The following is a 144,179-nucleotide window of genomic DNA, read 5'->3' as shown; positions in this document are numbered from 1 at the left end:
CTGCCTCACCTTGATAATTGAACACACATTCTCAGTCAGATTCAGGTCAGGCAAACTACCAGGCCTGCCCAAGCCATGTATCCCCTTTCTGCTGTTGCCATGGTGAAAGATCTTGCTGGGATATCCCAGATTCATCTGGAAAAGTCTTTGCCATCTCTGGCAAAACTCTTCCCAGCAATACACTGATGTATAGCAGCAATCTCAAGAGTCAAGAGTGTTTTATTGTCATATGTCCCAAAACAGAACAATGAAATTGTTGCTTGCAGCGACACAACAAATATGTAAACCTAGTACTCAGTAGACACCATCATAAGCAACAAAAATAAGTTCAATATATATATTTTTTAAAACGAACGATATAGTGCAAGATAAAAACAATTCCCCCAAGTCCCTAGTGCAATGGAGGCAGTTTGTGGATCGGAGTTGAATTGGAGTTTGTAGTATTCAATGGCCTGATTGTTGTTGTGAAGAAGCTGAATGAACGTTACAGTTTTCAGGCCCCTCTACCTTCTCATCATTCGACCAACTGGGTGCAGCAGACCAACACCATAGCAGCTGAAATAACCACAGAGCATCTTTTCAGAATGTTTGACAAACTGGCTGTTGTGGCATTTTCTTACCGGCTCTCCTACTAATCACTGAACATGTGTAGGAACTGCAGATGCTGGTTTAAACCGAAGATAGACACAAAATGCTAAAGTAACTCAACGAGCCAGGCAGCATCTCTGGAGAGAACATTTCAGGTCAAGACCCTTCTTCAGTCTGTGACCACGAGGAAGGTTGTGATCATTATTCGCCTCCTTGGAGTGATATCCACTTTGTGAATTCTTTGATACCTATTTTATGAATTGCTTCACAAATGATAATAAAACAATAGGCAGATGAAGCAATACTGATGTATTGCTGGTGTAGATAGAACATAGAACAGTACAGCACAAGAACAGGCCCTTCGGCCCACCATGCCTGTGCCGAACATTATGCTAAGACCAATTCGTATCTGCCTGCATATAGTCCATATCCCTCCATTTCTTGCATATCTATATGCCTCTAAAAATGTATCTTAACAATATATATTAATGATCTGGATGAGGGAATTGAATGCAACATCTCCAAGTTTGCGGATGACACAAAGCTGGGTGGCAGTGTTAGCTGTGAGGAGGGTGCTAGGAGACTGCAAGGTTACTTGGATAGGTTGGGTGAGTGGGCAGATGCATGGCAGATGCAGTATAATGTGGATAAATGTGAGGTTATCCACATTCCGCTTTGGTGGCAAAAACAGGAAAGTAGACTATTATCTGAATGGTGGCCGATTAGGAAAAGGGGAGATGCAACAAGACCTGGGTGTCATGGTACACCAGTCATTGAAAGTAGGCATGCAGGTGCAGCAGGCAGTAAAGAAAGCGAATGGTATGTTAGCATTCATAGCAAAAGGATTTGAGTATAAGAGCAGGGAGGTTCTACTGCAGTTGTACAGGGTCTTGGTGAGACCACAACTGGAGTATTGCGTACAGTTTTGGTCTCCTAATCTGAGGAAAGACATTCTTGCCATAGAGGGAGTACAGAGAAGGTTCACCAGACTGATTCCTGGGATGGCAGGACTTTCATATGAAGAAAGACTGGATAGACTTGGCTTGTACATGCTAGAATTCAGAAGATTGAGGGGGGATCTTATAGAAACTTACAAAATTCTTAAGGGGTTGGACAGGCTAGATGCAGGATGGTTATTCCCGATGTTGGGGAAGTTCATAACTAGGGGTCACAGTTTTAGGATAAGAGGGAGGTCTTTTAGGACCGAGATGAGAAAATCATTTTTTACACAGAGAGTGGTGAATCTGTGGAATTCTCTGCCACAGAAGGCAGTTGAGGCCAGTTCATTGGCTATATTTAAGAGGGAGTTAGATATGGCCCTTGTGGCTAAAGGGATCAGGGGGTATGGAGAGAAGGCAGGTACAGGATACTGAGTTGGATGATCAGCCATGATCATATCGAATGGCGGTGCAGGCTCGAAGGGCCGAATGGCCTACTCCTGCACCTATTTTCTATGTTTCTATGTTAAATGTTACTATCATATCTGCCTCAACCACCATTGCCGGCAGTGCATTCCATGCATTTATGATGTAAGGTTGTCATTTTGTGTCTAATTTATTTTGAATGTAAACAATTTTAAATATGGTGGACATAGATATTTACTATGTGAACAACAGCAAAATCAGCCCATGATTCAATTAATTTGCCCAAGGATGTATCTCAGTACATGTGACAATAATAAACCAATATCAATATTTAAGATGTTATCGATCTTCTCCTATTTACATTTCCTTCAGTCAAGACTTTACCACTTTCTCTCGATCAGCATCACCACCATGTGTACTAATGCTGTCCATTTTTCACAGATTTTCGCTTTTTTCTCTCCTCTTCCTCTGCAACATGAGTTATTTTCTGTTATATTGCAGTTGCCATGAGAAGCCTTCAATCTGAAGCATTATTTCTATTTCTCTCTTCATAAATGCTGCCTGACCTGCTAATTAACAGTGGGATGAGGACATTGTCAGAGTAGGAAATGGGAGATAAAGGATGAAAATTCTGCATTCAGAATGTTTTCTTGATTTCACCATGCATTGTGCATAGCGGGCAGATTGTATTGACATTGTCTGCGGTGATCGATAGAGACTATTTTCCAAAGGGTGGGAGATACCATGAAATAATTTGTGGAACACGTCAGAAACTTGCATGAGGGTTGTAGTCGGGGAAGGGTGGAAGTGTATTGCAGTCTGCCATAAATCTAAAAATAGTTTTTATTTTCTTTGATAGATTGTGAACTTCAGGAAGCAGATATTGTTTTTCTCGTGGATGGATCAACGAGTATTGATCCTAAAGACTTTAGACTCATGAAATCTTTTCTGGAATATGTGATTCATGTTTTTCCTGTCGACCCAAATAAATTCCAGTTTGGTCTGGCGCAGTTCAGTACACGTTATGACAAGGTCTTTGAATTAAATGCTTTTGCAACCAAAATTCCTATGCTGAGGAAAATTGAAGATATGGGCCAACTGATGGGAAACACCAATATTGGATTGGCTCTAAGAAAGACGGCTGACTTGTTCACAAAGAAAGCAGGTAGTCGGAAATCATCTGGAGTTCCCCAAAACCTGTTAGTGATCACTGATGGGGAGTCAACAGATCCTGTGGTTGCCTCTGCTAAAAATATTAGTCAAGATAAGATAAACATATTTGCTGTTGGTATAAAGGACGCAAGTGAGACCCAACTTTTACAAATCGCAGGGTCAACTGAAAACATATTTTTTGTTCAAGAATTTGAAGATCTGGACAAGATTAAAAGAAGGGTCATCCGCAGTTTCTGTACGCCAAGCGCAGGTGAGTGAAGGGTTCTTTTTCTTCCTTTTAATTTAGTTGGTTAAGATTTATTACAGACAGTATATTAATTGTCAGAATTAATATTATTCATAATATTATTTAACAATATTACATATCATTTCTTTAGTTTTTCAACACAATGTTTTTGAAATTGACAGCTACAATGTAATTATAGTTGTAAACCAGAAGTTGGGCAGGCTAGGACTTTATTCCTTGGAGTGCAGGAGATGGAGGGGTGATCGTATAGAGATATATAAAATCATGAGGGGAATAGGAGCTGGGGTGAATGCACAGAATCTTTTTCCCAGGTTAGGGGAATCAAGAACTAGAGGATGTAGGTTTAAATTGAGAGTGGAAAGATTTAATCGGAACCTGAAGGGCAACTTTTTCACACAAAGGATGGTGGAGCTGCCTGAGGAAGTAGTTGAGGCAGGTACAATTACAATATCTAAAGACGTGGGCAAGTAGATGGATAGAAAAGGTTTAGAGTGATATTGGCCAAAAGTGGGGAAATTGACTTATTTGGGGCATCTTGCTCAGCATGGACAAGTTGGGCTGAAGGGCCTGTTTTTATGCTGTATGATTAGAATAGTATCTAAATGCCCAGCAACTTCCAGAAGTGATGAATAAATAGCTATTTGAAACAGTGAATAACTTACGCAGAAAAAGCAGGAACGACAAGCCCGTCAAAGACATTATGAAGTCTTGGTTCTGCCTCTCAACCTTTCATGGATATTTCATCCACGAGGCTTCATATTAATTTGTGTTAGTCTAAAGAGTTTAATAACTTAGTTGGGTGTCTGATCTCCCTGCTTTTTCAAAATGATTGAGAGATGGATATATTTTCAAGTAAAATCTGGAGTAAAAGAAAACAATATTGCAAATAAATTGCTTAAATCCTCAAATCATAATATACTCTTTTGATATTAGACACATTTGAAACTATTGCAAGAGTAAAAACAATGCCGACTGTGCTGGTACATGTGTGTGAGCAGTTTCTTCTTTCTTCCAGATTGCATCATTGATGTTGCCATTGGAATAGATGTCAGTAGTCTGAAACAATTGCAGACGACACCTGGCAGTCAGCTGAAAATGCAGATGCATCTGAATAGCATCATTGACAGAATGTTGGATCTTCACATCATCAGCTGCAAGGGAGGTCACAGTCTCAACATGAGGGTTGACTTTCACAAGTCCAAAATGGAAACAACCGACTTTACAAGCATTGATTCCAGAAGTGAATTACCATTGCAGAGTCGAGTTACTTTGACTGCTGATTATCTGCTGTCATTTTTAAACAAATTTAAGATTCACTCGGAAAAGCATCAGAAGGTAACATTTGTTAAGTCTGGAGATATGACTATGTGCCATAATCGATGAGGATTACTCTTTTTAAAAAAGTTGTTCAGTATCCATAGAGTCTTACAGCGTGGAAACAGGCCCTTCAGCCCAACTTGCCCACACCAGCCAATATGTCCCGTCTACCTGCGTTTGGCCCATATCTCTCTAAACCTGTCCTATCAATATACCTGTCTAAACGTTTCTTAAACATTGCGAGAGTACCTGCCTCAACTACTTTCTCTGGCATCTTACACCATACACCTACCAACCTATCCCTGAAAAAATGACCCCTCAGATTCTTATTAAATCTTTCTCCCCTCACTTTAAACCTATGTCCTCTGGTTCCCCTACACTGGGCAAGAGACTCTGTGTGTCTACCCGATCTATTCCTCTTATGATTTTATACACCTCTATAAGATCACCCCTCATCCTCTTGTGCAGCAAGGAATAGAGTCCCAGCCTACCCAACCGCCCCCTGTAGCTCAGTCCCACGAGTCCTGGCAAGATCTTCGTAAATCTTCTCGGCACTCTTTCCAGCATGACAACATCTTTCCTCTAACATGGTGCCCACAACTGAACCCAATATTATCAATGTGGTCTCACCAACATCTTATACAACTGGAACATGACCTCCCAACTTCGATACTCAATGCTCAGACTGATGAATGCCAATGTGCCAAAAGCCTTTTTGACCACCCTATCTACCTGTGATGCCACCTTCAATGAACTATGCTCCTGTACTCCGAGATGCCTCTGCTCTACAACACTCCCAGAGGCCTACCATTCACTGTGTGGGTTCCCAAAATGCAACATCTCACATTTCTCTGCATTAAATTCCATCAACCATTCCTCAGCCCACCTGCCTAACCGATCAAGATCCCGCTGCAATTTTTGACAAACACCTTCACTATCTACAATACCACTCACTTTAGTGTCATCTGCAATCTTGCTAACCATGCCATGCATGGTCTTATCCAAATCATTTATATTGATGACAAACAGCAATGGGCTTGGCGCCAAACCCTGAGGCACAGATCAAGTCAAAGGCCTCAAGTCCAAAAAGCAGCCGTCCACCTTCACCTCCTGCTTCCTTCGATGAAACCAATTTTCTATCCATTCAGCTATCGCTTTTTGAATCCCGTGGGATCTAACCTTCCAGAGCAGCCTACCATGCAGAACCTTGTCAAATGCCTTGTCAAACTAAAATCCATATATACAACGTCAACAACTCTGGCATTGTCGATCTTTTTGGTCACATCAACAAAAAACTCAATCAGGTTTGTGAGACATGGCCTCCCATGTAGAAAACCTTGTTGACTATCCCTAATCAGCCCTTGTCCATCTAAGTGCACGGATATTCCATCCCTCAGAATACTCTCCAATAACTTTCTGATCACAGATGTTAAGCTCATTGGCCTATAGTTCCCAGCCTTTTCCCAATAGGCCTTCTTGAATAGAGGCACAATACTTGCCTCCCTCCAGTCTTCTGGCACCTTGCCTGTATTTAATGACGATGCATAAATCTCAGCAAGAGCCCCTGCAATTTCCTCTCGAGCTTCCCATAGTGTCCTCGGATATATCTGATCAAGCCCGGGAGATGTGTCTATCTTCATACACATCAGGACCTTCAGCATTTCTGTGAATGTAATACTGATTGCTCTCAGGACACTTCCAGTGACTACCCCAAGATCCCCCATCCTCTAGTCTTTCTCCACAGTAAAAACAGGGGAGAAATATTCATTGAGGACCTTGCCCATTTCATGTGGCTCCACACAGAGTTACAATACAATACAATACAATACAATTCAATTTATTGTCATTTGGACCCCTTGAGGTCCAAACGAAATGCCGTTTCTGCAGCCATACATTACAAACAAATAGACCCAAGACCGGTAGGCGGCGCGACTCTCGTCAGCAGCGGCCTCTGCAGTCCGTCTGCGTTTTTATTATTTTATGTCTATATTTTTATGTAGTTTTTGTTATTTTTGTTGGGGTATGTGTGTGGGGGGGTGGGGGGGTGGTGTGGGGGGGTTGGGGGTAACTTTTAAATCTCTCCCTGCACGGGAGACCCGACCTTTTCTTTGTCGGGTCTCCGTTGTCGTTGGGGCTGCAACGAGGAGCGGCCTCCAACAGGAAGACCGGGGGCTCTGGTGCCGACTACTCACCTCACCGTCGCGGAGCTGGCCGAGTCCAGAGCGGGTGGAGCTGTGGTGGACGCTGCTGCGACCCGACCCCCGGAGATTCGGTGGCTACAACTGCGGGTTTGGCGGACGGTAACACCGGGAGCCCGCGGGTCCCTGGAGGGAGACCGCTTTTCGGGGCTTCCGCAGCGGCGATTTCTCCCGCCCGAGTTGCGGGGTTGAAGAGCACCTGGAGCGGGGCCTTACAGCACCGCCCCGCGCGGCTTGGAATGGCTGCGGGCTGCGAGCGCACGCCGGGGGCTCTAACACCAAGACCCGGTGTGCGACCTTGCATCACCCGGCGTGGCTTTAATGGCCACGGGACAATTCGCCATCGCCCGCCGAGGGCTTTGACTTTGACTCTGACATCGGGGGGGGGGAGTGCAGTGGAGAGAGAAGTTTTTTTGGCCTTCCATCACAGCGATGTGATGGATGTTTATGTAAATTATGTTGTGTCTTGGGTCTATTTGTTTGTAATGTATGGCTGCAGAAACGGCATTTCGTTTGGACCTCAAGGGGTCCAAATGACAATAAATTGAATTGTATTGTAATTGTAATTGTAAGACACAACATAATTTACATAAACATCCATCACATTGCTGTGATGGAAGGCCAAAAAAACTTTTCTCTCCACTGCACTCCCCCCCCCCCCCCCCCCCGATGTCAGAGTCAAAGTCAAAGCCCCCGGCGGGCGATGGCAAATTGACTGCTTTGATTCCTGAGGGGTCCCACTCGCTCTCTTGTTATCCTTTTTCCCTTTAAGTGTTTATAGATTCGCTTGGGATTACCCTTAATGCTATCTGCCAGAGCTGTCTCCTGTCCCCTTTTTACCATTCAGAATTCCTTTTTTAGCTTTCTCCTTAGTTCCGGAAACTACTCCAGTAATACACTTGATCCCAGTTGCGTAAAGCTGTCCCATGCTCCTTCTTACTTTTGATCAAAGCCTCAATTTCCCTCCTCTTCCAGGCTTCCTTACACTGGCCTGCCTTGCCCTTCACTCTAATATGGATGTGCTTGTCCTTATCTCTTGTCATCACACATTTAAAAACATCCCACTTTCTTGATGATCCTTTTCCATCAAAATACCTAATCCAATCTACTTTAGTGTTTTCCTGTTTCATACCATCAAAGTTGGCCCTGCCCCAATTTAGCATTTTATCTCGTGGGCCTGCTCTGCCCTTATCCATAATTATCTTAAATCTAATAGAACAGTGGTCCCTGGTCCTAAAATATTCCTCTTCGAACACTTCATCGACTTGCCCCTCCCAATTTCACTTTCACAAGTTTTCGGAGTAGAATAAGGCCATTCGGCCCATCGGGTCTACATCGCCATTCTATCATGGCTGATCTCTGCCTCTTAATCTTATTTTTCTGTCTTCTCCCCATAACCCTTGACACCCGTTCTGATCAAGAATTTGTCTTTCTCTGCTTTAAAAATATCCACTGACTTGGCGTCCACAGCCCTCTGCGGCAATGAGTTCCACAGATTAACTACCTTCAGACTAAAGAAATTCCTCTTCACCTCCTTTCTAAAAGAGCGCCCTTTAATCCTGAGGCTATGACCTTCTGATGAAAGAATGGGTCGACTAGGCTTGTATTTGCTGGAATTTAGAAGGATGAGCAGGTATCTTATAGAAACATATATAATTCTTGGAGGATTGGACAGGGTAGATGCAGGATAAATATTCCTGATGTTGGTGGAGTGCAGAACCAGGGGTCACAGTTTAAGAATAAGAGGTAGGCAATTTAGAACTGAGATGAGGAAAATCTTTTTCACCCAGAGGGTTGTGAGTCTGTGGAATCTCAGCCACAGAAGGCAGTGGAGGCCAATTCACTGGATGTTTTCAAGAGAGAGTTAGATATAACTCTTAGGGCTAAGGGAATCAAGGGATATTCATATGGCTGTATGGTAACTCAAATTTCACTGTACCAATTGGTGCATGTTACAATAAATGTGAACTTGTACTTGAACTTGAACCTGGATATAGGAAAAAAGCCGGAAGGGGGTACTGATTTTGGATGATTAGCCATGATCATATTGAATGGCGGTGCTGGCTCGAAGGGCTGACTGGACTACTTCTGCACATATTTTCAATGTTTCTATGGTCCTAGACCAGGCACGTGCCGTCAGGGTAGGCAAGGTAGGCACTGCCTACCCTGACTAAAATTATAAAATGGTAATTATTAAATATAAATAGTAAAGGCATGGGAGAATTATGCCTATTTAAGAGATCGTTCTCTTAGGTAGGCATAATTCTCCGTGCCTTTCATACGCAGTACTTGCAACACGCGAAAGCCTGTGCAGCCCACGTGCCGTCGGCACTGCTTCAAGCCTTCACGACTAGGGGAGCTAAAGGCACTTGAAATTCTGCCTTTGGCGGGTTTTTCAAATATGGATTGTCATTATCTTAAGAGTATCTTAGGAAACAAAGAGAGAAGAATGGAGTTCATGTACCGATAATGTGGCAGGTAAATCTCTTGGTGCTATATGTTTTTAAATACCGTATTTCCTGGGGTGGGTGGGTGGGGGGGGGGGGGGGGGGAGAGCATTTGGGGAGTCTGGCCCGGGGTAAAGTTGCGGGGAGGGCAGGAGCGTTGTGAAGGTGGGGATCGGGGGTCATGCCAGTAACCCACTTGCGACCCTCCGGGCACGGAGTCGCCGCATTGTGGCCGGGGAGTGAATTAGCTCGGGTGGGTGCGAGCGGCCGCCGGGACCGGACAGGCCCTTCTGCCGGCCCCCGCTCACCTCTGGCAATGCTCTCCATCTGAAAACCTCATTCCTGCCGCTCGCCGGCCTCACTCATGTCAGCCGCTTCCCGCATATCCTTAAATTACGATCAAGGGAACAAATAAGGTTACTCGGCTGTCGGAATTTAAGGATTTGCGGGAAGTGATTGACATGAGCGAAGCCGGTGAGCGGCAGGTGAGAGATGTTCAGACGGAGAGCACTGCCAGAGGTAAGTGGGCTGGCAGAAAACGCTGAGGTCCCAGTGGCCGCTCGCAGGCACCCGAGCTACTCCCTCCCCGGCCACAATGCGGTGGCTCCGCATCCAGAGCACCGCGGCTGCGGTGAGTGAGTGAGTTACTGGCATGATCCCCGACCCCCTCCTTCTCAACACTCCTGCCCTCCCCGCAACTACCCCTGGCCTGACTCTCCACACGCTGTAAAAGGAACTCTCCCCCCAATTGGTCCCTTGAACAAGTATTGTCATTCAATAAGATGACAACTGATTCAACTTGTCCCGCTGTGCTCCCATTTTTCCCACCATCTCTCCACCTGCCATCATCCTCCACCCCCCACCCATTCAGTAATTCAGAATGAAGGAGATTTGGAAGCCTAGGGCAAATTGAATTGTTACTTATTTATATTTTTTATTTTTATGGAGAGGAGAATAGTCGGCGCATGCACGTTTTAAGATTTTTTTAAAAAGCCGACTGACTGCCTATTCTGAGTAATAACTCACCACATGTGCCTGTCCTAGACTCTCCCACCAATCAAAACGTTCTTTCCAAATCCACTCTATCTTTGCCTTTTTTTGTTCTGTAAGTTTCAATGAGGTCCCTCCTCAACTTCTTGCAAACCTCCTCTGGACCCTCTCCAGAGCCAGCACATCCTTCCTCAAATACGGCCCCCAAATTTTCTCATAGTACTCCAAATGTGGCCTGACCATCGCCTTACTGAGCCTCAACATTACATGCATTACATCTTTGTTTTTGTATTCCAGTCCTCTTGATATGAATGCTAGCATTGAATTTGCCTTCCTTACTACCAATTCGACTTGCAAATTAACTTTTAGGGATTCCTGCACCAGCACTCCCAAGTCCCTTTGCACTTCTGATTTCTGGATTCTCGCTCCATTTAGAAAATAATCTACACCTTTATTCTAATTACCAAAATGCATGACTCAACACTTTGCTATACTGAATTTCATCTGCCACTTCTCTGCCCTCTCTCCTGACCTGTCCAAGTCCTTGCTTCCTCTACACTGCCTGCCCCTCCATCTATCTTAGCATCATCTGCAAGCTTGGCCACAAAGCCTCCAATCCCCTCGTCCAAATCATTAATATACAACGTGAAGAGAAGCGACCCCAGCACCGAACCTTGCGGAACCTCACTGGTCACTGGCAGCCAACCTGAAAAGCACCTTTTATTTCAACTCTTTATCTTCTGCCATCCAACCAACCCACTATCTAAGGTACTATCTTCCCTTTAATACCATGGGCTCTCATCTTCCCTCGCAGTCTGACTTGCAGCAGCTTATCAGCTTAGCCTTCTAGGTAGACAACATCTACAGCATCCCCTCTGTCTGTCCTGCTATTAACTTCCTCAAAGGACTCCAGCAGATTCGTCAGGCAAGATCTTATCTTCACAAACTCATGCTGACCGGCCTATTTTATCGTGAACTTCTAAGAACTCTGTAACCTCATCCTTTATAATTGACTCTAAAATCTTACCAACCACCGAAGTCAGGCTAACCGGCCTATAGTTTCTGCTCTTCTGCTTTGGTCCCTTCTTGTACAGCGCGGTGATATTTGCATATTTCCAATCTTTAGGAACATCTCGTAACTCACTAGATTCTTGAAATATCACAACTAATGCCTCCACAATCTCTGAGGCCACCATCCGATCCAGGTGATTTACCCACCATCAGACCTTTCAGTTTTCCTAGCACTTTCACCTTAATAGCTATGGGCCACAGTTTAAGAATAAGGAGTAAGCCATTTAGAACGGAGACGAGAAAACACTTTTTCTCACAGAGAGTGGTGAGTCTGTGGAATTCCCTGCCTCAGAGGGCAGTGGAGGCGGGTTCTCTGGATGCTCTCAAGAGAGAGCTAGATAGGGCTCTTAAAAAAAGCGGAGTCAGGGGATATGGGGAGAAGGCAGGAACTGATTGGGGATGATCAGCCATGATCACATTGAATGTCGGTGCTGGCTCGAAGGGCCGAATGGCCCACTCCTGCACCTATTGTATATTGTCTATTAACTTCCACCCCCTGACTCTGCTGGTTTCTTCCACTGTGAAGGCTGATGCAAAAATGTTATTCAATTCCTCTGCCATGTCTTGATTTCCCGCTATCACGTCTCCTGCAACATTCTCCAGTGGCCCAAGGTCCACTCTTGCCTCTTTTTTACTCTTTATATATCCATAGAATATTGCTATTATCTTTTATATTATTGCCAAGCTTACATTCGTACTTCATCTTTTCTCTCCACATTGTCCATTTAGTTACTTTTTGTTGTTCTTTAAAAACTTCCCAGTCCTCTGACTTCCCACTAATCTTTGCAATGTTATATGCCTTCTCTTTTGCTTTTGCGTTGTCCTTGACGTCCCTTGTCAGCCATAGTCATCTTATTTTCCCCCTGGAATCTTCCTCTTTGGAATGAAATGATCCTGCACCTTCCGAATTATCTGCAGAGATTCCTGCCATTGTTGCTCTACCATAATTCCTACTATTGCACCTTTCCAGTGAATCTTCGCCAGCTCATGCCTCGGTAGTCCCCTTTGCTCAGCTGTAATTTTACTTGTGGACATTTTTCACAGTGTTGAAAAAACGTCACGAGTTTAACAGATTTCCTGAGTACCTACCGTTACTCGTACGAGCCGCTAGCTGGTACATTGGCATATCAAAATCAGTAGCATCATCATACTCCTCAGATTGTAACCAATTAGCAACTCTGTACACCTTGTTTTTCCTCGACTTTTCAATTTTGGCATTGTAAACTACAAGTTTTTGCTCTTCAAACCATGCATGACATGCCTTTCTGCCCACTACTTTCCCATTAAGAATGTCTTGTAGATCATCACATTTGGAATAGGAATATTGGGATAATCTCTGCGAATGCTGTCTAAATCAGTCTCTTTTGCTGGGCATTTGGATTGACAATTTTGCATTTCTTCTTCGGAGACACCTGTTTAAAATGTAAAGGAAAAAGAACACTGAACAGCATTAACAGAAACAAGTTATTATTTGCAGTTTTAGAAAAAAAGGAAGAAATGATAAAGTTAAACGCTAAAACAAATAGTAAATACCTAACAAAAAATTCAAATTCATCATTCATCAAATCAATTCATCTAAATTCAATTACTAGGTCTAAACAACTATCCATTTCTTAAGAAACAGCAAAATATTTTAAATAGCCTAAGTATCCAAATCACAAATAACAAACTGATCCCATTCACACACGTATTCAAATTATAACATGTGTTTAAAATTTCACTTTGTCATTAATTTAAATGCCAAATGGAAGGAATTTAATATTTAATTCCCATAAATCAATCCAGAAACATCCACTCTCAAGATAAACAATCTTTGATCAAAATCAATATTTTTTGCACAATACATCTGACTAAAACTGTACTCTGGATATTTAGTGTGAAAATATTGATCATGGATAACACTAAATATAGATGATTTAGATGCTCTTATGATATGATTGTCTAAAAAAAGGAATGAATTGAATTATCTTGAGAGTGGGTGTTTCTAGAATGCGATCGATTGGAATCTTGCCGTTGCCGTAAATTTAAGCCCATATCGGCAGGCAAGACATGGCCGATTCGTATGTGGGCTGAAATAACATTTTTTGCATCATAAGATTAAAATAAAGGCACACCATAAAGCAAAATAATACGTTAAATAAACGACATACCTTTTGTTTTGTCCTTTATTGCGATCCATGATGTTGAAGGCGTTTTTAGTCGGGTTTAAATGTAATCCAGCGATGCAAACTTTCAGCAAAATTTAAAATAAAAACCCACGAACAGAAGCACGAACAATTTTTCTTCATCAGCTAGCAGCCCGAGGAAATCCCTCTCCGACAATCAATACAAACCTACATTTTAAACCCGCTCCCCCCCGCACCCCCCTCCAAAGCCTCCGGAATCGGCCGCATAGGCAGTGGCAGATCTACAGGGCCGCTGATGGTAGGTTTTGTAACATCCCTACTCTGTGACATTCCCAGACAATGTTCGGAAAATTAAAATCCCCTACTATGACAATGTGATTACACCGGCAACTGCCTGCAATCTCCGAGCACATTTACTCTTAATTCCTGTGGACTACTTTCTGTGGACATCCCTTTCATGCTCCTCCCATATATAGCCTCACTATATGAACTGTTCGTAACTTCACCCGATCACTGCCGTGACATCCTCTTTAATGCAAGTCCCCCTCCTCTTTTACCGTCACCTCTGTCTCTCCTGAAGCACCTATACCCTGGAACATTGAGCTGCCAGTTCTGCCCCTCTCTTAACCAGGTTTCCGTAATGGCTACATCATCCCTATCCATGTCCCAAGTTCATCTGTCTTACTCATCAGGCCTGTAACATTAAAATACATGCAATTTAAATTGACATTCCTCCCTCCCTCCCTCCCTCCCTCCCTCCCTCCCTCCCTCCCTCCCTCCCTCCCTCCCTCCCTCCCTCCCCAACTTCTAACCTCTCACCTGCCTCGTCCTGTATAGGATCCCATTCCCCTTCCAATTTAGTTTAAGCCCACCCATGTTGCATTAGCGAACATGCCTGCCAAGATATTGGTTCCCCTCCAGTTAAGATGTAACCCACTCCTCTTGTATTGGTCACCTCTGCCTCAGAAGAGATCCCAATTGTCCAGAAATCTAAATCCTTGCACCAATTCCTCAGCCACCCATTCATCTCCCCCTATCTTTCTGTTCTTACCCTCACTAGCACGAGGCACAGGAAACAATCCAGAGATAACTACCCTGGAGCTTTTCACCTTTCACCAGATATTTAGGAGTTTGAAGCTGGGCATAAATCAAGGCTCTGTTTATTTCGAGGCCATCTGGAACCAAAGTGCTGTGCCCATATTATGTAATTTGCATATATACGTGTTGCTACGCGGGCAAACAAAGTAGTCCTTGTAATATCCCAACACAACTAGCCTTACTTTTATTCGCTATTCAATGAACTAATTTTTATGTCTTGCCGCTCCTCTTCAGACCTACGGCTGTCGGTGGGGTTTTTAAATTTCCCGCACTGAAACTCACCTGGGATTCCTTTGATGTTAATTCACTTCATATATTCACTTCATATATTTTGGTGTGGGTAAACAAAATATTGGAATTGGGCCCAAAAGAATAAATTAATTGTCTATCTGCTCATTGCTAATTCAATATAAAACCAGTCCAGTACTTCACAACACTAGTTACTGCCCAGAGAGTTAACTCGAAATCCTCAATATATTTAACATTCATGGTTTCGAAAACTGCTATATTGGTAAAATTTGCTTTATTCAAATATAGCTGGAATCTCTTATATCTATATGTCTCTGCAACTCTCCCGATCTACACATCATTTTGATCTCTACCATCTGAAATCTCCACAATATAATCTGCAATCCATTGTGTCCCAATGAACCACATGAATGCATTTGTATTTGATCTTTCTTATCTGTGATTTCATTTATCTGTGCCTCATTTTCTCCCCCCCCCCCCCCCCCCCCCATCTGTCCCTTTCTATAATCTGCTCAGTTAGTATATCCCCCTACTCCAGGTAAAATATATTGTAATTGGGCAGTTTGGGCTCAAAATAATACATTCATTATCTATCTGCTCATTTCACTAAAATAGTAAGATTAAACGAGCTTACCAGTTCGAAGTTTGATCGTTATTTTATGAGGAGTACGTTGAGGGAATATGTGAAGAACCCGCCAGGACGCATGCGTGTCATTCTTCAAAGCAGCGGTGTGAAATCACAGATAACTGTAATGACTGAACATAGTAAGATTAGAGAAAAAAATACCAGTTGAGTATATGATCAAGGGTGGGAGCGGAGGGCACGTATTCCCTCAACGTACTCCTCATAAAATAACGATCAAACTTCGAACTGGTAAGTTCTCGTTTAATCTTACTATTTTACTTCGGAGTCACGTGAGTGACTACGTGAAGATTTCAAAGCTCTGTGATTTCATGCCGTGGAAACGAGTCCATGCATCACATCTGCCTTAATTAACTATGGGAGGAATTGTGTTAACATGTTTAGACATGAATCCAACATTGAAATCCATGATAAATTGTTAACAACAAATTATAGCCCCTATTTATGGGGTGAAATTATATTACAGAACTTAAAATTGGCTCTGAAAAGTTCCAGTTTAACTACTGGTTTGTGGTAGAATAGTTGGAACATTTTCCCCTGATCCATCCTGCTGTCTCGAGGATTTGGTTCATTGGTACATCCAACTCCATAGCTGCCGATGTAGTTGCAGCCCTGGTGGAATAAGATTTGAATATGTTAGTATCCACCCTAGCTGTTGTTAAAACCTGTTTCAGCCATCTGGAAATAGTTTGAACCAACACTTTTTTGTGGGTTGTTTGTGGCTGATTAGTAGTGCCATCTCATAGCTCAGATGTTTTTGGTGTTCTCCATATAGAACAATAATTGTCTTATTATACAGAGACGATATCTGTAGGGTAATCCCTAAATTCTATTTTGAGGCCTGATGATCCCGGTCTGTTCTGTTTGACTAATTCGTAATATGAAACGTTATATTCCTGTTGAAGAAGTCATATAGTCCAGCCTTAACTTATGTACGACTGTACCCTTAGTGCCGTGACCAAAGCCACCAGCATGACTGTTTTGTGCGTCAGTCTTTGCAGGGACAGAGCTGTTGCTGGAGACCAATTCCTTAGCAACGTTAGGGCAATACTCATATCCCATTTAGAGATTACCTGGTTCTTGGGGGATTGATATTAAAAATTCCCCTCATAAGTTTGGTTACCATGGGTGAGTCCCAACAGAATGACGCTCTGATCCTCGCCATAGATATGTTGAAAGGGCACTTCTGGCGCAGTTAATGGCACTGTAACTGAGCCCCTCATCATAATGGAGGCCTGCCAGGAATTCGAGAACAGACGTTATGTTCATCGAAACTGTAGGTGATGTTGTTTCTGTGACAATATATCTCCCATTTCCTGATGTATACGAGATATAGTTTTTGGTGGACTGTCTGTGGCCCGCTGAGATAATGTTCAATGTTCGGTCCACCAGTCCCAGTTGCAGTAGAGGTTTCTTTAGACTCTACAAATTGATAGGTTTGTTGTTTTTGACATGGATGGGTTCCCCTGTTACGGGATGAACCAATAATTTGGTTGTTTCAGGATGGTGATGCATGGTTAAAACCCATGTTGAGTATCACAGGGAACCATGGTTAAGTAGGCCAATCGGCACTACCAATTAACAGACGCTGAGTCTTGTTGTATTTTTCGTAATACCCGACTGATGATGCAGAAAAGGGGAGAATGCATAGATAAACAATTGCCCCCTCAATGCAGTGAAAGGCATCTGTCCCTGCTGTCCCAGGGTCTGGTTCCCAAGAAACACAGTTTGGTAACTGGTGATTAAGTCTTATTTTATTGAATTTACGTGACCTGATGTCTGTCACTGAATTTTGGATTACCTGGTAGGTAAGTAGCTGATAATCCAATATTTCTCTGGATACACCATTACCAAATTGTATTAGTCAGATTGTCACTCTGTAGTCTAACATGCTGGTGATTTATCCCAGAGCAGTATGACTTTAGGCCATAGAACGCACCCCACATTTCCAGGTAGTTTATGCCCAGTGTCTGTGATAATGATGCCTCCTGTGCCTTTCATCTACCTCCATAGATGGAGATGGAAATTGGTAGTACCCCAACCAAGCGCACTGGCATCAGTTTGTAGCACCACTAAGGGTTTGCTGATAATGATAGGGTTGGAACAAAGCCGAATGTTATCCCTCCACCATTTTAATTCCATAAGCTTTGATTGGTGGCTTATTGGTCTGTCGAAATGACCAGTATTAACTTTGAGTGTTTGTATCTTTGCCCTTTGTAGATTTTTGGTAATACAAAGGTCCAAATTGTGTGGCTGGAAAGGCAGACACTATATGCCAATTATACTTGCTACCAATCTGATAGATGGTTCACTGATGTCAGTGGGGTTTTTGCAGGCCTCAGTTAAGATTGTAGCCTTGTCCTTTGGTAAAGTCACCGACATGTGAGCTGTCAATAGTGAACCCCAAATAATCCATTATGTTGGTAGGCGTTAGTTTAGATTTAACTGGATGGATGATAACCCCAGTTTTCACCCAATTGTATGGTGGCTGTTACAGCTAGTTAGGCCAACTCCAAAGTTATGCCTACAATTAGTATGATCATATGATTATGTATTTGGTAGAGCTCTATACTGCCAGAGCTGCCCCATCCAGTTGAATTTTTTTAAATAACGTTTGTGATCAGTCCGTGTAGGCACTGAATAGTAAGCATCTTTTAGGTCGATGCTAGCCATGGAGTAGCCTTTGGAAATCAGTCCTTTAGCAGTTACCAGTTCCCATTTTGTACTGAATATATAGTACAATGTATTCAATTTGGTCAATTCGATGATGATGCGACTGTCACCATCCATATTGTTTTTGGTAAAGATTCCAAATTCCAGCCAATCGTGTTGGGTTTACCCATTACCCCTTTTGCACAATTCAATGGTATATCCCTGGATACTGCTTAGGATAAGTGTCTGTAGTTAATATACACCATGTATCCAAAAGAGTGTAATCTCCCACCAATGTGTGTATTATCCACTCTTCCTATAATTTGTAAGGGACCAGACCCACCTACCTCCATTGTTACCAGTGGAAGTTTGGAAGTTTGCTTCTTCTGTGTGGTCTTCGTGGAGGTTGAGTCTAGGTTTGTTTTTGGGTTGGGGGTTTGTGCATCTTCCAGAAAGGCCGGTCTGGGCTATGGTCTAAAAGACCGCTGTCCTGTATGCCCGGCCTTTGAGCTTTCACCAGCTTCTCTTGTTCTGCTGGTGGGTGCATAAGGGTGCTGTCTTTGGCTGTAGGAGATCCTTAATGTTGTCGCCCTTATGAGCCACAGGGCTTTCCTAAGTCCTGCTCTGACATGTTTCCAGATGCTATTTCCACGACTGGAACATTCAGGGATGCGCAATTTCCTGGTCCCAAGTATTTTTGCAGTGGTGTCCATCGTGGTCTGGCTGTATGTATTTGGACACCATGACCAGTAGAATTTGCCTTTCTGCACCCCCTGCACACATGTAGTTTTGTTCGTCAAAACCCCTCTTCAGGGTCAGCCCAGAATTGGACCCAACACAGATCCCTGTGATACCCCACTAGACACCGGCCTCCAACCTGACAAACAGCCATCCACCATTACTCTCTGGCATCTCCCATTCAGCCACTGTTGAATCCATCTTGCTACTCCACCATTAATACCCAACAATTGAACCTTTTAACCAACCTTCCATGAGGAACCTTGTCAAAGGCCTTACTGAAGTCCATATATACAACATCCACTGCTTTATGCTCATCAATTTCCCGAGCAACCTCTTCAAAAAATTCAAGAAGATTAGTCAAACATGACCTTCCAGGCACAAATCCATGTTGACTATTCCTAATCAGACCCTGTTTATCCAGATGCTTATATATATTATCTTTAAGTATCCTTTCCATTAATTTGCCCACCACTGACATCAAACTAACAGGTCTATAATTGCTAGGTTTACTCTTAGACCCCTTTTTAAACAATGGAACAACATGCGCAGTACGCCAATCCTCCGGCACTATTCCTGTTTCTAACGACATCTGAAATATTTCTATCATAACCCCTGCTATTTCTACACTAACTTCCCTCAATGTCCTAGGGAATATCCTGTCCGGACCAGGAGACTTATTCGCTTTTATATTTTTCAAAAATGTCAGTACTTCCTCTTCTTTGAATCTCATAGTTTCCATAGCTACTCTACTTGTTTCCCTTACCTCACATAATTTAATATTCTTCTCCTTGGTGAATACCGAAGAAAATAAATTGTTCAATATCTCCCCCATCTTTTTTGGCTCTGCAGTTAGCTGTCCACTCTGTCTCTCTAATGGACCAATTCTATCCCTCGTTATCCTTTTACTATTAATATAGCTGTAGAAACCCTTTGGATTTACTTTCACCTTACTTGCCAAAGCAACCTCATATCTTCTTTTAGCTTTTCTAATTTCTTTCTTAAGATTCTTTTTACATTCTTTATACTCCTCAAGCACCTCATTTACTCCATGCTGCTTATAATTATTGTAGATCTCTCACTTTTTTGGAACCAAATGTCCAATTTCTCCTTGAAAGCCATGGCTCTTTCCAATTTTTACTATTTCCTTTCAACCGAACAGGGACATAAAGATTCTGTACACTTAAAATTTCACCTTTAAATGTCCTCCATTTCTCTTCCACATCTTTCCCATTAAACAAAATGTCTCAATTCATTCCTTTTAAATCCTTTCGCATCTCCTCAAAGTTAGCCTTTCTCCAATCAAAAATCTCAACCCTAGGTCAAGTTCTGACCCTCTCCATAATTATATTGAAACTAATGGTATTGTGATCACTGGACCCGAACTGTTCCCCAACGCATACCTCTGCCACCTGATCTGTCTCATTTCCTAACAGGAGGTCCAGCACCGCCCCTTCTCTAGTAGGTACCTCTATGTATTGCTGCAAAAAACTATTCTGCACACATTTTACAAACTCCAAACCATCCAGCCCATTTACAGAATGTGTTTCCCAGTCTATGTGTGGAAAGTTGAAATCTCCCACAATCACTACCTTGTGCTTACTACTAATATCTGCAATCTCCTTACATATTTGCTCTTCCAATTCTTGCTCCCAATTTGGCGGTCTATAATCCACCCCTATAAGTGTTGCTACCCCTTTCCCATTTCTCAGTTCCACCCAAATAGCCTCCCGAGACGAGCCCTCTAATCTATCCTGCCAAGGCACTGCTGTAATATCTTCCCTGACAAGCAATGCAACACCTCCACCTCTTGCCCCTCCAATTCTATCACACCTGAAGCAACGAAATCCTGGAATATTTAGTTTCCAATCACAGCCCTCCTGCAACCATGTTTCACTGATCGCCACAAGATCATACTTCCAGGTGTCAATCCAGGCTCTAAGTTCATCCACCTTTCTTACAATGCTCCTAGCATTACATATATACACATTTACAAAGGTTCAAAGGTTCAAAGGTTGATTTATTGTCACATACACCTAGATGTAGTGAAATTATTTTTGCCAATGCAGCACATAACAATATATACACGTTACAAATATACACATTTAAGAAACCCACCCCCTCTTATTCTCTGTTTATTGTCTTTTTCTTCTTTCTCCCCTACATTTTGGGTCAGAGTGCTACCCTTCTCTGCCTCCTGCCTCACACACTGACTGCTAGCTTTCCCTATTTGAGTCCCTCCCCCCAACATTTCTAGTTTAAAGTCTCCCCAGTAGCCTTTGCAAATCTCCCTGCCAGGATATTGGTCTCCCTCGAGTTCAAGTGCAACCCGTCCTTTCTGTACAGGTCGCACCTTCCCCGAAAGAGATCCCAATGATCCAGAAACTTGAATCCATACCCACTGCACCTGTCCCTCAGCCACGCATTTATCCTCCACCTCGCTCCATTCCTACTCTCACTGTCGCGTGGCACAGGCAGTAATCCTGAGATTGTTACCTTTGCAGTCCTTCTCCTTAACTCTCTACCTAACTCCCTAAATTCTCCTTTCAGGACCTCTTCTCTTTTTCTACCTATGTCGTTGGTACCTATATGTACCACGACCTCAGGCTCCTCTCCCTCCCATTTCAGGATATCTTGGACACGTTCAGACACATCCCTGACCCTGGCACCAGGGAGGCAAACTACCATCCGGTTCTCCCGACTGCGTCCACAGAATCGCCTATCCGACCCCCTGACTATAGAGTCCCCTATTACTATTGTCCTCCTCTTCTTTTCCTTACCCTTCTGAGCATCAGGACCGGTCTTTGTGCCAGAGGCCCGGCCGCTGTCGCTGCCCCCAGGTAGGCTGTCTCCCCCAACCGTACTCAAACATGAGTACTTATTTTCAAGGTGTACAGCCACCGGGGTACTCACCAGTCCCTGCCACTGCCCATTGCCCCTCCTAACTGTGACCCAGTTGTCTGCCTCCCGTGGTCTTGGAGTGACCACCTCCCTATAACTCCTTTCTATGTCCTCCTCGCTCTCCCTGACCAGACAGAGGTCATCGAGCTGCTGCTCCAGGTTCCTAACACGGACCCTTATGCGCCCCATCTCGACGCACCTGGCGCAGATGTGGACGTCTGGAGGGCTATCAGACTCCATGACCTCCCACATCTGACATCCAGAACAGTAAACTGCCCTGGGCCTCATTCTCCCCCTTATCCTGGATACAATACAAAGCCTTACCCGGGATACAAGCCAATCAGCTGATTCCTCTAGTCCGTTCGACCAATCAGCGGCTTCCTCAAGCCCACTTAATTTGAAGTGTGATCTGCGAATGGAACGTTGCAGATTTTGGTTCCTCCTCCCTCACCAACGGCTCCTGGGCCTCTGTTGAAACAAGCCCCGCGCTGGGTTTTTACACTCACCGCTCGGACGTCGCTCCTCCCTCACCAACGGCTCCTGGGCCTCTGTTGAAAACAAGCCCCGCGCTGGGTTTTACACTCATAAATCCTCTTTGTTATCCTTTCCAGCTTAACAACATCTTTCCTACAACTGGGTGACCAAAACTGAACAAAATACTCTAAATGTGGCCTTACCAATGTCTTCTATAACATGACCTTACAACTTCTATACTCAATGTTCTGACTGATGAAGGCCAATGTGCCGAAAGCCTTCTTGACCACCCTATCTGCCCGTCCCGCAACTTTCAAGGAACTACAGTATGTACATGCACTCCTAAATACTTCTGCTTTACGACACTCCCCAGAGCTCTGTCATTCACTGTGTTGGTCCTGCCCTGGTTAGACTTCTCAAAATGCAACACCTCACCCTTCTCCATATTAAACTCCATATTCCTGAGCATATGTGCCCAACAGATCAAGATCCTGATGCAATTTTGTATCGCCATCTTCTCTATCTATAATATCACCCACTATAGTGTCACCTGCAAAATTTATTAATTGAAATAAATGAAAAACGGCAATGGGCCCAGCACCGAATCCTGAGGCACACCACTAGTCGCAGGCCTCCAGTCCAAAAAACCACCTTCCACCATCACCCGCTGATTCCTTCCATGAAGTCAATTTTCTATTCATTCAGCCAGCCTTGGATCCCATGCAATCTAACCTTCCAGAGCAGTCTACCATGCAGAACCTTATCAATTGCTTTGCTGAAATCCATGTATACAATGTCTTCAGCTCTGCCCTCATCAACCTTTTTGGTCACATCTTCAATAAACACAATCAATTTTGTGAGACATGATCTCATATGTTCAAAACCGTAGATAGACACAAAATACTGGATTAACTCAGCGGATCATCATTGAAGAAAAGGAATAGGAGATGTTTCAAGGCACAATGGTCCAATGTTGCCTGTGGAAGAGGTGATAATTAAGGGATACAAACAGGGAAATTAGCAAGACTAGGGTGGGAGAGGGATGGGGAGAGTGTGAATGCAAGGGTCACTTGAAATTAGAGAAATCAATATTCATACCACTGGGTTACAAGCCACCCAAGCGAATTATGAGGTGCTGTTCCTCCAATCTGCGTGTGACTCACTCTGACAGTGGAGGAAGAAACAGGACAGACGGTCAGGATAGGAATTGGAAAAGGAGTTGAATTGTTTGGTAACTTGGCGATGGTATAGGCAAGGTGGACTGTACGTAGGTGTTCAGCGAAACAATCGCAGAGCCTGTGTTTGGTCTCGCCGATATATAGGAGGGGTAGGCCATTTAGGACTGAGATGAGGAAAAAAAAAATCACCCAGAGTTGTGATTCTGTGGAATTCCCTGCCACAGAAGGCAGTGGAGACCAATTCACCGGATGTTTTCAAGAAAGAGTTAGATTTAGTTCTTAGGGCTAAATGAATGAAGGGATATGGGGAAAAAGCAGGAGCGGGGTACTGATTTTATGAATAGCTGGGAATGGCAGTGAAAGGGCCAACGAGCCAAATGCCTACTCCTGCATCTATTTTTCTATGTTTCTATGTTTTATGAGTCCATGCTGACTATCTCTAATCAGTCCCTGTCCGGCTAAATGTATGTACTGCATATCTTATTCCTCAGAGTACTCTCTAGTAAGTTTCTGACCACAGATGTTGGACTCACTGGCCTGTAGTTCCCAGGCTTTTCCCTGCAGCCCTTCTTAAATAGAGGCACAACATTTGCCACCCTCCAATCTTCTGGCACTTCACCCTTATTTAATGATGACTCATAAATCTCAGCCAGTGCACCTGCAGTTTCTGCTCCTCACAGTGTCCTTAGATATGTCTGATCAGTCCCGGAAAATCTGTCTACCTTCATATGCATTAGGACCTTTGGTTTAAAATAATTGTAAGGGGAATTGCAGAGGATAGAATTGGCTCTTAAATGAGGTGAATGGTTGGAGCATGTATTGCAATTATTACCTTGAGTTGAGCTGCATATTCTGATTGTACTTTTTAAACTCTCTCTTCACAGATAATAGTAATATTTACAGATGGAATAGATGACCATATGGAAAGCCTAAAGGAAGCATCACATACACTCCGCCATGATGGTAACTTACGAACAATGCAGTTTAAAAAATATTATTAGCACTAAATGTGGGCAAAGAGCGGTGGTATTTAATGAAACATTCAGACATTTCAAAATTATTTTGTCTGATTTTGATTGTTATATATTTTAGATATGGAGATCTTATCTGTTCTTAATCATTAGAATATTTTCAGATATTAGGAAGAAGGGGATTCCACTGCAGAAATAGAAACAGAAGAAAATATAAACCATCTGCATTTCTGCTTGAGTCTTGAGTCTATGATAGTACTTTTACTGGATAGACTATATCCCTTTCATCTATATCCCAATCATCTGCATTTCTGCAACTGCATGTGATTTGCAAAACAAATAGTAAATGTGCCCCTTGGTGCATGTAATGATGTTTCAGACTGCAGGGGATAAGTACATGAAGTGAAGGAAAACGAAAGAGAGAGAGAGGGGTTACCTGATCATCAGTGCAATTAGCTGAAACAATGGAAAGTATTACCCATGTAATTTCTGTAAATTACCAAAATGAAAAAGGATAACCTGTGAGCAATATGCAATGCAGTAAGGTATAAATGTTACAGAGATACACTCCGATAAATGACAGAAATCATGAAAGTTAAAAAATGTATATAATAGTGGTCAATCGTTTTATTCTCAAAACAGGTGTGAATGCATTGATTGTGGTTCCCCTGGAAACAAAAAGTACTGACAACTTTGCTGAACTAGAGTTTGGACGAGGGTTTGGTTACAGAAACAAACTGAGGATCGATATGCCCGATATTGGAAATGCATTAATGTCAGAAATTGTAAGTTATTTTGTAAGATAGGTTAGCAGAAGTATTGGAAAATAGCTGTAATAAATAATTTGTATTTTGAAAAACTTACTCTGGGCCCATTATGTAAATGACATGCATCCGCAGACAAAGATATGTAGTGGTGTACTGTAAAGTACATGCCATGCATGTTTTGACACCACATGAGCCTAATTCAGTTTTGCATCTGAAATTTGCAAATGTCATGGGACACTTGTACCAAAGAAGAACTGAAAGCAGCTTTTGATTTGTTCAAGAAAATTCTGTATGGTGGTGAGCCTCCCAGCATCTATGTTTAGTTGTACTCTTGAGTACTCTGCACTCATTTAAGTCTCGACTCTTTACCATCGCTCACTAATTTGCGAACAGTTGTCCTGAATTCCCACGTTACACTTCTTACCTCACCATCCATCTTTAACCAATCATTTATCGATGCATTAAGAGTGATAATTATGCTTGGTCTTTTATTTTGTTCAGTTGGCTCCCATCTAAAGAAAAACAACTGCAATTTGACTACAACCTCTTCACTGCAATACTTATGGAGTTTAATTGTTCCTCGCCTAATATTATTTAAAGCAAAATAGAAAAAAAAATAAACTTAACACAAATGGTTAATCTTTCTTAACATTTTATTATGTTTCAGGAAACAGTTGCAGAGAGAGAATGCTGTCAAGTGTGTTGCAAGTGCTCAGGGCAGCTTGGAGCAAGAGGACCTCATGGAGAAAGAGGACCTCATGTAAGCCAAATTTTAGATTTCACTGAATGACACATGATTTCTAAATTGGCTTTGTTGCCCGATGATTATGTTGTTGGACCAGAATTCTGCATCCCAAATCTCATTATTTGAAAGTAGGTTTTATGGAGAAGTGCATAAAAATTAATAAAATATAACCATGACTGTTCAGAGTTTTGCCATTTCTTTAATACATTTGTAAGAAGGGAACTTGGTGGCAGCTTAGGTCTATATGTGACTCCAGACCCATAACAACGTGATTGTTCAATGATAATGGGAATATAACAATAAATGCTGTCATAGTCAATGAATAGATGTTCAAAGCAAATGGCAAAGAAATACTTTCATTAAAAGGCATGGTTTACACTTTTATGTTCCAATATTTGGAGCACATATTAGGGAAATAAATACTTGCAGTGAATTTCTGCAGTTGTATGTTTTGTGAATTTGTATAAGTTATGTATTAAAACAAGTTGAGCAGTAATGTCCGTTATTTTTCTGCTGTAACCCATCAGAATCAGATAGAAGTGCTTGCTACTGGCAGAAAATGGCCTGTGGTTTCTATTTAATATGGGGGAAATTGCTGTGATAGATAGATTCCCTCTGTTTTTTTTGTGGAATCATTTAAATGAACTCTCAACAATACATCTGGCAGGAATGTTTTGATGAATACTTGAAGACTGTACTTCAAGTCTTGAATACTTGAAGAGTGGGAAGTGGGAAGAATTTTCAGCTGTTACCTTTTGTTGCCTTTTGTGAAAATCTGAGCTTTCTCTTTGGGTCTGCTGGGAATTTTCTGATTTACACTTACCATAGTTCTGCTGATAAAATGAAAATAGACACATTGTAAAAAGACAAATCTTCTGGAGTAACTCAGCGGGTCAGGTAGCATCTCTGGAAAACATGGATCGATGCCATTGAAGGATTGAATGAAAGATACAACATGGATTAGCCTTTGTCCACCCATCTGCCAATCAACCCACCCTCGCCTATTATCCATCTATCATTTGCCAAGCTTTGTCCTACCCCACCTCTTTTCCTGCATTCTTCCCCCTCTTCACATCCCCCCCACCAACTACAATTAGTCTGAAGAAAGGACCCGACCCAGAACATTGTCTATCCATGTTCTCCAGAGATGCTGCCTGACCAGCTGAGTTATTCCAGCACTTTTTTTGTGGGTTTTTAGTAAACCAGCATCTGCAGTTCCTCTTGTCTCCAGGGTGCCAGCATCTCCAATTCCTCACGTCTCCATGTGAGAATGTTCTGATCGGCTACGCTAGGATTCATCTATTGCAGTTATTCAACCTAACAATAAGCCCAGTTCCAAAGATTCCAGGTCTGAGCTTACGATGATTTTGCTGTGGATTTTGTAGTATGTACAGCCTCATAACCAAGGACCTTCAGCAGTGATCACGGTCTCAGCCTGGGTCTTCCTCTGCTTTTGGACTAAAATGGATGGATGATTGTTGGGCGAAGATCTGAAGTTTCACCTAATATCATGGAATGACCATCTGAATATAAAACAATATCAGATCCTTTGCACAATGGAAATTGTAATGGGGGAATGGCCATCGAATTCCATCTATGTCAAAGTCCAAAATCTCATTTAATAGTATATTCCATTTTCCATCTAAATGAAGGATCCTCCTCTCTGATCAAAATAACTTGATTAGAGTCAACACCAGAAGCATCTTCGGGTGCTAAATCTGGACGGGATCTCAATTTATTATTTCCAAAATAATTTGGAAATCTTTCCATGACAATCTTGAGACTCTTACAAATGAGTATTCATGTCAGAATTTTGAGCCGCATTCTGGGACAACCAAACCAGTGGTATATCACGAAGAGAGACAAAATGCAGGTCGCCTGTCTCAGTAGCAATTCTACTGTGAAAGATAATGCTTCTTTTCTTTAATTTGACAATGTAGAAGTCTCTGAGCAATTGTGAAGGTTCCATCGGTTAACGTGCTAGGAAAAGGTGGTTCAGATCAGGATTTGAACTTGGGATTTTCCTGATCTTTGGGCTCAGAACCATGCCAGCTAATTCACAGCCTTATTGAAATATTATTGGAGCTAATGCTGAAATCTCCAATGTCCAAATTGAACATGTTTGATAACTGTGAATGCAACTATATTATTTCAGGGGAACGCAGGTCAAGAGGGAAGTAGAGGATATGCAGGAGAAGACGGAACTATGGTAAGTTTGTTACGGTGAAACATTTTTTTTTCAAAACGATTTTTAAATGTTTAAGGTAAGATGGAAATATTGTTGATTGGAAAACTATTGAAATTATGTAAAATGTATAGAAACAGGCAGGTAGGCAGGTCCTGCATTGCCAAGGGATATGTTGGAAAGGAGTGTGGAAACTGAAGAGAGAATCTGAAATATAAGGGAGGTTTCAGAAAGGGACAAACAGAGTATTTTAAGTGGCAATCAAGTTAAGGTGTTTAGGGTGATTAACTTCAGTTTAGTTTATTGTCACATGTGCTGAGGTCCAGTGAAAAGCTTTTGTCGTGTGCTATCCTGTCAGCAGAAAGACAATACATGATTACTATCGAGCCATACAGTGTATTTCCAGTGTATTCACAATGTACTACAATACATTTACAGTACAAGGGAATAACATTTAGTGACGAAATGTTCCTGTAGGAATAGAGATTTAAGAGTGTGGCGCGATTGTAATATGTGTTTGTGGATCTGCTTCTGTGGCTAGCATGCAAATGGTCGCAAATTGGTTGGGTGTCATCTTGGAAACAAAAGAACAGTGGGAGATATCCTCTGATTTAGGGGTGAAAATGCATAACATGCATGGTAGGTTGTTCAGCACTGATCATGGAATCACAGAAATGTTGCAGATGATGCGAGGAATCATTCGTGAGGCAAAGGGAAGTGGAAAGTAGAAAGATGTGGACTATTTTCTAAATGAGGAGAGAATTCAGAAAATGGAGATGCAAAGGGACTTGGGAGTGCTGGTGCGGGATTCCCAAAAAGTCCATTTGCAAGTTGAATCGGTAGTAAGGAGGGCAAATGCAATGCTAGCATGGGCTGGAACACAAGAAAACAGGGATGTAAGGCTGCGGCTTTATGAGGCAGTGGTCTGACTGCATTTGGAAGATTTTGAGCAGTTTTGGACCCCATATCTGAGGAAGGTTGTGTTGGCTTTGGAGAGGGTCCATGTGAATGATTGGGTTTACATATGATGCGCATTGAAAGGCACTGGGCCTGTACTCACTGGAGTTTAGAAGGATGAGGGGGAGACCTCATTGAAACATACAGAATAGTGAAAGGCCAGGATAGAGTGAATGTGGAGAGGATGTTTCCACTGGTGAGAGTCTAGGACCAGAGGCCATAGCCTCAGAATAAAAGGAATACCTTATGAAAGGAGATGAGGAGGAATTTTTTCAGTCAGCGGGTGGTGAATATGTGGAAATTATTGCCACAGGCGGCTGTGGAGGCTAAGTCAATGGATGCTTTCAGGGTGGCGATTGACAGATTCTTGATTAATAATGGTGTCAGGGGTTATAGGGAGAAGGCAGGAGAATGGGGTTGAGAGGGAAATATAGATCAGCCATGATTGAATGACACAGTAACAGGCTCAAGAGGCTGAATAAATGCCTTACGTTACTTTATCTCCAGAAGTTATGACACTTTTGAGACAATTTTCTCTTTATCTATTATGGGATGAACATCAAGTGTAGTGCAACAAGAGAGAGGCCATATTACTGGTCAGGGGGTGAACATTTCCTTTAATCTTTGCCCCTCTCATCATAAACCTACTAACCATCCTGAAAAATAGGTTCTGACAATCTATTTTATCTATGCCTCTCATAATTTTATATACATCTATCAGATCACCAGGCAACCTCCAGCATCCCGGAGAAAACAATCCAAGTCTATCCAACCTCTCTATGTAGCTAATACCCCTGATCCAGGCATCATTCTGGTACACCACCTCTGCAACCTTTCCAAAGCCTCCACATCCTTCCTGTACTGGGGTGACCAGAACTATGCACAATACTCCAAATATAGTGTAGCCAAAGTCCTATAAAGCAGCATCATGACTTCCACTCTCTTATCCTCAATGCCATGACCAATGAAGGTAAGTATATCATCTATTTTCTTTACCATTTTATCCACATGCTGCCACTTTCAGGGAGTTATGGACTTGGGCTCCAAGATTCCTCTCAACATCAATGCTGTTAAGGATCATGCAATTAATTATATATATTTCCCCTTTACATTCGTCCTTTCAAAGTGCAACACCTCTAACTTACTCGGATCAAACTTCATCTGCCATTTCTTTTCCCATTTCAATAGCTGATCTATATCTCAATGTATACTTTTGATAATTGCTCGTTTCCGAGCTTCCCCCCAGTACATTAGATAATTTGAAAAGGCCAGCCGAATACGAGCCGACCAGTCTAGTAGTTTCAGTAAAAACAATGAATCAAGCACTTTCAAAGATGAAAGTTTATTCTACCAAAATTATAAGTGCGTCACAGATCATACACTGTACCTACTATCCCCACCACGGGTTCGATCCCTGCTTCTGTCTAGTCAAGCCCTCTAGACCTCGCGTAGACAGAGACATTCCAGAAGTTCTCCTGAGGATCAACCACGAACCTCGTGATCACCGTCTTTTATATGCCCCGCGAACACGAGGGTCGAACCACACAGGGGGTTGTCTTACAATTACTCAATAACAGATATCGATTAACCTCATACATAACAGACATTTCCCTAACCCAACAATACATCAGCTCAATACATTGTATTTCCAACCAACTCCAGGGTGAAGTCAACTATTGAAACATGTACCCCGATTTACAGAGTTCCCAGACAAGGCTTTAAGGCCCTGTCCCACGATACGAGTTTACCCAAGAGCTCTCCCGCATTTTAAAATAAAATCTAACTGGTGGTAAGTACATAGAATGTACTTAGCGGGTACGTCGGAGCTCGTGGATGTCTCGTAGCGGCTCGTAATGCTATCGGCAGCTACTCGGGAAATGCGGTAAACTCGTGAAGTTTTTCCACACTGTGAATAATTTCCAAGTGTATAAAAATACTCGTGATGAAGTACCACGAGTTTGATCTTTTTAAACTCGGGAGAGCACTTGGGTGAACTCGCATCATGGTCAGCCATGATCATATTGAATGGCGGTGCAGGCTCGAAGGGCCGAATGGCCTACTCCTGCACCTAATTTCTATGTTTCTATGGGACAGGGGCTTAACACTTCATCCAATAAACATCCAGCAGTTAGATTCTGCAATATTATATACAACTTATTTACAAATGAATATCTAGTTTGAAACCACCCAATCCATTCTATGCACTTTGTATCAGATTGACAAGGCTTGCAGGTTCCCAACAGTTTTGCATATGAATTGTATCTAAGCTCCAGACTATCTGACACCTCTCGCAGCCGGTCCCAGCTCTGCAGAGATCATTCCCAATCTGATCAAATCTCCTAACAAGCTCTGGAACAGCCCCATTTTAGAAGTCCTGACTGGTCCAATTGAGCCAGTAATAACAAATTGAGACCTTTTCTCACAGTCCCTGTCCCCAGCAATCTTGGTGTCATCTGCTAATTTACTAACCAACCCGTCTACGTTTACATCTAAGTCATCTATTTGTCCCAGCACAGATTTCTGCATAACTGGTCACAGACCTCCAGCTAAATATTGTCCTTCTACCATAACTCTCTGTCATCTAAAAGTAAAGCCAGTTCTGAATCCATACAACCAAATCACTGTTAATCCGGGGATCATGACAGAAGCCTCTCCATGGAAACGACGACATGATGCACTCGGTGATGTGTCGGACGACCAATTCTGTCAACATGTTGGACGACGATGGAAGCAAACAGCGAGCTGTGCGTCGTCTGACAAAGAGCGAATGAACTGTTAATCCCCAAATTTTCCTTGTGTTTTCACGCAGGAGCGGCAAATGTAAATGGTTGAGTTAAAATACAAGAAAGTAACGTCAAGATTTGAATACTGAATGTGTCAGGGAGAACTATGATGTTTATGTCACACAATTATATATTTCGCTGTCACCAAGAAATCATGTTCTGTCATTCTTAGGGCAGCAGGGGACCTGTAGGTGTTACTGGAGCACAAGGAGCAGATGGATGCCAAGGCCCCAGAGGCCTCAAGGTCTGTGTTTCAACTCTGTGAACTTACATTCTTGAACACTTTATGGCGGACTGCAGGAGTGGGGCGCCGTTGTGTATGGCTGCACTGTCCATCCTTTCAACCTTTTTTATTTTTATTTTTAGTCGTGTTAAAAAACAAATAGTTAGTTGTTGGTCTTTTATGTGGTGTGTGGGTGTGGGGAAGGGGGAAATTTTATTTCCTAGTCCCTACCTGGTTGGAGAGGCTGCTTCCCTCTGAGTTGCTTCTTAGCCCCATCCTCGCGGCCTACAATCGGACTGGAGCGGCGTTCTATGACGGGACCGGCCGGGACTACAGCTCCGGCGGCGGTGGCGCAGTGTTGGGAAACCATCACGGATCTGGCAATGCCTTACCGGGTCGCCGTGCGGTAAGCTCCGGAGTGCTGTGACCGCCGACTCCAACATCCGAGGAGCTGTGGCTGCGGGCGTGCAGCCGCAGGCGGCGCTGGATTTAAAACACCGCAGAGCCTGGCATCGAGATCGCCAGAGTCGGAGCTCCAGCCAGTGTGGCCTGAGGTTTACGGGAGCCGAAGTCTCCAGGGAGGAAGCGGCCGCTCCAGATATTCCAAGCCGCTGAGGAGTGCTCACCCGACACCGGACTTCCAGATTCCCGGCAAGAGGGCCTGAAAACATCGGATAATTATTTATTTTATGTAAAGGTTTCAACGCGAGTTGATTTAAATGTGCTATATAAATAAAATATACTTATTTACTTGCTTACTTGCATTCCAGCTCAGTTTAAATTTCCAGTATTAACTCGATAACCATTGTTTTTCAGGGATCAAGAGGGTATCGAGGAGCAAAGGTGAATATATTTTCAAGCTTAACTAATTCTCCATCCAATTTTTTTGCTTTTACTATGGAGAATGCCTTGTATCTGCTGATCATTTGGTCAACGGTTCACCAATGGCCTAATGTTCTCTTGACAGGGTGACAGTGGTCTCAATGGTTTGGATGGAATATATGGAGAAGAGGTAAGTCAGGAGCCAACATCTCTTCACTGCTGAGTTAGATGCATCACATGTGCTTGTAGAGTTGGTGTTTACCTGAGAATATAAAGACTAAATTGAAACAGGACTGCCCATCCTGTCTACATATTTTTAGACCTTGCAGATATCGGAACATTTTAACATAATGATATCAAATAGCACTTTTGGCATTTTAGGCTTCATGCATGTGATTATTATTTTCATTTGACATTTTCATTTTGGGCAATTTTCTACCTGTCCCACACTGAAGGGATCTAGGCACAAAACTTGATTTCAATTGTCCTCTGGGTTCTTACTTCAAATGAGTGTCCCAAGACTAAACTTCAGTAGGAAATGATGGAATGGAATGCTCCTGCAGAGGGACTTTGGAGGGTACCTCAATGTTGTCTTAATACATACAATACATATATGTGTGTATGTGTATGCATATATATATATATATATCTATTTACACACACACACACACACACACACACACACACACACACACACACACACACACACACACACACACACACACACACACACACACACACACACACACACACACACACACACACACACACACACACACACACACATATATATATATATATAGTTATACTAGACCAAGTGCAGACCCATTGGGTCTGGTCCCCGAACGTGCTTGAGACCCAAGGGGGGATCCTCGGCGCTTGTGACACGCCGGCTCTGTCACGCTGGCTGTTCCTCCGCTGCTTTTTGTCCGAGGGCGAAAAGCAGTGGTTGAACATCTGATGTTTGGCTTGAGGCAGCGTGACAGAGCCGGGCCGGGCACCAGCGGTTGGGAAAAATGTTGGCGTTTTTCGAGAAGAGCTGGGCGTCATCTATAATATATAGATATATATGCATATACATTTCATTTACTGGTTCTTTTTTACCTCTTCTTATGTATTAAATGTATTCGATGAATGAATCCAAAATATTATATTGCAGGGAGATTCTGGAACTCCTGGACTCGGTGGAGAAAAAGGGGCTGACGGAAACACTGTAAAATCTTTTTTTTTTAATCTCATATTTATTAAATTTACAATATATACACAAAAAGCACACGGTCCATAATGAAACAATTAAAACTAATTAATGTAAATATTTTGTTTATCCTCTATCATTATCTATCTATTATTATATAAAAGTCTGTGGCTGCCACCTGCCGTCCGTCCGTCCGGCTGCCGGCTGCCTTTCTTCCTTTTGATTTGTTCCATCGTGTGATGTCACAATGCCCAATGATCACATATGTCCAATAGGAATGGATCCATTTACATATGCCTTTGCAGGAGCCACAGCCAATGGTGAACGTTCCATTGTGTGATGTCACAATGCCCAATGCTCAAAGACATTCTTGCCATAGAGGGAGTACAGAGAAGGTTCACCAGACTGATTCCTGAGATGTCAGGACTTTCATATGAAGAAAGACTGGATAGACTCGGCTTGTACTCGCTAGATTTTAGAAGATTGAGGGGGGATCTTATAGAAACCGATGTTGGGGAAGTCCAGAACAAGGGGTCACAGTTTAAGGATAAGGGGGAAATCTTCTAGGACCGAGATGAGAAAAACATTTTACACACAGAGAGTGGTGAATCTCTGGAATTCACTGCCACAGAAGGTAGTTGAGGCCTGTTCATTGGCTATATTTAAGAGGGAGTTAGATGTGGCCCTTGTGGCTAAAGGGATCAGGGGGTGTGGAGAGAAGGCAGGTACAGGATACTGAGTTGGATGATCAGCCATGATCATATTGACTGGAGGTGCAGGCTCGAAGTGCCGAATGGCCTACTCCTGCACCTGATTTCTATGTTTCTAATTTTCCCTCTAATCACCCCTCTCCCTCTCCCACCCATCCCTCTCTCCCCCACCCCCCTTCCCCCTACCCCTCTGTCCCTCTTCCACCACTCCCCCTACCCCTCCCTCCCCACTCTTCCACTTCTCTCCCTCACCCCACCCCTTTCCCTCCCCCACCCCTCTCTCCCCCCCTCCCTTCCCCCTCCCTCCCCTATCCACCCCACCCCTTCCCCCTACCCCTCTGACCCTCCCCACTCTTCCACCTCTCCCCCCTCCCACTATCCCTCCCCACTCTTTCCCCCCTCTCCCCCCAGCTCTCTCCCCCTCCCTCCACACTCTTCCCCCTCCCTCCACACTCTTACCCCTCCCTCCTCCTCTCCGTCCCCATCCCTTCCCCCCACATCTCTCTCCCCTCCCCATCCCTCTCTACTCCCACTCTTCCACTTCACTTCTCTCCCCCCTTCCCCCTCCACTCTCCCTCCCCACTCTTTCCCCTCTCTCCACCCACCCCTCTCCCCTTCCCTCCCTCCTCCCCTCCCTCCCCATCCCCCCCCCTCACCCACATCTCTCTCCCCATCCCCCTCTCTCACCCCCTACCCCGCTCTCCTTTCCCTCCCAAATCTGTCCCATTTCCTCCTCCTCCTCTCCCCTCCCTCACATCTTCTCCCCCCCCCCCCCCCCCACCTGTGTGTTTGGGGGGTGGTTAATGTGAGTGTGATGCCTCTCCCCTCCCTCACCTCTTCTCCCCCCACCCCCCCCCCCCCCCCACAAACGCCGTTGGGGAAACAGACCCAACGGGTCTGCACCTGGTCTAGTTATTATATATAAGTCTGTGGCTGCTGTCTGCCTGCCGGCCGGCTTTCTATCTTTGATTCATTGCTACGCCAACACCAGAAGCAGAATCGGCGAGATTTTTTCCATTTCGGTAGAGATTTCACTTATCATTTCAAGTATTAAATTTCATCGTGTTTATGTACACATTTTTAATAAAACCCTTCCCCTACCCCTTCCCCTCTGTCCCTCTTCCACCACCCCCCTACCCCTTTCCCCCTCCCTCTCTCCCCACTCTTCCACTTCTCCCCCCTCCCCCTCCCCCTCCAACTCTCCCTCCCCACTCTTTCCCCTCTCTCCCCCCACCCCCCTCCCTCCACAATCTTCTACCTCCCTCCCCTCCCCCATCTCCCTCCTCCCCTCCCTCCTACCACCCCCCACACCACTCTCCCCCTTCCCATCCCTCTCTCCTCCCCTCCCACACCCCTCTCTCCTCCCCCTCTCCATCTCCCTCTCCTCACCCCTCTCCCTCTCTCCTCCTCCCACCCCCATTCCTCTCTCCCCCACCCCCCTTCTCCCTCCTCACTCCTCCCCCTCCCTCCACACTCCTCCCCCTCTCTCCCCTCCCCCACCGCTCACTCCTCCCCCCCTCTCCATCTCCCTTGCCAAAGACATTCTTGCCATAGAGGGAGTACAGAGAAGGTTAACCAGACTGATTCCTGGGATGTCAGGACTTTCACATGAAGAAAGACTGGATAGACTCGGCTTGTACTCGCTAGAATTTAGAAGATTGAGGGTGGATCTTATAGAAACTTACAAAATTCTTAAGGGGTTGGACAGGCTAGATGCAGTAAGATTGTACCCGATGTTGGGGAAGTCCAGAACAAGGGTCACAGTTTAAGGATAAGGGGGAAATCTTTTAGGACCGAGATGAGGAAAACATTTTTCACACAGAGAGTGGTGAATCTCTGGAATAATTGGCTATATTTAAGAGAGAGTTAGATGTGGCCCTTGTGGCTAAAGGGATCAGGGGGTATGGAGAGAAGGCAGGTACAGGACACTGAGTTGGATGATCAGCCATGATCATATTGAATGGCGGTGCAGGCTCGAAGGGCCGAATGGCCTACTCCTGCACCTAATTTCTATGTTTCTATGTTTCCCTCTCCTCATCCCCCCCCCCTCCCCCACACCCCTCTCCCCATCCCCCTCTCTCACCACCTACCCCACTCTCCTTTCCCTCCCAAATCTCTCCCGTTTCCTCTTCCTCCTCTCTAGACTCCCCCGCCCCCCCCCCCGCAAACGCCGTTGTGGAAACAGACCCAACGGGTCTGCACGATCTAGTTAACATATAAAGCAATCAAAATCCCTTTGATTTTCTGTTTTCTATTCCGTTATTCCTAGTTCAAAGTTCTGATTATTTTGGAATTATCATTCCTATTTCTTGAAGTTGAGATGATGATAACAGTGCAGAATAATAAGATGAATGATCCCTTCATGAATCATAGTATCAAACAGCTGGGAATGAGGATCTGCTGTTCATTATGTCTGTGGTGAATCTTTGGGAGAACTACTTAGTGTTTCTCTGCATGCTCAGCGTAGTCTGTTTTTTTAATATCCAGTTTCTTTATGAAAATCCATCTTGGATCTGTTTCCTTATTCATTCCAGGCAGTGCATTCCAAATCATAACAGCTAGAGGCATAAAGCATACTTTCCACCTGACCCTCTTTTATTTGTCTCTTCAGTTATCTAAAAATCTGTGTTATTTGGACCATGCCCCCTTTTGCTCGATTAAATGATTGCCTAAAAGTTCACCGTTGCCGGTGTGTTATACCCTTCTGCTGAAATTCTTTGAATTCAATGGAATGAATTTTAGAGGGCAGGGTACCACACACTGATGTTCTTATATGGTCCATTTAGCACCATCAAAACATGATGAATCTCCAAATGTGTCTCCTTATCTAATCTAGCGAAACCTTTAAATTTGAAAACTTTTAAATCTGCCCTTAATCCACCCTACTGTAAGGAGAACATTACCATTTTCTCTCATCTCCTCACACATCATAACACTCCATATCCCTGCTCCCATTCTGGTAAATCATTTCCACATCCTTCTTTCTCACTTATTTTACAAAAGCGGTGTCCAGTGGAGGCTTGAACTGTGACTTAAAAAGCCTGACCACAACTTCCTTGCTTTTTATACCTCTGAGAGCATTTAAAAAGCTGATGATTCCCCTGTTTGTAACAACCTTCTCAGCTGTTCTGTCCTCTACAAATGTATTTGCAACATTCTAATCTCTGTCTCTGCTGTATTGATCAGTCAAGTTATATATTTCTGTTCAATAATTAAAAATAATGTTAACAGTACATTCAGAAACCCATGGAAAGATCTGCTGCCAGTAAGTTTCAGAAAATATCATCTGATATTTGTCAATTTACCTGTCACATTAACTTTTCAGGGAAGTAAAGGTGTTCAAGGATTCAAGGGTGAACGAGGAGATCCTGGTCTACCAGGGGATACTGTAAGTAGAAAAGCAATATGTTACATTACACTGAACATGATTTTAAGCTGATATCGCTATAGTTTTATATATATACTAGACTAAGTGGGACCCGTTGGGCAATATTCCACCTCTTCACCAATTCCAATATTGGTGACTCACAGCTATTCCTTGAAATTCCATTTCAAGCAGAGTGCAAGGCCACTAAATTCAAATCCATTTTCCTACCATTTCAAGCAGGGTGCAAGGCCACCAAATTCAAGTGCAGTTTCTTACCTCTTCAAGCAGGGTGCAACGCCACAAAATTCAAGTGCAGTTTCATACCACTTCAAACAGGGTGCAAGGCCACCAAATTCAGGTTCAGTTTCCTGCCACTTCAAGCAGGATGTGAGGCCACCGAATTCAAGTGCAGTTTCCAACCACTTCAAGCAGGGTGCAATACTACCAAATTCAAGTGCAGTTTCATACCACTTCACGCAGGGTGCAAGGCAGCCAGATTCAAGTGCAGTTTCATACCATTTCAAGCAAGGTCAAACCACAACAAAACCACCATAAAACCACACAAAACACCACAGTAGACATTCAGTGTGTTCAGTTGATTCACAGCTCAGACAGAGTTGTGAACTCTCCCTCCCCCATCATACAGAGACTGAGTCACACCCACACTTCCGGGTTTTATAATCCCTCCCCCTTCCACCGGAAAAGGTGTGGCCTTCATGGTGTGATTAACAGGAGAGAGATTCACAACATTTTGTAAAAACTAATAACCATTAGCAATGCATTTTTACTTCAACCCAAACAACCATTAGCAGTGCATTTTTACTTCATTAGCAGGGTAGTTTTACTTCATTAGCAGTGCATTTTTACTTCATTAGCACTGCATTTTTACTTCATTAGCAGTGCATTTTTACTTCATTAGCAGTGCATTTTTACTTCATTAGCAGTGCATTTTTACTTCAACCCAAACAACCATTAGCAATGCATTTTTACATTATTAGCAGTGTATTTTTACTTCATTAGCAGTGTATTTTTACTTCATTAGCAGTGCATTTTTACTTCATTAGCAGTGCATTTTTACTTCATTAGCAGTGAATTTTTACTTCAACCCAAACAACCATTTGCAGTGCATTTTTACTTCAAACCAACCATATTTTCATTTTCAAACCACATTAAGTGTACTCACAGGTGAGTAGACATGTGTTCAGTGTTATTCAGAGCTCAGAGAGACGTGACCATCTTGCTTCCTCCTTCTTGCAGAGACTGAGTGAGGCACACCACTTCCAGGTTTTATAGTTCCTCCCCTCCCACCAGCAGGGGCAGCAGAGAAAATGGCAATTAAAAAAAAAACATTAATATCTCTCTGATTTTTCATTGATGAGAAAATATCCTCCGGTCCCGGAAGGCGGAAGGGGGCTCTGAGTGATGTGGCCAAAAATGACTGCCGTAGGTGGCGGCGTTTTCTCGGAAATCACGCCACAGTGAGCAAAAAGCGGTCAAGATCAGACTTTCAGTAATATAGATGATCATATCAAAAAATCATTTTGGACCCCTATTTTAATCAGGACTTGGTATACCTAGTGAATTTGTATTGAGGTGCAAATTGAATATTCAGTTTGACTTTCCCAATGACTGCTTCTTCACATCAGATCATGACCCAAGCATCATGGTCACATTTAGTTGCTATTTCCCATGACCCACTTAAATGTGTTTCTGTGATGGACCTTCACTGTTTTATGTACTTCCTGAATCGCTTAATTTATTTTTGTGATATTAGCTAAAAATAATCAAAAAATGTTTCCCAGACAATAGATGCTGTGTTCTGATATACACAAGTAACAGATACATGGATTCAGATATAAGTTAAAATACATGAGAAAAGGTATCCTGGTTTGGGGTCAATATTTTCTTCAGTCCAGTTTTCACACTTTCATTGACACTTGAAGCTTCCAATCACTCTGGGAAGACACCTGTATGTAAACTGATGTCATTATAATGGGCACAATTCTGGTTGTGTCCAGAAAACAAAACTCAATTACACTTGTGAAAGAACTGCAAATGCTGGTTTAAATCAAAGGTAGATACAATATGCTGGAGTAACCCAGCGGGACAGGCCTCATCTCTGGAGAGAGGGAATGGGTGACAATTTGGGAGGGTCTCGAGCCAAAACGTCACCCATTCCTTCTCTCCAGAGATGCTGCCAGTCCCGCTGAGTTACTCCAGCATTTTGTGTCTACACTCAATTATACTTTAACTTTCCATTGGAAGAGGAGAGCAATGAACGATGAGGATGTTGGTGGGCAAATCAACTGTAGAAAACCTGAGCATCCTCCCAGAGCCGAGGGTTATTGCCAGACATTGAATTAACAAATTTCAGCTCAAGTCCAAGGCACTACTAGGATGCACAATGTAAGATCCATAAAGGGAAAGGTGTGAAGCAGATACTTATCTTCTTAAATATGAGTCAGTTGAATGGGCAACAGAATGGATGGGGAGTTCAGGTTTAAGTTTATTCTGTCATGTGTACCAAGGTGACAATAGATACATCAGACAGAAGAAAGTTCAAGACATAAAGTACAGAATATAGTTCTCAACATTGTTCCACATCAGTTCCATAGACAAAGACCAATGTCTGCAATGAGGTCAAGGTTAATTGGATAGTATCCCATCCTATGAAGCTTGAAAACAGAGAGGATGAAACTATTCCTGAGTCTGGTTGTGTGTGTTTTCAATCTTCTGTACCTTCTGCAGGTTAGAAACAGGTTAAAGAAGGAATCACTGGGTGGGTCTTGTCTTTCTTTATGTTGGCTGTCTTTCCGAGGCAGCGCAAAGTATAGATGGAGTCAATGGTAGAGAGTCTAGTCTCTGTGAAGGACTGGGCTACATCCACAACTCTCTCAAATTTCTTGTGGTCTTGGGCAGAGCTGTTCCCAAACCAAGATGTGACTCAACCTGTCCGCATGGTGCATCTGCAGAATGATTGTATGAGTCATTGGTTGCTTTTTATTGGTATGACTGTAATGGAAAATGAAATTCCTCGTATGTTACAAAACATACTTGGCTAATAAAATATGATTATGATTATGATAACTGAAGAATAAAACAGAAAATAATGGAAGCAGTCAGCAGACCACACAGCATCTGTGAAAAGAGAAAAAATTTAGGTTGGAGACTTTCTCTGAACTGGACATGCCTTCAATTGATATTTTATACGTTTCAACCATGTAAAGGATGGAGACAAGAGCAAAAAAAGCTTCTCCAAGGAAGGAGAGTGGTGAAGGCACGGCTTCTGACCTTAGAAGCAATATTGAAAATGAACGTTGAAATGAACACAAGATTCTGTGGTTTGGAAGAAATGATTAAAGGAATTTCGAGCAAATTGTAGGAAGTTCAAGACAAGCTGATTATGTTACAAGATGAATCTTGTGAACAGAAGGAACAAATTGATAACTTGCGAATCTTGGGTCAGGAAAGAGATTTGAAGATTGAAACACAGGAATAGAAAATTAACGAAAATACTCGGGCACTTGAGCAATACAAGACTAATAGCATGGATCTGGAAAACAGAAGCCGTTTGCAGATGAAGGAGTACATCCTCCAAGCAGCAAAACAGTTGGGCATGGTTGAATGAATTTGAAGGATGCAAGTTTTGGTTTGTTTTTGATTACAGCCGTAAGCTTATGGGACTGAAAATGCCTTTCCATAATGTACTGTCTGATTTGTTTAAGAAACAGTTATGCCCTGCATAGCTCTACCCAGCTAGACTGCGTATACAACTCCCTAATGGTAACAGCCGATTTTTTAGCAATCCGCAAGATGCTTCCAGCTTTCTGAAGGGTTATGGGAGTGGATACTGAAGCCGCGATGGGGAGTTACTGATAGTTTGAAGTTTGATCGTTATTTTATGAGGAGTAACGTTGAGGGAATATGTGAAGAACCCCGCCAGGACGCATGCGTGCCATTCTTCAAAATAGCGGTGTGAAATCACAGATAACTGTAATGACTAAACATAGTAAGATTAGAGAAGAGATACCAGTTGAGTATATGATCAAGGGTGGGAGCGGAGGGCACGTATTCCCTCAACGTTACTACTCATAAATAACGATCAAACTTCAAACTGGTAAGTTCTCGTTTAATCTTACTATTTTACTTCGGAGTCACATGAGTGACTACGTGAAGATTTTAAAGCTCTGTGATTTCATGCCGTGGAAACGAGTCCCTGCATCACATCTACCTTGATTATGGGGAGAATAGTGTTAACATCATTAGACATCAATACGATATTGAAAAACAACGATAAATTTATTAACACCAAATTATAGCCCCTATTTATGGGGTAAAATCATATTACAGAACTTAAAATTGTTTCTGCAAATGTTCCAGGTTCAATTACTGGTTTGTTATAAAATCGTTGTAAAGTTTTCTCCGTTGACCATCCTGCTGTCTTGAGGATTTGGTCCATAGGAACATCCAACTTCATAGCTGCCGATGTTGCTGCAGCCCTGGTGGAGTGAGATTTAAAAATGTTAGTGTCTACTCCAGCCTTTATTATGACCTGTTTTAGCCATCTCGAGATGCTGGACTGTCACCTTTTTGTGTGGCTGTTTGTAGCTGATTAAAAGTGCCATTTCTTTGCCTCTGATGATCTTACTATACTCCATATATAATAGAAATAGGCCTTTCTCACGGGGCGACTTGACGCAAGATGAAACCAGAGTGAAGTGGTCGTGGTCTAGCACGATATCACATGATATAATGAGGGGTAGATAAAGAGTTCCCACGGGTACTCGGCATTTCTGTTATTTGTGCGAGTGACTTGTCCATTTCCCGAGCTTTCCCGTTAAATCTTGAATGAACATTGTGAACTGTGAAGTGTTGTTAAATCATCACGTGGCACAAATGATGTCACTTTTTTTTAGACAAGTATTACAAGTGCTTTGACACATTGACACATGTTCCATTGGCGATATTGAGACCACCTTTTTAAGAATGGATGTTTTACAGAGAGGTGTAAACATACTAGAAGCGATCGTTCCCTTCACATACAGAGAAAGTTATATGGCATAGCTAAAATCAATATGCATTCCGAGTATTAAATATAACCGTTTATACTCAATGTTAAACGATTACAGATCATAGAAATGTAGTGAGTCCAACGCGATTGTAAACGGCTTATACAGTCCCAATGGGAAAAGCCGGTTTATGCCAAATGTATCTGAATGAGCCGCATACAGAAAACCACTGAAATCACGAATTCACGAGTTCAGAATTTATAAACAAAGTACTTAGAGAATCATAGGAACAGAAAATAGGTCACATAATTTATATAATAAGTAACCACCATTCCAAAATCAAATAGTATCGAATCAAATGAGTTCAAAAGAGATGGACAAAGCTTGAAAATAATCAGAGGAAATTCCCTGAAACACTCAAATACATCAGTATCGGCAGTTGGTTCCCTAACTGTAGATCTATGCGTTGACAGAGGAAAGTTCTACAAAAGAAAACGAGCTACTTTCTGGGGAATTCCTCCGTCTTGGAAGGGCTTTGAAGAGTTTTTCCCACAATTAAACCAGCTTGTGCCAAATTACATTGGTATAACTCGTCAGACGCATTGTGGCAGCTGCGAACCCTCACAGTTTACATAAAGATAATAGCATCGATATTCGCCAAGGCAGCAACTTTGTTTATCTAAATGCCACTTTTAGTCTCCCGTTGATTTAATGAGTATTAGAAAAAAATAGGACAAAATCACAGGTACATATTCTCTAAACGCTGGTGTCAATTCTACCGAAACTTACCAGATGTTGGAAATAAACACTTCATTTAAAAAGACCTCTTGAAGGCTGCAGATTGCTGGTGAGACTCTTTTGGAATGCTCTTTGATATATAAACAGCCTGGAAGCTCCGTAGAGATCGTGTGGGCAGAGAACGACCAGCATGTTCATTCCAGATTACTCACCTTCTGTCCCCTCTGTCCAGCATCCGGGTTCACCGTTCGCAGGAGTTCCCACGGTAAACGCAAGAGTTATTACGGATATCGCACTGGCCACTACGTCCATATAATGTTTCAATGTTCAACCACAAGTGTACAAGTCACTCTTGGAGAAATTCAAGCTTGCTTGAATTTTCTCCCGAGTCAACAAGTTACACGAGTACCTGCCGTTAGCGCCACGGTGGTCCACGGTGGTCCACGAATGCCGTACGGTTATCATACGAGGTTCCCACGATGTTCAACTCTGGTTACCTCTTGCGTCAAGTCGCCCCGTGAGAAAGGCCTATAAGTGTGTTACAATACAGAGACGATCATCTGTCGGGTAGGCCCTGAATTCTATTTTTAGGCCTGCTGACCCCTGTCTGTTCTGTTTGACTAATTCCTTGACGTGAAAAGTTAAATTTCCAGATGAAATAGTCATGTTGTCCAGCCTTAGTTTCTGTAGCGACTGGACTCTTTGTGCCGTGACCAAGGCCATCAGCATGACTGTTTTCATAATCAGTTTCTGTAGGGACAGAGCTGTAGGTGGAGACCAGTTTCTTAACATGGTCAGTACAATGCTCACATCCCATATTTGGGAGTACCTGGTTCTTGGGGGATTAACATTAAAAATGCCCCTCATGAGTTTGGTTACCAGGGGGTGTGTCCCAACAGAATGCCGCTCTGTTCCTTGCCACAGGTATGTTGACAGAGCACTTCTGGCGCAGTTGATGGCACTATAACTGAGCCCCTCATCGTAATGGAGGCTTGCCAGGAATTCCAGAACAGACGGGATGTTCATAGATCTGTGGATGATGTTATTGTTGTGACAGTACTTGTCCCATTTCTTGATGTACACCAAGTACTGTTTTTTGGTGGACTGTCTGTGGGCCGCTGAAATAATATCCACTGTTCGGTCCGTCAGTCCCAGGTGTAGTAGAGGTGCTTTCAAACTCTACAAATTAATAGGTTTGTATAATTATGACATGGGTGACTTTCCCTTGTAACGGGATGAACCAGCAAATTAGGTCTATGATGGATGGTGATGCATGGTTCCAATACCATGTCGAGTATCACCGGGAACCGTGGTTGAGTAGGCCAATCGGGTACTATCAAAATACCAGACACAGAGTCTTGCTGTATTTTCCTTAAGGAAAGGAGGGAATGCATAAATAAGCAATTTCCCCCAATGCAGCGAAAATGCATCTGTTGCCGCTGCCCCATGGTCTGGGTCCCATGAAACATAATTTGATAACTGGTGATTGAGCCAGAATGCGAATAGATCGATATCTGGTGTTCCATACCGTGCTGTAATTTCAGCAAATACATTTTTATCCAACATACATTCAGTGTTTTCATTGAATTTGCGTGACCTGGCGTCTGCCACTAAATTTAGTTTACCTGGTAAGTAGGTAGCTGATATCCAAATATCTCTCTGGATACACCATTGCCAAATTGTGTTGGCCAGATTGTCACATGATGTCGATTTGTTTCCACCCATATGGTTGATATATGCTACCACGGTGGTATTGTCAATTTGTAGTCTAACATGCTGGTGATATAACCGTGAACAATATGACTTAAGGCCATGGAATGCACTTAACATCTCCAGGTAGTTTATGCCCAGTGTTTGTAATAATGATGCCTCCTGTGCATTCCATCTCCCTCCACAGCTGGAGATGGAATTGGTAGCACCCCAACCAAGTGCACTGGCATCAGTTTGTAGTACCATAGACGGGTTGCTGATAATGATTGGATTGGAACAATGCCTAATGTTATCTTTCCACCATTTTAGTTCCATTATGGCTTCTGTTGGTAGCTTCATTGGTCTGTCAAAATGACCACCATTAATTTTGAGTGCTCATATTTTCGCCCTCTGTAAATTTCGATAATGTAAAGGTCCGAATTGTGTGGCTGGAAACGCAGCCACTATTTTGCCAATTATTCTTGCTACCAGTCTGATGGATGGTTTAGTGATGTCAATGATTTTGCTGCAAGCGTCTATTAAGGCTGTAACCTTTTCTTTCGGCAAAGTCACTGACATGTGAACTGAGTTAATGGTGAACCCAGATAATCCATTGTGGTTGAAGGCGTTAATTTAGATTTAACTGGATGGATGATAAACCCCAGTTTTTCAAATAATTGTTTTGTGGCTGTTACCGCTTGTATAGCCAATTCCAAAGTTTTGCCCACAATAAGTATGTCATCTAGATATGCCATTACCATGTGTTTTTGTTTCCGCAGAAACGCTAGGGCTGGTTTCAAAATTTTAGTGAACAGCCTGGGGGCTGATGTTAGCTCATTAGGTAGTGCCCTGTACTGCCAGCGCTGACCCATCCAGTTGAATTTTAAATAACATCTGTGGTCACCTCTTATGTGTACTGTATAGTAAGCATCTTTTAAATCAATGCTTGCCATGTAGTAACCTTTGGAAATCAATTGCTTAGCAGTAACAAAGGTTTCCATCTTGAAATGAATATATTGTACGAAAGTATTCAAATTAGTCAAATCGATGATGATGCGGCAACCACCATCTTTCTTGTTTTTGATAAAAATGTTGGACACGAATTCCTGTGATTCGTGTTGGGTTTTCTCAATTACTCCTTTTTTATAAAGCCGCTGTAGTTCAGCATGTGCTTTTGATTTTTCTTTGCCTGTAAGCACGAACATTCGGTTCGGTACACGCTGAACTGGAGTCTCACTGGGGCTCAAATGACAATAAATTTGTATTGTATATTGTATATTATGTTTTTGTATGAATTCTATGGTATAACCTTGGATACAGCTTAAAATATAAGTGTCGGTAGTTAACTTATTCCATGCATCCAGATAGAAATGTAATCTCCCACCAACCTCCATGCTCCCTTCAATTCATAAGGAACCAGACCCACCTACCTCCATGGTTACCAGTGGTAGGTTTGTTACTTTTTCGGCATCCTCCGTGGGCGTTGAGGCGCCGGTGTCTGGGTCTGTAGTTGGGTTGGTGTTGAGGGTTTGCGCATTTTCCAGGAAGGCCGGTCTGGGCCATGGCCTAATAAAGACTGATGTTGAGCTTTCACCAGTTTGTCTTGGCCGACTGGTGGGTGCGTAGGGGTGCTGTTTCTGGCCGAAGTAGTTTTTGGTCGCTGCTTTAATGAGCCCCAGGGTTTTAGCCTCTTCGTCAAGTTATTTTACCTGTTTGGATAAGTGCCCTCCAAATAGTAATATTGGTGGTTTGGAGGTTCCAGGTTTGCAGAGGCCTGCAAATTTGGGGTCTAAAGCTGGTTGGATAGCACTCTTCCTAATACTATTTAACTCGTAATGGGAGTTGCAAAATAAAGCCAGTGCATCGTGGTGATCTTGTGTCATGTCTTGTTCGTTCAATGTGCGGGCGAAAGCCGTAATTCCCGCTGTTAGGACTTTCAGAACTTTTTGTATTTTCAAGTCCCTGGCTCTGATAGATGCCCCGACATCTTTCCAAATACACTGGTTGACACTGGGAACATTTAGTGATTTGCAGTTCCCTGGTGGTAAGTGTCCAATAATGCCTGTCCTTGTAGCTGGTTGAATGACAAGTAGTCGATACTTGCAGCTATTTTGGGGTCCAGGTTTTGGCCAGTTTGGTCGGGTTGAATAAACTGGGACACCATATCCAATAGGTTTTCTTGCACCCCATGCACACTAGGGGTATGTTCTGCACCCCTCTTCAGGGTCAGCCCAGAATTGACCCCCCGTACTCCCCTCCGATGAGGGAGAAACACTGTGCAGCCCCACAAGAGGTACTGCTGTAGGACTTACTAGCTGCCCACTGTTACTAGGCTCCCTCTCCCGGAGCCTGCCACTTTGGAGTATTTCCTGCAACAGCCGCTCCAACTGGCTCTTATGCTCTCGGGCACAGGCCACTCGCGGCTGCTCCTGTTCCCCCAGCCGCTCCAACCGGCTCCAATGCACTCGGGCACTGGCTGCTCGCGGCTGCTCCTGAAGCCGCTCCAACCGGCCCCTATGCTCACGGGCACTGGTCGCTCGTGGCTGTTCAAAGTCGGACTCATCGGAGTCAACGACTCTGTCGGTTTTTTGCTTCGCTTTACCACCCGGCCGTGGTGTTGATTTGGCCGGTGCGGGAGCGAAGTCGGGCACAGCTGTTCCCATTACGGGAGATTGGTGTGCCGTTGGCTGCTGATGGCTGCCCGCAACTCCGCGGTTCTCCCCCGCCAGCTTTTTCGCAGCTTTCTTGTTCCTCGTGGATCTGTCCATGCCTCCACCTGTAAAGTAAGTGGAAAGAACGCAGAGACTTCTTACCTGCTGTTCCCGGCTTTTAAATTCTGCCGCTAAGGGGAACGTTGTTCCCCCTGCTGTGACTCGTTGCAATGCGTGTAGCGATATGGCATGTATGCGTCCTAGCGGGGTTCTTCACGTAGTCACTCATGTGACTCCGAAGTAAAATCAGAGATTTATTGTTCCTATTTTGACAATATAACGCTCTGTAAATGATTAAGAATTTAATCAAATGAGTTATTTTCTAATTACTTTTTAGAATTTTAGTATGATGGTATCAAACCATATCTTTTAAGTTCTCTAAGATACTGTTAATTTCATGTAATGGTATTATACATTAACTTTTAAGATTTTCTTTGTTAGCTCTTCCACTTTTAAAATGTCCTCCGAAGGATTTTTCCTTGTCTTTAGACAAACAATGTGAAGCAGTTCTTGTTATTCACAGATTGCAAGTACTTTTTAACTATAATATTAATTTGTTTTGGTTATTGAGTGGTAAATATACCTTTTTTTAATGTTTGGAGCTGTCATTAGAAGAGGCGGGGGTAGAGAAGGGGTTAGGTAGCGTACTGACTGCCTACTGGTCCGTTTCGGACTTTGCATTGGTGGGGGGGGGGGGGCACTTTTGCTTTTAGTTTAGTTTTTTCTATCTGGGCAAAATTTGAACTACAAAAATGTCTGAAATGTCGTCACTTCCGGCTCCGCATAAGATTTTTCTTCTTCATGATCCACCACGGAGGAAGAAATACAGAAAGCAATTATTTCGATGAATTCTGGTAAAGCTCCCAGTTTGGATGGGTTGACAGTGGAACTTGTAAAGTATTTGTCAAGTTTACTGTCCCCCTGGCTATGCAAGGTTTTTAAAGAAACCTTTTTAATGAATACATTATCATAATCCTTTTATGAAGCACCTATTTCTTTAATTCTTAATAAAGATAAGTGAAGTGACATCATATAGACCTATATCCATCAATATTACTAAAAGTCTGATATTGACCGCTTTTGGACCACTATGCTGCGATTTCCGAGAGAACACCGCCACCTACGGTCGTCATTTTTGGCCACCTCACTCAGAGCCCACGTCTGCCTTCCTGGACCAGAGGATTTTTCCCATCAATGAAAAATCAGAGACATATTAATGTTTTTATAAAATTCACCATTCTCTCTGCTGCCCCTGCTGGAGGGAGGGGGTGGGACTATAAAACCAGGAAGTGGTGTACCTCACTCAGTCTCTGCAAGATGGACGTCACGTCTCTCTGAGCTCTAAATAACACTGAACACATGTCTACTCAACTGTGAGTGCCCTTAATGTAGTTTGAAAATGAAAATATGGTTGGTTTGAGGTAAAAAGGCATTGCCTGCAAATGGTTGTTTGGGGGGTTTTGGTTGAAGTAAAAAAGCACTGCCTGCAAATGGTTGTTTGGGGGGTTTGGGTTGATTGGGGGGTTTGGGTTGAAGTAAAAAGGCACTCTCTCTCCCCACATCCCCCCCCCCTCTCTGCCCCCCCCCCTCTCCCTCCCCCTCCCCCTCTCACCCCCCCCCCCTCTCCTCCCCCCTTTCCCCCTTCCCTCCCCCTTCCCCGTCTTTCCCCTCCTCTCTCCCCCTCTGTCTCTCTCTCCCCTCTTTTCACCCCCTCCTCCCCGCCATCCCCTCCCCCACCCTCACTCAGTCTCTGCAAGATGTAGGAAGCCAGAGGGTCACGTCTCTCTGAGCTCTGAATAACACTGAACACATGTTTACTCAACTGTGAGTCCCCTTAATGTGGTTTGAAAATGAAAATATGGTTGCTTTGAAGTAAAAAGGCACTGGCTGCAAATGGTTGTTTGGATGCTTTGGCTTGAAGTTAAAAGGCACTACTGCAAATGGTGGTTCGGGTGCTTTGGCTTGCATTTAAATGGCACTACTGCAAATGGTGGTTTACATAGATACATACAAAATAGGTGCAGGAGTAGGCCATTTGGCCCTTCGAGCCTGCACCGCCATTCAATATGATCATGGCTGATCATCCAACTCAGTATCCCGTACCTGCCTTTTCTCCATACCCCCTGATCCCTTTAGCCACAAGGGCCACATCTAACTCCCTCTTAAATATAGCCAATGAACTGGCTTCAACTACCCTCTGTGGCAGAGAGTTCCAGAGATTCACCACTCTCTGTGTGAAAAATGTTTTTCTCATCTCGGTCTTAAAAGATTTCCCCCTTATCCTTAAGCTGTGACCCCTTGTCCTGGATGTTTGGGTGCTTTGGCTTGAAGTTAAAATGCACTACTGCAAATGGTGGTTTGGGTGCTTTGGGTAACTTCCTGTTTGCACTGTATATTGATTTTAGATAAAACGCTACCACTTACAGCTGTGATTTTTGGTCATCTTACTCAGTCCCCCTCCGATCAGCAGATGCAGAGGATTCTTCCCATCAATGAAAAATAAAAGTGTTATCAGTGTTTAAAAAATGTTGAGAATCTCCCGCCTGTCAATCACGCCATGAAGACCACACCTTTTCCGGTGGGAGGGGGAGGGGTTCTAAAACCCGGAAGTGTGGGTGTGGCTCAGTCTCTGCAGGATGGGGGAGGGAGACGTCACGACACTGTCTGAGCTGTGAATTAACTGAACAAACTGAATGTCTACTGAACTGTGAGTTTGGTGTTTTGTGTGGTTTTATAGTGGTTTCACCCTGCATGAAATGGTATAACGCTGCATTTCAATTTGGTGGCTTTCGACCCTGCTTGAAATGGAATGAAACTGCACTTGAATTTGGTGGCCTTGCACCCTGTTTGAAGTGGAATGAAACTGCACTTAAATTTGGCGGCCTTGCACCCTGCTTGAAATGGTATGAAACTGCACTGAATTTGGTGGCCTTGCACCCTGCTAGAAGTGGTATGAAACTGCACTTGAATTCAGTGGCCTTGAACCCTGCTTGAAGTGGTAGGAAACTGCACTTGAATTTGGTGGCCTTGCACCCTGCTCGAAGTGGTAAGAAACTGCTTGAATTTGGTGGCCTTGCACCCTGCTTGAAATGGTAGGAAAATGGATTTGAATTTGATGGCCTTGCACCCTGCTTGAAATGGAATTTCAAGGAATAGCCATGAGTCAACTGCCAGCCCACCAGCCGTGAGTGAGCTGCCAGCACATCAGGCTTGAGGGACTGAACTGCCACCCCAAGAACCCATACCAGCCATCCAGGAAGCCCACCAATATTGGAATTGGTGGAGAGGTGGAATATTGGGTCATGTGAACATGGGACCCAACGGGTCCCACTTAGTCTAGTCACTGTTAAATGTAGATTCCAAAATTCTTTCAAAAATATTAGCTATGAGATTGGAAAATATTTTACAGTAAATTATTTCTGAAGATCAGACAGATTTTATTAAAAATCGTTACTCATACTTAATGTTAGGAAATTAATTAATATTGTACATACAGCATTAAATAAAACTCCAGAATGTGTCATTTCACTTGATGCTGAGAAGGCATTTGATAGAGTAGCAATACAATGCACTAGAAAAATTTAAGATTGGTCCAAAATTTATCTCTTGGATCAAGTTGATATATCATATACCTCAAGCTTCTGTACTTACCAATAATCAGAGATCCTCTTTTTTCAGGCTCTCTTGAGGTACTAGGCAGGGCTATCCTTTGTCCTTTATTGTTTGATATCGCTTTGAAACCTTCGGCCAACGCTATTAGGGAATCCACAAATATTTTTGGTATTGTTTGTGAGAATAAGGCACATAAGCTATCTCTTTATGCAGATGATCTGTTATTATTTATCTCTAACCCAGATAAATCTATTCCTGCAATAGTAGCACTAAATCAATTTAGTAGTTTTTCTGGTTATAAACTAAATTTTAGTAAGAGTGAGCTTTTCCCATTAAACAATCAAATTTTGAATTATGGACAGTTTTCATTAGATTGATTACTGACGGTTTTACCTATTAAGCAATTAAGATTACCAAGAAACACACGGATCTATTTAAAGCCAATTTTACGCCCCTAATTGACCACATCAGACAGTTTGCTAAATGGTCACCAACGTCCTTATCTCTAATTGGCCGAATCAAAAGATAAGTTAGCTCATTTTTATGGTCATATAAATCCTACCTGTGACAGATGTAATTCTGAAATGGCCTCACTGACTCATATGTTTTGGTCTTGCCCACTTTTGGAAAAATATTGGAAAGACATTTTTGATACAATTTCTGTAGTTTTAGGTATTGATTTACAATCTCATCCTATTACTGCAATTTTTGGGCTACCAATGTTAGATTCTACTCATCTGTCCCGTTCTGCCCATCGGCTGATTGCTTTGACTACATTAATTGCCAGAAGATCTATATTATTTAAATGGAAAAACTCTAATCCTCCTACCCCACTCCATTGGTTCTCTGAAACGATATCATGTTTAAACTTAGAAAAAATTAGGAGTGACATTGTCGAACCCTTGGTTAAATTTGATAGGACTTGGGGAAGCTTTATTCAACATTTTCATACAATATAAATTGTCCCCTCTCCAACCGTTATAATAATTATTTTATCTTTATACGGTGAAATGGACTTGACGACAAACAGGGACTTAAATTGTTGAAATTCTTTGTAGCCCAGATTTTGTTTTGCTTTTTTTCTAGTTTAGGGGGTTTTGTTTTTCTCTTTTTTCTCACTTCTTCTTTTTTTTTTCTTTTTATCTTTTTGTTTTTATATAGACAAGTTCTCTTTTAAACACTTAACTATATTTACATAGAGACCTGGAGGTTTATACTCAATGTGTATTTTGACACTGGACTAATACTTAGGTTATGCTTGTTATTAATGTAATCCTGATCCCTATGTATCAATATCACTGTTATGTTAATCATCATTTTTTTTTTTTTTGTTTATAGCTTTTGAAAATATTCATAAAAATATTTTAAAAGAAAGAATTTTTGTGTAACTTGCATGTGCTTTTTATTTCAGGGTACACGTGGTTCAGATAATCTCTTTCGAGGAAGGAAGGGTGATAAAGGACAACATGGTATACAGGTGAAGTCTTTATTCTTTACTTAATCAGAATGGATTTCAGAGCAAGTGGACAATGCACCACCGTTAATATGCAGTGTGTTCAGCACAGTTGACAGAGGATGAATGGAAATTCAGAGCTCTTATTAATCCATTCATTTATTGAGGCTGAAGCTTTTTGGAACATGGTGATAGTAGCAGACTCAAGCTTGCTCGACCAATCATTTGGCTAATGGCTGATCAATGTCTAAACTCCATTTCCCTGCAATATCCCTGTTTTCTTTAACACCCTCACCAACAGAAGTATGATGATCTCAGTTTCAAACTTTTCAACTGAACTAGCTGAAGATCAAGAGAATTCTATTGCATTAAGTCCCAGACAGAACAATTAAATTCTTACTTGCCGCTGTACAACAGAATATGTCAGAATAGTACATTATAAACAATATTAGTCACGTGAAAAAAAGTTCAGTATATATATATATATATATATATATATAGATGTGTGTGTGTGTGTATGTAGGTAGGTAGACACAGAATGCTAGAGTAACTCAGCGGGACAGGCAGCAGCTCTGGAGAGAAGGATTGGGTGACTTTTCGGTTCGAGACCCTTCTTCTTATATATGTGTGATTCTGTGTAGTGTGTCCATAAACACGACAAACAAACAATAATAGTGCAAAACGACAAAACCAATGCCCCCATATCCATGTTGTTAGGCGCTCCCCCTAACAATGTAGTCCAGAGCTTATTTGGAGCGGCTTTTTTTCAAGTTGAAGTTGTGGATTTTCTCTGCCTAGATGAGATGCAGTGCTTCTTCATATCATTGTGAGCAGCCTCACTCAAATTTCAAGACTCTTGTTCTAATCTCCTTTAACAAAGGAAATAATTTATTTCTGTGTATCCTTCATCTTCATTACTCACAGGATTGCAAGATCAATCTAAATATTACCATTCAGCTTCAAACTGCTAATAAAAGCAGCTAACGTGTTTGTTTATCTTTCCCAGCTGCAAGGGTAAACTGCAAACTAGAAGGAGTTGGTAAGAAGAAAATTATTGATAATATAATTTAAGGAAAGTCCCAGACTCATCAACAGAGAAAATTTCATCTTACAAATATTTGGAGTTTAAACAAAAATGTACTCCGCTGAAAGCATGAGCTTTCTCATTATACTCATTCCATGTGTGGAACAGTTGAGAATTACAGATGGAATTACATTGATGTTTGTTTCTCTCATTGTGATTTGTAGGGTGAAGTCGGATTAGACGGTACACCAGGCCAGGCTGGCAATGAAGGAAATCGCGTAAGATATATCCTGCTCCCAATTAGCTACACAGACCATGCATGATTACTTCATATTATTTACACTGATCTATTGGCAAATCCATCTTGTCGGTCTCCCAAATGCTCATTCACATGTTTAGGCTGTGCCAAAGTTGAGAGTTTACAATCTGGGAGAACCAATACTTAGTAGAAACAAGATACTGCAGATGCTGGTGTTACCAAAATATAGACACCAACGTATGAAGATACCAAGGATACCGAAGTCTGAAGACGGGTCCCAACTTGAAATATCATCCATCCTTTTTCTCCAAAAGTTGTATCCAGTATATCTGTGCACTAGAGGCAGTGACCAGTGGGGTGCCACGAGGCTTGGTGCTGGTACCCCAGTTATTTACAATATATACTAGACTAAGTGGGACCCGTTGGGTCCCATCATCACACGGGAGGGCTGGTCCCCCAACGCAATATTCCACCTCTCCACCAATTCCAATATTGGCGGCTCAGTCACTCAAGCCTGTTGTGCTGGCAGCTCACTCACTCACGGCTGGCAGTTAACTCACGGCAATTTCTTGAAATTCCATTTCAAGCCGGGTGCAAGGCCACCAAATTCAAGTGCAGTTTCATACCTTTTCAAGCAGGGTGCAAGGCCACTAAAGACAGCGAATTGTGACCTCTCGCTCCTCCATCTTGCAGAAACTGAGCCACGCCCACACTTCTGGGTTTTATAGTCCCTCCCCCCCTCCCACCAGAAGGGGCGTGGCATTCATGGCGTCATTGACAGTAGAGTGAATCTCAACATTTTTTAAAACACTAATAACTTTTATTTTTCATCGATGGAAAAAAATCCTCGGCACCTGATGACCTGGGGGGGAACTCTGAGTAAGATGGCCAAAAATCACAGCCGCTCGTGGTAGCCTTTTTTCTAAAATCAATATAAAGCGCAAACAGGAAGTGGTCAAGATTAGACTTTTAATTATATAGAATGCAAGGCAACTTTAATTAGGCAAGGCAACTCTAATTAGGCAAGGCAACTCTAATTAGGCAAGGCAGCTTTAATTAGGCATGGCAACTTTAATTAGGCAATGCAACTTTAATTTGGCAAGACAACTTTAACTAGGCAAGGTAACTTTAGCATTTCCAAATGAAAGGCGACACAGCTTTAGCATTTCCAAACCAAAGGCAACACAGCTTTAGCAATTCCAAAGCAAAGGCAACACAGCTTTAGCAATTCCAAAGCAAAGTCAACACAGCTTTAGCATTTCCAAACCAAAGGCAACACAGCTTTAGCATTTCCAAACCACATTAAGGGCACTGACAGGTCAGTAAAACCACTCAGTTTAGTAGACATGTGTTCAATGTTATTCACAGCACAGACTGAGAGACGTGACCCTCTCACTCCCCCATCTTGCAGAGTGACTGAAGCACTCAACACTTCCGGGTTTTATAGTTCCTCCGGAAGGGGCGTGGGCTTCAGGAGAGAGAATCTCAAAATTCTTTAAACACTAATAACTCTTTAATTTTTAATCGATGGGAAAAATCCTCTTGTCCTGCGCAGCGGAGCAGGACTATGAGTAAGATGGCTAAAAATCACAGCCGTAAGTGGCAGCGTTTTTTCTACAATCAATATATAAAACAACAGGAAGTGGTCAAGATCAGACTTTTAGTAATATAGATTAACGATTTAGACAAGGGAATTAAATGTGACATCTCCAAGTTTGTGGATGACACAAAGCTGGATGGCGGTGTGAGCTGCGATGAGGATGTTATGAGGCAACAGGCTGACTTGGATAGGTTGGGAGAGTGGGCAGATGCATGGCAGATACAGTATAATGTGGATGAATTTGAGGTTATCTACTTTGGTGGCAAGAACAGGAAGGCAGATTATTATCTGAATTGTGTCAGATTAGGAAAGGGGAAGTGCAACGAGACCTGGGTGTGCATGTACATCAGTCACTGAAAGTAAGCATGCAGGTACAGCAGGCAGTGAAGAAAGCTAATGGCATGTTGGCCTTCATTGCAAGAGGATGTGAGTTTATGAGCAAGGAAGTCCTCCTGTAGTTGTACAGGGCCCTGGTGAGACTGCGCCTGGAGTATTATGTGCAATTTTGGTCTCCTAATTTGAGGAAGGACATTATTGTTATTGAGGGAGTGGAGCGTAGGTTCACCAGGTTAATTCCCGGGATGGCGGGACTGATATAATGAAAGAATGGGTCGACTGGGCTTGTATTCATTGGAATTTAGAAGGATGAGAGAATGAATTATATGTTTTTAAACTGATATTTTATAGAAACATATAAAATTCTTAAAGGATTGGACAGGCTAGATGCAGTAAAAATGTTCCCGATGTTTAAGAATAAGGGGTCGGCCATTTAGGACAGAGATGAGGAATTTTTATTTTCACCCAGAAAGTTGTGAATCTTTGGAATTCTCTGCTACAGAAGGTAGTGGAGGCCAATTCACGGGATGTTTTCAAGAGAGAGTTCTTAGGGCTAAAAAAAACAAGGGATATGGGGGAATAGCAGGAACGGGATACTGACTTTAGATGATCATATTGAATGGCTTGAAGGGCTGAATGGCCTAATCCTGCACATATTTTTCTATGTTTCTATGTTTCTACTTCTGATATAGATTTAGTAATTTGGCTGCCTGAGTGCTTAGGTGGATAATTAGAAACAGACTGTTCAGTTCAATTAAGTTACATAAGACATAATTTGTGGCCAGCACAACTTAAAACCATATTTCTGTCATTTGCAGTTAGCAATATTATTCTCACAAGTTTAGCAATCATAGGGAGGCAATAGGATGGTGAGAGAAAATGTAATGCTCAAAAAAGGTAAAGACACTCTTAGACCTCCCCATTCCCATAATGTACTTATGCTTGAAGATTAACAGGGATGCTGTGTCTGAGATAAATTTAGACATTTCCATCCTGCTTTTGGTCCTTCACATAAATCATGATAGGAATAGATCGGGTAAGTGCACAGAGTCTCTTGTCCAGAATAGGTGAATCGAGAACCAGAGGACATAGGTTTAAGATGAGGGGAAAGATTTAATAGGAACCAGAGGGGTAACTTTTTCACCAAAGCGTGATAGGTGTATGGAATGTGCTGCCAGAGGAGGTAGTTGAGTTAGGTACTAAGATATATTTAGACAGGTACATGGATAGGACAGGTTTAAAAGGACATGGGCCAAATGCACACAGATGGGACTAGGGTAGATGGGACACGTTGGTTGATGTGGGCAAGTTAGGCTGAAGGACCAATTTACACGCTGTAAGACTGTGACTCCGTGACTCTATAAACTGTGACTTTGTAAGGATTGATGGATCTGATAATTTTGTAATCTCTCATGCTGACTGCAGCAGTTATTGGCTTCAGATACTTGAAAGGGTACATTTCACTCTAAAGATTATATGATATTAATTGACAACAAAATACCACCATTTTGCTCCACAGGTCAAACCATCAAGGAACCATGAGGGAAGGAGGGGCTGGTGGGGCCTGCTCTGCTATTCAATGGCTATTTTTTGTCTTCAGCAACACTTTCTGCTCTCATTTCATATCTCTTGACATCTTTAATATGAAAATGATCAGTCTAAATGTACTCAGTGACCAATTGGAGAGAGAATTCTGGGTGAAAAATGTTTATCCTTGTACTGAATAGCTTACCCTTTATTATGACACAAAAGGACATAAAATGCTCGAGTAACGCAGCAGGTCAGGGCAGCATCCCTGGAAAATATGGATAGAATAAAGGTTCTAGGTCTCTACCTGCTGAGTTACTCCAGCACTTTGTGTCTCTTATTATGACTTTCAGTTCTTGATACTCTAGCCAAGGGAAACATCATCTTGCATCTACCTTGGTAAGCCTGTGGTAGTTTTATATATTTCAGTAAGATTATGTTTCATTTTTCTAAATTCGGGACAGATTTGACTGTCTGCTCATATGACAAATCTACCTTCCTAGGAACATTTCAAGAGTTCAGTCTTTCCTGTGAACATCACAGATGACACTATCAAGGTGTCCTATTTTAGGCATTGCATTCCCCCTGTTGTAAATGTCTCTTTCTTCAGGTCGGAAGAACAGAATATTCTAAATGTAATCTCTTCAGAACCCCATATGGCAGAAGCAAGATGTCTCTATCTTTGTACCAAAATGCCATGCAGTTTGCCTTCCTATTTGTTTGCTGTACCAACAATTTAACTTTCACTGATTCAAGAACAAAGATAACCTGGTCCATCTCAACTCCAGTACTCTCAGTATCCCATTGTGCTTCTATCTTTTCTACCGAAGTGGATGATCTCAGTTTTTTCGCATTGTATTTCATTTCCCATGTTCTTGCCCATTAATTTATGCAGTTTAAACACACTGACATCTCACAATCCTCATAGTCACAGAGCTTTATATCATCAGTAAATCTGGATATATATTTTTCTTGATTTCTTCATTCAAATCAATGATAGAGTTTAGATCAGCTGGGGGTCCAGCACCATCTCACCAGTCACAGCTTCACAACCCAAAAATGATCTGGATTAATGTTATCTGTTAACCAAATATACTTGATGGAACAAAATATAAAATGCTGGAATAACTCAGTGATTCATGTATGATATGGTACTTTATTTGGTGCATGTACCGAGGTACAATGACATTTATTTTTGAATACAGTTCAGTACGTATCACTATCCATAAGCACTTAGTCAGGCAACATCTGTGGAGGACATGGGTTGGCAGTATATCGGGTTGGTATTTGATTGCCAACAAATAATTAGATGTGTTGTGTAGATGAATTATTATTCTTCCTTAAGATCAACTTTAATGTTGTTAACCTTACATTGTCTTTACGATTGATATAATGTAAACCATTGGACTTTAATCACCAGCCTAAAACAAATTTAATTTTCCATCTTTAAAGGGGCGACCTGGTCGGAGAGGAGATGTAGGTAGTAAGGTGAGTATTGGTTTATGTCAAAATGTTATTTTAGTACCAATAAAAATAATGAAAGTATTCATTATTTGAAATCTTATCTGGGTCCAGATCTTTAAATCACTAGCATTAGTTTTATCTATTTCAAACCAGTTGATCATCATTGTGCCTGATATGGGTCCACAATAGTGCAGGTAGAATAACTTGGATCACTGCTCACTTGGAAAGACCTCTGTACTTTTATTTGTTCTAATTGCAGAAAGTTTGGGAAAGAAAGTACCTCTTGGCCCTGTTTATAACATAACAGATAATAATATTAATCAGTTAACAAAAGCCCAGGCAATGGGCAGAAGTGCATGTCAGATCCTCACCTTGATCCGAATATAATAATCACACTCATCAACATGGTGTACATGTTGATAGTATCCACCTCTCTGCCCTCTTCTTCCTCCAATTCTATGTGTGTTTATTATATTCGGATCAAGGTAGGGATCTGACTGTGCATATTCTCTGCCAGTACATTGACCAAAAATGGAGAAATATATTCCAACACTATTATATTATAAATGTTATCTCTTATTAGGATATGCTAGTACCTTTGTAGCTAGATATAGCCTGGAGACAGTATCTGTGAAGTCAAGTTAAAGAGGTGTTATGCAGCAGGCTAATTATTTTTTTCATTTGTCGTGTGCTGCTGCAGAATAATGTAATAGTGGGGCCACACAAAATCATACAATACAGAACTGGCTTTATCTTCTTTAAAAGCCTTTCTGCTGTGAGGTTTACCACTGTGTGTAAAATGAGCCCTTGATCTGATCAGTTGAATTAGTCCATTCATCCCCAAGTGAGTGGTGTGTCGCAAAGAATGGATTAGGACAGTAACATTTAGTTACAACTACTTTCAAGAGGAACCTGTGATGCCATGACTGAGGTGCATCTTTGTGCTGGAAGAATGCTCACTTTTCACATAGATGCTGTAATTTTGCAGTTTAGTCTAACAGGACATAACTGGGTAATTAGGGGCAGTTATAGCACTGCATTTTTCATCCAGAACATGCCAATGGGACAAAACTACTAAATAACAACAAGTTCAGATGTTGGGAATCTTATATAGAAACATAGAAAATAGGTGCAGGAGGAGGCCATTCGGCCCTTCGAGCCAGCACCGCCATTCATTGTGATCATGGCTGATCGTCCCCAATCAATAACCCGTGCCTGCCTTCTCCCCATATCTCTTGACTCCACTAGCCCCTAGAGCTCTATCTAACTCTAAATATAAACTATAAAAATGCTGGACACACGAAACAGATCAGGTTAAAGACTCGTCATTATAAATTTTCCATTCCTGCTCCTTGTTGGGATATAATACAAAATATCCAGGCTAGAAGGAGCATGGATTTAACTATCTTGTGGCAATTGATTGTTGAATTCAAACTTCAGAAGTCGCCCAAATCAAGCAATATTATATAGAAGCAAAATCTTGTGCTGTAATGTTTTGCAACTTTTTGGATCATTTTCTTCAATCCTCTCAATAACATACAAACTTTCCTCCTACAGAATCGCCAGGGACAATTTGGTGTCACTGGACCAATGGGCCCCCCTGGATATGAAGGCACGCAGGTGAATCCAAATATTTTATGTAATTTCATCTGAAAACTCAGTATTTATTTTTTGAACATATTGAGTAAATGACCTACAATTATAAATCTATTTAAGGGACATAGTTAGTTCAAGTTCAAGTTCAAGTGAGTTTATTGTCATGTGTCCCTGTATAGGACAATGAAATTCTTGCTTTGCTTCAGCACAGAACATAATAGGCATTTACTACAAAACAGATAAGTGTGTCCATATACCATAATATAAATATATACACATATGAATAAATAAACTGATAAAGTGCAAATAACAGAAAATGGGTTATTAATAATCAGAGTTTAGTCCGAGCCAGGTTTAATAGCCTGATGGCTGTGGGGAAGTAGCTATTCCTGAACCTGGTCATTGCAGTCTTCAGGCTCCTGTACCTTCTACCTGAAGGTAGCAGGGAGATGAGTGTGTGGCCAGGATGGTGTAGGTCTTTGATGATACTGCCAGCCTTTTTGAGGCAGCGACTGCGATAAATCCCCTCGATGGAAGGAAGGTCAGAGCCGATGATGGACTGGGCATTGTTTACTACTTTTTGTAGACTTTTCCTCTCCAGGGCGCTCAAATAGCCGAACCAAGCCACGATGCAACTGGTCAGCATGCTCTCTACTGTGCACCTGTAGAAGTTAGAGAGAGTCTTCCTTGACAAACCGACTCTCCGTAATCTTCTCAGGAAGTAGAGGCGCTGATGAGCTTTCTTGATAATTGCATTAGTGTTCTCGGACCAGGAAAGATCTTCAGAGATGTGCACGCCCAGGAATTTGAAGCTCTTGACCCTTTCAACCATCGACCCGTTGATATAAATGGGGCTGTGGGTCCCCCTCCTACTCCTTCCAAAGTCCACAATCAGTTCCTTGGTTTTGCTGGTGTTGAGGGCCAGGTTATTGTGCTGGCACCATATGGACAGTTGCTCGATCTCTCTTCTTTACTCTGACTCATCCCCATCAGTGATACTTCCCACAACAGTGGTGTCGTCAGCGAACTTGATGATGGAGTTCACACTGTGACTGGCTACGCAGTCATGAGTATAGAGTGAGTACAGCAGCGGGCTGAGCACGCAGCCTTGAGGTGCTCCCGTGCTGATTGTTATCGAGGCCGACACATTTCCACCAATACGAACAGACTGTGGTCTGTGAATGAGGAAGTCGAGGATCCAAGTTAGTCGAGTTAGCTATGTAAATTAACTATCGATCTCCCTACTATAATGCTATTTGCTAATAAATGAGGCCCCTAAAAGGGACATAGCTGTAGAACGTTTAAATTAAAATATTTAAACAATTTTAAGTTTCTGTTATTATTGAAATTGACATTTGTCCCATTAACTTGATTAATTTTCTTGAAGAGGTGACAAAGGAGATTGATGAAGGTGGGTGGTGGGTGTTGTATACATGATTTTTAGTAAGGCTTTTGATAAGGTCCCTCATGGTAGGCTGATCACAAAGATTCACGATGAGTTGGTCATATGGATTCAGAACTGGCTTATTCATGGAGGACAGAGGGTTGTGGTAGAAGGTAGATATTCTGGCTGGAGGTCTTTGACCAATGCAGTTCTGCAAGGGATCTGTGCTGAGACCTCTGCTGTTTGTGATATATATTGATGACCTAGACATAAATGTAATTGGGTTGGTGAGTCGGTTTGCTAACAACACCAAAATTGAAGGAGTTGTCGACAGTGAGGAATGCTGTGAGAAGATACAGCGGGATATACATCAGCTGCAGAAATGGGCAGAGAATTGGCAGATAGAGTTTAACCTGAGCAAGTGTAAGGTGCTGCACTTTGCGGTTTGAATGTAAGGAAAGTATACAGTTAATTGCAGGACCCTTAACAGCATTGATGTGCAGAGGGATCCTGGTGTCTGAGTTCATAGCTCACTGAATGTGGCAGCACAAACAAATCGGGTGGATAGGAAGTTTATGGTATGTTTGTCTTCATTGCTAGGGGCAATGAATATCAGAGCCAGGAAGTCAAGATGCAGTTGTATAGGACGTGGTTAAGCTGCATTTGGAGTATTGTGGTCGCTTTATTATAGGAAAGATGTGGAAGCCGGAGAGGTTGCAGAGGAGGTTTATCAGAATGCTGTCTGGATCAGATGGTTTCAGCAATAGGAAGATATCGGATAGACTTGGAATGCTTTCTCAGGAATGTCAGAGGTTCAGAGGAGACTTGATAGAAGTATATAAAGTTATGAAAGGCTTAGACAATCATAATCTTTTTCCCAGGGTGGAAACATCCAATACTAGAGGGCATAACTAAAAGGTAAAGCTTAATAGAATTATGTGGGACAAGTTTTTTTACAGAGAGTGTTGGAGGTCTGGAATGCACTCCCAGCGGTGTTGGTGGAGGCAGGTACGATAGTGGCATTTAAGAGACTTTTGGATAATCGCATGGAAGTGCAAGGAATAGAGGAATATAGATCATGTACAAGCAGATGAGATCAGTTTAACTTGGTATCATGTTCAGCACAAACATTGTGGGCCGAAGGGCCCGTTTCCTCTGCAGTATTATTCCACATTCTATGAAATGGTTCTAAGTTCAATTCTTGTCCTGCATTTGCTGATTGAATAGAGCAAATTAGTACTTTCATATAAAATGCTAATGAAAAACTGATATGAATGCTGATCGCTTTGTATCCATATTGTTTGGGGTCAGGATAAAATTGTTCTTGCTCCTTAACATGAATTCTTGCTCATCTTTTGGTGTTTGAATAAACAGAAAATCACACCTTTACAAAAATGTAAGCAGTCAGACATTAATTTTACTACTATTTTGCCATATCTTTCTTCAAAAGCCCTCATAATTGTAAGCACGTCCATAACTTCCATTAATCCTCAATATGTAAACTGAGTAACATCAATTTCTCTCGTCTTTGCATCTAATAGAGACTCTTAAATCCTGTATAGACAAAAGTGCTGGAGAAACTCAGCGGGTGCAGCAGCAACTATGGCGAGAAGGCTCGAACACTTAAATCTTGTGTACTCTCTCTCATGCCTTGACATGTTTACAAAAGTGACCAGAAGAGGACACAATAGTTTACTTAGCCCAAAGCACTAATTGCTAAAGGTTTAGCATAATGTCCATGCTTTTTTTATCTTTATATTTCACTTATAAGTTCATAGATCCTGCATTTATATTTTTTAACAATGTCATAAGCCTGTCTGTCATGTTCAAATATCTCAGTTTCTATTTCTTCATCCCTATTTGGATTTGCAGAGTTTGGTTTTAAATTCTTTAATTGAAATTGTGATTAATTTTCTTGACATTATCTGTAAACTGAAGACCTGAGGAGTCAAAATAACGATTTTGCATGTTAATTCTATGTAGGAATGTTTGCTGGACAAGATTGGATACCAGCAAAATCAGGAAAGGTGTACGACCCATTTTCTGATTACAATATTTTAAATTGTCCCACCTGAACCACAACATGTGTATTGTTTCTTTTTATCACATTGCTCATATTAGGTCCATATTTTTGTGCTATTTTGCAGGGATCTAAAGGAGCTTTTGGTTCTCCTGGAATAAGTGGAGAGAAAGGATTAACAGGGGTTCAGGTGAGTCAGTAGCATCAATAACTTACTGAATCAAGTAAAAAATATGGACTTCCAAAAGTCCTTTGCAAAGAAGTTGACTCTTCAAGTTGTGGAGAGCAAGTGGAAGTGCAGCTGAGAATCAAGTGACAGGTAAGTTACTAAGCTTGCTTGACTTTGAAAGTCAGAGCAAAATTTCATGAACTTTTAATGTTGGATATTTTTCCAGTTTTCTTTTCCGTTTCCCAAAGGGATGACATCAGTGAGAATATGAATTCACAACTGCATTCTATTGAGTAGGATAGACTAGACTAACAAAATTATTCTTACCGATCTAGATAGGAAGGGACAGATGGCAGGGGCAGGTTGGCATTTGTAGCAACTCTTTTACAATCCCAGAACATCCTAAAACATGTTGTTGCCCATAAGCTACAAGAAATGTAGATTTGGTATTAAGTTTGCAGACTGCAAGGTTCTATAAATGAAAATGGAATGAATAGTCTCAACCTGCCCCACTCCTCAGGTACCTTCAGTTTAGTGTATTGTGATGTGTACAGTGAAAAGCCTTACCTTGCAACTGCAGGAGCTGTAACACCTGTTCCTACACCTCCTATCTCACTTCCATTGGCAAGACCAAGCATAGACTCGGCAACCATTTCACCAAATATTTACACTCTGCCTGCCAAAGCTTGCTGGATCGCCAGGTTGCTAATCATTTAAATTCCCCTTCCCACCCCTTACTGTCCTTTCTGTCCTTGGCCTCCTCCATTGCCAGAGTAAGGCCACATACATACTGGAGGAATAGCAGTTCATATTCTGGGTAGATGGTATGAAGATTGAATTCTCCAACTTCAAGTAACAAACCCCCCTACCACATATTTCCTTCACCGCCACTTTAGTACACTCTCATTTCTCCCACCATTACCCAAACTGCCTATCCCTCCATCACCCTGCACCTTTCCCATCATTTGTATCCACCCCAAAAGTTCGGCATTTCCCTTTTATCCTTTCTCTTTCCTCTCATAGTCATAGAGAGTCATAGAGTGATACAGTGTGGAAACAGGCCTTTCAGCTTGCCCACACCGGCTAACATGACCCAGCTACACTGGTCCCACCTGCCTGCACTTGGTCCATATCCCTCCAAACTTGTCCTATCCATGTACCCGTCTAACTGTTTCTTAAATGTTGGGATAGACCCAGCCTCAACTACCTCCTCTGGAAGCTTGTTCCATACACCCACCACCCTTTGTGTGAAAAAGATCCCCCTCAGATTCCTATTAAATCTTTTCCCCTTCATTTTGAACCTGTCATCTGGTCCTCGATTCCCCTACTCTAGGCAAGAGATTCTGTGCATCTACCGATCTATTCCTCTCATGATTTTATACATCTCTATAAGATCACCCTCTCATCCTCCTGCGCTCCAAGGAATAGAGACTCAGCCTTCTCAATCTCTCCATATAGCTCAGACACACTAGTCCTGGCAACATCTTCGTAAATCTACTCTGAAATCCTTTCAAGCTTGACAATAGCTTTCCTATAAAATGGTGCCCAGAACTGAACACAATACACTAAATGTGGTCTCACCAACGTGTTATACAACTGCAACATGACCTCCCAACTTCTACACTCAATACTCTGACTCCAATGTGCCAAAAGCCTTTTTGACCACCTTGTGACTCGACCTTCAAGGAACCATGCACCTGCACTCCTAGATCCTTCTGCTCTACAACACTCCCCACAGGCTACCATTCACTGTGTAGGTTCGTGATTAGTAAGGATGTCAGGGGTTATGGGGAGAAAGTAAGAGAATGGGGTTAGGAGGGAGAAATAGATCAGCCATGATTGAATGGTGGAGTAGACTTGATGGGCTGAATGGCCTAATTCTGCTCCTATCACATGATCTTATGACCTTATGAGAATTTACCATTGTGCCTTCTGTTGTTAATCCCCATAAACAGTATTTCCTACTTGACCCCTCTGCAATCGTCTTTCTCCTTCCTTCTTTCAGCCTCATCAGGAAGTTTGCTGTTGGACTGAGTTTTTTGGCTATCTGCTCTAAAATCTCCTGAAACGACTAGGTCTCAAATGGTCATTTGATAATGTTTTTGTAAAGTATGGCTGTTTGCCACGTCAATATCAAAGTTGTCTACTTTAGTTGTAGATTTGTAATTTTTCGTAGAACCTAACATTATCTGAAAAGGTTTCAAATGATGTGTTTCTGTTTCCTAACTGAGTGAAGTCCACATAAAGTCACAGCACAAATGAATAATTTCCAGTTCTATCCCCGGTTAATCCCAATCTTCGGAATAGTTATCCTTAATTAGCCATGAGAAGTAGGCTGGAGACAGAAAAGATTGCAGTTGCTTGAGCAAAAAATAACTATTTTATTTTATTTTTTTGAGCAAAAAAAAAGAAATAAGCAAATAAATACAAATAAAAATCTTGAACAAAAATATATTTATTTTTTAAATTTAATTTAAATTTTTTTCAATTTTGTTTTTTAACCCAGCAGCATCTGTGGAGAGAAACGTACAGGCGATGTTTGAGTTGGGACCATGCTTCAGACTGGTGGAGTAGAGGGGGGGAAACCTGGTAAAGAGAGATGAGGGGTAGAGGTGGCTAAAATTGGTAGGTGACAGGTGAATTCAGATGAGGAGGTGGTGATAGGAAGGAACTGCAGATGCCGGATTAGACCGAAGATAGGAACAAATTGCTGGACTAACAGTGAGACTGACAGGCAGCATCTCAGGAGAGAAGGAATGGATGAAGTTTTGGGTCGAGACTCTTCTTCAGGAGGGGTTATAGGCAGATGGGTGGTGATATTAACAAAGGATGGAGGTGAGATGGAGACAGAAGTGTGCAGAGAAGCTGATTGGCGTGACCATCTAACCTGCAATGATAGCCCGTACTTGAAGTATTTTTAACATCAATTCTTTGTGTTTCAGGGCCCAATGGGAAGAGAAGGTGACATCGGTGCCAAAGGGAATGAAGGATTCAATGGGCGAAAGGTTGTGAACAATATCTTATTATGTGTTTCATCTCTTAATAGTTGCTCAATAAAATAGAACTTGCTAAAATGGAAAATGAAAATCTGAGGACAGGCAATTGCCAACTTTTGCTTTGTTCGCATCACTGTTCTCTGATTGAGATGGTGGTAGATTCACAAATGAGTACAATTTTAGTGCAAGTCCACAGAGGGCAAGAAGTGAAATTCATATCCAATACCATTATTTGATGAAGAGCAAGCTTTTCTATTGACATTCCTTTCTCAAGGGATGATATCAGCTACATCTTGTTCCTATTTCTGGAATTGTACATAATATGTGCAGACATTAATAGGTAAAAAAAATATATAGGCATTTTAAAATCTTGCAGAGATTGTATATTTTGGCCAGTCGTGGATCTTCCCAAGATCCTTGACACCCACTTACTACTTTATTTCCCTTATCCCAGGATAATATTAAAAATTATTATATTATTTCAAGCTAAAGTTCATGGAGTTTCAAATGATCTATCCAATGAATCAAAGAGGGCTGCAAAGGATAGTAAGGTGCAGCTATGGAAGAGGGCAAACACAGTTCAGTTCATGATGGCTTTTGTTTGTCATCTCCAACAATTGAGTTGTAAAATTGACTAAAGAGAATTTGAACACTAACAATTGCTAGTTCTTGCCCATAAACAGAAAAGGCTTCATTAATTTAGTGATCATGAATTTTATAGCCCAGTGGTACACACTAGATGGTAATAATGCAGGGCTGCCAACTCTCACGCTTTGAGCGTGAGAATCACGCCTTCAAGCAAACTCTCACGCCCTCACGCTCATCAGAAATTTCTCACGCTCAGTGGTGAGAAATTTTGTGATCAACGAAAATGTCAAAACTCGGATAAACTGCATGGTCCGTGGGTGTTGGAGAGCCGGGGCTACGGGAGGGATGGAAGCAGAACCAGCGGCGGGAACAGATGCGGGGAGCCGGGATGGACGTGTGTTTGCCGGGGCCGGCGTGTCGCTCGCTGCAGCTCTGGCCATGGAGCACTCCGGACAGTGCAAGTCCCGGGCGTCGGAGGCGTCAGAAGTGTCGCGCCGCTGCCGCTACCGCGAGAGTCTTTGTGCCGAAGGGACAGACTCTCAAAGGGAGCTGGAGAGAGAGAGAGGGGAAGGAGACAGGGAGACAATGGGGAGAGAGAGAGGGGGGTGAGAGGGGAGAGTGAGGTGGGAGGGGGGGGAGTGAATGGAGAGAGATAAGAGGGAGGGGGGGGAAGAGGGGAGAGAGAGGGGGAGAGTGAGGTGGGAGAGGGGGGGGTGAGAGAGGGGTGAGAGGGAAGGAAGAGGGAAGAGAGAGAGGGGGGCAAAGGGCAAAGGGGTAGGAGAGAATGGGAGAGAGAGGGGTGGTAAAGGAGAGAGGTGGAAGAGGGGGAGAGGGGGAAAGAGAGAAACGGGGGAAAGAGAGAGATAGGGGGGCAAAGAAAAAGAGATAGAGACAGAGGAGAAAGAGAGGGGAAAGAGGGCAAGGGGAAGTGAGGTAGGAGGGAGAAATGGGGAAGAGAGGAGGAGAGAGGGGGAAGAGAGAGGTGAGAGGAGAGACAGAGAGGGTGAGAGGAGAGAGAGGGTATAGAGAGGGGGAGGGGAGAGATAGAGGGGAGAGAGAGAGAGGGGGGTTGAGAGGAGAGAGTGCGGAACCGGACCTAGGGTTGTGATTTTTGATTGGAGAAAGGCTAACTTTGAAGAGATGCGAACGGATTTAAAAGGAGTAAATTGGGACATTTTGTTTTATGGGAAAGATGTGGAAGAGAAATGGAGTATTTTAAGAGTACAGAATCTTTATGTCCCTGTTCGGTTGAAAGGAAATAGTAAAAATCGGAAAGAGCCATGGTTTTCAAGGGAAATTGGACACTTGGTTTGGAAAAAGAGGGAGATCTACAATAATTATAGGCAGCATGGAGTAAATGAGGTGCTTGAGGAGTATAAAGAATGTAAAAAGAATCTTAAGAAATAAATTAGAAAAGCTAAAAGAAGATATGAGGTTGCTTTGGCAAGTAAGGTGAAAGTAAACCCAAAGGGTTTCTACAGCTATATTAATAGCAAAAGGATAACGAGGGATAAAATTGGTCCATTAGAGAGTCAGAGTGGACAGCTATCTGCAGAGCCAAAAGAGATGGGGGAGATATTGAACAATTTCTTTTCTTCGGTATTCACCAAGGAGAAGGATATTGAATTATGTGAAGTAAGGGAAACAAGTAGAGTAGCTATGGAAACTATGAGATTCAAAGAAGAGGAAGTACTGACACTTTTGAGAAATATAAAAGTGGATAAGTCTCCAGGTCCGGACAGGATATTCCCTAGGACATTGAGGGAAGTTAGTGTAGAAATAGCAGGGGCTATGACAGAAATATTTCAAATGTCATTAGAAACGGGAATGGTGCCGGAGGATTGGCGTACTGCGCATGTTGTTCCATTGTTTAAAAAGGGTCTAAGAGCAAACCTAGCAATTATAGACCTGTTAGTTTGACGTCAGTGGTGGGCAAATTAATGGAAAGGATACTTAGAGATAATATATATAAGCATCTGGATAAACAGGGTCTGATTAGGAACAGTCAACATGGATTTGTGCCTGGAAGGTCATGTTTGACTAATCTTCTTGAATTTTTTGAAGAGGTTACTCGGGAAATTGATGAGGGTAAAGCAGTGGATGGTGTATATATGGACTTCAGTAAGGCCTTTGACAAGGTTCCTCATGGAAGGTTGGTTAAGAAGGTTCAATGGTTGGGTATTAATGGTGGAGTAGCAAGATGGATTCAACAGTGGCTGAATGGGAGATGCCAGAGAGTAATGGTGGATGGCTGTTTGTCAGGTTGGAGGCCAGTGACTAGTGGGGTGCCACAGGGATCTGTGTTGGGTCCACTGTTGTTTGTCATGTACATCAATGATCTGGATGATGGTGTGGTAAATTGGATTAGTAAGTATGCAGATGATACTAAGATAGGTGGGGTTGTGGATAATGAAGTAGATTTTCAAAGTCTACAGAGAGATTTATGTCAGTTGGAAGAGTGGACTGAAAGATGGCAGATGGAGTTTAATGCTGATAAGTGTGAGGTGCTACATCTTGGCAGGACAAATCAAAATAGGACGTAAATGGTAAATGGTAGGGAATTGAATAATGCAGGTGAACAGAGGGATCTGGGAATAACTGTGCACAGTTCCCTGAAAGTGGAATCTCATGTAGATAGGGTGGTAAAGAAAGCTTTTGGTGTGCTGGCCTTTATAAATCAGAGCATTGAGTATAGAAGTTGGGATGTAATGTTAAAATTGTACAAGGCATTGGTGAGGCCAATTCTGGAGTATGGGGTACAATTTTGGTCGCCTAATTATAGGCAGGATGTCAACAAAATAGAGAGAGTACAGAGGAGATTTACTAGAATGTTGCCTGGGTTTCAGCAACTAAGTTACAGAGAAAGGTTGAACAAGTTAGGGCTTTATTCTTTGGAGCGCAGAAGGTTAAGGGGGGACTTGATAGAGGTCTTTAAAATGATGAGAGGGATAGACAGAGTTGACGTGGATAAGCTTTTCCCACTGAGAGTAGGGAAGATTCAAACAAGGGGACATGACTTGAGAATTAAGGGACAGAAGTTTAGGGGTAACATGAGGGGGAACTTCTTTACTCAGAGAGTGGTGGCTGTGTGGAATGAGCTTCCAGGGAAGGTGGTGGAGGCAGGTTCGTTTTTATCATTTAAAAATAAATTGGATAGTTATATGGACGGGAAAGGAATGGAGGGTTATGGTCTGAGCGCAGGTATATGGGACTAGGGGAGAATACGTGTTCGGCACGGACTAGAAGGTTCGAGATGGCCTGTTTCCGTGCTGTAATTGTTATATGGTTATATGGTTATATGAGAGAGAGCGGAAGAGAGGGGGGAGAGAGAGAGAGAGTCTCTGTGTCGAATTTGCCCAGGTGACCGGCATGGATCAGGCTGTGGCTCGGTGCATCCTGGAGGACAACCAGTGGCTGCTGGAAGTAAGTACCAAGCACTGGGTAGAAACGGTGGAAGGTAGCGGACTTCAAATGGGGGTGGTTGGTGAAAGCATCCTGCTTGCCTGCTAGATTTTCACTTACTGTAACTGCAGGAAAAATGTTCCCGATGTTAGGGGCATTCAGAACCATGGGTCACAGTTTAAGAATAAAGGGGGGGGCAGTTAGGACTGAGATGAGGACAAACATTCTTCACATAGAGAGTTGTGAATCTCAAGAGAGAGTTACATTTAGTTCTTGGGGCTAACGACATCAAGGGATATGGGGAAAAAACAGGAAAGAGGTACTGATTTTAGATGAATAGCCATGATCATATTGAATGGCAGTGCTGGCTCGAAGGGGCCGAATGGCCTATTCCTGCACCTATTTTCTATGTTTCTATGCTTGAGTATATGGCAATAAAACTCGATCACTTGATTTTGAAGTATTCATGCATGGTGGAGGTATAATGTAGTCAGAGAGTGATACAGTGTGAAAACAGGCCCTTCGGTGCAACTTGCCCACACCCGCCAACATGTCCCAGCTACGCCACCTGCTTTTGGTACCAGTCTAGCTTTTTCTTAAATGTTGGGATGGTCCCTGCCTCAACTACCTCCTCTGGCAGCTTGTTCCATACACCCATCACCCTTTGTGTGGATAAAGTTACCCCTTAAAAAGTTAGCTCTTAAAAATACTTCATACAAAAAGCATTGAAATCATACTTCTACAGTGCACCAAAACATGATTTAATACATCATTTTAAAACATGATTTAAAACATCATTTTAAAACATGATTTAAAACATGATTTAATACCCCCCCCCCCCCCCCCCCCGGTCGCGATGCTCCCTGTGTCTCACCCCATGTTGGCAACCCTGATAATGTGTAGAATGAAATCATGATAAATATAATCATATATAAAAATTGTGTTTAGGGTGAAGCTGGATCCCTGGGACCTACAGGAGAATCTGGAAGAGCTGGACCTCGTGCGCTGCAGGTTAGTTTGGTATTACTTTGCCAATGTTACATTGGGTGGTTCTGAGATATTGTTTTGTTTTCAATAAAAAGAAGAACTGATGCATGAAAAAAAGGATAAAGTTACAGCCAGAGGATGGTCTGCACATCTTAGGTCTGAGAGTGTTCCAAAGAAGTTAACTAGCCTCTCGCTGACATGAGAGTAGAAAAGTGCTTCCCTGGAGTCCTAATTTGTGGCACTTAGAGTCAGAGTGTCACAGAGTCATACAGTGTGGAAACAGGTCCTTCGGCCCAACTTGCCCACACCGATCAACATGTCTCATCTACATGAGTCCCACCTGCCTGCGTTTGGCCCATAGCCCTCTAAACCTGTCCTATCCATGTCTAAATGTTTCTTAAACATTGCAATAGAACCTGCCTCAGCTACCCCCACTCTTTGCTCTCAGGTTCTGATTAAATCTTTCCCCTCTCACCGTAAACGTATGTCCTCTAGTTCTAGATTCCCCTACTCTGGGCAAGAGTCTCTGTGCGTCTATCTTATCAATCCATCTCATGATTTTGTACACCTCCATAAGATCACCCCTCATTCTCCTGCAGTCCAAGAAGTAAAGTCCTAGCCTGCTCAACATCTTCCTTTTTTAATGTTTATTGTTAAATTCTTTAATGTTGTGTCTTATCTTTATTCGTGTGCTGCATTGGCAAGTCAAATTTCACTACACCATTTGGTGTATGTGATAATAAATGTCCTTTGTATCCTTGTATCCTTGTATCCTGGAGCTTAGGGCCTCAAGTCCTGGCAACAGAAGGCTTAGGAAGTTGGGCATGTCCCCTGCAACTCTCACCAACTTCTACAGAGGCACCCATTTGCAAACTTGCTAACCATGCCATGTACGTTCTCATCCAAATCATTGATTCTTGATGACAAACAGCAATAGGCCCTCCACTGAATTCTGAGCCACACCACTAGTCACAAGCTGAAAATGTATTTTCGGTAAAACGTAGATACAAAAGAACTGCAGACTCTGATTTACCAAAAAAGACAGAGTGCTGTAGTCTGTGTAACCGATGGTAAGTAGTGCTAGACTGCAAAGACTTAGTACGCAGATCAGTCTTATGATAATTTTCCATCCCGTAGTCTGAATGCTGAGAGTTGCTGTTGCTTCCTGTACTGTGTTAGTTTTCTGCAATGCACATGACCAAAAATATATTTTTCATTTTGTTCAGATTCTGATGAAACAGTGTACTCAGGAGTTTAGAGATGACTCACTTGTATTCTCTTTGGTAATACACAGGGCATGGATGGATCTGATGAAATTGGAACCCCTGGACCTAAAGGGCGAGAGGTGAGGAGATGCAGAGTAACCCAACTGTTTGTTTTTGCCTTCTGTGCACAGTGCATAGACTGAAGCAAAACTCAGTGATATGTGCACAGTGCATGCCCATCTATCTTCCCAAAATGTTATTCTTGCACCATATGTTTGGTCTTCACTGTTGGTGTTGTGTATGCCCATTTCTATAAAGAACTTTGGGTTATTTAAGTACACTATAGGGGTTGTATGAATGCAAGTTGTTGCTAATAATCTATCCAATTCATTTTAGTGAGCAGCGAATCATTCATTTGCCCTATATCATTCACTCTGACTATCCCTCAATTTTGTTTAAGTGGCATAATACTTTTTGCAAGTATATTCTGAAGAAAGGTCAGTCTGCCTGAAGAAGGGTGTCAACCCAAAACATCACCTATTCCTTCTCTCCATAGATGCTGCCTCACCTGCCAAATTTCTCCAGCATTTTTGTCTACCTTAGTATATTTTAGATGTCAGTCAAAATAAACCATTGATCTGCAATGTGTTTGAAGATCAGATGTGGACCTGTTGTAACGGTGGTTCAATTGCAGTGGGTCAAGGTTGCTTGGTCAACTAGATTTAATATGTTCCATAACCAGCCTCTCAAACCACTTCATGATGGTGGATGTGTATGAAAGAACTGCAGACGCTGGTTTAAATCGAAGGTAGACACAAAATGCTGGAGTAACTCAATGGGTGAGGCAGCATCTCTGGAGAAAAGGAATGGGCGACATTTCATGTCGACACCCTTCTTCAGACTGATGTCCGGGGAGGGGGCGGGACAAAGACAGAGACAGTAAGATTAGTGGGAGATCTGGGAAGCGGAAGGGGATGACTATGACCCTTGCTTTCTCTCCATCCCCTTCCCAGTTCTCCTACTGGTCTTACTGTCTCTGCCTATCTTCTATCTTTGTACCTCCCCCTCCTCATGATGGTGGATGTCAAGGCCACTGGATCATTTACATTGATAAGAGTACAACCAGTTGAACAGTGCAACCTAATTTCATCTCTTTTCTTATCGTTTAAGGGACCACGAGGATACCCTGGTTTTCCTGGTCAGCTGGTACGAATTGAAAACATTTATGTTTGTAAAAGGATATACAATTTTTTTTTTAATAGGATGTGAGCCAGTTATTCATGTATGTTGCATTCTGAATTTTCAGGGACCAAATGGTATCACTGGAACCTCTGGTGTTGGGGGACGTAATGGTTCAAGAGGGCGCAGGGTATGTTATTTAATCTGTTCAAATCATGTTTTAACCCTTGTAATTTTCTCTCTCAAATGGACACATTTAAGAGAGCTGGCCAATCAGGCAAAATAAATATTTTTGGAAACTCCTTGAAATGTTAGTGCATTAAATTACCATTATTAATAGCAATTCCTAACATCGCAATCTCTCTTTAAGCAAACTTTGTCCACATGACCATCTGATTCTCCGTTAACTATTGTCCACCAATGTACAACATGATATACCTTCCATCCATACTTTTCAAATCCAACAAACCATGCTCATGTAGAGATAGCTGAGCCGTTGACGTATCTTGTAAAACATCATCCTCGTTGGTGTACATTGAGGCAAAATATGTATAATTTACCATTGACATTCCAGCTGCTTTGCATCAATGTGTTGTGCTTTATGAGAAAAGCAAAATTAATATTTAAATTTGTGCGGATTTGAAATAGGTAAATATTACAATTAATTCTGACTGACACCAGCCACTGCCAATATGATTACTTGGAGTAGGCAGCCCTAAGAGTTTAAATGCTATGAAAGTCATCCAAACACCAAATGAATATGTGAAATGTTGAGTATTGTTCTGAGAAGAACAACAATTCAATGTAAGGTACACAAAAATGCGGGAGAAACTCAGCGGGTGCAGCAGCATCTATGGAGCGAAGGAAATAGGTAACGTTTCGGGCCGAAACCCTTCTTCAGACTGATAGGGGGTGGCGGGGAGAAGGAAGGAAAAAGGAGGAGGAGGAGCCCGAGGGCTGGGGAATGGGAGGAGACAGCCCGAGGGCTGAGCAAGGGGAGGAGACAGCAAGGGCTAACAAAATTGGGAGAATTCAATGATTCAATGTATCTCATTTGGAATCTGGTCAAACCGGAGATAGTTTATTACAGGTAGGAGTCCTTTTTTTTGGTTTTAACTGAATAAAATGTTCTCTTTCTATTTGAGGGGGACTCGGGCCAACCTGGTGTGCTGGGAAGTCCAGGTGAAGTGGGATATCCAGGAACAAGGGTGAGGTGCACGCTTATTTGGGAGCAAACTGAAAGCATTGTTGTTAAATTATATCCTGTGATTCCTTGTGCCAAGTTTCCACATATTTTACTTGGCTGCCTAATAATACTTGGAGTAAAAGAATGACAAAACTCTAAAGCCATATCAGATATCCACAAAATCCTGTTTCATAATGTAAAGACAAGATGTTCCAAGAAATTCATTTTGGCAGTACAGTACAGTATTATTTGTTATCCCTTATTTTAAGACTATGAAAGTGCTTTGAATTTTAGCGTGCAAACTTCAGAACTTCAGAACCAAATTTCAGAAGTGGAGTCCAATGCATATTTGTTACTATTTTTACATAATTTAGGGTTACAAAATAAAGATTTTTCTTTCTACTTTCAAAACTAGAAGACTGTGGGAGAGCAGTCATCTTGCTGAAAGCAAGAATCAACTTTAAAGGCTTTGAAATATCGGCAGGAAAAGGTGAAGAGTGTTTTTTCAGTGTTGCTGATTTGTGGGGATTGGACATTAGATTGAGGTAGGTGTTGATTGGCTCGGCTAGAGTTAGAGTATCAAATGAAAAGAAGGTTAAGGGCCACCCTCTTACGCAATCTTTTCTGAGACTGCCGGCACCCGTCATAGGTCGCCGAAAAAGTTCAACATGTTGAAAATTCAGTGGCGACCAGAAAGACGCTACAACTCTTTGGGTGACTAGGAGACTCTCACGAGCATACAGGCGACTCCTGGCGACCATACAGGTGACCGCTGGTGCCATGTCGTGGGGTGTCACCAGAGGGTTGCCTGTATGGTCGTGAGAGATCGCCAGAGGGTCGCCTGTATGGTCGTGAGAAATCTCCTAGTCACCCAAAGAGTCGTAGCATCTTTCTGAGTCGTAGACAGGTGCCGGCAGTCGCCGAAAAGGTCGCGTAAGTGGGACAGGCCCTTATGTGCAGCGGATCGGCCTGTTTGGAGTGGCCATGTTGAGGTGCAGCGCTGTGTTGAGGAAATGTACAACATGAGGCTTTGCCTCGAGAGGATTCAGTGAGAAGGGCTGAGGAGAGGAGGGCTGACCTGTCAAGCCCTGAGCAGAGCAGCAGCAAGCAGGAAGTGTAAAGAGGAGTTGTTGGATACACAATGGAGGCATGCAGGATCACGTGACGTGTTACGTTGGATGATATGGGAGCTGGTGGACTCCTTCATGGTTCCTGGCGACCACATCTGCACCATGTGTTGGCCGATTGAAGAACTCAGACTCAAAGTAGACCACCTGGAGTCTGAGCTTCAAATGTTGCAGCACATCAGGGACGGGGATAATTACCAGGATACTGTGTTTCTTGAGGCAGTTACGCCTGCTAGAGTAACTGCATCCATTGTGGTCCGTGGCCATGAGGAGGGTGTGACTGCTAGTGAGGCAGACAGGGGAATAGAGGTAAGGACAGTGTTAGAGGAACCTTGTGCTTGTCAGGCAGTTCTGAGATTCTTGCACCCTGTGCGGACGAGTGTGGGGGCTATAGTAAGGATGAGCAACCTGACAAACGCACCATGGTTCAGGGGGGGCATTCAAGGGGGGAGAGAGAAGAAAAGCATAGTTGTCATTGGGGATAGTAATGGGAATCAACATTATTCTCTGTCATGAGGATCGAGAGTCCCAAAGGCTGTGTTACCTGCCTGGTGCCCAGGTTTGGGACATCTCGCGTGACATGCAGAGGAACGGAGTGGGAGGGTAAAGATCCAGACGTTGTGGTCCATGTGGGCACCAATTATGTAGGTAAGCAAGGAAATAATTTTTGTTGAGGGAATTTGAGCTGCTATTGATTATATTGAAAGGCAAAATCAAAAAGGTAATAATCTCTGGATTGCTATCTGAGCAAATTGTCATAGGGTTGAGAAGATTAAAGAGTTGAACACATGGCTCAAAGATTGGTTTGGAAGAAGTGGATTTGTATTCATGGCACATTGGCACCAGTATTGGAGAAGGAGGGAGCTGTTCCGATGGGACAGACTCCACTTGAACCCGGCTGGGACAAGGGTCCTGGCAAATTGCATAACTAGAGCTGAAGATAGGGCTTTAAACAATCAGTGACATAAAAGTACGCCTGATGTACTTAAATTCTTCTGGAGGCTCTTGCGAATAGTTTTGGAGAAACAGGTCAAACCAAGGGTTTGTCGTAGAGCAGGGGGAATTCTCATTCCCAAGGTGAAAGAGTCTTCAAAGTTAAGTCAGTTTAGGCGTACATGTCTCCTAAATGTAGGAGGTAACATTTTCTTTAGTATCGTGGCAGAGAGGCTGGCAGGCTATTTAGAAAGGAACAGGTTAATAGTAAGATTAAACGAGAACTTACCAGTTTGAAGTTTGATCTTTATTTTATGAGGAGTTACGATGAGGGATTACGTGAAGACCCTGGTCGTTCGCATGCGCGTCAATCTTCAAAGCAGTGGTGTGAAATCACAGATAGCAGCAATTGAAGTAACATAGTAAGACCAGAGAAGACTAGAAGTACCAGATGACCTTTATGTGGGTTGGGAGTGGAGGGCACGTAATCCCTCATCGTAACTCCTCATAAAATAAAGATCAAACTTCAAACTGGTAAGTTCTCGTTTAATCTTACTATTTTACTTAGGAGTCACATGAGTGACTATGTGAAGATTTCAAAGCTATGTGATTTCATGCCGTGAGAAACGTGTCTACACTACCACAACTGCTTCATTGACAAATGAGGGAAACATTCATTATGCATACAGTCATGACATAGATTTAGAAACATGCTGATGCTGTTAAATGAAGTAATCATAATAGTCACACCTCTCGTCCGGATGGAAACTATAAATAGAACGTAAAATAGAGTTGACAAATACCCCTGGTCAGGCAACGGGTTATTATAAAATGTTTGGAAATTCGTTCATTTGACCATGCTGCAGCCGTTAGGATGTGGTCCAGTGGAACGTAAATAACCCTTGCTGCTGATGTTGTAGCAGCCCACTGGTGGAGTGAGATTGGAATAAATATCACCTGGAAATGGACTGAACAGATACATTCTTATAAAGTTTTTTGTAACTAACAAGCATTGCTAGTTCAGAGCCTCGAAGGCTCTTGGCCTTATGTTGTTGTATATGTGTGCCCTCACATAACCAAAGGTCCCTGGGTATGCCTTGAACTATTTTGAGACCTGACACCTCTTCTGCTCTGCTTAAGTAAATTATAAACATAAAATACTATACATATTATTTACAGATGTAATCATCCTGTCCCATCGCAATTATGTATCGACTGACCTGTTGCGCTAAACCAGCGCCAGGAGGATAACTACCTAATGATCCGGCCAAAGCTAAGGATGTAGCTGGAACCCCCTGGTGAAATAGTGTTAATACAATGTCAACATACCATACTGCATTGTACTTGTCCAGGGAGAACTTGTGTTAAAGATATTCTTTACAACCTCGATATCCGGGGTGAACCCAACAGAGTGGGTCTCGTTTGCTGCAGCAAATCTGATGGGAAGGCACGTTGGCACAGTTAATGACCCTATAACTCAATTATTGTCAAAAGACCATTTAAAATGAACTCCAAGATGTCAGTAATCTGTACCATTTTAAATGTAACATGAGCATTAAACAAACGCTTCCCATCTCCTGAAGAAGAAATGTACTGCTTTTTTGGTGCTATCCCAGCACTCTGTACACATACAAGGATAGGTGTGACAACCCAAGCCGGAGGGCAGTCTATTGAGAATCTGCAAAACATAAATTGATTTTATCATGCAACGGCTGATTTCCCAAGCCACAGGCTGAACCAGCAAAGTTACGTTTAGAATAACCATATAAGACATATCGGGAATATAGAACAAATCAGGAATCAAAGCTGCATAGGCCAATCACACAGTAGGAAACTTAAAGTGGGCTCTTGATGACTTTATTTGAAGACCCGACTAATGAAGCAAAATGGAGGAAGATATAAAAACCATACCTCCTCCTTTTGGCGAGAATGTATCTTTCGCCACTGTTATGCCACATATATTTGCAACCTGCGAATAAGCATGAAAACAACATATCTATATTTGGTGTTCCATTGAATCAGAATTTCATAAATACGATGTGATCATTCATCATTCTGTGTTGTCATTGATCTGTACTTGATGATACTCCAGTGGCAAATGAGATTATGTAACTATTATAGGATTCTTTTGCTTGATTGCACTCACGTGACTAACATATGCCATCATCATAGAGTATCAACCTGAAGTTGAGCATGCAGATATGCATATTCGCTCAATCACTCTTTAACCCACAAAATGCACGTAGGGTCTATAGATAGTTGATACCAATAACTGAAGAATTGGTAACTCATGCAAATCTCCTCCACCTCCAAACTAGAGATGACATTCGCAATTTCCCACGTTAGGGCCATTAGCATCATTTTGCAATATTAATGAAATATTTACTGACCAAACTACTGGAGCAATGCTGAATAATGTTTGTCCATCATTGTGACTTTGGTAGGTTCAGCTGGTAATAGTAAAGGTGTGTTAACAATGACCTACATGGCACTTTAGAGTTTGCCATTTAGCATGATGTCAGTTCTCCCACTTGCACAGCTGAATCACATATATTATATTGCCAATTAGTCTTAATGAATATAAGGCTGCTTTATAACAACAAGGCTGTTACAGGTTTCTATTGACTCCAATCTGTTGCCCAAGGTGGAGTCATAGGCCAATTAATAGCTGATGTCCAAGGCGCTGCTGGCGCGGGCTCTCCCATTGGCACAACTCTTGCTGTTGGAGTGTATCTAGATGGAGCCTCCTCTCCATTAGGAGCTCCATCCTGGCCAACCTACAAATTTTTACACATTACCGGTGGGGAACCCTCCCAGCACCAGGGCTGACCATTTTGGTCGATTTACCCCGTATCCTGGGGACCACTGTGGTCTGGGCACCGCATTGCTGCTGGATTTCCCCTCCCCGGGAACCCCAGCATCTGTATGCATTACCGGAGGGGAACCCTCCCGGCACCTGGGCTGACCATTCTGGTCAGTTTAACCCCATATCCTGGGGACCCTTGCGGTCTGGGAGCCGCATTGCTGCTGGATTTCCCCTCCCCGGGAACCCTAGCGTCTGGAAGTCACTGGCCGTCTTGTCAGTGACTGGGATCGCGAACTCGACATTCGCCAGCTACCCTCTTCCGTGGTCGGACCCGAGTTTCCCCACAGCCCATAGCTGGTTCCCTCGTCGGCCTTCGGGAAGCATCCAGCAGGAAACCTCTGTAAAAGAGGTTCCTGCAAGAAATCAAAAACAGGTAAGAAATACAAATTTACCTGAAGTTTAAACTTACCGCTGGCTGGAGCGACGTTCCTGCCAGTCCGGTGCTTCGCCATGTGAGCGTCGTAATGATGTGCATGCAAACAACCGGGGTCTTCATGTAGTCACTCACGTGACTCCGAAGTAAAATGGCTACCACAGTGCAGAAAGCAGGAATCCTGAGTTTTGTAGGTTGCTTAGAACACACTGTTATAATACGGCACCAGCTGAGTCTCACGTTGCGAGTTGACACAAGAGGTAACCCGAGTTAAAACTCGTGGTAATAACGTACGATTAACATACGGAACTCGTGGACGCAACTTAGAGACTCGTGTCGCTAATGGCAGGTACTCGTGTAACTTGTCGACTCTTGCAAAAAATCAAACATGTTTGAAATTTTCCACGAGTCAATTTTACTCTTGTGGTTAAGAATTGAAACATTTTAACTCGTTGTAATAACATAGTGGCCCGTGCATTTACCTTAGTGTATCGTGAGTCTACCGTGCGAACTCTTTAACTCAGCGGGCAGGCAGCAGCAGATTGTGGCTCCCTTCAGTTTCCCAGCGACAATCACCTGCCAGAACACGAGAGAGATAATGCACTGTTGTAGGTCTCCTTTGCACGTCGGTGTTTCTGTCTTTCTCCACTCATTGTTGGCCCTATCTGTTACCACCCCCACCTACACCCCTCTGCTTCCCGGCCATGTGTGTGACCCCTTCCCTTCCCTCCCCTCTCCAGCTCCCCGCCCATTGCACCGGTGCGGGGGCTTTGCACTGTCTTCACGTCGGCGATGCCAACAGGTCCGTGCCAGTTTCCCAGGGGGTCGGGACGGGAGTGGAGTTGGGAGGGAAAGGTGGTGGTGGGTGGGTTAGGTGAGCAGGAGAGTGGGGTTGTTTGCAGTTGGCCATCGGGAATGATCCCAGCCTAACCCAAGAGCCATGTCACCCCAGACAAATTAATGATGCCCCCCCCCACCCCCAACCTCTCTCCACCTCAACTCACGCCTGGGCACCAAAGCAACTCAGGAGGTGAACCCTGAGCTCCGTCTCACAGCAATCTGATGTGCACATCCGTCCACATTCAAAGATTTAATCTCCCGTCTCCCCGCAGTGTGTAGACATGGCAATAAATTCAATTAAAACATATCAAACCTGTGTGTTTCAAACAAATCATAAGTATAACTGCTCTGGCACTGGATGGCGCGCATTTTCCCTTTGTAGGTCACATCAATAGATGCGGCCGTGCTGAATTCTATCTTTAAAACAAAGCCACAGGATGGAAAGGTCTTCTTTAACACTGTTGCTTATTAAAACATCACACTGTTGCTTATTAAAACAAACCTTCAATCAGGATTGGCTCAAGAGTAACTCGGGAGACGAACTTGGAACATCGCAGAAATGACAAGTAAACGGCAAACTTGTCATACCCGTGGGAACTCGGTTAAACTCTTGATCGTACACTTGCAATCTCGTACACAACCATGAGTCTTTCACTCGGGGTACCTCTTGTGTCAACTCACAACGTGAGACTCAGCTTTAAGACAGCCAAGCTCAAGAGAAGAGATCTGCATGTAATGTTTTTGGACTTGGCAAATACTTTTGGACCACACAGTCTTATTTGGAATACTTTTGATATTTTTAGAGTTCCAGGATTGATAGTAAATTTAGTGAAATAATATTTCCAAGATGTCTGAATGTACAGTAGAATTCACAACGGCATGGCAGAGACTAGAGGCAGGTATTATGGCAAGGTGTACTATTTACCTGTTAGCTTTAACAATGGTGATGGATGTAGTGATTAGAACATCATGGTGGGTCATCAGTGGGGAGAGACAGCAGGTTAGGCTGCACCTCCCTCCAGTAATGGCCGACATGGCTGATATGACCTTGGTGACTACAACAGTAGTTTGAACAAGAAGGTTATAAATGATAATCTTAAATGGACTAGATTGAAGATGAAGCCGAGTAAGTCACTGAATATTTATTTGGCTAGAGGGAAGGAAATGGAGAAAAGGTTCTATGTAGATGAGGATGAAATCCCATCTATAATGGAGAAGCCAATAAAGCTCAGGCATGTGGTATAACAGGAAGTTGGATGACACTGAACAGGTACAGTAACTTAGAAGAGATGTTATTGATTGATTAGAAAGGATAGAGGTCAGGGCTTCGAAGGAAGTTGAAGTTGTGGTGTTTACAGTTTAGGTTATTCTCTAGGTTGATATGACCATTAGAAAGCAAAGAGTGGCAATAAAGGGGACTTTTTCTGGTTGGTGCCAGTGACTAATAGTGTTACGCAGGGGTCAGTGCTGGGGTCGCTACTCATCACGTCGTATATCAATGATTTGTATGAGGGAATTGTAGGCTTTGTGGTCCAGTTTGCAGATGATACGAAGATAGATGTAGGGGCAGGGAGTGTTGAGAAAGCAGGAACTCTGCAGAAGGACTTTGACAGTTTGGGAGAGTGGACAGAGAAGTGGTAGATGGAATGCAGTATAGCAAAGCGTGGAGTCATGCATTATGGTAGTAGGAATAAAGGCATAGACTCTTTTCTTAATGGGGAGATAATTCAGAAATCAGAGGGACGTGGGAGTGCTGGAGCAGAATTCCCAAAGAGTTCATTTGCAAGTCGAATCGGTAGTAAGGAAGGCGAATGCAAAGCTAGCACTTATTTCAAGAGTAGACAAAAATGCTGGAGAAACTCAGCGGGTGAGACAGCATCTATGGAGCGAAGTAAATAGGCAATGTTTCGGGCCGAAACCCTTCTTCTGTTTGCCTATTTCCTTCGCTCCATAGATGCTGCCTCATCTGCTGAGTTTCTCCAGCATTTTTGTCTACCTTCGATTTTCCAGCATCTGCAGTTCCTTCCTAAACATTTATATCAAGAGGGCTAGACTACAAATACAGGGATGTAATGCTGAGGTTTTAAGGCACTGGTCAGACCACATTTGGAGTATTGTGAGCAGTTTTGGGCACAATATCTGAGGAAGGATATGCTGGTGTTGGAGAGTGTCCAGAAGAGGTTTACGAGAATGATCCAGGGAATGATTGGATTAACATATGATGAGTGTTTGACAGCACTGGGCCTGTAGTCGCTGGAGTTTAGAAGGATGCAGAGGGACCTCGATGAAACCTACCAAATAGTGAAACACCTGGATAGAATGAATATGGAAAGGATGTTTCCACTGGCGGGAGGGGTGGGAGATTGCAACCTTCACGTGGTTTGACGAATGCAATCAACCTAGTGTGCACAATCAAATAAGATCAAACAGAACAAGTTGTCCTACAACTTTAGGCTGTGCACGCCATACGCAAGAAGAAGAAGAAGACTAGTGTGTGAATCTAGGACCAGAGGTCATAGCCTTAGAATAAAAGTATCGAAGACGCACCCCCAATTTAAGTTGATAAATTTTGAAAAAAGACTGGCGGGACAGGATCAAGGGTTTGGTTTAGTCCAGGGGTCGGCAACATCGCCTGCGTGCCCTGGGACTGGCTGTAGCGCCCAGGTCGCCTGCGAGTCCCAGGACTGGCTGCAGTTCCACGATCCTTCACGTCCCTGGGACTGGCTGCAGTTCCCAGATCCCTCACGTCCCCGGGACTAGCTGTAGCGCCCAGGTCGCCTGCCCCGGGACTAGTAGAGAGAGAGAGAGAGAGCGCGGGGGAGAGCGAGCCCGGGACGGAGTAGCCAGCCTTCCGCCCAGTAACTACCCGCCAACCACCATCTCCACCGGTAGCACCTGTGCCAAAGGACACCATGACTGGCTGGCGGGCAGGCCGGCAAAAGGTGCTGAGGTGGCGGCCGCTTCCACAGTCCAGTCCCGTCGGTCGCTCGCAGCCACCCGAGCTACTTCCCTCCCTGGACACAATGCGGTGGCTCCGTGCCCAGAGCGCCGGGGCAGCGGTGAGTGAGTTGCTGGCATGATCCCCGACCCCCTCCTTCTCAATGCTCCTGCCCGCCCCGCAACTTTATGCCTGGCAGCCCAGCCAATTTGTGTAGCCCAGGCCGTGCTGACCCAGGCCAGACTCCCCACACGCTGTGAAAGGAACTCCCCCCCCCCCCCCAGCGGTGCTGTCCTTTTACAGCCACTTCCCACTTTACAGCCGCTTCCCATCAGCTGCCAGCAATGAGGGATAGACTTGGCTATCCCTCAGTACAGCAACATCTTTCTTGATGTTGCTGTACTGAGGGATAGCCAAGTCTATCTTTCTTGGATAACAACCTAACATTTGGCCTGCAAGATGCAGGTAAATTTCGGTGCCCTATTTTTGGGTAAAAAATAGCGTCATCATTGCAGGAAAATATGGTATGTACCTTGAGAAAGGTGACGAAGAGTAATCTATTTAGTCAGAAGGTGGTGAATCTGTGGACTTCGTTGCCAAAGAAGATTGTGGAGGCCAAATCAATGGATATTTTCAAGGCGGGGATTGACAGATTATTGATTAGTATGGATGTCAGGGGATATGGGTAGAAGGCAGGAGATTAGGGTTGAGGGAGATAGATCAGCCATAATTGATTGGCAGAGTAGACTTGATGGGCCAAAATGGCATAATTTTCCTCCTTTCACATGAAAAGTGGCCAAAGTCCAAACCCAGTATCTGTGCTTTATTAAGTTGGTTTAAACATGCTTTTGGATAATTTTATATACTGTAGTTATTCTTTCAATAATCTTATTTTACTGAACCCTTAAGTCAAGGGAAAGTCTACTGGACCAAGAAATATGTTGTATTTAGAAATCATTTGTTAAAATCTTTGCTGGTTATGCCTGTTTTACTGTGTGGTACAATCAGCCGCATCAGAAAAGCCGACACTCTGTAGATGAGCTAGATCTTATTAAATAAGAACAGTAAGAACTTTGGAAGTGGCGGCACTGTTGAACGGCTGCATCTCGCCTGCAGTCCGTCTGTTTTTACTTTTTTGTTGTTGTTTTTTGTCTTGTTTAGTTAAATTTTTGGTTATTAGGTTGTGTTATGTGTGGGGTGGGGGGGGGCTGAAACATGGTTTTCTGTCTCTCCCTTTGGGGGAATGCGACTCTTTCTGTCGTATCCCCCCCTTCTCTGCCTCCGTCTGCGCTGAGGCCTAATGGCGGAGCTGGCAGCCTCCAACCTGCGACCGACCTCGAGGCTCCGGAGGCAGAGCCAGCCAGGACTCACCAACGCGAGGCTGGCCGTCTTCGAGCTGTGGCGGCGTTCGGGCGCTCCAGCGGCACGACTCGGGGCTAGGACGGCGCTCCGGTGAGGGTGGCCCGGCGTGGAACTGAGACGTTCCGGGGGCAGCGGCACGACTCGGGGCTAGGACGGCGCTCCGGTGAGGGCGGCCCAGCGCGGGACTGAGAAGCTCCGGTGGCAGCGGCACGACTCGGGGCTGGGACGGTGCTCCGTTTGCGGCGGCGGCGTTCTGGCAGCGGCGACCTGAATCCGGGGCTCGGCTGCGGGCCAGTGGACGACATCGTCGGGAGCTCGCGGGTCACAGGCTGGTGCCTGTTTTCCGGAGCTCCCGCGGCAACAGCTGCATCCGCTGTACTGGAGGGCGGCAGCTTCGACCACCCCGGGCCGCGGAGCTTGAACCGGCCCGTTCGCGGAGCTCGGTGAGCCGCAGGACTGGCTTACCATCGCCCGGTGGGGTATCGCCTCAGAGAAGAGGAGGGAAGAGACAGCAACCCTAAGATTTTTGCCTCCATCACAGTGAGGAGGTGCCTGGTGAACTCACTGTGGTGGATGTTACTTTGTGTTTATTGTGTGTTTTGTTGTTTATTATTAGATGTATGGCTGCAAGCAATGACATTTCGTTCAGACTGAAAGGTCTGAATGACAAATAAAGGCTTGAAAGGCTTGTGCTGGCCAAGCTGAAAAATATCACAAACCCCCTGCTGGACCCTCTGCAGTTTGCATATTGGGCCAATAGATCTTTGGATGATGCAGTCAACCTGGGCCTGCACTTCATCCTCCAGCACCTAGACCGCCAGGGGACCTATGCAAGGATTTTGTTTGTTGATTTTAGCTCTGTATTCAACACCATTGTGCCAGAGCTACCACACTCCAAACTTCCCGAGTTGACTGTGCCTGAACCCTGCTGTCAGGAAGCAGCACGTGAGGCTGGGAAAGCACATCACAGACCCGCAAACCCCCAGCATAGGAGCACTGCAAGGTTGCATACTCTCCCCTCTCCTCTACTCACTCTACACCAATGACTGCACCTCCACTGACTCCTCTGTCAAGCTTCTCAAGTTTGCGGATGATACAACCCTGATTGGACTGATCCAGGATGGGGAGGAATCTGCCTACAGACAGGAAGTGACACAGCTGCCATCCTGGTGCCATTGCAACAACCTGGAGCTCAATGCCCTTAAGACAGTGGAATTGATTGTAGACTTTAGGAGAGCTCCCCCTCCCCTCATGTCACTCACCATCAACAACACCACAGTCACATCTGTGGAGTATTTTTAAGCTCCTGGAAACCATCATCTCCCAGGACCTTAAATGGGGGGCTACCATCGACTCCACAGTCAAAAATGCACATCAGAGGATGTACTTCCTGCGGCAGCTGAGGAAGCACAATCTGCCACAGGCAATGATGGTCCAATTCTACACGGTCATCATAGAGTCTATCCTCACCTTCTCTATCATGGTCTGGTTTAGCTCAGCCACCAAGCACGACACCTGGAGGCTGCAGCGAATTGTCTGATCAGCTGAGAAGGTTATTGGCTGTTACCTTCCCTCCATTGATGAACTGTACACTGCAAGGGCCAGGAAGTGAGTGGGTAAGATCATCTCTGACCCCTCTCAACCTGGCCCCAAACTCTTTGAATAATTTCCTTCTGGAAGGCGACTCCAGACTGTCAAAGCAGCCACAGCCAGACATAAAAACAGCTTTTTTTCATGAGTAGTAGCTCTACTCAATAAGCAAAAATCTGTAGCCTCCTTTTGCACTGGTATTTTATTTAATTCACATGTTTAAACTACAATAGAAAGATTAAACGAGAACTTACCGTTTGAAGTTTGATCTTTATTTTATGAGAAGTTGAAGAATTCTACGTGAAGAGCCCGCCAGCCCGCGTGTGCGTCAATCTTCAGAGCAACTGTATGAAACCACAGACCACTTGCATAAACTTAAACTATAGAAAGACTAATAACCCTCGACTTACCGAATGATCTTTATGAGATTCAGGGTTGGGAATGGAGGGCACGTAGTCCCTCACTTCAACTTCTCATAAAATAAAGATCAAACTTCAAACGGTAAGTTCTCGTTTAATCATTCTATTTTATATCGAAGTCACGTGAGTGACTACGTGAAGCCTTCGAAGCTCTGTGGTTTCATGCAGTAAACCAATCTGTGTGTGAAACACTTAAACAGATAAACCATAAATGGTAGAAAAGACATGGTTTATTAACAACATGATGCTAACTTACATACATGTCCCTTGCCCTTAATCGGACAACTGTCCCAAGATTCACCACTCTCTGCGTGAATTATTTTTTTCTCATCTCGGTTCTAAAGGATTTCCCCTCCATCCTTAAGCTGTGACTCCTTGTCCTGGACTTCCCCAACATCGGGAACAATCTTCTTGCATCTAGCCTGTCCAATCCCTTAAGAATTTTATAAGTTTCTATAAGATTCTATGAGTCTAGGCTTTAGAGTGTTCTTATAAAAAGAAACTTGCATAACGTTAGTCAACAGTGGGTGAATAACCAATCATTTATTGACCCACTTATAGTACTAGAGAGAAGGACAAAGCAGCACGAGCAGTGTCAATTGTGCTATAACATAATCGCTGCTCTGAGCCCAAATTGAAAGAACCACAAACCTCTGCTACTTCTGTTTAAAAGTAACTCACATGTGTCTTCTTCACAAACTTTCCATACAACCGTGCAAAGCTAGCTGCATGAAAAATAGGCTGAACTAGCCATCACTCATGACTTTGAGTAAGTAGGAGCTTCTTTCAGCCACCTTTTACAATGGACACCCTGAATGAGTAGGCTAAATTGGCACTATTAAAATTCATGTTGCCGCCTCGTCTTTAATATCGTAAGAGGCATCTACTGATAAAACCCCTGAGTCTTATCAGCTACAAAAGCATGTTGTCTATAAACTGAATGACACAATGCCCTTTTGATCTGAGTAGGGCAGAATTACCTTTGGAATCTTTGTAAATAGCCTAGGCCCGAAGCCTAAAATTTCCACCACTGGCTTGTTATTCAAAACACCAGATATATCTGTGCCTCTCGTGTATAGATATGGAAAAGTATGCATCTTCAAGATCGGTTGAGGCCCTAAATCCTCTGAATCAGCTAAATTGTTGAAAGACAATTATCCATCTTAAACTAGTTGACCAAACACATGATCAGACTAGCCAAATCCTAACCTGATTTGGCATGCTCCACTTTCCTTCAACCTTGAAAAAATATTAGAACTATACCCCTCTTGTTCTTGGGCAGACTACTCATCCTTTGTAAGATGTCTCTGTTTCCACTTAGATAACCATAGTTTCCTTTATTGACCATAAGGATGGAAATGTTTGATTTTTCTTGCGGTGGAGGAATAATCAACCTTAAAAATGAACCTTATAATCGGTTGTGATTTGTAAACTGGAAAATTTCCAGAGGTTATCTGTCCCCACCTGTTGGTCGAACTCCGACTTGAATATCGACAGCAGCTCTCATGTGACTAATGTAATAACATTCACATACTCAAACCACCTCCAGCTCATTGTTGCTTTGCTGTCCATGAGAAGATAGACGATGACTAAAGATGAGATCAAGGCAGTTTCTGAGAGAGCACTTGCTATAACATCCACCAAGAAGATCCTTGGCCTCAGACAGAAGACTAACAGTCAGCTGATCCTAGACTTTGCTCTGTCCCTTTGCACATACATCATGATCCGCTGGGGACAGTACTGAGTATGAAGAAAGCACAGCAACCATGGTGAGCGCTGAACCTGCCGATAAAAACCCTCTGGCTTTGATAGAAGAGTAATCCTGATGCTCCAACCAGCCTTTGTGGAGTGGTATCGTCTTACTCTTGAGAAATTTTAGCAAAAATTGGATAGGCCTCAAGCCTATAGCATCCTAGCCAAATTAGACTGCGTATAACACAGAAGACCCTCTACTGACCTTGTACAAGGTGAATCCTTCCCTGAGAAGTTTCAAAACCTTCTGGGGTTAAAGCCTTTCGACTTGGATTTTGCCTCAACTGATGGCATTAACCTACAACCTCCAGTGTCTGACTGAATCAGAACATACATCGGATCCTTATGCGACTAGAATTGAAGCGTAGCATCCGCTTGTGTGGGAATACGAGTTCCCTGTCAACTCCTCACAGTCAGAGTCACCCTCAGAGTGGAAAATATCAAAATGCAACTCTGAACCAGGAGTTGCTGCCGCAGTCCTCTGCCTGGAACAACCTATCTCTGTAACCAGAGAGCACAACACATTCTTTTCACCAAGGTGAGCCCGAAGGCCCTGGGCCTAACAAAAACCTCTGGCTAGGTCTGAATTGAGTAGGCCTGGTGTTCCAACCAGCCTCAGAGCAGCGCTTCCAGACGTTAGTTTATATATAGAGGTGATATGCCAAGATACTGGAGCCCTACCCACATAGGATGGTTCTACCACCCCGCAGCCACCTACAATTCTCCCTGCAAGTCTTAACCTTGCTAACATCAGTCCTCTCCAAAGAGATACATTGCAGGCTGCATGTTACTGGCACTGAATAAACGAGCAACTTTTTTGGGAATTACCTCAGGCCTTGTAGCATTTTGCGAAGGCAAATTAGTTCCAACTGTGTATTACATTGAAGTGCTAAACCATTTTCTGCACTATCGAGTGAAATGACATCAGTTAATAGTCTTTGAATACGCTGACATTTTAATTCTTGCCCACCTATCACCACTGAGATATCCCAAATGGTTATCTTTTGGAACATCCAAAGTCCGACAGTTCATGTGGACTGGTATATTTCCCAGCCGTATCCAACACATACCTTCTTAGCTGATGAGGAGTTAAATCACTGATGCTAGATCTCCTCCAGTGGATCTCCTATCCCCGAAGGGATGGCAAATGTGACAAGAGCCAGAACTATGATTAAACTGCAGCAAATCCCCCATAAGTTCAAGGGATTCGAATTCCTTGACGACATCCCCATAGTCAGAGTTACATATGTAATAATCTCCAGTACTCCCCTCTACTAAGTGTCTCCTGAGCCAGGAGCTGAATTCTATTATATACGCACTGGGAAGATCATGCCTGCTAATGACTCTGAGTCCGGGCTTGCTCCCTTCTGGAGCCTTAACGGAGTCTAGAGGGGAGAAATATAACACAATCCTGAGCCAGGCGTTGCTTCCTGCAGATCTAGCTGGCTCCCTTTTTGAGCCTCAACCAGTCGCCTGCTCCCTTGGAGCCCCAAAGCTGCTCCCTGTCTGAGCCTCAATGGCGGTGGCCACCAGCCGTGCCATCAGACTATTGAATCCCGCCGCCTGCTCCCGCTCGGAGCCTTAATGGCGATAGCTGCATCGGCCGAACCATCAGCCTATTGAATGAGGCTGCCTGCTCCTTTTTCAGAGTCTCCACGCTGGTAGCTGCATCGGCCCAGCCGTCAACCGATTAACTTCCAGCTGCTAGCTCCTTTACAGAGCCTCCATGGCGGTAACTGTCCCGGCTGAGCTGTCAGCCACTTAATTTCAGCCGCCAGTTCCTACGGAGCCTCCATGGCGGTTGCTTTACCGGCCGAGCCGTCAACCGAAAAATTCAAACCGCCTGCTCCTTACGGAGCCTCCATGGCGGCAGCTGCACAGGCTGTACCAGCTCATCTGGGCCCACTGCCCCTATTTTCGGAGCAGCGGCCGTTCCTGAAACAAAAATCTCTTACCTGCCGGAGCAGTTTCAAACTGCCCCGATTCTCGAGCGATGCGTCAATGTATTGACACGCCTGCAGGCTGGCGGGATCTTCATGTAGTTACTCACGTGAGTTCGATATAAAATGTTTTATTATTAATGTTTTATGTGTCATTCCTGTCACTGTAAGTCATGTTGTCATTTGCGGGCAGAGCACCAAGGCAAATTCCTTGTATGTGAATACTTGGCCAATAAACTAATTTATTCAAATTACTGGATAGTTGTAGAAACATATCTTATTCCAGAACCAGGGGTCACAGTTTAAGAATAAGGGGTAGGCCATTTAGGGCTGAGATGAATAAAACCCATTTTCAACCAGAGAGTTGTGAATCTGTGGAATTCTCTCCCACCGAAGGCAGTGGAGGCCAATTCACTGGATGTTTTCAAGAGAGTTGGATATAGCACTTAGGGTTAATGGAATCAAGAGATATGGGGAAAAAGCAGGAATGGGGTACTCATTTTGGATGATCAACGGTGATCATATTGAATGGCGGTGCTGGCTCGAAGGGCCGAATGGCCTACCTCTGCACCTATCTTCTATATTCACTCATGTATTTGAAGGAAGTCTGACCTACATGTGACTCCAGATCTATTGCAATATAGCTGATGTCTAATTTCTCTGAGTTCAGGGATAAATCTTAGAGATAAATTACTCAAACAATAATATTATTAAGTAGGCCAGACCCCTATTCTGCTCTCTTGAGGAACAAATTTCCCATTGGATTTTAAAATAATAATCCTTCATCTCCACAATGTTAACACCTTCGTACATTACATGAAACCTCTAAAGGTTGTTTTTGTTTTCTTGCTGTTTCAGGGCCTCAAAGGGCCAAAGGGGCCGGCATCCTTGCAAGTAAGTCACTTTTGTACACACTGTGGACTGCAAGTTCTTCCCAAAATTTGATGCTGTCCTTCAGATCTTGAACTTTCCATGTTTCTATTGCAGCCATGTGAACTCCTGTCATACATTCGTAATCATTGCCGTAAGTAGCCTAGTTCTTCACTACATCACAATGTTTTTAAAGCAGCTGTTTATTTTAATTAATTCTCATGCGAAGACTTTAAAAAGATAAAATTTGATATTTACTGGGGATAACTTCATTATGTTTGTAAAGTTTTAAAGACATTGTGGGAAACAACTCATCATCCTCTCAGGTCACCACTCGCCCACATTTACGTCTTGTTTCGGTGGATTTTGAACGCTGAACCAAATGCAATCTGAAACAACAGAAGAAAGATCCTCTAGACCAATGATTTCCAACCTGGGGCCACATGGCAAATTTCAGGGGGGGCCACAGAAATGTTTTGGGATTTAGGGGGCCACAGGTTCAATGAAGGGGGCCACAGAGCTACCACAGAGCTGTTGCCCCCTAAATTTCAGTTCTAATAAATTTAAATCTATGTCGTTGAAATATTTTTGATGTTTGTGGAATAGAATAAAGGAGAATATATGTGCAATTAATAGACACTGATATTTTTATGGAAGGTATTATAATATTGAAGTACATTTTTTCCGCTAATAATGACAGGGGGGGGGGGGGCACAGAAAAATTAGAAGATCCCAAGGGGGCCATGAGCTAAAAAAGTTTGGGAACCGCTGCTCTACACCGTTTCATAACATCAGGCACACAGAAGATATATTAGCTTGTAGGTTCATTCACTCTGACCCACCAATCTAATGCACATTTTTTTCTTGTGAGATGTACTGCATAGTGTGTTATGGACCAGTAACTAAAACAATCCTCTGACGAAAGCTAAGAATTTGAGAGATCTTTGCTGCTAATGTTCACCACTCTTGGGATGTATCATCTCTAAACGGTGGGGTTTAATTTCAAAGGAAGTAATTGTGGACTTTTCCTCTTTTTCTCCTTCCAGCTTGCTGTTCATCAAGTAAGTGCTCTTGCTTTATTTTCAATTGGTGCATTTTAAGGCGTTTTATGGTTGATAAATCTTCAGGGTCTGATCAAGCATTTCCTAAGAAATTGTGAGAAACAGGGGAACAAATTGCAGGGAGACTGGCAGAGTTATTTGTGTCATCTTTAACAACTGGAAATGTACCAGAAGACTGGAGTATTGCTGTTGTTATTTCCCCACATTTTCCCCTGGATAGGGGAGTCCAAAACTTATTGACATTGATTTACGATAAGTGGGGAAAGATTGAAAAGGATCTGAGGGGCAAACGTTTTCATACAGAGGGTTGTGGATATATGGTACGAGCGGCCAGAGGAAGCTGTGGAGGCAGGTACAATGTTTTAAAAGACATTTGTACAGGTACATGGATATGAAAAGTTGGGGGGGGGGGGGGGGGGATATGGGCCAAATGCAGGTAGATGGGACAAACTCAGATAGACATATTGGGTGCAATGGATGAGTTGAGCCCAAGGGCATTTTTCAGTGCGGTATAATTCTAAAGCTAAGCAATGGCCTAGTGCATCTGTGTCCAAAGGCATTCTAGTATAATATTGCCCATTTAATCGCATAATCCAGCAAAATCAGCACTGAGGACGTGCACCATTGGAGACACAAAACCCTTAGTAATAGAACACTTGGTACTAGAATCTGATTCTAGTTATTATGCTTTAGGAAGAGTAGGGCAACCCCAGAGAGAGTGTATCAGAGATTTCTAACATTGTTCCAGGGAGGTGAGATCTCAGATACAAGGCAATGCTGGAAAATGTGGATTCTTCTTGGTGAAGGAAGTTTACACGATCAAATTTAAGAAAGAACTGCAGATGCTAGTTTACACAGAAGATAGACACAAAATTCTTCAGTAACTCAGCAGGTCGGGCAGCATCTCGGGAGAAAAGAAATAGGTGATGTTTCGGGTCGAGACCATTCACCAAACTGGATGAAGGATCTCAACACGAAACATTGTGTATTCTTTTTCTCAAGAGATGCTGCCTGACCCGCTGAGTTACTCCAGCATTTTATATCTATCTTTTTTACAAGATCAATATGGGTTTATAGAGCACAAGCCACTTTCCATCATTGGATGTTTCAAGGATAAGTTTGCACAGATTTAAAGGGTGAAAGATCAGAGAGATGAGGAGGAAAAATACTTTCATGCACAGTGGTTATTGCAAGCATGATGGAAGCTGAAGCAACTGCGGGCTTTAGCAGTGTAGCCGTTTGATGGAAAGCATGTATACAGATGATAGGAAGAAATATGTGAATGGAACTAAAAAGATTACTCGCTGTGGAGACAGCAAGGACGTATATTGGGCTGCATAGCCACCTACTCATTGTAACATGATTTTACAATGCTGTGAAACTATTTCAAAGAGATAAATAATTTCCTTGGTATCTCGGCCAATATATTCTCCTTCTGTTTATCTGGATAAATCAACATTGCTATTTGTGGGATAAAAACAGAAAATACTGGAAACATTCAGCAGGTTAGGCACCATTTTCAAAAGAGAAACAGAGTTAATATTTCAGGTCAATGACTTTGGTTCTGGACGCAGGGGCTTCAATGTGAAACATTAATTCTAGTTTTTTCCTGCCACAGATCTTGACTGCTGAGTGTTTCCATCATTTTCTGTTTTTTTGTTAATGTCAGATTTCCAGCATCTAAAGTTGTTTTTATTCTAACTTGCTGTTTTTGGGAACTTGTTTGCAAATTGCTTGTCGCATTTCTTTCAATAGAGTGGTGACTACTCGTTAGACATATTAAACTAGTTCTAAATCAGTCCTAAGGCAATTTAATATGCAACATAAATGTGAGATTTTCCATTGTTGTACCTTAATACTAATGAATGATCTCTCATTTCAGAAAGTTTAGAGTGCCCTGTTTACCCTATGGACTTAGTGTTTGCATTGGACATGTCCGAGGAGGTCACGCTATCAATATTTAACAGAATGCGGAAGATAGTAAATGACTTTGTGCAGGATCTTAAAGTCACTGAAGGTGCCTGCCCAGAGGGAGCACGTGTGGCAGTTCTTTCCTACAGCTCCACACCAAAAATGCATATACGATTCACAGAATTTAGGAAAAAACAGGCTTTTCTGAAAGCGCTGGCGAAGCTAAATTATGAGCAGTCAGCCGACTACCGAAATATCGGACTAGCAATGAGGTTCGTTGCAAGAAATATCTTCAAGCGTGCACGTGGTGGCTTTCTTGTCAGAAAAGTAGCAGTATTTATTACCAATGGCCCATCTCAAGAGACAACATCAATCATGTCAGCAGCCCTGGAGTTCAAAGCCTTGGACATTACGCCGGTTGTCATTTCTTTCTCTAGGGTCCCTGAAATACAGCTTCCTTTCCAGGTAGGATATCTATGATATTTTACAAACAATGCATTTATTTATACACCTCGTCAAGTTACCATGCTTGCATTTGTAATACAAATTCCTCATGTTATTATTGAGCCCACCTGCCAGTGGAGACACTACATCACCATGTGGTGGAGGGGGGGTCTAATTGCAGGGTGACATTTACATGGGCAGTTTTCATTATGGATCTGGCTTTATACATTGTTTATTGCAAAAATAAGGTCACTTCCCCTTTCTTCAGCTAAAGTCCACATATTCGGGGCAGTCACGGTGGCACAGTGGTAGAGTTGCTGCCTTACAGCAAATGGAAAGCCGGAGATACGGGTTCCATCCCGACTACAGGTGCTGTCTGTATGGAGTTTGTCCGTTCTCCCTGTGACTTGCGTGGGTTTTCTCCGAGATCTTTGGTTTCCTCCCACACTCCAAAGACGTACAGGTTTGTAGGTTAATTGGCTTGTTTAATTTGTTTGATAAAAATGTTCAAAATTCCAAGTTGGCGATATACAGAGCACTGCCCTGCTGACTACAAAATTCAGCAGGTTCAAAAGGTTATTCTCAACTTCCTGCATATAGTGCCGTATGGAATTGACTGGTATCTTGATATCTTGGATAGGTGACGTTTTGGGTCATGACCAAACTTGCTGTAGTAAGGGGAAAAGCTGGAAAAGAGGTGGAAGCGAGACAAATGCTGGCAGGTGATAGGTGGAAACAGGAGGAGGTGGGGGGGGGGGGGGGGGGGTTGATTGCCAGATGGGTTGGACAAAGGTCGGAGATGAAAAGACAAAAAAGTGAGATGAAGAAATAACGATAGAAGAGGCGTGAAATGTGAAGCCAGAAGAAAGAATACAGGAGAAAGGGAAAGGGAGCAATTGGTTTACATCCGGATGAGATACAGGGAAGAGAGGTGGAGAAGGTAAAATAATGATTATCTGATCATTCTGATCGCTAACATGGAAAGAGTGCAAAGAAGATTTAAGGTGGAAAGGGTGCAAAGAAGATTTAATGTGGAAAGGGTATAGAGAAGATTTACAAGGAGGTTGCCGCCATTTGCGGGCCTGATCTATAAGAAGTTAGACAGGTTATGACTTGATTTCTTGGGCCGTAAGAGGCTGAGAGCTGATCTTATAGAGGTGTACGAGATCATGAGATAGATCGATAGGGTGAATTGGAACCTGCCCAGAAGGAACATGTGTGGCAGTTCTTTCCTACAGCTCCGCACCAAAAATGCATAATGAACTGGATTTGATAAGAGAACTCAAGGTAAAGGAACCACTAGGAGGTAGCGACCACAACAAAGATACAGTGTGGAGACAGGCATTTCAGCCCAATGAGTCCACACCGACCGAAGCCAATTATCCTACAAACCTGTACATCTTGGGAATGTGGCCGGAAACCGGAGCACCCAGAGAAAACCCACACGGTCACAGGGAGAACGTACAAACTCCATACAGAGAGCTCCCGTAGTCAGGATTGAACAGGTGTCTCTGGCATTGTAAGACAGCAGCTCCACCTCTACACCACTGTGCCACCCTTCATATGTCTTCAGTAAATGTCCACATTTTGTCTTGGATATGAAATTTCTACAAGATTATTTGACCTATGGCAATGGCTCTAATCTAACTGGTTGAGCTTCAAGGGTGTAATCTCCTTTTTATATATTTGACGTGTTTAAAAATGTTTGTAATTTAAATTTGAATGTCCAGTCTTTTCTCCCATAAAAGGTTGATGATACAAAAACATTTCAAGTACTTTCTTTGTCAAAAGATCGGCAAGAAGCTAAGGAACAATTGCAGAGCATCCGATTATGTACTTTCTGTTTTGGTATGTTTTTAATTGTATTCAGTTTAATCATAATAGTAAATCAAAAGCTAACCTGCATGAATTTAAGTGTACCTGATCTGCAAGGATCCTTTGATTAGTTCATGTCAAGATCTAAACATTAGACTTTCCTCTTCCCTCGCAGATATGTGTCGACCAAATGCCCAATGTGGACACGTCATCTCCCCACCTCCTATTTCAGTCGACATGGACATGGCTTTTGTCGTCGATGGGTCGCGCAACATGAAAATGATGGACTTTGCAAGAATAAAGGGTTTCCTCAGCTCAATGCTGGACATGCTTATGATTTCAAGAAGTCCACGTACCCGTGATAATCGTGCCAGGGTAGCATTGGTACAATACTCACCGGCAGGTTATTTCCCTAGGGGTCGTCAGAATCCAGCCAATTTGGAGTTTGGGTTCATCAAATATAACAGCAAGAACCTGATGAAGAGATACATTGAGAATTCCTTTAATAAGTTAGATGGCCCTCCTGGGATTGGTCATGCTATTGAATGGACCATAAATAATGTTTTCATGAGCGATGCAGCAGCACGTCGTCATAAAGTGATCTTTGTTATACTTGCGGGAGAAACAAGTTCCTTTGATATGGAAAAGCTAAGAGCTGTGTCCCGACAAGCTAGGTGTGATGGTTTTGTGATCTTTGCATTCTCCCTTGCGAAGGAAACAATCAGAAACAACTTGGATGATCTTGTTAGTTTTCCTATTGACCAACACGCTATTCGCTTTGTCCAGCTGCTTGATCCTGAAATCACTTATGCCAAAGGGTTTGCCAGGGCCTTCCTGAATAGCCTCTCACGTAAGTTATACTTGATTAAAACCTAAAATCGATATTAAGTTCTTAATGCATATGTATTCTTTACAGAGAGAAATTGTTGCTTTGACAGTAGCCAGGTACTTAATCGTGTATTTTTAATTATTTTTCCATATAATGGTGTTGCGGACTTCAGACCTTCTTTCCTTTAATATCACGATAGGCATCAATTGATAAAGGGGTTGAAGGGACCCATCGCTGCACTGACTTCCAGCTGCACCCTACCCCAGTTGACTGCTGCAAAGCACCGCAGATGCAGGATATTCAAAGCATAAAATGCTCGTAGTCAAGAGACCAGACACGTTGGGTCACGGTCCTTCATCAAGACAAAAATGAATCTGCTAACATGCATAAAAGATAGAACAAGTTTTTTTGTTTCTCTTCAGTGATGTTGCTTGACATACTTAACGCCTCCACCATATTCTGTTCAATCACATCATGAGTTCAAAGCCACCTCTCGATTCTTGTCCACATGTTCCAGGTTGACAATATGTTGCAGTACTGAGAAGTGCTCCACTCCCAGGGTGTTTTCTGTTTCATTAAACCACCCTTAGTCAGATGTAAACAATTTCCAACCTCGAACAACTCTAATCCATAGCCAGACAAACGTGCGGGAGAAACTCAGCGGGTGCAGCAGCATCTATGGAGCGAAGGAAATAGGCAATGTTTCAGGCCAAAACCCTTCTTCAGACTGATGGAAAGGAAAAAGGAAGAGGAGGACCCCGAGGGCTGAGGGAGAGCTGAGAAGGGGAGGAGACAGCAAGGGCTACCGGAATTGGGAGAATTCAATGTTTATACCACTAGGGTGCAGACTGCCCAAGCGGAATATGAGATGATGTTCCTCCAATTTCCGGTGGTGCTCACTTTGGCCATGGAGGAGGCCCAGGACAGAGAGGTCGGATTCGGAATGGGAGGGGGAGTGGAAGTGCTGAGCCACCGGGAGGTCAGGTTGGTTAAAGCGGACCGAGTGGAGGTGTTCGGTGAAACGATCGCCAAGCCTACGCTTGCCCAGTACATCTCCTTTAAATGTTTCCTCTCTCACAAAGCTATACCCCTGGTATTTGATTTTTTCATCCTGGGCAAAAGGTTCTGACCAGAACTGCATGCAGTACTCCAAATGTGGCCCAAACAAAGTCATGACTTTCTGATTCTAATACTCAATAACCTATGAAAGCAAGCATACCAGATACCCTCTTTATTTCTATCTACATTACCACTTTCATGAAGTTATGGACTTGGATCCTAAGATCCTTCTATACATCAATGCTATTAAGGATTATGCCATCAATTGTATATTTTCCCCTTGCATTTAACCACCCAAAGTGTAACACCTCACACTTGCTCGCATTAAACTCCATTTGCCATTTCTCCACCCACTGCTGCAGCTGATCTATATCCTGCAGTATACTTTGACAGACTTCCTCTCAGTCCACAATCCCAACAATCTTGATGTCATCTGCAAACCTACTAACCACCAAGTCATTTATCAATATCAGGAACAGCAGAGGTACCAGCACAGATCCCTGCAGATTCCCCCACTGGCCACTATATCTACCATCATACCCTCATCGATCACCTTTGTCACCTCCTCAAAATAACTCGCGTTACTACGACATAATCTGCCATGTACAAAGTCAAGCTGACTCTCCCCGATTAATTCATTCTCTTCCAAATGGGAGTAAGTCCTACCCTGAAGGATCCTCCACAATAGGTTCCCTACTGACACAAGGCTCACAGGCCTATAATTCTCTCCACTTCCTTTTAAAAATAAAGACCAACATTAGATACGCTCCAGTACTCCGGAACCTCGTCTGAGCCTAGAGCAGACGCAAACATCTTTGTCAAAGCTCCTGCAATCTCATGTCTGGAATCTCTCAATAACCTGGAATAGATCCCATCATGTCTGTGGTTTTATCCACCGTAATGCTTTGGAGGATCCCCAACACCTCTTCCTTCTTAATCTCAAACTGTCCGTACATATTGGTAGTAAAAAAGAACTGCAGATGCTGGTTTATACCAAAGATAGACACAAATTGCTTGAGTAACTCAGTGGTCAGTTGCATTTCTGGAGAAAATGGATAGGTGACATTTAGGGTTTAGAAACATAGAAATATAGTGACATAGAATATAGGTGCAGGAGGTGGCCATTCGGCCCTTCGAGCCAGCATCGGCATTCATTGTGATCATGGCTGATCGTCCCCTATCAATAACCCGTGCCTGCCTTCTCCCCATATCCCTTGACTCCACTAGCCCCTAGAGCTCTATCTAACTCTCTCTTAAATCCATCCAGTGACTTGGCCTCCACTGCCCTCTGTGGCAGGGAATTCCATAAACTCACAACTCTCTGGGTGAAAAAGGTTTTTCTCACCTCAGTCTTAAATGACCTCCACTTTATTCTAAGACTGTGGCCCCTGGTTCTGGACCAGCCCAACATTGGGAACATTTTTCCTGCATCTAGCTTGTCCAGTCCTTTTGTAATTTTGTATGTTTCTATAAGATGCCCCCTCATCCTTCTAAACTCCAGTGAATACAAGCCTAGTCTTTTCAATCTTTCCTCATATGACAGTCCCACCATCCCAGGGATTAATCTCGTGAACCTACGCTGCACTGCCTCAATCACAAGGATGTCCTTCCTCAAATTAGGAGACCAAAATTGTACACAATACTCCGGATGTGGTCTCACCAGAGCCCTATACAACTTCAGAAGAACCTCTTTACTCCTATACTGAAATCCTCTTGTTATGTGGGCCAACATTCCATTAGCTTTCTTCACTGCCTGCTGTACCTGTAAGCCAACTTTCAGTGACCGGTGTACAAGGACGCCCAGGTCTCGTTGCACCTCCCCCTTACCTAACCTAACCCCATTGAGATAATAATTTGCCCCCTTGTTTTTGCCGCCAAAGTGGATAACCTCATATTTATCTATATTATACTGCATCTACCACGCATCTGCCTACTCACTCAACCTGTTCAGGTCACCCTGCAACCTCCTAACATCCTCTTCACAGTTCACACTGCCACCCAGCTTTGTGTCATCCACAAACTTGCTAGTGTTGCTCCTAATTCCCTCTTCCAAATCATTAATATATATGGTAAACAGTTGCGGCCCCAACACCGAGCCTTGCGGCACTCCACTCGCCACTGCCTGCCATTCTGAAAAGGACCCGTTCACTCCTACTCTTTGCTTTCAGTCTGCCAACCAATTTTCTATCCATGTCAACACCCTACCTCCAATACCATGTGCTCTAATTTTAGTCACCAGTCTCCCGTGCGGGACCGTATCAAAGGCTTTCTGAAAGTCTAGATACACTACATCCACTGGCACCCCTTCATCCATTTTACTTGTCACATCCTCAAAAAATTCCAGAAGATTAGTCAAGCATGATTTTCCTTTCATAAATCCATGTTGACTTGGACTAATCCTTTTACTGCTATCCAAATGCCCCATTATTACCTCTTTAATAATTGACTCCAGCATCTTTCCCACCACCAAAGTCAGGCTAACTGGTCTGTAATTCCCCCTTTTTTCTCTCGCTCCTTTCTTGAAAAGTGGGATAACATTAGCTATCCTCCATTAGAACAAATCCTGAATCTATTGAACATTGGAAAATGATCACCAAGGCGTCCACTATTTCTAGAGCCACCTCCCTGAGGACCTGGGATGCAGACCATCAGGCCCAGGGGATTTATCATCCTTCAGTCCCATTAGCCTACCCAATACTATTTCTCGCCTAATGAAAATTTCTTTCAGTTCCTCTACCCCCTTAGATCCTCTGTCCTCCAGTACATCTGGGAGATTGTTTGTGTCTTCCTAAGTGAAGACAGATCCGAAGTACCTATTCAACTCTTCTGCCATTTCCTTGTTGCCCATAATAATTTCACCTGTGTCTGCCTTCAAGGGACCCACATTTGACTTTGCTACTCTTTTTCCCTTAACATATCTAAAGAAGCTTTTACTGTCCTTCTTTATATTCCTGGCCAGCTTCCCTTCATACTTCATCTTTTCAGACCGTATTGCCCGTTTTGTTTCCTTCTGTTGTCCTATGAAAGTTTCCCAATCCTCTGGCTTCCGGCTACTCTTTGCTGTGTTATACATCTTTTCTTTTAGTTTTATTCTATCCCTAACTTCTTTTGTCAGCCACGGTTGCCCCCTACTCCCCTTAGAATCTTTCTTCCTTTTTGGAATGAAATGATCCTGTGTCTTCCGGATTATGCCCAGAAATTCCTGCCATCCACCGTCGTTCCTGCTAGGATCCCTTTCCAGTCTATCTTGGCCAGCTCCCCTCTCATGCCTTCATAATCCCTTTTGTTCAACTGCATCACTGCCACTTCCGATTTAACGTTCTCCTTCTCAAATTGCAGATTAAAACTAATCATATTATGATCACTACCTCCAAGAGGTTCCTTTACCTCTAGTTCTCTTATCAAATCTGGTTCATTGGACAACACTAAATCCAGAATTTCCTTTTCTCTGGTCGGCTCCATTACAAGCTGCTCTAAGAATCCATCTGAGTCTGATTTTGAGTCTGAAGAAACATCCCAACCTGAACCGTCACCTATCCATTTACCCCAGCAATGCTGAGTTACTCCAGCATATTGTGTCTGTCTTGCATATTGGTATTCTCCACACTGATCTCCCTGTCCTCCATATACTTCTCCTTGGTGAAATCAGATGCATAGTACTAATTCTACCTCGCCTACAGCCCCAGACTCCAAGCACAAATTCCCTCCTTTATCCTAGAGCAGTCTCACCTTCTCCCTGGTTATTTTTTTGTTTGTAATGTAGGTATCGAAGGCTTTTGGATTTTATTTAATCTGATTTGCCAAAGTCATTCTGTGGCCTGTTTCACCCTTCTAATCACCTGTTAGGTCATGTCAGATTATTTCTCGGTTTATTAGCACCCTATACTATTTCACTGTACTATTTCAGTCATTCATGCACTAAATGACATTGCTCCACCTCCTCCTCTGCCAGTAACATTTGGAGTAACTGGGTTAAGACTTCCAAAACCCCACAGAACTAGCACACGTGCAGAGTCCAGGACTGAGACAACAATTAGAGGGGGTGTATTCTACCGTAAAGTAACAAAAGTACTGAATGCCCTCTTTCCAGACACAAATAAATGAGCGTAATTATGGTAATTATGGTAAATATAAAGCAAATTCCAGACATGTGTAGAAGGTGTTGACTGGCCACATCCTGAGCTGCTCTGTTCAAATTGTAAGATTAAGATCTCTTGTTTTGGATTTTGTGACCCTTTATCTCTTTTGCCTCTTACTGAAATCAGTGGTCAGTGTTATTAATGGTTGACATGGACTTGGTGGGCCGCAGGGTCTGTTTCCATGATGTATTTCTAAATTTTACCACATCTTTAATCACTTTAAAACGTTGCAACTAAATCCATGAAGAATCTATGGTCAATTAATTCATGTTTCTATTGATACATACTGTATTACACTGCATCAGTGTCAAATGTGTCAATAATCTAATGATTTGGAATAAATCACCTTGGTTCACCTATAGATAACACAAAATGCTGGAACGACTCTGCAGGACAGGCAGCATCAGACTGAAGAAAAGTCTGAACCCAAAACGTCACCTATTCCTTCTCTTCAGAGATGCTGCCTATCCCGCTGAGTTTCTCAAGCATTTTGTGTTGATCTTCGGTGTAAACCACCATTGCAATTCCTTCCTACACATTGGTCGAACTATGTTTCCGTGTAGTAATTTTCAGAGGCCCCATTCGAGGGGTGATAAAAAAACATTGTTTTATGACATGGGATTTTACATTTTCATATTTTTATAATTACTTTTTCATATTATGAAGAAAATAGATCATTGGAAGGCCATTCCCACTATTTGCCCCTTACCATGGTAGTTTATTCACCTGCCTGTCACTGCTTCATTTATCGGTCTATTTCTACAGTCTTTAACTGCAAATGGGCTGACACCTGAAAGAAAGTACAGTGAGTTGGGATTGGGGCCAAATCTGATAGTTTCATCAAGAACAAGTCAATTAATTTTAATCAGCTCATGAAATCATTACTGGTTACTTCAGTTTTTATTGACTCAAAATTAAATATTGGGAATTTTGATATGCTTACTATTTCTTTCTGCTTTTAATTAAATTTGCCTTTTGCAGTGAAAATCAACGAATATCCACATCCAGACTTACAGGAGGAATGTGAAAGGGAGATGGACTTGTATGAAAGCGAGTATGTTTTCAAAAGCATTGCATTTTTAGATTAATGCTTATGTTTTTAATATATTTTCATTGTCTTTTTATTGATTTTATACTGGTTTAATTTATTCTTTACAGAACTGAAGTGGAAGAAACAGAAAGTGAAGAAACTTATGAGGAAGAATTAGAAAACTATGAACTGATATCAGAAGGTGAAATAGAAGCAAAAGCACGTTATGGTAGGTGAAATGGGACCCTCTGTAGTCACTTTTCTTCCCAAGCCTATATGACACAATATATGCACAGTTTATAGAAACACTATTAGAGTTGAAAGCAAAATATTGGTAGAGCAAATGTTACATTTACAGCAAAGTGTGTTGCTGTCTGCCCATGGAAACATGTCCCATCTACATTAGTCACATCTTTTCAAGAAGGAACTGCAGATGCTGGAAAATCGAAGGTAGACAAAAGTGCTGGAGAAACTCAGCTGGTGAGGCAGCATCTATGAAATGAAGGAAATAGGCAAAGTTTCGGGCCGAAACCCTTCATCAGACTGATGCAGGGTGGGGGGAGCGCAAAAAAGAAAGGAAGAGTAGGAGTCCGAGGGCTGAGGGAGAGCTGAGAAGGGAAGGAGACAGCAAGGGCTACCGGAAATTGGAGAATTAAATGTTTATGCCGCTGGGGTGCAGACTGCCCAAGTTTATGAGGTGCTGCTCCTCAAATTTCCGGAGATGCTCACTCTGGCCATGGAGGAGGCCCAGGACAGAAAGGTCGGATTCGGAATGGGAGGGGGAGTTGAAGTGCTGAGCCACAGGGAGATCAGGTTGGTTGATGCGGACCGAGTGGAGGTGTTCGGCGAAACGATCACCAAGCCTACGCTTGGTCTCACCGATGTAGATCAGCTGACATCTTGAGCAGCGGATGCAATAGATGAGGTTGGAGGAGGTACAGGTGAACCAAGTACTACAGATGCTGCTGACCCGCTGAGTTCCTCCGGCAGTTTATTTATGCTCCATTTGCTTTCCCAGTTCCTCCAGTTGATTGTCTATTCAAGTACATAATCAAGGGACTTGTCATTAGAACAGGTGGAATTCTTGCTAAAGTAACCAGTCAATGTTAGATAGACATGGTACATTCCAAATCTATCGATCTTCTCGTGGTACAATGGTTAACTTATTACTCTCCACTAACCTCTCTGATAATAAAACATTTTTTATTTGCAATCCACTTGAAGATGAGGAAGAATTTGAAGAATAAGCAGGAAAAAAAGAAGCTGAGGAACAAATACACACACATCACGGTAAGCCCAATGATATGTTTATGGGCACTTTTTTTAAACGTAAGCTATTTGAAAACTCTCACTTCTTCATATTTTAACTGCGTTGGTTAAAAAAAGATTTTTACTCTTCTTTCTGTCTTTATTCTCTCTTAATCCCATTTTATTAAATGTCCCTTCTTCAATTTACTTAGTGTGCATGATTTAGCATTGACTTAAATATTCCAATGTACACTTGGTCCACGCTAAGAAATGTTTGATCACATTCACACACGTGCAGGCTGGTGTAATTTCTAATTGCCCTGTGTTCCAATGGACAAAGTCCACAAAGAACCATTAAGTAAGAGCAGGTATAATGAACAGTTGACACAATTTAGTGCATTACTCAACCAGTTCGGAAATATATGAATTTAGCCTGGCACAACAAATTCTGTTATTTCTTTGTTCATTCCAGATATTTGCTTCCTCGAATGGGATATGGGAGACTGTGAGGATTATGCCTTAAAGTGGCACTTTGATGAAGATGTTCAGGCTTGCAATCAGTTCTGGTATGGTGGATGTGGAGGAAATGCGAATCGATTCAATACCCTTGAAGAGTGTGAAGACTACTGTGTCAAATCACAGTAGAAAATGTTTAATCAGTTATGGGCAACAAAATGACTGCTTTAAAATCTGTAAACTCCAGAGCACAATGGTCTTACCCTGTGAATTAGTCAGAAAATATCAAATTTGGTTTAGTTTAATGATACAGTGCAGAAACAGGTCCTTCGGCCCAGCGAGTCCATGCCGACCATCGATCACCAATACATTGATTCTATGTTATCCCACTTTCAAATCCTACACACCAGGGGCAATTTACAGAAGCCAATTCACCTGCACGTCGTTGGAATGTGGGAGGAAACCGGTGTACTCGAAGAAAACCCACGCGGTCACAGGGAGAATGTAGAGACAGCATCCGAGGTCAGGATCGATCCCGGGTCTCTGGCTTGTAACAGCACATGGAGGATCACCATGAGTAACTAGGCTGGCTTTATTTAGTTAACAAATGTCATAAAACATGGTCCAGTACGGCACCGCAATGGGCATTTCGGCCGACAATGTTTGTGCTGAAAATTATGCTAAGTTAAACTGATTTCATCTGCCTGTACATGATCAACATCCCTCTATTCCTTGCACTTCCATGTGCCAATCTAAAAACCTCTTACACACTACTCATGTATCTGCCTCCACCATCACCCCAGGCAATGAATCTCAGGTCTCCACCACTCTCTGCATAAGAAAATCCTGCCCCAGACATCTCCATTAAACTTTCCCCCTCTCACCTTACAGCAATGCTGCTAAGTGTCAATGCCACAAAATGGTTAATGACAACAGCAACACACTCCCCAATGCAAAGGCCATCCTTGATCATCCACGGTTCCTTTACCTTGCCATCCTTATCCCTCTTCCTTACTGGAACATGCTGATCTTGTACTTTGGTCAGCTGGCCATTAAATAACATCCATATGTCAGCTGTGGACTTACCCAATAACAACTGCTCCCAACCTTCCCTCACTAGCTCCTGCCTAATGACATTATAATTTGCTTTTCCCAATTCAGTACCCATCCAGATTTATTCCTATTCAAAACAATCTTAAAATGTATGCTGTGATCACAATCTCCAAAATGTTCTTGCACCATAACACTGATCATCTGGCTAGACTTGCTTCCCAATGTAAGGTTCAGTACGGTCCCTCTTTGAGTCGGACTGTACCCATACTGTTTAAGAAAACCTTCTTGGATACACCTGACACATTCTGCCCCGTCTAGTCCCTTTGCACTGCGTAAGACCAAGTCAATATTGCGGAAGTTAAAGTCACCCACTACAACAAGGCTGTGGTTCTTGCATGCTTCCATAATCTGTTCTGTAAACTGTAATATGTTGATGTAGTATCATGTAGAGTATTATTGTCTTTCTGTATTCACAGCCATTGTCTTAGAGTTTGGTCATGTATATGTTTCATCAGCAAAAATATTGCTATTTGATTTGAATAAAAACAAAGTAACCTGCAATTATATTTCTATCACTGGTTTATCTTCTGTCCATTCACCAACATTGCTACATGTTTTGTAAGAAAAGTTGCATGTGAGCATAATCAGTCCATCAGCATTGTGTGTTAATGCACCACATTACTCAGATAATACAATACATGAATGGGTTGAGCATCATTGCAATAAAAAGAGGACTCTAGTTGTGAATGTCCTATAGGCAACGGGCATTGGAGGAACAAATATGCTTGGAGTTTGCAGGTAGCTGTAAGGTTAATAGGCCTTTCAATAGACAACAGGTGCAGGAGTAGGCCATTTGGCCCTTCAAGCCAGCACCGTCATTCAATGTGATCATGGCTGATCATCCCCAATCAGTACCCCGTTCCTGCCTTCTCCCCATATCCCAAGACGCCACTATCTTTAAGAGCTCTATCAAGCATCCAGGGAACCGGCCTCCACCGCCCTCTGAGGCAGAGAATTCCACAGACTCAACTCTCTGTGAGAAAAAGTGTTTCCTCATCTCCGTTCTAAATGGCTTACCCTTATTCTTAAACTGTGGTCCCTGGTTCTGGACTCCTCCAACATCGGGAAGATGTTTCCTGCCTCGAGCATATCAAAGCCCTTTATAATCTTGTTTGTTTCAATAAGATCCCGTCTCATCCTTCTAAACTCCAGAGTATACAAGCCCAGCCGCTCCATTCGCTCAGCATATGACAGTCCCGCCATCCTGGGAATTAACCTTGTAAACCTACGCCTCACTCCCTCAATAGCAAGAATGTCCTTTCGCAAATTAGGGGACCAAAACTGCACACCATACTCCAGATGTGGTCTCACTAGGGACCTATAGAACTGCAGAAGGACCTCTTTGCTCCTATACACAACTCCTCTTGTTATGAAGGCCAACATGCCATTTGCTTTCTTCACTGCCTGCTGTACCTGCATGCTTACTTTCATTGACTGATGAACAAGGACCCACTGATCCTGTTGTACCTCCCCTTTTCCCAACTTGACACCATTTAGATCGTAATCTGCCTTCCTGTTTTTGCTACCAAAGTGGATAACCTCACATTTATCCACATTAAACTGCATCTCCCTTGTAAGGCCCACTCACCCAACCTGTCTAAGTCACCCTGCATTCTCATAGCATCCTCCTCACAGTTCACACTGTCATCCAGCTTTGTGTCATCTGCAAATTTGCTAATGTTACTTTGAATACCACATCTAAATCATTGATGTATATTGTAAATAGCTGCAGTCCCCGCACCGAGCCTTGTGGTACCCCACTAGTCACTGCCTGCCATTCTGAAATGGACCCGTTAATCCCTACTCTTTGTTTTGTGTCTTCCATCCAATTTTCTATCCATGTCAGCACTCTACCCCCAATACCCTGTGCCCTAATTTTGCCCACTAATCTCCTATGTTGGACCTTATCAAATGCTTTCTGAAAGTCCAGGTACACTACATCCACTAGCTCTCCCTTGTCCATTTTCCTAGTTACATCCTCAAAAAATTCCAGAAGATTAGTCGAGCATGATTTCCCCTTCGTAAATCCATGCTGACTCGGACCGATCCTGTTACTGCTATCCAAATGTACCGCTATTTCATCTTTTATAATTGACTCCAGCATCTTCCCCACCACCGATCATAGTAGGGAATGTTAACTTTCCCATTATACCTGAGACTGCCACATTGTCCAAGAGTGTAGATGGGGTGGAATTTGTCAAGCCTGCTCAGGAAAGTTTCCTCAGGCAATATGCAGAGGGCCTTACAAGGAAGATGTCAAAAGCCTCAACACCTCTTAGGGAATTGAGAAGGGTAGGTGATTACGTATCAATGGGTGATCATTTTGGGACCAGCAGCCACAGTTCTATTAACTTTGAAATTGTTATATAAGGACAGGGCTGGTCCTCAAGTCAAAGTTATAAATTGGGCCAAGGCCAACTTTGATGGTACTAAACATGATCTATTAGCTTTAAAATATTAGCTGTCGCTAGCAAAGTCCGGTGCCTGTGGAAAAGTCCGGCACCCGGGCCAAAACTCCTCAGCTGGCTCAGGGCTGGGCTTTTTAAAAATTAATTATTGACAATAATATTTACAGTACAAAATAAAACCCACCACCACACTACAAGCCAAACAAATATACTAAATAAACTACTCTATATTACAATCACCATCGAGGATAAATTCCACCCCACGTGGTGCCCAACGGTCCCGAAAATCCCCCAGGGCATTGAGGGCGCCCTTGGACCACATGTAGTCCCTCTCCAGTGTAAATGGGGCACGGACGTAACCCCTGAAAAGAGGCAGGGTGCTGGGCCATGTGTGCAGTCTAGACATGGATCAAATCAGCAATATTGATTGATCTACAGCCGGGGCTTTCCTTGTGTGGCCCGTGTGCCTGGCTCTCTCCACTGGTAAGTGATCCGTGGTGTATCACGATCAGGGTTTGCGGGCTTGGGCCCAGACCTTGCCAGCAGGCGTAGTGCAGGGCATCGGCGTGTTACCATCGGCGCTGCCCCGTGTTAGGGTTTCACCATGTTAGGGGGTACAGGATAGGGGGCTGAGGGTTAGACGGGACCGTGGGGCGGGAATCAGGGCCAGAAGTTCGAGCTCGGAACCTCGGTGGGGGCAGCACGGTTTTCGGAGATACCCGAAGAGTCGTCGGCGCCACGTGCGGGCCGCGACCCGTCAGCCGGTGAGTGGCCGCGCGAATGTACCGCTGCCGGGTAATCTGCCGAAATCACGCTAGGCCGAGGGGCACCTCTCAGAGGCCATGATCTCTGTTGGACCGGCAACACTGTTAATCCAGAAAGCCTCCGGAACCAAGGGTGCTGGAAGATCAGTGGTGGACTTGTACAACCCCCGATTAAAGTGACCTCCCCTTCTTATTCCTAGTTTCTACCCATTTACCCATTTAGCCTCGTCAACCCTGCGAACCATTATTGAGATCTTGTCAAAGACTTTGCTAAAGTGGGTGTATGTTAGTGCATTTCCTTTAACATATCATTACTGTCTCAAGAGATCTCCCAGCTCACTGCAGTCAATGAAGTGTATTCAATGTGTAGTCGTGGCTGTGAAATTGGAGAATGACCACAGGATGTAGGAACGTGATCATGATCTGTTTCTCTCCAGTGAAGTTTATTGAGGAAAAGCTATTGGCCAGGACACTGGGAGAACCTGCCAACAATGTTTCCAAATATTCAACACTTTTGTATTTTCATTCTTAAGGTAAATTTACAATCAGGAGCAGACTTGTGTGAACACAAATAACTCCAAAAAACACTTCGAATGTTTTGCATCACATCACATTATACACTAACAATACTTTGGAGGTGATGATTTTTCTAACAATTGCATTAGTTTAGTTTAGAGATACAGTGCGGGAACAGGCCCTTTGGCCCACGAGTCCACACCAACCAATGATGCCCGCACATTAGCACTATCCTACACACACCAGGACCAATATTTACATTTATACCAAGCCAATTAACCTACAAACCTGTACGTCTTTGAAGTGTGGGAGGAAAGCAAAGTTCTCGGGGAAAACCCACGCAGGCCATGGGTAGAATGTACAAACACCGTACAGACAGCGCCCGTAGTCTGGATCGAACCCGTGTCTCTGGGGCTGCAAGGCAGTAGTTCCATCGCACTCCAATGCTGCCCTAATTGGAGATAATTGGCTCATTTCCAGTACAATCAATATGATAACCTGAACCAGAGGAAACAACAGGCATGAGACCTCTGGACCCTGACCAAAGACAGGCACAGTGTGAACATGAAAGAAAGAAGATGTTGGAAGGAACTAATTATGAACCTTCCCATCTTGGGTTAGACAGTAAGTGAGAACATGATTAATTTAGTGAAGATGTTGTAATGTGTATCAAATTGTTATGCTGTGTACAATAAAAGAAAGAAAATGAATTACACCTAAGGTGAATGGGTCTCTCTCTCTCCCCCCCCCCATCCCCCCCCCCCCCCCCCCCACACACACACACACACACACACACACACACACACACACACACACACACACACACACAATCCCTCTCCCACCCACACTCTTGAATAAGTACATTTGTTTCATCTGAGAATGGACGAGCAAGTGATCCCTTACTCCACAATGCTGCCACCTTATGGAAGAAAACAAATTGTGGAACTGCATGTGCTGGAAAAAAGGGAAGTTTTGGATCGATCATCAGTTTCAAAAGGGTGTTAGCCGGGCATCTGCTCATTACTGCATTTGGCTTCTGTGAGTCAAAGCAAAAAGTAACCCAGTGAACCTGGAGAAGAGCGGGTTCATGAGCTTCACAGTTCCTGAAAATACAGACCCTGGCAGGTGTTACATTCAAGTGTCAATAGACAGATTTACAAAATGTGTGGGAAGGAACTGCAGATGCTGGTTTAAACTGAAGATAGACGCAAAATGCTGGAGTAACTTAGCGGGACAGGCAGCATCTCTGGAGAAGGGTCTCGACCCGAAACGTCACTCATTCCTTCTCTCCAGGGATGCTGCCTGTTCCGCTGACTTACTCCAGCACCCAAGTTGCACTAGCTTCTCGTTTTCACCGAACAGCTAACAATGGCCTATAACCATATTACCATAAAACAATTACGGCACGGAAACAGGCGATCTCGGCCGTTCTAGTCCGTGCCGAACACTTACTCCTACCTAGTCCCATCTACCTGCACTCAGACCATAACACTCCATTCCTTTCCCGTCCATATACCTATCCAATTTATTTTTAAATTATAAAATCGAACCTGCCTCCCCCACTTCCACTGGAAGCTCATTCCACACAGCTACCACTCTCTTAGTAAAGAAGTTCCCCCCTCATGTTGCCCCTAAACTTTTGTCCCTTAATTCTCAAATCTTGTCTTCTTGTTTTGAATCTTCCCTACTCTCAATGGAAAAAGCTTATCCACGTCAACTCTGTCTATCCCTCACAACCTTTCTCTGTAACTTAGGTGCTGAAACCCAGGTAACATTCTAGTAAATCTTCTCTGTACTCTCTATTTTGTTGACATCTTTCCTATAATTTGGTGACCAAAATTGTACCCCATACTCCAGAATTGGCCTCACCAATACCTTCTACAATTGTAACATTACATCCCAATTTCTATACTCAATGCTCTGATTTATAAAGGCCAGCACACCAAAAGCTTTCTTTACCACCCTATCTACATGAGATACCACCTTCAGGGAACTATGCAGTTATTCCTAGATTCCTCTGTTCAACTGCATTCCTCAATTCCCTACCATTTACCATTTACGTCCTATTTTGATTTGTCCTGTCAAGATGTAGCACCTCACACTTATCAGCATTAAACTCCATCTGCCATCTTTCAGCCCACGATTCCAAATGGCCTAAATCTCTCTGTAGACTTTAAAAATTGACTTCATTATCCACAACACCACCTATCTTAGTATCACCTGCATACTTACTAATCCAATTTACCACACCATCATCCAGATCATTGATGTATATGACAAACAACAGTGGAACCAACACAGATCCCTGAGGCAACCCACTAGTCACCGGCCTCCAACCTGACAAACTATTATCCACCATTACTCTCTGGTATCTCCCATTCAGCCACTGTTGAATCCATCTTGCTACTCCACTATTAATACCCAACAATAGAACCTGCTTAACCAACCTTCCATGAGGAACCTTGTCAAAGGCCTTACTGAAGTCCATATAGACAACATCCACTGCTTTACCCTCATCAATTTCCCTAGTAACCTCTTCAAAAAATTCAAGAAGATTAGTCAAACATGATCTTCCAGGCATAAATCCATGTTGACTGTTCCTAATTAGACCCTCTTTATCCAGATGATTATATATATTATCTCTAAGCATCCTTTCCATTAATTTGCCCACCACTGACGTCAAACTAACAGGTCTATAATTGCTAGGTTTACTCTTAGAACCCTTTTTAAACAATGGAACATACATGAGCAGTACGCCAATCCTCTGGCACCATTCCCGTTTCTAATGACATTTGAAATATTTCTGTCATAGCCCCTGCTATTTCTACACTAAGTTCCCTCAATGTCCAAGGAAATATCCTGTCAGGACCTGGAAACTTATCCACTTTTATATTTTTCAAAAGTGTCAGTACTTCTTTTTCTTTGAATCTCATAGTATCCATAGCTACTCTACTTGTTTCCCTTACCTCACATAATTCAATATCCTTCTCCTTGGTGAATACTGAAGAAAATAAATTGTTCAATATCTCCCCCATCTCTTTTGGCTCTGCAGATAGCTGTCCACTCTGACTCTCTAATGGACCAATTTTATCCCTCATTATCCTTTTGCTATTAATATAGCTGTAGAAACCCTTTGGATTTACTTTCACCTTACATGCCAAAGCAACCTCATGTCTTATTTTAGTTTTTCTAATTTCTTTCTTAAGATTCTTTTTACATTCTTTATACTCCTCAAGCTCTTCATTCACTCCATGCTGCTTATAATTATTGTAGATCTCTCTCTTTTTCCGAACCAAGTGTCCAATTTCCCTTGAAAACCATGGCTCTTTCCAATTATTACTCTTTCCTTTCAACCGAATAGGGACATAAAGATTCTGTACACTTAAAATTTCACCTTTAAATGTCTTCCATTTCTCTACTACATCCTTCCCATAAAACAAAATGTCCCAGTTCACTCCTTTTAAATCCTTTCGTATTTCCTCAAAGTTAGCCTTTCTCAAATCAAAAACTCAACTCTTGGTCCAGTTCTGACCTTCTCCATAATTATATTGAAACTAATGGTATTGTGATCACTGGACCCGAACTGTTCCCCAACACATACCTCTGCCACCTGACCTGTCTCATTTCCTAACAGGAGGTCCAGCACTGCCCCTTCTCTAGTAGGTACTTCTATGTATTGCTGCAAAAAACTATCCTGCACACATTTTACAAACTCCAAACCATCCAGCCCGTTTCCCAGTCTATGTGTGGAAAATTGAAATCTCCCACAATCACTGCCTTGTTCTTCCTCCTAATATCTGCTATCTCCTTACATATTTGCTCTTCCAATTCTCGCTCCCCATTATGCGGTCTATAATACACCCCTATATGTGTTGCTACACCTTTCCCATTTCTCAGTTCCACCAAAATATCCTCCCTAGATGAGCTCTGTAATCTATCCTGCCAAAGCACTGCTGTAATATCTTCCCTGACAAGCAATGCAACACCTCCACCTCTTGCCCCTCCAATTCTATCACACCTGAAGCAATAAAATCCTGGAATATTTACTTTCCAATCACAGGCATCCTGCAACCATGTTTCACTAATCGCCACAACATCATACTTCCAGGTGTCAATCCAGGCTCTAAACTCATCCACCTTTCTTACAATGCTCCTAGCATTAAAATATACACATTTAAGAAACCCACCACCTCTTATTCTCTGTTTATTCTCTTTTTCTTCTTTCTCCCCTACATGTTGGGTCTGAGTGCTTCCCTTCTCTGCCTCCTGCCTCACACACTGTCTACTAGCTTTCTCTATTTGAGTCCGTCCCCCCAACCGTTCTAGTTTAAAGTCTCCCCAGTAGCCTTTGCAAATCTCCCCGCCAGGATATTGGTCCCCCTCGGGTTCAAGTGCAACCCATCCTGTTTCCTTTATCATAGTTACTTTTTTGCATTTATTTTATTAATTGTCCTTTATCTCTCTACATCATCGTCTATATCTCTTGTTTCCCTCATCTCTAACCAGTCTGAAGAAGGGTCTCGACCCGAAACATCACCCATTCTTTCTCTCCAGAGATGCTGCCTATCCTGCTGAGTTACACCAGCTTTTTGTGTCTATATTCAGTTTAAATCAGCATCTGCAGTTCCTTCTTACACATTATGTGTCTACTGACAGATTTACAAAACCATCTTCCAATCGAGAGCTTTTATCAAGAATTCAAAAGTGTGCTCACATAATTTTCTACCTTAATTCCCAATTTCCACATTCAGTGGATATGACACATTGCTTGAACACAGCTCAATGAATATCAGGCCACCAAATCTCAATGTATCTTTTAGCCACAAATGCCCACTGACTCGTTGGTGCCAATATTTATACAAAATTCAGGAAAGATAAATGTTTATTGAGGGCCTTGGATGTGATGGAAACACAGAGAGAAATCTCCCATTTAAATTGGCAGGATCTCAATCATTTTTAATGAACTCTGATTCTTATCTTGCAGCTGATCATAATAAGCTGCTGATAGCTGCAGTGCAGAAAGGTCACTGGTGGAAAGACACAGTCTGACCTATGGACTGGTGCCCACCACAGTTGTGACGATGAGATCAACATTTGGGGGAAATGAGAGCATGAAGCAAGAGTGGGTTTGGCAGGTGTGTGCACTTATTTCACATACATTTTTTGTAATCCTGCCATGCCACCCCTCTTTTTGAAAAGCTTCGTACGAGCCATGTGTATAATATTTTTGACACTGTCATAGGCCTTTCTTACCTATGCTGTCACAACTCACTATAGTCTCTAAACAACACTTCAGTAATTTTCCTTGCCCTCCATTTCAGAATAATAGTGTTTTAAGCCGATAACTCGACACTAGCGCTGGAAATAAATAAAAAGCGCAGCTTTCAGCCCCTCATCTCATTGGCCACGCTCGGCTGCACATCGGTGTCGATCTGGTGGGCTCTTCCATCTTCCTCTGGCCATGAGGGTGGGGGATTGGGAGGGGCCTCACAAGTGGAATAGCCTTGGGCCTCTCTTTATCTAAATTCGGCCCTGCGTGCAGCCGCCTGGCAGGTGACGGCAAATCCATCCCCATTGCTCAGCTTATCGTTACCGACACACTGACCAACACTCACAATTTCTCCCGCAAAAGTGTGCACCTCAAACAGCAGTACTTTTAAATTTACTCCCGTACGTGTGTACATCACGAACCAAATCGTAAGAAATCATGAACCAAGTGGCGAAACGGCGAACCAAGCATGCTACTCATGGGCTAACACAGTAGAGTGTATGAACCAGGCGTGCAACTCATGCACGGAAAATGACAGGACATCAACCAAGTCACGAAACACCCCAGTACCAGATGTTCTGTGCACTCAGTCCGTCCAGGACAATTCATTAACCGACTCAGCCGTGGCTGGGTGAATGATGAGTTGACCCGGGTGCTAGACTGCACACATGGCCCAGCACCCTGCCTCTACTCAGGGGTTACGTCCGTGCCCCGTTTGCACTGGAGAGGGACTACGTGGGGTCCAAGGGCGCCCTCAACGCCCAGGGGGATTTCCGGGACCGTTGGGCACCATGTGGGGTGGAATTTATCCTCGATGGGGATTGTAATATAGAGTAGTTTATTTAGTATATTTATTTGGCTTGTATTGTGGTCGTGGGTTTTATTTTGTACTGTAAATATTATTGTTAATAATTAATTTTTAAAAAGCCCAGCTCTTGAGCCAGCTGAGGAGTTTTGGCCCGGGTGCTGGACTTTTCCACAGACTTTGCCCATTAAAGCATATTTTAAAGCTAATAGATTCTGTTTAGTACCATCAAAGTTGGCCTTGCCCCAATTTATAACTTTGACTTGAGGACCAGCCCTGTCCTTATATAACTATTTCAAAGTTAATAGAAATGTGGCTGCTGGTCCCAAAATGCTCACCCATTGATACGTAATCACCTACCCTTCTCAATTCCCCAAGAGGTGTTGAGGCTTTTGTCATCTCCCTTGTAAGGCCCTCTGCACATTGCCTGAGGAAACTTTCCTGAGCAGGCTTGACAAATTCCACCCCATCTACACTCTTGGACAATGTGGCAGTCCCAGGTATAATGGGAAAGTTAAAATTCCCTACTATGATCGGTGGTGGGGAAGTTGCTGGAGTCAATTATAAAAGATGAAATAGCGGTACATCTGGATAGCAGTAACAGGATCCAGCTGACACAAAGCTGGATGGCAGTGTGAACTGTGAACTGTGAGGAGGATGCTATGAGAATGCAGGGTGACTTAGACAGGTTGGGGGAGTGGGCCTTACAGGGGAGAAGCAAAGAGGTCCTTCTGTAGTTGTATAGGGCCCTAGTGAGCCCACACCCGGAGTATTGTGTGCAGTTTTGGTCCCCTAATTTGAAGAAGGACATTCTTGCTATTGAGGGAGTGAGGCGTAGGTTTACAAGGTTAATTCCCGGGACGGCGGGACTGTCATATGCTGAGAGAATGGAGCGGCTGGGCTGGTATACTCTGGAGTTTAGAAGGATGAGACCGGATTTTATTGTAACATACAAGATTATTAAGGGCTTGGATATGCTGGAGGCAGGAAACATCTTCCCGATGTTGGAGGAGTCCAGAACCAGGGGTCACAGTTTAAGAATAAGGGGTAAGCCATTTAGAACGGAGACGAGTAAACACTTTTTCTCACAGAGAGTTGTGAGTCTGTGGAATTTTCTGCCTCAGAGGGCGGTGGAGTCTGGTTCCCTGGATGCTTTCAAGAGAGAGCTAGATAGGGGTCTTAAAGATAGTGGCATCTTGGGATATGGTGAGAAGGCATGAACGGGGTACTGATTGGGGATGATCAGCCATGATCACATTGAATGTTGGTGCTGGCTTGAAGGGCTGAATGGCCTACTTCTGCAACTATTGTCTATTGAAAATCCTATTAACCTTACAGCTACCTGCAAGCTCCAAGCATATTTGTTCCTCCAATGCCCGTTGACTATAGGACATTCACAACTAGAGTCCCCTTTTCATTGCAATCATGCTCAACCTGAAGGATCTGATTGTGGACTTTGGAAGGAGTAGGAGGGGGACACACAGCCCCATTTATATCAACTGGTCGATGGTTGAAAGGGTCAAGAGCTTCAAATTCCTGTGCGTGCACATCTCTAAAGATCTTTCCTGGTCCGAGAACACTAATGCAATTATCAAGAAAGCTCATCAGCGCCTCTACTTCCTGAGAAGATTACGGAGAGTCGGTTTGCCAAGGAAGACTCTCTCTAACTTCTACAGGTGCACAGTAGAGAGCATGCTGGCCGGTTGCATCGTGGCTTGGTTCGGCAATTTGAGCGCCCTGGAGAGGAAAAGACTACAAAAAGTAGTAAACACTGCCCAGTCCATCATCGGCTCTGACCTTCCTTCCATCTTGGGGATTTATCGCAGTCGCTGCCTCAAAAAGGCTGGCAGTATCATCAAAGACCCACACCATCCTGGCCACACACTCATCTCCCTGCTACCTTCAGGTAGAAGGTACAGGAGCCTGAAGACTGCAACAACCAGGTTCAGGAATAGCTACTTCCCCACAGCCATCAGGCTATTAAACCTGGCTCGGTCAAAACTCTGATTATTAGTAACCCATTTTCTGTTATTTGCACTTTATCAGTTTATTTATTCATGTGTGTATATATTTATATTATGGTATATGGACACACTTGTCTCTTTTGTAGTAAATGCCTACTATGTTCTGTGTGCTGAAGCAAAGCAAGAATGTCATTGTCCTATACAGGGACATATGACAATAAACTCACTTGAACTTGAACTTGAACTTGAACCCATTCACGTATTGTATTATCTGAGCAATTTGGGGGAGCGGGTTGCGTTGGGGAACCAGGACTCCCATGTGACAGGGACCCAACGGGTCTCACTTGGTCTAGTATATTACTAAAACCCTCATCTTGTGTGTGTCTGTCTGTCTGTCTGTCTGTCTGTCTGTCTGTCTGTCTGTCTGTCTGTCTGTCTGTCTGTCTGTCTGTCTGTCTGTCTGTCTGTCTGTCTGTCTGTCTGTCCCTGAATTACGCCAAATTGGTAAACGATAGCACTACAATTTTTGGACCACAGTTCTCACCATTGTCCTGTGGTGTTGTGTATCGTTTCGTTCAGATTGATGTAATATATTATATTATTCACATTTTTAACTTTACAAAACCCCACTTTGAAAAAAACCTTTCATCTGCACTGGCAGTTAGCAGCTATGATGTCACTATAGGATCTCATTTACATAAACTGCCCCTCACCAGTGTTCCACTGGCAGTTAGCAGCATATTACATCACAATAGGATTTCATTTACATAAACTGTCTGTCAACAGTGTCCCACCCAATGCAATGAGAGATTTGTTACATTGTTGTCAGGAGAGGGAGGGAGTGGGGGAGGGGAGGAGGAAAAATCTTATTTAAACATTGTGCTTAGTGGGGGATGTGATAGGGGAGAGGTGAGGAGTGGGCAACATGGAGATAGAGGGAGAGGAGGGGGGTAGGGAGGGGAGAGGGTTTATGGAGGGAGCGAGTGACTGAGGGTAGGGGAAGGAGGGGGAGGGAGAGGTTAGGGAGGGAGTTGGGGAGGGATGGAGGAGAGGGGAAAGAAAAGGGAGTGTGAAGAGGAGGGGGATGGGGGGTGCTGGAGGCTGAGGGGAAATGAGCTGCGCCTGCGCAGTTGGGGGCTATTGGTGAGAGGAATATTGCGTTGGGGGTACGGGTTATGTTGGGGGTCCCGGTCTCCCGTGTGACAGGGGCCCAACGTGTCCCACTTGATCAAGTTCACATTTAAAGCATTAATATAAATAATGATCAACAGTGCACCTAGCACTGCTCCCTGTGATACACCCCTTGTTAAAGACTGCAATCTGAAAAACAGCCCTTTACTACCACCCTCTGTTTCCTACCATGCCGGAGATGTCTGTGGATGTTATAGTGCAGCTTCATCGCGCTTGATTCAGCTTAATATCCTGTGTGAAAAAAATCAATACACAACTCAACAAAATGAAATGCAGAAAAAACTCCCATTATGAATTTCTGATCCCACCCCTATCCACCGGAGAAAATCATAAAGTAATCTTAGAGCTGCAATATGCTTGGTCAAATTGATGGTTAAATAACATAAGGATTCAAAGAGGAAATTAGACATTTGAAAATAGCTTCATCGTAGAAGCATCTTTGCATTGTAGGAATGTTTTTATACTGACATGAGAAAATGCAGCTTGCTGGCTTAGCATATGGCAACCTATTAGCAATTTTTACACTCCGTAGATAACCCATTACAACTAATATTGCCGTTTCATTTACTTTAATACTGAATCTGACAAGTTTCTTGAACTCCACTTTCATAATGCAGTTTCAGTCCCACACAATTGAAACAGTTCTGTATAATGTAATAAAAAACAGAAAATGCTGGGACACACAGCAGATCAGGCGGGATATGTGGAGTATCGGTGTATACTACAGGTGGACTACTCTTGTTTGGGTAACCTTGGTTCCAGAGAGTAGACGCCTTAAGTTTAACAGCCTCCCATCAGATCTGAAGATTAGTTCTTGTCTTGCAGGAGGGTTGTTGGATGTGTTGTATCTGGCAAATGATCTAATGTCATTAGCCTATCCCAATCCAATGTTCTGAGTACCACGGCTCTAATGACACTTGGTCGGCCATGTTGGGCAACCGCATGACGTGCATGCTGAATAACAGATTCCTGAATCAACCACATTATCCTGAGCTCTATTTAGAGATCACCAGGCCATACCCTCTATCCTGTAACTGCACTGTGGACAGCTTGATTGTAATCATGTATAGTCTTTTCGCTGATGGTTTGATCGCATGCATCAAAATGTTTTTCACTGTATTGTGACATTAATAAACTAAACTGAACTGAAGAAAGATTCAAGGATGTGATCACAGCTTCCTTTGAGAAATGTAATACCTCCACTGACACCGGAGTATTCCCTGGACCGTGACTGCTAATGTGGAGATAGAGCATTCAGGATGGCATTGAAACTCTCAAGGCCATGCATAAATGGTAGAAACCATTTGCCACCTCACACACTACCCAACTAGTCCTGTTGGCCAAAGCCTGCCTGACCTGCAAGACTGTAGATCTCTGCAGTTCCTACAATGGCCTCATTATTCATGTTAGAACCCACAAAACTGAAGTGGAGGTGTTGGCCTCGATCCTGAAGGATACCTGTAAAGAAATGAGCTGCATCAGATTTCATTTTTCTTTTTCCTTTACCTCTCTCTTTTCATCTGAATTTGCAACTAACCAAAGACTGCATGCAGTGAAAATATGTGTCCTTAATACTATTGTACCTTTGAGAATGCCTTATATTTGATGTGCCATGTAATTCTCTTACCTTGAAGTGTAGGATATTCCACACCAGTCTTTCTAGAATGGCCTTTGGTTTTCACATTGAGTGTTACTTTCGCCTGCCATTATCTGCAGAATTTCTCTCAACAGATTAAAGTTGATTTGAATTGTTCCCGAGAGAGTGTATCATTGTTTTTTGAGAGAAAAGAACTGCCATTTTAATAAATGATGTCTTGCTAGCTCACTGCTTGCTCTTCCTTATAGATTTAATAGTAAGATTAAACGAGAACTTACCAGTTCGAAGTTTGATCTGTATTTTATGAGGAGTAACGTTGAGGGATTACATGAAGAACCCGCCAGTACGCACGTGTGTCATTCTTCAAAGTAGCGGAGTGAATCACAGATACCTGTAATGACTTAAGCATAGTAAGATTAGAGAAAAGATACCAGTTGTGTTTATGATCAAGGGTGGGAGCGGAGGGCATGTATTCCCTCAACGTTACTCCTCATAAAATACAGATCAAACTTCGAACTGGTAAGTTCTCGTTTAATCTTACTGTTTTACTTCGGAGTCACGTGAGTGACTACATGAAGATTTCAAAGCTCTGTGATTCAAGCCGTGGAACGAGTCCATCATCACGTCTGCCTTGGTTTTGGGGAGAATAGTGATAACATATTGAACATCAATATGATATATATAAATAACCATAAAGTTAATAATAATTGATAGCCCCCGTTTTTTGGGATAAATTATGGTACAGAAACTTAACAATGTTTCTGAAAAATTCCAGTTTCCATTACTGGTTAGTTATAATCTTTAGAATGTTCTTTCCGATGGCCATCTTGCAGTCCTGAGGATTTTATCCATAGGAACCTCCAATTTAAATGCTGCCGACGTTGCTGCAGCCTGGTGGAGTGAGATTTTAACCCAGTTAGTGTTTACACCAACTTTTGTCAATACTATGTTAGCCATTTAGCTGGCCTGGCCTGTTATTCTTTAATGAGGCTGTCTGTCGTTGATGAGAAGTTCCTCTTTATGTTCCACTGATGGTCTGGGTTTGTTCCATGTATATTTGTAGATGTCTCACAACACAGTCAATCGTCTGTAGGGTAGGCTCTAAAAAAAAATATGTTATTTTAAGGCCTGCTGACCCCTGTCTGTTTAGTTCCCTAATTCCTGAATATAGAAGTGTAAATTGCCAGGTGAACTGGTCAAGGTATCCAGCCTTAATTTGGTAGGGACTGAGTCCTTAGTGCCGTGACCTAAGCCATCAGCATGACAGTTTTGTAAAATGTCAAAAACTGTAATGACGGCGCTGTGGCTGGAGCCCAGTTCTTTAACAACGTTAAGACGATGCTGATGTCCCATATTTGGGAATACCTGGTCTTTGGGGAATTCCCATAAAAGTGTCCCTCATAAGCTGTTGTTCCGTTCTCTTGCCATAGGTAAGTAGATGGGCCACTTCTGGTACAGTTGATGTCACTAATACTAAGCCCCTGTAGGTTAACAAAGCTTCCTAACAGGCTGGATAATGTATTATGGTTGCAACACATCTCCCATTAGTTTATGTATTTTAGACATTGTCTTTAGGCTGATTGTCTGTGGCCCGCTGTGATCATGTCCATTGCTCTGGCCGTCTGTTTTGGATGGTGCTGCATGGTTCTAATCTCATTCCCAGTACCACCTAGAACCATTGTTGGGTAGGTCAGTCGGGTACTATTAAAACACCAGATGCAGAGTCTCGTAGTATCTCCCTTAGTACCCCCCCCCCCCCCCCCCCCCCCCCCGATGAGGTTGCCAAATTGTGTTGGCCAGATTGTTACATGATGTAGATTCCCTTTCACCCATGTGGTTGATATGTGCTACCACAGTAGTGTTGTTAATTTATAATCTAATAACCTGTTTAATATATTCCAGAGCAACATGACTTTAGGCCATGAAAAAACACCCAACATTTCCAGGTAGTTATGCCCAGTGTTAGTAATAATGATGCTTGCTGTGTATTCCATCTTCCTCCACAGCTGGAGATGGAATTGGTAACACACCATCCTAGTGCATAGTATCCATATGTAGGACCATAGACTGGTTGCTGACAATGATAGGATTGGAGCAATGCCCAATGTTATCTTTCCACCATTTAGTTCCAATATGGCTTCTGTATGGCTTCATCATTCTATCGAAATGATCACCATTAATTTTAAGAGCTCATATTTTGGCCCTCTGTAAATCTTTATAATGTAAGGGTCTGAATTATGTGGCTGGAAACCATATGTTGCCAATATTCTTGCTACCAGTCTGATGGATGGTTTATCCTCATGTCAATGATTTTGCTGTATGCCTCTATTAAGGTTGTAACCTCTGTTGGCAAAGTTACTGACATGAGGAACTGAGTTAATGGTGAACCCCAAATAATCCCTTTAGTTTGAAGGCTTTAATTTTGATTTAATTGGATGGATAATGATCCTAGTTTCCAAATAATTGTTAAGTGGCTGTTACCGATTGTTCAGCCCGTCCTAAGTTTCCACACAATTAGTATGTCATCCAAAGAAGCCATTACCATTGTGTGGCTGGTTGTCATATTTTGTAAATAACCTAGGTGCTAATGTAAACACATTAGGTAGTGCTCTATACTGCTAGAGCTGAGCCATCCAATTAGATAAAAATAACATCCGTGGTCACCTGTTATGGGTACTGAAATTGTAACCATCCTTTGAATCAATGCTTGCCATTTTCATTCTTAAAACGAATATACTTAACAATAGAAAAGGTTTCTGTTCTTAAAACGAATATATCGTTTTATTTATTTTTCACTTTTTAATTGATTTTTAAATTTATTTATTTATTTATTTATATATTTGTTTAATTTTATAATATATGGTCCCTAGATAAGGGACATATCAGACATTTAAACTGATAAGAACAGATATTATACTTGATCTTAGCCAAAATGCCGAGATCTGATCTATGTTTGATGCGTCAATCGCCATATCCTATTTTGTTAGGAAGGGAATGCGTAGATAATAATTCTTCCCTTGCAATGCAGCTAAAACCCCATCTGTTGCTGATGTCCAGTGTCTGTATCCCATATGACATATTTGGTAATTGGTGATTATGTCTGGATACGAGTAGATCGGCATCTGGTGTTCCATATCGTGTAGAAACATCAGCAAATACTATAGCCCAAAATCCATTTGGTGTTCTCCTCCAAATTCCTCTCTCGATATATCAGCTGGACTAGAAGATTATGTGTTGTAAAATAGTAAGATTAAACGAGAACTTACCAGTTTGAAGTTTGATCTGTATTTTATGAGGAGTTACGATGAGGGATTACGTGAAGAACCCGCTCAGTGCGCAGGCGCGGCATACTTCCAAGCAGCGGTGTGGAATCACAGATAGACACAGTTATTTGAAGTAAACATAGTAAAGATAAGGAGACATCAATTTATTAGTTTGATCCATATAATGAGGGTGGGAGCGGAGGGCACGTAATCCCTCATCGTAACTCCTCATAAAATACAGATCAAACTTCAAACTGGTAAGTTCTCGTTTAATCTTGCTATTTTACTTCGGAGTCACGCGAGTGACTACGTGAAGACTTCAAAGCTCTGTGATTTCAAACCGTGTAACAGTTCATACTTCACTCGCTGCCAAAGTCATTCGAGGGAGGAAGTATGTTATCGTAATCAACCATGAATCTGTTTGTAAAAACAATAATGGTGTTATTAACAACAACAAGACCAATTGCTCCCCCGGGCTTAAATTATATATTTTTTGCAGATTCTTTTTCTGCAAACGATACAGGTTCTGTCAGTGGTTTGTTATAAAAGTTTGGAACGTATACTCCCTAGACCACCCTGCAGTAGCCAGGATGTGGTCCATAGGCTCGTCCATCCTCTTAGTTACTGACGTGGAAGCTGTCCTGGTGGAATAAGATTTTATACACGTTAGTATTTACTCCAGCAACTCCCAGTACCTGCTTGAGCCACTAGAGATAGTTTAGCTCGTCACCCGACCATGAGGTTTCCTGTGGCTGACCCATAAGGCTTTTTCCTCTCCCTCGGTATTCCTTATTGTGTCGATCTCTAAGTGGGTCATGACACATAAAACGTGGTTCAGGTGGGTATGCCCGGAATTTCATGACTGGACCTGATGTTCCTGGTCTGTTCTGTTTGGCCAACCCTTGAATGGGCATGTGACACTTTCTGGTGTTATAACCATGTTGTCCCATCGCAGTAGATGGGAGAGCTGGCTCTTTGTGTTGATGTAAGGCGACCAGCATGTCCATCTTCAGGGTAGGCTGTTCCAGGGTGAGTGACCTGGCTGGTGATCATCCCCTAAGGTATGTCAGGATTTCACTGACATCCCAATTTGGGTGTACCTATTTCTGGGGAATGGATTGATATACCTCTCCTGTATCTGATCACCAGTGAGCGGTACCCAAGTTGAGTAGGCTAACAGAACATGTCCTTCATTGTGGTGAAGATCTGCCAGGAGCTCCAGTACAGTTTTTTGTTATAGTTGAATGTGTAATTCCTGTTTTGGAAAACAGTGTACCATTTCTTGATGCTCCTCAGGTATGTTCCCTAGGATATGCGACGGAATGCTGTCATCAGGTTGATAGTGCTGCTGATCCAAGCACAGCAATGGTCTTCCCAATTCTGCAATTCTTTTAATGACCATGTCGAGGATCACTGGGAACCATGCTTGTGGACTTGGTCCACTGTAATTTGCGTAGTACCCGACTGATGAAGCCGTAGTACCTATTGAAGAGGTAGAAGGAAAGGAAAACATAGAGATTAGGTTCCCCCCACCCCTCAATACGCGGGAATGTCTCCATTGCCGCTGCCTTGAGATTGGTTTCATGTGACGTAAGTTAGTACGTGGTGATTTAATTGGATATAAGGAATCGATATCTGGTGTCCATATTGCTTAGTGATTTCAGCAAATATTTTCGGTTTAAATGTATGTTTACAGTATTTAGCTCACCTGATAGGTGAGTTACTGATGGTCAAACATGTTTGACGACATACGGTTTCCAATTGTTAATAAATTGTCACCTAATATCGATGTTCTCCGCCCAAGTGGTTTGGTATATGCTACCACTGTGATGTTGTTATCTTATAAACGAACATGCACATTTGGTGGATTACTGAGCAAATGCTTCACTAGAATTAAGTAAGTTAATATATAACATGTTTAAGTCAATTCATATTGGCATTAAGTATTACAAGCTCAGTAACACATCAGGACACATAAGATGTTACTCAAAACAGGTGGAAGTGTACAACCATAATCCTTCCTGCCGATAAATTCCATGATAACACTACAGATTAATCCATTTGCCCCCATATTACAGGTATGGAGATAGTTTTGAACACTAGTATCTCAGCTCATAGGAAAGGTACAAAGTTCAGTAGCTGGTAATGCTGCTATATCCCAATTACTTTGCCACGTAGTTGATTGGTGGTTAATGCACCATGACTGATAGTCTTAATGAATACCAGATAACAACGTTGTGGATGGTCAACGTAAATATCTGGATATATATTTTGTGCACCGTTCCCAGAGGCACTGCAATACTGGGTCGATGCGTGGAGTGGACGGAGCAAGCCCCTATTCCATCTCACTGTTCCAAAATTCAATTTAATATATGGTCCCTAGATAAGGGACGTATCAGATTATTAAACTGATAAGAACAGATACTACACTTGATCTTAGCCAAAAGGCCGAGAAGCGATGCAGCTAAAGCTGTATCCAAGGATAGTTTGTCGTTAATATATAGACATGCCATGACGGAATGTTTCTAAGTGTCAGGGCTAGTTGATTCTGGATAACTTTGACTTAAATGCCGCAACGCTCATCATGGTTACTCCATCCAGGTAATTGCGGTATATCCGAAACTTATATGAGAAGGTACTGAATAGTGTGCATCTTCAAGGTCGATGTCTACCATAAAGTATCCTTGGATCCATGGTAGTAGTTACAAATCCCATGAATGGCTATACCTGGTGAAATACTCAAGTGGTTTATCAATGATGGTGCGACATTCACCATCGTGGGAGGGTAGACCACTTGGGGTGCTTGCTGAATTGGTGGCAAGATATTAATTCTATTCCCCTTGTATTTATTTTTTGGTATATAACTACCAAGAGTGATAGCTTCCTAACCAGGCGTGATTCATCCACCCCTTGTTAGTACAACCCTTAACCTTTATGTGATGGTAGGAACCATACTTATCTGTCTTCATTGTTGTTTTCTTCGGTTTCGGGTTCCTTGTTCTTGTAGGGACGATGTTTGTTGGGGGGTGGCGCATTTTCCCCTGGGGCCTGCTCTGGGCCGTGGCCTAAAATGCTACGGGTTTGGCATGCAGGCCCCGAGCTTTCACCAGTACCATGAGGTATACGCCCCTGGTGGACACGTAGAGGTGCTCATTCCAGACTCTGCCCTCTTGTGCCGAATAGTTTGAACACTTCGTCCAGTTTTTTAGGACTGGTTTGGTAAGTGCCAGGTAGCAGGATCTGTGCTTGTGAGGTCGGCGTTCTCATAGTCCTGTTAATTTCATAGATTGAGGGCAGGTTTGTGAGTTCATTTGAGAAGTTATGAGGTATACCGTTGAACAGTAGGGTCAGGTGTTTTGCCATACTACCCTGCCCTTCTGGAATGAGCAGGTGGACATGATAGCCGACGTCAGGGTACCAAATGCATTTTAAAAATATTTAGGTTAAATGCGCTGCTCAATGTATCCCCCAATAATGGCGGGCACTTTGAGTAAATGCAATTTAGGGGAGGCGTGATAAAACCAACGCCTCATGGCTACCTGTCTTGGAGAGGTTTTTTGGAAAAGACAGGTAGTAAGCTGGCCATCAGTTGAGACTGAAAAGCCATCTCGCTAGTGGTGGAGCCACATAGCGGCCACACCCAGCAGCTCTTCCTGATCCTGTACCTCAAGCATACTCCCGATATTGTTCAGCCAGTGACCAGCCCAGCCACTGGTCACCCCAAAGCTAACCACACTAAGGAGGAAGCGATGGGCAGTGCCTAGGCACTGTGGAGGGTATGCCTGAACCCTCCAGCGAGACTGCCCCTCACGTAGCGTGTCTCGCAGGAGCTCCTGCTCCAGGAGCCGCTCCAGCGGCTCAGGCGGCTGTCTCTCTCCCATGCGGGTGGAGAGACGTCCCCTCCGACAAGTCGGAAGCCACCAGCCGGATGCCTCTTCGGATGGCTGAACATCCAGCCCGCAGCTCAGGCACTAGCGGGACTGGCCTCGGCGCGGTGTGGGGATAGCGGAGCGCCCGGTAAATGTTTTATACCGCCTTCTTCTAGAGCTTTTGTGCCTTGTAGTAGCGAGAGCGCCCCTCAAGCAGCGCGTCTCGCAGGCACCTGCTCCGTGAGCCGCTCCAGCGGCTCAAGCGGCTCTCTCTCCCCCCGTGGAGAGACGTCCCGTCCAACATCGGGAACACCTGCCGGATGCCTCTCGAGTGGCTATGCATCCAGCCCGCTGCTCAGGTACTAGCGGGCTGGCCTCGGCACGGTGTCGGGGAATTACGGAACACCGGGTAACGCTCCTACCGCCTGTTGCTGCCCCCCTTCCCCCCGACGGGAATACGTTCCTCCTTGAACGGGGGACAGTTTTGTTCCAGAGCCTTTTTCTCTGCCTGTAAAAAACACAAGCAGAAAAAGGCTCACCTGTAAAAGAAAACCCGACCTCAGGGTACTCACCTGACGGTCCGGTTCATTCTGTAACGGGAGAGCCTAACTCCCGTTGCAAGCCGCTGTTGCACTGCTGGCGTAATGCCGCGCCTGCGCACTGAGCGGGTTTTTCACGTAGTCACTCACGTGACTCCGAAGTAAAATTCTATTGTGTATCCCCAGATACTGTTTAAGATATGAGTGTCAAAAAGATATTTATTCGATGTCTTCTCGCACCAACCTCCTTGCTTCCTTCTGGTTTTACTGTTTTCTTCTGGATCCCCGAGGCCGTGTGTTGTGGGTGTACACATCTTTCAGCATAGGGGCGATACCTTTGAGGATGATGTTTGGACGTTTAGATGAGCTCCAGTTTGGCTTCATTGTCCAACTCCTTGACCTTCTAGATAGGTCACCCCCAAATAAAAAGATTTTGCTAGGAGGTTTCGGGTTTACACCGGCCCGCGTCAATCCCGGTTGGATGTAACCAGATGCATAAATTGATTAGTTTAGTACATTCAGGGATTTACAATCCCCGGTGGCAAGTGACAGCTATGGTGTCAGCTAATGTTTGCCCCTGCAGTAGATAGAAAACATATGGTCTATGCTGGCTTCTAACCTGGTTTGTAGATCTTTCCCAGTTAGCTTTACTCACAGCTGTACTGTTGTTCCCCCTGGAACATAGACAGACATTCCCGTGTGACTTCCCAGATGGGAATGGAATTTGTCAGTAAATTTTTGGACTGCTAAATCCTTCAGTCACCATATAATAACCATATAACATATAACAATTACAGCACGGAAACAGGCCATCTCGACCCCTCTAGTCCGTGCCGAACACATAGTCTCCCCTAGTCCCAAATACCTGCACTCAGACCATAACCCTCCATTCCTTTCCCATCCATATAACTATCCAATTTATTTTTAAATGATAAAAACGAACCTGCCTCCACCACCTTCACTGGAAGCTCATTCCACACAGCTACCACTCTCTGAGTAAAGAAGTTCCCCCTCATGTTACCCCTAAACTTCAGTCCCTTAATTCTCAAGTCATGTCCCCTTGTTTGAATCTTCCCTACTCTCAGTGGGAAAAGCTTTTCCACGTCAACTCTGTCTATCCCTCTCATCATTTTAAAAACCTCTATCAAGTCCCCCCTTAACCTTCTGCGCTCCAAAGAATAAAGCCCTAACTTGTTCAACCTTTCTCTGTAACTTAGTTGCTGAAACCCAGGCAACATTCTAGTAAATCTCCTCTGTACTCTCTCTATTTTGTTGACATCCTTCCTATAATTAGGCGACCAAAATTGTACACCATACTCCAGAATTGGCCTCACCAATGCCTTGTACAATTTTAACATTACATCCCAACTTCTATACTCAATGCTCTGATTTATAAAGGCCAGCACACCAAAAGCTTTCTTTACCACCCTATCTACATGAGATTCCACTTTCATGGAACTGTGCACAGTTATTCCCAGATCCCTCTGTTCCCCTACATTCTTCAATTCCCTACCATTTACCATGTACGTCCTATTTTGATTTGTCCTGCCAAGATGTAGCACCTCACACTTATCAGCATTAAACTCCATCTGCCATCTTTCAGCCCACTCTTCCAACTGGCATAAATCTCTCTGTAGACTTTGAAACTCTTCTTCATTTCCCGCAACCCCACCTATCTTAGTATCATCTGCATACTTACTAATCCAATTTACCACACCATCGTCCAGATCATTGATGTACATGACAAACAACAGTGGACCCAACACAGATCCCTGTGGCACCCCACTCGTCACTGGCCTCCAACCTGACAAACAACCATCCACCATTACTCTCTGGCATCTCCCATTCAGCCACTGTTGAATCCATCTTGCTACTCCACCATTAATACCCAACCATTGAACCTTCTTAACCAACCTTCCATGAGGAACCTTGTCAAAGGCCTTACTGAAGTCCATATACACAACATCCACTGCTTTACCCTCATCAATTTCCCGAGTAACATCTTCAAAAAATTCAAGAAGATTAGTTAAACATGACCTTCCAGGCACAAATCCATGTTGACTGTTCCTAATCAGACCCTGTTTATCCAGATGCTTATATATATTATCTCTAAATATTCTTTCCATTAATTTGCCCACCACTGACGTCAAACTAATAGGTCTATAATTGCTAGGTTTACTCTTAGACCCCTTTTTAAACAATGGAACAACATGCGCAGTACGCCAATCCTCCGGCACTATTCCCGTTTCTAATGACATTTGAAATATTTCTGCCATAGCCCCTGCTATTTCTACACTAACTTCCCTCAATGTCCTAGGGAATATCCTGTCCGGACCTGGAGACTTATCCACTTTTATATTTCTCAAAAGTGTCAGTACTTCCTCTTCTTTGATCCTCATAGTTTCCATAGCTACTCTACTTGTTTCCCTTACCTCACATAATTCAATATCCTTCTCCTTGGTGAATACCGAAGAAAAGAAACTGTTCAATATCTCCCCCATCTCTTTTGGCTCTGCAGATAGTTGGCCACTCTGACTCTCTAATGGACCAATTTTATCCCTCGTTATCCTTTTGCTATTAATATAGCGGTAGAAACCCTTCGGATTTACTTTTACCTTACTTGCCAAAGCAACCTCATATCTTCTTTTAGCTTTTCTAATTTCTTTCTTAAGATTCTTTTTACATTCTTTATACTCCTCAAGCACCTCATTTACTCCATGCTGCCTATAACTATTGTAGATATCCCTCTTTTTCCGAACCAAGTGTCCAATTTCCCTTGAAAACCATGGCTCTTTACAATTTTTACGATTTCCTTTCAACCGAACAGGGACATAAAGATTCTGTACTCTTAAAATTTCACCTTTGAATGTACTCCATTTCTCTTCCACATCTTTCCCATAAATAAGTATTCCTGTATTTCTATCAGGAAAGGACCAATAATGCACTCTATGTACTTTGTGACTTAGAAAAGGCATCACCTCATTGTTACAGCTCTTACATCTGTTTACCTGTCCAGGGTTTGCCCTAGACTTGACCCCAGCACTCTTCTGACAGAAGAGTCTACTGGGGAGAGAGAAGCATGATTGTAGCCCTATAGAAAAGGTGCTGCTTCCTTCTCCCTGAGTCTGTCTTTTCCTCAACCACTTCCCTGTAATAGTAGAAGTGAAATACAGCCCTGTATAAGGTGCTGCTATGGGACGTACCCACTGGAGGATTTCTTCTTGGACCTGCATCGCTGCAAAACGGTATGTTCTCGCAGGCCCCGCAGTGCCAATGCGGTGCAGTGTACACGGCCACTGTGCCGCATGTATCCCCGTTGGCCTGCGGTGATACAAAGCGCGGTGCAGTGCTCACAGCACTGAGCCACCCGTACTGCCGTTAGCCTGCGGTGAACCAACGCGGTTCAGTCCCTCGGGGAGCTGGCCGCTCGCAAACCGCAGGTATGGCAGTTTTAACGCGGTGCAGTGCTTCCCGCACTGTGCCGCTCCTTCTCTACTTGGGCCTGCGGTGCTCCAACGCGGTGCAGTCCTCTCGGGGAACTGGCCGCTCACAGCCGCAGGTCTGGTAGTTTTAAAAAATGCGGTGCAGTGCTTCCCGCACTGTGCCACTCCTTCTCCACTTGGGCCTGGGGTGCTCCAACGCGGTCCAGTCCTCTCGAGGAACTGGCCGCTCGCGACCCAGGCCCAGCGGCTCCAACGCGTACTCAGTGCTCTCGGGCACTGAACGCTTGCCGCTATTTTAAGTGCTGTGGAAAAACCCAGTACATTCCAGCCCCTCGGACCCACCGCTGTCGGCGTCCTGCTGGAGCTGAGGTCGGCTCCGGCTCCCGTTTAAGGAAGATAGTGGTGCCCCCGGCCGTTGCTGGCTGCCTGCAGTTCTGCAGACTCTCCCCAGCCAGTTTTCATCAGCCTGTCTGTAAAAAAGGTAAGTCAAGAAACTAAGTTCTCCTACCTTACTTGTTGCAGGTTCAACCCTGCCGTTTGGGAGGAACGTCCTCCCCTCGTAATGACTTGTTCACAATGCGTGTAGCGATAATGTCACACGTGCGTACTGGTGGGATCTTCATGTAGTCACTCACGTGACTCCGAAGTAAAATTAAACATAGAGATGGGAGAATCAGCTACAAATTATGCTTTTTTGAGAGGCAGCCTTTGTGTCTTTGAGATTTCAGTTGATTAATAGTGCCACATTAGAAAGGCTTTCACAGCTAATGATAATGGAAGACAGCTGCTAGCTGAGTTAACACTCAAATCTAAGTCTCTTTTAAGATAACTCCAACTCGGATCTTTATGTAGAATCCATGTGAGTTTGGTAAAGGTGCCAGAGACCCGGGTTCGATCCCGTCTACGGGTGCTGTCTGTACGGAGTTTGTACGTTCTTCCCGTGACCGCGTGGGTTTTGTCTGAGATCTTCGGTTTCATCCCACACTCCAAAGACGTACAGGTTTGTAAGTTAATTGGCTTGGTGTATGTGTAAATTGTCCCTAGTGTGTGTAGGATAACGTTAATGTGTGTGGAGATCGCTGCTTGCCGCGGACTCGGTGGGCCGAAAGGCCTGTTTCCACACTGTATCTCTAAACTAAACTAAACTAAACTCCAAGGAACTTGATTCTCTGTACTTTGGTTCAAAAAATAACGTTTTGGAAATTACTGTGTGAAGCTGGAGAGGAAATTGCAGGAGCCCTGATAGATGTATAAAACATCGTTACAAACAGGGGTGAGGGGCCAGATGACTTGTGGGTGGTTAATGTTGTGCCTCTATTTTAAGAAGGGCAGCAAGGAAAAGCCTGGGAACTGTAGACGAGTGAGCCCAACATCTGTGGCAGGTAAGCTATTGAAGAGGATTCTGAGGGATAAGATATATGTGCATTTAGGCAGACGACCTGATTAGGTATAATCTACATGATTGTGAAAATGACCATAACCTTTTTAATACTGAAGATATGAAAGTGAATTAGGTATCAAATTAAAGTTCTTTTTATGCTTTATCTGATGAGATAAATTACAGGCTTGATTTTCAAAAACATAAAATTTTGTAACATTCCTACTGACATGCAATCGAAAGGTAAACAATATCTGTTGATGCTGCCGAATGTGCAGCGTGGAATGCCAAGTCTAATTTTGTGTTGAACTGTGAATAGTGTATTAGGCAAAAACCCAAAGTGCCCAGGCTGCAGCAAAGAGAGACAGATGTTGTGAATACTATCTTCAAGCGAAGCCTTCAAATAGAGTTTGTTTTGCACCATACATGTGCCTGATGGTTTTTGTTAGTGGCCTGGTCTTTGTTGAAGTGGGATGTGGCAAAAAGCACATAGCAAGATGGTGATGTTATTGATTAACAGGCTAAAACATTGAAAATATTAGTAATCTCAGATATAAGTGCTGGAAATACTTACTAAGTCAGGTACCTTCATAACAAGAGGATCTGGGTATAGGAGCAAAGAGGTCCTCCTGCAGTTGTACAGGGCCCTAGTGAGACCACACCTGGAGTATTGTGTGCAGTTTTGGTCTCGAAACCTGAAGAAGGACATTCTTGCTATTGAGGGAGTGCAGCGTAGGTTCACGAGGTTAATTCCCGGGATGGCGGGGCTGTCATATGTTGATAGATTGGAGCGGCTGGGCATGTATACTCTGGAGTTTAGAAGGATGAGAGGATATCTTATTGAAACATATAAGATTATTAAGGGTTTGTACATGCTAGAGACAGGAAACATGTTCCCAATGTTGGGGGAGTCCAGAACCATACTTATCTGTCTTCATTGTTGTTTTCTTCGGTTTCTGGTTCCTTGTTCTTGTAGGGACGATGTTTGTTGGGGGGTGGCGCATTTTCCCCTGGGGCCTGCTCTGGGCCGTGGCCTAAAATGCTACGGGTTTGGCATGCAGGCCCCGAGCTTTCACCAGTACCATGAGTTAGACGCCCCTGGTGGACACGTTGAGGTACTGCTGTCTGGTTTAGTGTGGTGCTCATTCCAGACTCTGCCCTCTTGTGCCGAATAGTTTGAACACTTCGTCCAGTTTTTTAGGACTGGTTTGGTAAGTGCCAGGTAGCAGGATCTGTGCTTGTGAGGTCGGCGTTCTCATAGTCCTGTTAATTTCATAGATTGAGGGCAGGTTTGTGAGTTCATTTGAGAAGTTATGAGGTATACCGTTGAACAGTAGGGTCAGGTGTTTTGCCATACTACCCTGCCCTTCTGGAATGAGCAGGTGGACATGATAGCCGACGTCAGGGTACCAAATGCATTTTAAAAATATTTAGGTTAAATGCGCTGCTCAATGTATCCCCCAATAATGGCGGGCACTTTGAGTAAATGCAATTTAGGGGAGGCGTGATAAAACCAACACCTCATGGCTACCTGTCTTGGAGAGGTTTTTTGGAAAAGATAGGTAGTAAGCTGGCCATCAGTTGAGACTGAAAAGCCATCTCGCTAGTGGTGGAGCCACATAGCGGCCACACCCAGCAGCTCTTCCTGATCCTGTACCTCAAGCATACTCCCGATATTGTTCAGCCAGTGACCCCTCTTCATGACCAGCCCAGCCACTGGTCACCCCAAAGCTAACCACACTAAGGAGGAAGCGATGGGCAGTGCCTAGGCACTGTGGAGGGTATGCCTGAACCCTCCAGCGAGACTGCCCCTCACGTAGCGTGTCTCGCAGGAGCTCCTGCTCCAGGAGCCGCTCCAGCGGCTCAGGCGGCTGTCTCTCTCCCATGCGGGTGGAGAGACGTCCCCTCCGACAAGTTGGAACCCACCAGCCGGATGCCTCTTCGGATGGCTGAACATCCAGCCCGCAGCTCAGGCACTAGCGGGACTGGCCTCGGCGCGGTGTGGGGATAGCGGAGCGCCCGGTAAATGTTTCTACCGCCTTCTTCTAGAGCTTTTGTGCCTTGTAGTAGCGAGAGCGCCCCTCAAGCAGCGCGTCTCGCAGGCACCTGCTCCGTGAGCCGCTGGGCATGTATACTCTGGAGTTTAGAAGGATGAGAGGATATCTTATTGAAACATATAAGATTATTAAGGGTTTGTACATGCTAGAGACAGGAAACATGTTCCCAATGTTGGGGGAGTCCAGAACCAGGGGCCACAGTTTACGAATAATTGGTAGGCCACTTATAACGGGTATAAGGAAAAACGTTTTCACACAGAGAGTTGTGAGTCTGTGGAATTCTCTGCCTCAGAGGGTGGTGGAGGCTGGTTCTCTGGATGCTTTCAAGAGAGAGTTTGATAGAGCTCTTAGGGATAGCGCAGTTAAGGGATTATGGAGAGAAGGCAGGAACGGGGTGCTGATTGTGGATGATCAGCCATGATCATATTGAATGGCGCTGCTGGTTCGCAGGGCCGAATGGCCTACTCCTGCACCTATTTTCTATTGTCTATTGTACCATCATATTTAATGATTCAGGTTGATCCACGGTTATTACCCGGAAAGACTAATGCTGTAGCACCCTGCACAGATGCTGCCCAATCTGCTGAGAATGTTGATGCCCCACCTGCTGAGGAATCGTATTAAATCAGGATATTGTCAATTACCATTTTCTTGCCTTGTAATCAGTCAAACAATCAAACTGGAGGAGACACTCCAAACCATTCCAAAAATACCCAAAGGTTGGCAGTTTTTCCTCCAGTTTGATTCCTCCCATATTCTTATGGTTTGACTTCCCACTTGAGTAAGTGTTGTTCTGAATTGGTGCTGCAGCTGTTCTGAGACGTAACAAGTGAAAAGCATGAGATTCGCACATGATCAATATAAAGATTGACTTTAAACCCTAGGCACGGGAATTACAGTGCATCATCTGAAACAGGTTGTGATCCTTAAAAAACATTCCTGCCTGCTATTCTGTGTCCAGACGTCGATTCCTACCCAGTGGCTTGAGAATAATGTTGGTACAACTATAAAGCATTAGTATGTAGCATGGGTCTGCAGATGCTGGTTTTACATCAAAGATAGACACATAATTCTGGAGTAACTCAGTGAAACAGGCAGCATCTGTGGAGAGGTGGAATGGGTGACGTTTCCGGTCATATAAACATAGAAAATAGATGCAGGAGTAGGCCATTCGGCCCTTCGAGCCTGCACCGCCATTCAATATGATTATGGCTGATCATCCAACTCAGTATCCTGTACCTGCCTTCTCTCCATACCCCCTGATCCCTTTAGCCACAAGGGCCCCATTTAACTCCCTCTTAAATATAGCCAATGAACTGGCCTCAACTACCTTCTGTGGCAGAGAGTTCCAGAGATTCACCACTCTCTGTGTGAAAAATGTTTTTCTCATCTCGGTCCTAAAGGATTTCCCCCTTATCCTTAAACTGTGACCCCTTGTTCTGGCCTTCCCCAACATCGGGAACAATCTTCCTGCATCTAGCCTGTCCAACCCCTTAAGAATTTTGTAAGTTTCTATAAGATCCCCCCTCAATCTTCTAAATTCTAGCGAGTACAAGCCGAGTCTATCCAGTCTTTCTTCATATGAAAGTCCTGACATCCCAGGAATCAGTCTGATGAACCTTCTCTGTATTCCCTCTATGGCAAGAATGTCTTTCCTCAGATTAGGAGACCAAAACTGTACGCAATACTCCAGGTGTGGTCTCACCAAGACCCTGTACAACTGCAGTAGAACCTCCCTGCTCCTATACTCAAATCGTTTTGCTATGAATGCTAATATACCATTTGCTTTCTTCACTGCCTGCTGCACCTGCATGCATACTTTCAATAACTGGTGTACCATGACACCCAGGTCTCGTTGCATCTCCCCTTTTCCTAATCGGCCACCATTCAGATAATATCAAGGTCGAGACTCCGTTTCAGATTATGAAGTGTCAGTGTTGAAGTTTGTGGCGGGGAGTTGGCAGTGATTCTTGAGAGCCTGCATAACAGCTTGCAGGCAGCATAAGTGGTTAAGGGAAGAATGCTCAGGGTTAGATAACAGAGATTGTAGTTGTTTGAATCCAGAATAAAAACTGAATGCATGGTCTCTACTTGGGTCGGCACGGTGGCGCAGCGGTAGTTACTGCCTTGTAGTGGCAGAGACCCTGGTTCAATCCTGATTATGGGGGATATCTGTACAGAGTTTGTTCGTTCTCCGTGTGACCATGTGGGTTTTCTCTGGGTGCTCCGGTTCCCTCCCACATTGCAAAGACGTGTAGATTAGTAGGTTAAGTGGTGTTGGTAACTGTAACATTGTCCCTAGTGTGTAGGATAGTGTTAGTGTATAGGGATTGCTGGTTGGCGTGGACTCGGTGGGACTCTTCCATTGTGCATCACCCATTATTGAAGTTCTATATGATTAAATTCACACGCACTGTACAGCTAAGCAGTGATAGAAACATTTATTTATTTTGTGGCTACAGTTTCAGCTATAAGTGACATTATGACTTTGTGCATGTTGTAAGGCTACTTGTTTAAGAAGGAACTGCAGATGCTGGAAAATCGAAGGTACGCAAAAATGCTGGAGAAACTCAGCGGGTGCAGCAGCATCTATGGAGCGAAGGAAATAGGTAACGTTTCGGGCCGAAACCCTTCTTCAGTACTTTTATATGGCTACTTGCCTCCTTTGGATGGGGCAACAGTATGTCAGAGATGATTTATTCCAAATTATTTAGTTTAGCTTACTTTAGAGATGCAGCATGGAACCAGGCCCTTCACCCCACCAAGTCCATCACTCACCCATTCACATTTGATTGACATTATGGCACTCATCCGCTCCCTACACAATAGCATTAATTTACAGAGGCTAATTAAGCTACAAAGCCGCTCGTCTTTGGGATGTGGGAGGCAATCGGAGCACCTGCAAGAAACCCACAGAGTCACAGGTAGTACGTGCAAACTCCACACTGATAGTACCTGAAGTTAGGATTGAACCCAGGTCTCTGGTGCTGTGAGGTGGCAGCTCTACCAGCTGCATCACTGTGCCACCACAATTGCCTACCACTGTTGAGATTACAGAGCTAATCAGCATGGAAAAGTGTATGCACTTTTCTCAGCTCCATCATTCTCTTGCACATGAAAGATTATTTGGGTGCTGTAGAGTGTTCATCATGTTAACAAACTCTTGTTATTTTGGCTGCCCTGATCACACATAGAAACGATTAAGGAAAAAAAACCCAATGTGTTCACACTACGGAGAATGTTGGTATAATAAATGAGGAAGACAATGATTTATGGCAGCATAATAAATGATCAAAGCCTATTCTAAGTAAAAGGAAATATTTTAGGATAATTGTTAAAGCCTAGAATGCTCCAACACATGGGTTGAAGTAGATTTAAAATAACTTTCATAATGAAATGGAATGATAGGGAATTGAGAAAATAATAGGGGGCTGACGCGATCCTTTGGCACAGTAGATCATGATCTCTTTCTGTGCTGTATCTCTCCATGATTCTATTACCCAGAAACATCTGAGAGTTAGTTTAAATAAAGCAGGACACCACTACTACAAGCCACTTTCTACTTCATCTCTGTAAATTCGCGATATCACGTGGCAAGGGAAACTGATCATTGAAACCAAAAATGTGTGAGTATGGTTCCTGCTGGTTATGTTCACTTTTCACACATTCAGTTCCTGGGAATATAGAATCATAGTCATATAGTGTGGAAACAGGCCCGTCAGCCCAACTTGCCCACACTGACCAACATGTCCCAGCTACACTCGTACTACCTGCCTGTGTTTGGCTCATATCCCTCTAAACCAGTCCTATCCATGTACCTGCCTAAATGGTTCTTAAACATTGTTTAGATATATGTGGAGATAAGTATAAAGTTCCTGTGAAGAACTATCACCAGCAATTTGTCCTGGACCAGTTACATGGAACCTATCCTCACCAACCTCTACAGATGTGTCGTGGAAAGCATCATATCAGAATTCATCACATGGGAACAGCTCCATTCAAGAAATTGCAGCGAGTTGTGGACCAAGCTCAGACCATCACACAAACCAACCTCCCTTGCATTGACTCAATCTACACATCAGGCAAGAGTTTCAGAAGTCTGGAAATGCATACTCCAGTTTCAATAGATAATAGGTGCAGGAGTAGGCCATTCGGTCCTTCGAGCCAGCACCTCCATTCAATGTAATCATGGCTGATCATCCCCAATCAGTACCCCGATCCTGCCTTCTCCCCATATCCCCTGACTCCGCTATCTTTAAGAGCCCTATCTAGCTCTCCCTTGAAATAATCCAGAGAACCAGCCTCCACCGCCCTCTGAGGCAGAGAATTCCACACTCACAACTCTCTGTGTGAAAAAGTGTTTCCTCATCTCCGTTCTAAATGGCTTACCCCTTATTCTTAAACAGTAGCCCCTGGTTCTGGACTCCTCCAACATCGGGAACATGTTTCCTGCCTCTAGCATGCCAAACCTTTAATAATCTTATATGTTCCAATAAGATACCCTCTCATCCTTCTAAACTCCAGAGTATACAAGCCCAGCCGCTCCATTCTCTCAGCATTTAACAGTCCCGCCATCCCGGGAATTAACCTTGTAAACCTATGCTGCATTCCCGCAATAGCAATAATGCCCTTCCTCAAATTAGGGGACAAAAACTGCAAACAATACTCCAGGTGTGGTCTCACTAAGGCCCTATACAACTGCAGAAGGACCTCTTTCCTCCTATATTCAACTCCTCTTGTTATGAAGGCCAACATGCCATTCGCTTTCTTCACTGCCTGCTGTACCTGCATGCTTTCTTTCATTGACTGATGAACAAGGACCCCCAGATCCCGTTGTACTTCCCCTTTTTCCAACGACACGATTTAGATAATAATCTGCCTTCCAGTTTTTGCTACCAAAGTGGATAACCTCACATTTATCCACATTAAACTGCATTTGCCATGCCAATTTGCTAATGTTACTTTGAATCCCTTCATTTAAATCAATGATGTATATTGTAAATAGCTGCGGTCCCAGCATTGAGCCTTGCGGCACCCCACTAGTCACTGCCTGCCATTCTGAAAGGGACCCTAATGGTGACGTTTCAAGTCGAGATCATTCTTCAGACTCCACACTTTGCTACACTATATTCCATCTGTCACTTCTCTGCCCACTCTCCCAACCTGTCCAAGTCATTCTACAGAGTCCCTACACTACCTGCCCCTCCACTTATTTTCGTATCATCCGCAAACTTTGCCACAAAGCATTCAAAGTCTCCTGTGCCTGAACCCCTCTGTCGGTGGATCACCAGCTTCCTGACAGACAGGAAGCAGCATGTGAGGCTGGGAATGCACATCTCGGAGCCGCAGACCCTCAGCATAGGAGCACCGCAAGGCTGCGTACTCTCCCCTCTCCTCTACTCTCTCTACACCAATGACTGCACCTCCACTGAATCCTCTGTCAAGCTTCTCAAGTTTGCGGACGACACAACCCTGATTGGACTGATCCAGGATAGAAACATAGAAAATAGGTGCAGGTGTAGGCCATTCGGCCCTTCGAGCCTGCACCGCCATTCAATATGATCATGGCTGATCATCCAACAGTATCCTGTACCTGCCTTCTCTCCATACCCCCTGATCCCTTTAGCCACAATGGCCACATCTAACTCCCTCTTAAATATAGCCAATGAACTGGCCTCAACTACCTGCTGTGGCAGAGAATTCCAGAGATTCACAACTCTCTGTGCGAAATGTGGATGGGGAGGAATCTGCCTACACACAGGAAGTGTCACAGCTGGCATCCTGGTGCCATTGCAACAACCTGGAGCTCAATGCTCTTAAGATAGTGGAATTGATTGTAGACTTTAGGAGAGCCCCCCCTTCCCTCGCCTCACTCACCATCAACAACATCACAGTCACATCTGTGGAGTATTTTAAGTTCCTGGAACCATCATCTTCAAGGACCTTAAATGGGGGTGCCACCATTGACTCCACAGTCAAAAAAGCACAACAGAGGATGTACTTCCTGCGGCAGCTGAGGAAACACAATCTGCCACAGACAATGATGGTATAATAGTAAGATTAAACGAGAACTTACCAGTTTGAAGTTTGATCTGTATTTTATGAGGAGTTACGATGAGGGATTACGTGAAGAACCCGCTCAGTGCGCAGGCGCGGCATACTTCCAAGCAGCGCTGTGGAATCACAGATAGACACAGTTATTTTGAAGTAAACATAGTAAAGATAAGGAGACATCAATTTATTAGTTTGATCCATATAATGAGGGTGGGAGCGGAGGGCACGTAATCCCTCATCGTAACTCCTCATAAAATACAGATCAAACTTCAAACTGGTAAGTTCTCGTTTAATCTTACTATTTTACTTCGGAGTCACGTGAGTGACTACGTGAAGATTTCAAAGCTCTGTGATTTCAAACCGTGTAACAGTTTCATTTCACTCACTAGCGAAGTTCTTGAGGGAGGAAGTGTTATCGTAATGAACCAATGAGTCTATTTGTAGAAAAACACAATGGTATTTTTTAAACAATAACAACAAAGAATTAAGTTGCTCCCCTGGGCTTAAATTAAATATTTGCAGTTCGTAAATCTTTACTGCAAATAAACCAGGTTTTGCCAACGGCTTATTATAACATTTCTGAACGGTCTTTTCCCTTCCCACCATCCTGCTGTAGCCAGGATGTGGTCTATAG

At 43.3% G+C, this 144,179-nt stretch overlaps 1 protein-coding gene, 3 long non-coding RNA genes, 1 other non-coding gene and 1 pseudogene across 5 annotated transcripts; 4 read left to right on the top strand and 2 right to left on the bottom strand.

Annotated features, from left to right (window-relative positions):
* The first annotated feature begins 74,038 nt into the window (after positions 1-74,038).
* On the top strand, positions 74,039-75,310 carry LOC116970254. Its single transcript, XR_004411085.1, has 3 exons — positions 74,039-74,088; positions 75,119-75,154; positions 75,255-75,310. It is a non-coding gene; the product is annotated as an uncharacterized LOC116970254 (long non-coding RNA).
* A 967-nt stretch (positions 75,311-76,277) lies between these two features.
* LOC116970245 lies at positions 76,278-93,477 on the top strand. Its single transcript, XR_004411081.1, has 3 exons — positions 76,278-76,335; positions 93,312-93,347; positions 93,441-93,477. It is a non-coding gene; the product is annotated as an uncharacterized LOC116970245 (long non-coding RNA).
* An 898-nt stretch (positions 93,478-94,375) lies between these two features.
* Positions 94,376-99,348, top strand: LOC116985537 (collagen alpha-6(VI) chain-like). Its single transcript, XM_033040317.1, has 5 exons — positions 94,376-94,384; positions 96,267-96,760; positions 98,488-98,587; positions 98,730-99,236; positions 99,341-99,348. Exons 2-5 carry the CDS (start codon positions 96,293-96,295, stop codon positions 99,346-99,348), a joined length of 1,083 nt encoding a protein of 360 aa, XP_032896208.1. The 5' UTR covers positions 94,376-94,384; positions 96,267-96,292.
* Positions 99,349-99,370: 22 nt separating this feature from the next.
* LOC116970239 lies at positions 99,371-105,829 on the top strand. The gene is made up of 3 exons (XR_004411077.1): positions 99,371-99,404; positions 105,563-105,635; positions 105,740-105,829. It is a non-coding gene; the product is annotated as an uncharacterized LOC116970239 (long non-coding RNA).
* Positions 105,830-125,780: 19,951 nt separating this feature from the next.
* LOC116970603 lies at positions 125,781-125,889 on the bottom strand (annotated as a pseudogene).
* Positions 125,890-128,473: 2,584 nt separating this feature from the next.
* On the bottom strand, positions 128,474-128,665 carry LOC116970591. Its single transcript, XR_004411209.1, has one exon. It is a non-coding gene; the product is annotated as a U2 spliceosomal RNA (small nuclear RNA).
* Between the last annotated feature and the right edge of the window lie 15,514 nt (positions 128,666-144,179).

Source organism: Amblyraja radiata, chromosome 2, assembly GCF_010909765.2.
Source record: "Amblyraja radiata isolate CabotCenter1 chromosome 2, sAmbRad1.1.pri, whole genome shotgun sequence".
NCBI lineage: Eukaryota > Metazoa > Chordata > Chondrichthyes > Rajiformes > Rajidae > Amblyraja > Amblyraja radiata.
The sequence above is the reverse complement of the archived record's forward strand: the minus strand, read 5'-3'. Positions and strand labels throughout refer to the sequence as shown.

Excerpts from the sequence above, each read along its gene's own strand:
- LOC116985537 (XM_033040317.1), top strand. The coding sequence starts at position 96,293 with ATGGACTTAGTGTTTGCATTGGACATGTCCGAGGAGGTCACGCTATCA. Across the intron at positions 96,761-98,487 it reads AAATACAGCTTCCTTTCCAG|GTTGATGATACAAAAACATT; the intron begins GTAGGATATCTA and ends CTCCCATAAAAG. Across the intron at positions 98,588-98,729 it reads ATTATGTACTTTCTGTTTTG|ATATGTGTCGACCAAATGCC; the intron begins GTATGTTTTTAA and ends CTTCCCTCGCAG.